Below are 144179 nucleotides of genomic sequence, written 5' to 3' on the forward strand. Positions count from 1 at the left end.
CTATAAAGCCACTCAAAATCCTTGACATTTTATGCCGAAGCCTTTCGTTCCAACTCGCCTCCAGTTCTCCAACAGCTGGAAGGGGCTCTTGGGCTACGGGGCCGGGCTCCAAAAACGGGTGGGCAACGGGCGAGAGCAGCATGGATGTGTGGGTAGCTCCATCTGCCGTGGGCTTGGGGCCGCAGCCCTCATCAGTACGGCACTTCCCCTCCGTTCTAGCCATAGTCAATGGGACGGCCAGGACCTGAGATTGCTACAAGCCATTGCCGGCGGTGTCCAGATTTCATCTCTGCTATTTGCAACGTATCACTTCTGTCTATTGTTCCTGCTGATAGTGAAACACCACTTAGCACAACGGGGTGGGGAAGGACTGAGAAGCAAAACGGGAGGTGGGGACTGTGAGCTCTTTCCACCCCCCGCTTCCCGTCACCCCCTTTCTTTGTCCCGCTTAGTAACTGGGGCTCCCAACCAATCCTAATCCGGCCGGCCGGTTTCCTAGACTACGTATTGGCTGGTTGTACTGAGGCTCTTTCGGCCAATCCGCAAGCTCGATGCTTTCTCTTAGACAAAAGACAAGCAAAGCGGCTCTCGCAAACTGGGCTAACTAATCCGCTCCCCCCGCACTTTCCTCCTGCTTGCCGAAGTGGCGTCCATTCTGGCAGTGAGCCATAGATGAAATTTGCAACTTCTTTCCTTAAAATAAGAAGAGGCTAGGCAGAAATTTGTGCATATGTTGAAAGGGCACCAAATAAAACTCAGTTTCTGCAGTTCGCTCAGTTTAAGCGCTCAGGATCTCTTAAGCTACAAAGCATGGAAAGTTCAGAAACGTATCCCAGATAAATTGTTTGCGTTGCCATTTCACTACCTGTTTAAGCAATTCCTCTTCCTTTGCAGCACAGCATGGAACTTAGTCCTTAAACTACTCAGTCCCCAGCGCCCATAAGTGCTTAAATTTTTCAAAGATAGCAAAAAGCTGGACCTGGATTTATCCTTTATCCTAAGTCTTTATCCTTAGACTACTTCACCATTACCACATCTACAAAATTAAAGCAGACTCTCACCAGAAAACCATTGGACGCTCCAAGCATTGCCTTCACGAAAAGTGTGCCTATTAACTAGCAAAGCACGGAGACAGGCTTTTGTCTCCAATATTAAGCCTCAATTGTAACTAGAAACCATAGCCACTAATACAGCATCTACAGATGGTAAGGCAGTGACTTTCAGATATAAAGTCAAGATACAGCTGCTGCATCCCAACATACATACACTACATGAACATGCAGCAAAACAGATAAGCATGCATCAGATGTGGTAGTGCATATAGAGTTTTTCTATATGATATCCGTAAGGATCACAGACAACCCTGTATTGCTTGAATATTAACCACAAATATTTCTGTGAATGACCATGTACATAATTAGTGTGTGCTGTTTAAAACTAAGGTGTCTCTGGGAACATTCTGATTGCAAATGTATATTGTACATAACAAATATATATGGAAATAGATTTTCTGCTAGATTTTCCTGAATACTGTGTGATAGCTTCTCCTTCAAAAAATTAAGGAATGTGTAAACATGAATCTCTGTGAAGAACCATCAAACATGAATGTGCTGGATTGTGAATTACTAGGAAAGCAGTTACAGGGACAGCACTACAATCTAGCACCTTGACATCAGTGTCCGGCTGGGACGGGCAATGGACCCTGGTTTTTTCCTACTTCATGTATCAGCCTCATCCTATCCTGGGCAGCTCACACATTACAAGATGTGTATGTGCCCTTTGCACTTTGGAAAGTCAATGTCTAATGTGCCCTGCCAACTAAACATGCAACTTGGATTAACAATAACAATCCCACTATAGTTGCATTTTGCAACCACTTTCAGAGATACCACAGCATCCTAGGACACAAACACCACATCACAAACTGCCATATACACATACGGTTACTGCAATCCTATGACCTTTTTCTTGGAGATGCCCCATTGAGGAACATGAGATTTACTCCTATGTATGCATGGGCTCATTAGGCTGCACTTTCACAAACTTATAATCAGGCACACATGCTAAGATATACTAGACAATGTGCACTGAGAATAGCATAACACTTCAACACACTCAGGCACAGATGCTGTAATATACACATTGAGCAATTTCATTTATTTTAGCAGGTCAACTTTGTAGCAGATTGTAACATATGTGTGTAATAAATGTAAAAATAAAACATAATTAGGGGTAGCATATGCTCTTGTCCAGCCACTGGCATATGAGGGGTACAGGACTTGCTAACACACACACATCCAAATTGTTTTAAAGCTCCAAAACATACATGCATACTATGCATGCACCAAGATGCAGTTTATCCCAAACATGCACAAGTATGTTTTTTTTTTTTGTTCCCCTACCTTCCAAAAGCCAATTCAGCTTATGTTCATGCAGTGGAATCTACTGCACACCTGGACTGCTGCAGAGTACCAGGAATACACACACCAATTTCTTGCTTCAATTCAGATGAACAAATTAGGTTTTCTAATTTACTGGACATCAAAACTGTCACTTTTACAGTAACACTAATATCCAGCCTTATCATTTCACACAGCCGCACAACCAGTGTATGTATATATTCAGAACTACCCCTAAACTACGATTGGAGTCTCCACATCCCACTTAATGTAGAGTCATCCCATTCGTACTGGGATTGCTCTTAAATCGATGGGCTGCTGATTATGGCTTCAGTCACATTTATACATAATATATAGATTAACAACATCACATCATGCACATTCAGATAGAGAGCATGTCCATCTGACTCATCCACACAACAAATCTTCAAGAGTAGTACACAGTCCAGTCACTCTGCACAACAGGACTGCAGCATCCACAAACATTCACAGTCCCAGCACAGACAACCTCGAAGATTGTCCCCACGAACAAAATCGTAGGCAGTATGTGGTCAAAGGTACCATACCACTTACTTTCCTTTAGGTGAACAATCAAGCCAAGCAAGTACATACTTTCTTTTGCATCATCTTCTGCGTGCCGTTTGGGAGGGAAAGGGGGAAGTGGTACCCCCCCCACACACACACTCCTCTGTCTCTGAATGTTCTGATGCTGGCCGATTTACCTTTGAGCAGAGGGGTCTCTACATGCACATGGTGCAGACGGACGATGGTGAGCGGGGGATGGGGGGGCCACCCATCCATCGCCTGCTGCTCCAGTTGGAGGTATCGCCCTCACATTGCTATCAATCATTCACTGACACTTGCAATCTGTGCGACATTTCGAAAGGGAGCCAGGGGTAAAGTTGGGAATAAGACTATCCCACTCGCAGCTTTTGCTCAGGCTACTTGAGTAAAAATACCCATGCAGCGAAAGCGCTCCAGTGCCGACACGAGAGGGTTAACCAAAGGGGGCGGGGTTTCCCCTCCGCTCTCCCCTCCCCACTTTCCCCCTCGGGTGGGCGGAGCTTCATCCCCGGCATAGAGGCGGTTGGGCGAAGGTTGGGGCCCTCAGAGTCTCTTTAAAATGAAACCGAATGGGGCTGGGAGAAGGCGAGCACGAAGGCGCGCGCGGGGGCTGATGCTGGGCTTGTGTGCAGCAGCAGCAGCAGCAGCAGCAAGCGGCTTGGGCACCGCCGCCGGCTGCAGCAGCAGGCGCCGAGCGAGGGTCTCCTCGGGGGGCAGCAGCGCCGCTGGACTGGCGGCGGCGGGCTCTGCCCTGAGGTGTTAGAGAGGCGAGACGTTTCCCTGCATGGTTCGCGCTCGCTTCGGGGAAGAGCAAGAGGATTATTTCAAACGAGCAAACGCAAAACGCCGCAGCGTTCAATTTCTTCAAAGCTGTCTTAAAACTTTCCCTCCTAAGAACTGCTTCAAGCATTTCCTCCAGCTGCTTCCACCCCTACGCAGTTTTTGTATATTTTGACCTATCTCACCTTAAAAGAATACTTCTGTGCTTCTCCCCTCATCCCCCTCCTCTTTCTCTTAATTTGAATTTGGGGAGGAAGCTGGAGTGGCTCCTTTCCGCCCCCCCCCCCACCTCACCAAGGAGGGAATTAAAAAAAGGACATTTCTTGAGCTTCCTGAGAGGGGAGTGGTTTTCCCGAAGAGGAAACCATCGAGCTATTCTTAAGAAACTTTCTCTCTCTGACTTTTTTTTTTAAATTGTACGTGCTATGGAAAGCTAAGGGATTTTTTTTAAAAAAATTTGGTTTTCTTTGGCGTGCCATACTGTTTATTTTTTAAAAAAGGAAGAAAGAAAAGCTGACAAAGAGGGATCCCAGAGATCGCCTATTTGTCACAATGTACAATACAGTGTGGGATATGGATCGCGATGACACGGATTGGAGGGAGGTGATGATGCCGTATTCCACCGAGCTGATCTTTTATATCGAAATGGACCCTCCAGGTAAGGCAGAAAATAGACTTCTAGTAGTAGTGGTAGTAGTTAATTATGATAGTTTAGGGTTATAACCGTGGTGAATGCTCAGTGTCAGGCGTCTGTGTAGTAGAAGTTTATTGTTCTCCCCCTCGAGTGGGATAGACCCGTTTTCGCTGCCGAAGAAGCAAAGAACTATCCTTACCCGGAGGCGAGTAAACTTTACTCTTACTCTCTTCTGCTGTCTGTTAAGCAGGTCTTTTTAAAAGCGTCAGCTTTGTAAAGAGTGGAGAACTGCCTGCTTTTAGAGTGCAAAACCTAGAGCACACGTTTTTTCCCCTCTTCCTCCTATTGTTGAAAGTTCTATTTATTGTGTATCTGCATTCATAATACTACCCTCTACTGCCACCTTCTTTTTAAAGGCTAGTTTGTTACTTTTTGAAGTTCAATATTTCGTTTAATGTTTTGAATGCGATTGTTTAGAAATGTTCTCATTCTGGTAGCTTTCAGATCTGCACTTGGTTCTGTAAGAAAACTATTGCAGCAGATCCTATGCATGTTGACTCAGAAGTAAGTCCCTTAGAGTTCACTGGGGTTTACTAGCAAGTAAGCATGGAGAGGATTGCAGCATAAAGTATTTTAGAGACATTCAAGACCATTAGAATGTTTTATACACACACACACACACACACACACACACACTTGAGAAGTATTGTTCTGACTTTGCTTTGGCTTAGTATTTCTTTTGTGTCTGGGTATGAATGAGATGTGAGAAGTGCCAGAGATTCATTGAATCAGAGGTGAAAACTGGATCCATTAGAACTATAGTTGTAAGCATTTAAAATTGCTGCAGGTTTCAATTATATTTGAACATTTCTTCATGAAAACATAATTACCTTCCAAGATGGTTCTGCTACTGTATTAGAGAAACCACCCTGTCATTATTTGAGAATTCTGATTGTCCTGAAGACTTGTAGTCCTTTGTGACCTAAGGGTTTAGACTGTTCAGCTGAATCATAGAGATAAAAGTAACTTCAGAAGTCATCTAGCTCCATGAGATGCAACTGCATGATTTCTTAGACTTTAGCCATGTCATTGATGCTCATTTAGGTTTCACTTAACTCTCCAGAGAAAGATGTTGTGTAACTTACTAAGAAAACTGATTTCTAAATGTTCATTGAAGTTAACATTTTCACATACGTAGCCAAAGTCAGTTAAGTTGCGGCATCCACATTCTTCTCTTTGATGCATGTAACCATTCTGTTTCTTTAAGGGTAATCATCTGGATACTTGAATCCCTCTTAGGCTGCAACTGTATACCCACGTACCTGAGTATAAGCACTGTTGAACACTTTGGGACTTACTTCTGAGTAGACACACATAGAGGCCAGTGCTAGTCATTTCTAAACTAAGCCTGCCCACTTTTTCAGTGTTTCTCCAATGGCAGTCATCTTTGTTCTCTAGAGTGTTGTATACAACTTGTGGTAAAATAAGGTATATAAAATGGAATGCCAAGTTTAGGCCAAACCAGACTTGTAGAACTGTTTAAAGTCCAGCTGCTAGTTGTTAAAATCCATTCTACTTCTTTTAAGTCTTCACTTTTTGAATAAGTGCATCACTTTGGTAAACCCAAAGCTAGATGCATCTCTCAGCAGACCAACAAAGCAAAGGAATTCATCAAAAAGTTTTGCAGTTAGTACATTTTTCAGCCATTGCCCACTGACAATTGAACTAATGATCACAACTATAGGTTCATAGCATCACAAAGGAAAAACAAAATTCTGTGTTGGGAATGGATTATGCAAATGAGGTATGCTTACACTGGTCTGCTTAGAATAGTTGTGCATCTCACTACTAATGCTTGTAAAGGATTTATAATGTTTGTTAAAGATTTGGTTAGCAGAATGCAAAGCTGGGAATTTTAAGCTGGATAGTGAAGGTTTCCTGCAGATAATACTAGCCTTAAGGAGAAGAATGTGAAGAGCACCAGAGCTCTACGCATTTCATCCCTACTCAGATTTCTGAGTTACCTTTCCCTCTTCACAGCCACAAGGACTAGGAACTTACACAAGAAAGCTGACATTCTCTGCAGATGTCATCCTTGCATAGCCATTATGTAGTTGTATAAAAAAGCACTAAGTCCCTAATGTGCAGATTAGTGTTAAGTGTTGGTACCTTAGCTTTAAGACTTGGCCAACTAAATGGGTTTGAGTGACTTACAGCTAAATATAAGCTATTTACACAGCTAGCTCAAGTCAGTTTGTTACCTGAGGTGAAATAAAAGACGGTGCCCCCTCCCCAGACCAAGTGCAGAAATTAACTGGACTGGTGGGTGACTCGTTTCAACGCTGGTGATGGGATAGTGCCCTCTACCACACCTGAGGCAGCAGGATAGTTTAGGGAACACAGGACAGTATGTGGTGCATGCGGAGGGAAGTAGAGTGTATATAAGGAACAACTGGAAGAACAACGCAGCATCTCCTGTCTGACTGAGATAATTGCCTCGCTCTGTCTAACGGTAGGGCTGGTCCTAGCTTTTTAATTTTTGTAAAATAGAATGTAAATTTACATTCCTCTAAAAGAATTTGGCAAAACTTACATTTTCTGAGCATTTAGCATCCTTTTCAGAATGTTCCGCTATGGAAATAAGTCTGTCCAGCTGACTGTATCATGGAGCATTTACCCGACTCCAGAATTATGCATCCTTTTTGTGTTCCATGGTTCGCTCAGGAAAAGTGTTTGAGTAATTTCTAAACGTTTCTCTAAGTCTAACTACACAACTTGACCCCATCAGGTACTCTGTACCCTCTATTTGAAAGCTCTTTAGGTAAATGGTTTACCAGGCACTCAATTTTTGAGTAGACATTTCTGGGTAATATATTAGTACTGTCATCTATGTGAATTTGACTTCACTTCTAGAAAAATGTTTATGATAATATGCCTTACTGTAGATTTTCTCTGTGGAACAATACTGTTCATGAAATTCAGTACTGAATTGATGCAGGCTTCACAACAATTGTTTTCAGGATTGCTGTGTAAGTGACAATGCCCCTTTTTAAATGGTTGTGTGATTCAATTAACTCATTGGAATATACAAGTAATCTAATATATCCAGTTAGGTAGAGTAGCTCTGTTCACTTAAGCTAACATAAATGGCTTGAGAATGCCAGTCTAGACTGATGCTGCCATAGCATATTATTGCTCTGTGGTACAATTTATGATTGTAAGGTCTTATTTAGTTATCTAAGTATTTCCTAATATTAAGGTGTTTAAAGGGGAGTAGGAGCTGCATTTCTTCCCACTGAAGTATGAGGACTTGGAAATAATGAAAACAAGAATTTGGAAAGCATTGGCTCCAAACAAGTGGAATAGTTTTGTTCTTAGTGAGACTTAGACAAAATGTTTTTTGATTAAACTATATGTCATGAGTCTTGTTGTGAATTTCAAGAAGAGAATAGGAAGACTACTAGGCCTCATTTAGACATGCCTAAAAATTGTATGTGGATATTTTACCAATGAGAACTTACAAATATGAAGAGCCCTACTGAGCCCAGGATTCTGTTCCCACAATGGCTAGTTAGATACCTCTTGGAAACCTACAGTCAAAACATAAGCATATTAGCACTTTCCGATCAATTTTCCAGTAACTGGTGTTCAGAGGCATATTGCTTCCAATATTGGAGCTTATATACACCTATCATGACTGGTAGCCATTGGTGGTTTAATTGTCCATGCTGCTAAATACTGAAATAAAGGAACGTATCATAGTTCCTCTGGGTAATTCTGGTATGTCCTAAATGTGCTGTACATTCACTGGTCCATCTAGTTCATTCTATGCTGACTGGCAGCAGTACCCCAGAATTTCCCACCTGAAGATGCCAGGGATTAAATCTGAGCCTTTATATAAACAAAACATGTGCTCTACCACCGACCAAAGGCTTTCCTCCTGATGCCATTGAACTATAGTGTTTACGTATAGTATGATAAAGAAAAGATGCCTACACTGTCAGTAATATCTCAGTTTGCTTTGGTAGCATTTAATCAGGGATCATTGAATGTGTTGGGATTAATTTGTGGCTGTGCTCATTAGTTGAGCAGGTAAACCACATCTTCAGTGGGCTAAAACCGCAATTGTGGAATGTTGAGTAACTTGTAGTTAGACAGCTTAGAAATTTATTACCCATTATATGTGAGAAAGTATAAATAGCAGAGCTTGCCCACACATTTTTATATAATACTTTTACTAACTTTTATAACACTTGTCAAGCAGTAGTTAATAATTTTAAAGAACTTTACATTACTAACGGCCATATTTCTATCCAAGAAGTTGTTGCTTGAGATTTTTAGAATATTTTATAGCTCTTGTCTCAAATTTTAATGTTTAGCTATAGGGTATATGCTTTTAAACGACCATCGTGTATTCATTACAAGTTCTGGAAGGAAACTATCTGTAAATAAATGGTAGAAATTGATAGACTGTCATTAATAGGGAAATTCTGTAGTAACACAGGTGACATAGTAATCAGTCTTACAGTAAACCATCTTAATTACTGATTTATTATTTTTAAAATAACACCTTGCAATAGAGGAAGAAGAGGCAGCTTTTAACAATTATACCCCACCCTTGTAACCCAAGGCTACTTACAAGGTTCTCCTCTCCATTTAATCCTTACAACAACCCTGTGAGGTAGATTAGGCTGAGAGTCTGAATGGCCCAAGGTCACACCAGGGGTGTTTCATGGCTGAGTGGGGACTAGAACTGACATCTCCAGACTCCCAGTTCCACATGCTTAACTGTTATTGATGACGACGACGATGATGATGATGATGATTGTCTCAAAAGTAAAAGCATTCAATATTGTTAACCTGTGTTAGGGCAGGTTAACAGTGGCCTAATAAGTTGACTCAACTATTTTGTTATACCACAGTGGAGAGAGGAGGGATTTTAAATTTTTGAAAATACAGTTCATGATAAGCTATTTAAAATATGCTTCTGCATTAAAACATTATGCACTATAAACCTTAGACCATCTAACACTCCCAGTGGTAGTCAAGGGCAAAATTCCTTTTAATTTGAATTGCTGCAGTAACAAGCTTTGCATTAGTAGATTATGCTCTGCTGAATTAGACTTTGGAATGAATACTTCAGAAGCACGTTGACTTCACTGCAATTGCTTTTTGACAGTTCAGTGAATTTTAGGACTGAGTTCCTGAACTTGTGCTCCTGGCTTCATGGTATTTGAAAGAAACTATGTTCTCCTGTGTAAAGACTGTTTAAGATGATATAATTTTCTGACATAAGAAGTATTTTGTATTGAAAACTATATTAAATACGTGAAAATTGGATGCCACTTCTAGGAAGCCACACTTGGCCAGAGCTCCTGAGCGATGTAAACCATGGGGGTACATAATATAAAAGATACCTGTAGTTCTATTGTATTATCATATGCAAATATAAGACATAATGCTGTTTATACACTGTAGGGTGATTTAAAATAGTGTTAGGCCAGGTGCAAATTCTGAAGCAAAACGGAACTCTGTCTCATGTGTGCTCCTCACTTACTGGCATTGAGAGACCACTGTTGAAGTGAATTCTGACACCACTCTTTGCTGTATCCCCAAAGCTCCAGGGCAACAGGAAATTCACATGCAGAGTGTCTGATCCATTGCAAGTGCTGGGGAATGTGTTGAAAGAAACCTCGGGAAAACTGCTGCACCCTTTATAATATACATGCTTTCTCCAGAATATAATTAGATCTGGATTCCCAAAACACTCAAACAGCTGAGGTGATAGGCACAGCCCTGGTTCTCTCCCAGTTCTTGCCAGGATGGAATATCCATAAGTGTTCCTGTAAGCATTGCTAGAAGTCCACTTGAATTCAGATCAGCCTCATCATACCTTACATGGGTTCAGTGTATCCTCAAGAAAGCCATTCTCAGCATGCTGCAACAAGAACACTTTCTGGAGGGTTTAGACCCAGTGGCTTTTTTTCATGCACACCTGTGGTCCCAGAAGCAATAAAAATTGTATGAAAAGATCCAATCAGTGGAATTCACATGGATAACAGATGTCTGTCCAGAATTCTATAAATGATTCTTGTCAACTGTATTATATGCACATAGCCATCTCATCTGTGGATTCCTCCAACTATTTATGGTTCTAACTTTCAGTGGAATAATGTTAGTAGCCGAAGCAGCCTCGCCACCTTTCTGCCGTGTTTCATTCAACTGACGGAATCTTACCAAACAGCTCGGACATCCTAACTATGTCATGGCATCCCTGATTTCAAGCAGAAATTGTGTACAAACATGCATGAGTCTGTACTTTTTCTTTTACAAGCACACACTCATGACACCAATATTACATAATGCAAAGCTATTGCATGACAAGCCAGACATTACAGTTAAAGGCTTTCCACCATCTCTTTCATTGGTCAATTTTTCTCTTACTGGCATATTGCTTTTTTTTAGGAGTAACTGTGATGCAGCACTCATAGATGCTTATATAAGCAAACACCACTAATGTTACCTCAAGAATATATGTGTACAAATGGGCTTCATGTTAGTTTATCTGATAGACTGGAAGGTACAGCATAAAAGAGAGGTATTTTCCTATTACTAAGACACTTTCAGTGGAAAAGCATCTGAAACCAGTGAGTAGGGACAGGTGACTTGTCATATAAGGAAAAGAAAAATTCTCTGCATTGAGCCATAGAAGATTCAGTTCTCAGGAGTCTGATGGTGATATTTGCAATGAAGAAAAGAATGCCAAATCAGATTGTGATCTGTTCATCTTCAGCTGCTTGCATTATCTTACTTTTTATTTCTTAAATCAAAAAGTGCCTAGAGTGTGGATTATGATGTTGGACTTGTTTTATCTATCTCTTTAATACTATCGTACAAAGATGATCAACTTCTTCAGTTTTATGGAGTTCTGTGTTTTGGATTCTATTGGATTGGGAGTAGGATGAGTGGGAAATTTGTTTAGCTCACATTTCCATGTGAATTTACCAAATGTACATTTTTCAAACCTAATCTCAAATATCTTATAAACCACCCAGAGAGCCATTTTGGCTAATAGGGCGGGATATAAATCTAATAAATAAGAACACCATTTGCCACTTAAATTTGCCATTTCCAGAGAGAGAGCATACCCTGTTAAAAAGGTGCTCATAAATGCTTTATTCAGTGGGGAAAAGAGGTACATTTGAAAAACTGCACAAAATGCATATATTTGAGGAAAACACATACAAAAATGGATTTTAGCACAAATTTTTATGTAGGTTAAAATATTTTCACAGTCTGATGCAAATTTAGGATGGAATGAACTTAATTTGTGGGGAAGGAGAATCCAAGATTGTGATTCACCATTCCTGCTGGAGAGCTGGTTTATTCATATTTGCCAAAATACCATATATACCAGCATATAAGACAACTGAAAATAGCAAGGCAAAAATCAGGGCTTGTCTTATACACCAGGTAAAAAAAAATTCATATTACAGTCATCATTAAAAAGTGGGATAGATAATAAAGACACATTCCTTTTCATTAATAATCATTTTAAAAACTTGTGCTAGGACCAAGGAGCTCGTCTTCCTTTGCTTTGTGTCATGAGCTTTGCTCAAGGCCACAGGTCAGTTTCCATGTCCAGTGCCTGCCTTCACTGTGTGTGTGTGTGGGGAGGGGGGCGTAGAGTGCATGATTCCAGGCTGGCTGCAGCCTTGTGGGCCACCAGCAGCCTCCAATTTTCAAAACCTTCTCAAGTGAAATCAGAGAAGGAATGTGATGTCACGAAGCATCTAGAAGCTTCCAGCTGACAAGTATCAATATATACTGGCATATAAGAGCCCCTTGAAACTGAAAATAGCAAAGCAAAACATGGAGATTAACTTAGATTTCCAACTTAAGACACACCAGAAAAACTGCCCAAAATACTGACCTCAGGTTATCTGCAAGTCACCTTATGCATCAGTATATATGGTAAATGACTTTCTTAGGTGGTTTGGTGTTTTGGGCCTAGAAATTTGGGAGGTGTATTTGCTTCTACCTGGTTGATATAGCATGGCTACTGTTGGGACCAAGTGCACCTCTGTCACTTCCCTGCTATTATTACTGTATATAGACAACAATTCTGAGCACAGGGTTTTCCTGCTGAGTGCTATATACTGTCTGTGGACTGCCAGTTGATTATTTGGAGAACACCTGGTTAGGAAATCTACAGGAGAATATGCTATGTTAATTGGTATGTAGAGGCTCCTGCTCTGCAACCCAACAGGCTAGATAACTCTAAGATCTTGTTCAGCCTGGAACTTATGAGTTATAGAAAGGGAAAAAGCCTTACAAATATGGGCCGTAGCTGTGGCATCTGCTTAACACCTGGAGTAAGTAACTGTTTATATCACAGAAGAAACTAGAATGTAGAAGGAAGCACACAGTTTTCTGATCTTATATGCCATGGACTTGTCAAAGGAAGTTGCTGTAGATCATCAAAACATGTTCTAATCAGTACTCTATTACATCATTACCTTTTTTCGGAATTTGAGAGGGTAATGTGCAGGATCCCTGACTTTTCACTGACATTCGTGTGCACCAGAAATTGATGGAAGGGTTTCTACAGACTTATTTATTTTCAAATTTATATGCTGCTCAATAGCCCAACAGGGCCCTCTATGCAGGTAACAGTATCAAGATACAAGTCAGCATTACAAGTACAGGTGGAAGGTGGAGGACTTACACTTCTTAAATTAAGGATCCTGCAGAATGGGGCAACCTGTCATGCACATGTGCTTGGATGAGATTCCCAGGCGCTCACGAGAGATGGTGGGCTCTGGTGGGAACAATGGCTTAGGCTCAGAGGAAAAGGAGTTGATAATTGTCCCAGTAGTGGCTCAGAGTTCTCACCCTGATATTGGAGTTGTTGAGACTAGTGAGGCTTCAGATGCTCAACTCCTCCAGGTAAGCCAGCCCGAGACAGTGCTAGATCAAAGCACTTAAAGGGCAACAACTGAGACCCCTCCCATTCCTGATTGTGGGAAAGAAGCAGTTGGAGAACAGGATGGAAGGAGTTGCTCAGGAGATCTAAATGCCCAGGTGCAACGCACTCGCTGGCTTGACCAACTGGAAACTTGTTGGGAGGAGCGGTGACATGTCTGCACCCTTAGTGTAGCGCCCTCCAGAGACTGGCTCTGAAGGGTTCATAAGCAAAGTGTGGGGTGACATCAGTTGGAGCAAGAGGTCAACTTTCTGCCTTGAGTGTGTTTTCGGAGTTAGTGAATATTTTGTAGCAGTATGGAATAAAGACTTTTAACAACTGTTGGAGTGATTGCCTTCAATGGGAAGGGACACCTAGCTCATGAGACAACCAGCCTCTGACATGCTCTGAAATTATGCACATGCTGGGACAGAAGTTGCAATGACAGTATCTCTGCTGCATTGCAGGCCTTCTGGTTCATTTGCACATCTCCAAAGAACATATTATAATGGATCAGTTGCACATCAATGCACAGTTGATTTTCAACAGATGTGTACCTTTGCACTTGTGTACCTTAGCCCAAGTGAATATTTCATCTCCAGGTTCTCCAGTGATTATGTTTTAAAGGTTAGCAGTTGTCTTTTCCACCAGGTAGAAGAAACTGTTCTGTTGTCAGTTTCACTTTTTTATGTTGGAAACTTCAGTGCCAACGAAGCTGAACAATTACATTTTTGCAGCTTATAGTCATAGTAATGAAAGGATTGTCTGTTTATGCCATTTGTAAATCAGAATATGCATAAATGCATGGCTTCAGCATTATTTCAGTAAAGGCTTCTTCCCATTCATTTAAAATGTTGTACCTTGCTTTATTCAGATTATCTCAAGGAGTGTTGACAAAGTTTACAAGATTAAAAATAGCGTTCCAGGAAATAATCATACAGTAGCAGAGTTGGAAGGGGCCATGAATGCCATCAAGTCCAACCCTCTGCTTTTGCAGGACACCAAGTTACATCATCCTACTCAGATGGCTGTCCATTTTCTTTTTGAATGTCTCTAGTGTGGGAGAGCCCACCGCCAAACAATATATGGAAAATAAAGCCAGTAAAAAGAAGGTGAACAATAAGTTCACATTATTCCATTGCATTGCTAATGCAAATGCATTGCTAATGCAAATGAAAAGCTTGTTTCTAGAGTCTAGTAACAAGGTGGATGTTGGGACATGTCCCTTGCTAGAGAGAATACTTTCCATAGACCTAGGTTGCAGATATAGCAATACATAATAAACATCTGTGTCAAGTATTGTCTTTAAAATAGCCATTTATGTCTCTCCAACTATGTGGCAGAGGACTGAAGCCGCCTGCAGTTCAATAGCATACTACACTTTCAGGAAGAGGGAGGCGGCTAAGGAAGTCATGTTTAGTTAACACTAATGTGTTCAGTCTTAATCCTTAATATATGAAGAAGCATTTCATCAGAGTAAAATTAAACATCCATTTATGGCATCATAGATTCTTAAACTCACCAGTAGCAACATCCATTAGAGTGCCAGATGTCTTTGTTTCAGCATGATACCAATCATTTATTGTATACTTTTAAATGAAAACAAGAAGCAGTGAGTCATGGCGAAGCCCACCATGACCTGCTGGACCTGCAATCTATTGAAGGATTAGGTGCATCCAAATATTTTAGATCACAATTCCCATTTTCTCTGACAATGCTGATTGAAAAAAAGTTATTTTAAAAAATTGGAGGGACCCATTTGCCTACATCCATCTGTTATGTGTTGGTTCTCCATGTGCAGACTGTTGTGATGGGTTAAGTAGCACTATGTTGCAAATACTTTTCTGACTTCACCTCAAGTAAAGTATTAAACTGATAGCATACAGTAACTGTGGTGTTTTATCTGTGGATGTTTATTGAGAACTGAGAATAAAGTTGATTTCCAATTAACTTGTCTATTGTACATTTTTTTGGTATTCTTGTATTACTGTGAGGTTTCTTTGTATATATAGACATTTGATCAATGCAAAGAATTTGCAATGTGATGCATTAACCAGTCTCTGTCTTTAGCATTTCATATTTTTATGCTATCAAAGCACAACCTTGCAGGAGTTAGGTTTGTAGTGTGTTAGAGGGGAAACGGTTTCCTCTGTAAGGAGCTGTAAATGTAGAATAAAGAACTACATTTCAGGGAATGTATATTCCTTAGGAATGTAAACTAGTTTGGAAAATAAGCTTGAAAGGCAGGACATAAACAAGCTAAATAAAATATTGAGTGTTTGTATCTCTGACCACAGAAAACATAAAACTGCAAAGCTGCAAAAAATTAAATATTCCTCATAAAATGGGTTTAGGAAACTACTAGTGACTGGTTTCAAACAAGCTGATCACCTTCAGCCTCACAAAGAGACAGAAAGCATTACTTCAAGTGAAACACAAGCCACAGGATTCCTTTTTCCCTCCCTCGTAATAGGAAGCCCACCTGCTTGAGAAATACCACAGTAGCCTCCTATAAGTATTCTCATTGTGATTTTGCACCCATATTATGCTAAAGAAGTTAGTCTCGCTACAGGAGTACAATGGAGAAAGCATACTATTTATAAAATGGTACAACAGGCTAGAGGTGGCCTTTTCTAGCAGATATGCAATTAGCCACCTACCTAATTGCCTGAGGCAAGTACCTGATGCCTCCCAGATGAGAAGGCGAGTGGCAGCTTCTGTTACCTCTGGGTAAAGCAAGGAGAAGAGCCACAGCAGCACTGTGGCAGTGCTCTTCTCTCACTATGCCAGATAGAAGGGGGCAGTACAGTAAGAGGGAAGAGGAAGTATCCAGAATAGCAGTAAAATCACTGTCTGTGACTTCACTTTTGGTGGATTGGTGCAGCAAAAAGAAAGCAGACTTAACTGGGAAGGGTGCTACAGTACTATCAGAGCTATTTTTTTAGCTATTAAAGTCTGAGAGATAAACCTGAAGTGGCGCTGCCCCACTCATCCATCCCTGAAAAAGTTGTGGGGGGGGGGCGGGGGTTGTGTTGTAATGCTATCGTACCTGTACTGCAAAAACAAGCAAAAGGTACAGTATACATAAAGAAAAAAAGGTGCTTTATTAATGCTTTTTAAAATAATTTGAATTAAAGAAAGATTCTGGGTAAATACAAGTTAATGAGACTATTAAAATATTTTCCCAGTGTATACTTTTCCTTTGGAAAAAATACTTTCTACAGCTTCATTATCATGCCTTCATGCAGCAGCATCTTGGGGCTTATTCTGATAACCTTTATAAGGAGCAATCACTTCCTTAAGAAAACTTGAGGAATGGATTGTTTCTGTGCTATATTTATTTGGCAAATTCTGGTGTATAATGCATACATATAATCATTTGATTAAGAAGTAGTAAGTTTCAAAACAGCAAATAACAAAGCCAACAATCTTGTGGCACCTTACAAGCTAACATATTTATTCTTGCATAAGTGCTCTTTAACTTAATATGCTTATGAATGGATGATGTTGGCTACATTTCTATGCAGATGGGATTTGGTTATATATGTGGGTGGTGGATCTCCTAAATGTAGTGTGTGACTTTCAAATAAACCATAACTTTTTGCACTACTTTGCAGTTTGCTTTCCATTTGAGAAGCTAAGGGTGCATAGAGATACACTTGCCTACAGCAAATGTTGTCGTGGTTTTTGCTTCACATTGAGCTCCGCTTTCCTGTCCCCATGTTTTGCTTCTTTTAATGAGACAGGTGCTTGGCACAGAATTCAGCACTCATAGTTCTGCTACAAGCAAGGTTATTCCTCAGATGCCAGGCATGCTCATGCACTGCATTATTTTATTTTGCATTTTAATGGCATTTAATGTTATGATACTGTTCCACCAGTTGATCTATAGGTATTTTTGAGAGCAGGTATCCTAGAAAGCAGAATAAAAAGAATCTTTTAAATAAACAAATTGGTATCTTAAAAGGTGAATCTATTTTTAAAAACTTGAATGATGGCACCACCTGGGAGTAACTTTGTAATTATCAAACAAGTCACTAATCATCATTCTGTCCAGCTGACTTCTGGAGCCAGTTGCTTTTAAGGTTTATTCCTAAAGATTGTGCATCTGTAAGAAAGGGATTTGGGATCCCATCAGGTGTGCCAGTCAGCTGTGTACATCTTTATGCAGTTTAAGAGCCAAACAATACGTTACACAGATTTACTACTGGATTTCCCAATGTGTTTCTGTTTAAATTAAATGCTGCAATGGATGGCCATTGTTTGGACTGCAGCAGTTATTGGGAAAGAGAAGGTGTTTAACCCTTCTACTTGTCATTTCCTCAGACTAAATTGTCCCTTCCCCACTGTAAAGATGCTCAAAGGATGTTGCATTCAAAATAATTGCACTCATATTGTTCTACTCTAAATCAAATCCCTTGCATTCTAGTATTATGTGTATGTTCTAGTTTATGTTGAATAGTAAACAAAGAGGGAACTATGGGTTGCTTTACCCCTTCCATTGGTTGATTATGCTTGACATCCAGAGAAAATCCCAAGGAATTTTAGAATCTATCCATGTATCACAGCACTGATAGAAGACCTTGCCCATTTTAGTGTAAAATGCTTAGTAGGTTAAGGTATCTGAATATGCAGCTGCTTTTGGCAAGCAAAACAGACAAAACCAATCAGAAATATTCAAAATTGTGGTTTATTATTTATCTGATTGTTTTAAATTTATATCCTGCCTTTTTCATTTTTTGAACAACTCAAGGCAGTTTATGTGCAGGCTTTGTACTTATCCATCCAAAAGTAACTGAATCTAGGATTTGATCTACATTATCTATATTGTTTACAAGCCAGAAACCCTTCCCTTAATCTATGAGTAATTAGATTTTATTTTGCAAAGTGGAATTTAACAGATTGACTATTTCTTTTTTGGAATTGTGTGATGCCTGACCAATAGTGCTTTACCCAAATAGCCATGCTGGGGTTAGGAATATAAATGTCTCTTAGTTTAGGTGTAACATGATTATGAACTCTAGTTGAAGCTAAAGATACAGGTCTCTGTCTAGCATCCAGATAACTGCTTTCCTCAGAGACAAACAGGCAACAGGGACTAATTAGTATTATTCTAGGTACTCTGGTATCTTCTCTTCCTCATTCTCTAAGGAATTTCTGTTTTACATGAAAACAAATTACAGCATTGTTCAATGGAGATGGAGAGCAGATTCTAATTGATACTTAAAGTAGATTCAATTTCTCATGGCTGCTCTGAAAAATGTGGTTAGCCTAATGGGTCTTGGGTTCATTTTCTAGCACTGAGTACAGAGTGGGAGCTACTATAATAACAGTGTTTTTCATCTCTCTGACCAGACTTCTGGTCATAGTTGTTTCCTTAGTGCACTTCCTGTAGAAGAAGGGGTAGCACTAATAAAAATGAAGCTGAATCATCCCCTTAAAATACTCTTCAACATTCCAAAGAAGAGCAATGGAATAAGGAACCTTTATTGTTTTGTTTCTGAAGAACAGGAAAATAAAGAGGAATAGCCTCTTCCTTATTCTGGAATTCCTTATGCTGACATGATAGTGGGGAAGATGTGCCTTCCTGTTAAGACCAAGATATAAGATGAGAGTCTTCAACCTGATAATTGCTGGAATGTGTCCAGTCTGTCTGTTGGTGGCCATCTGATCTCTCTGTGTTTTTAGCTTAATACTGATAACCAAGACTTTCTTCTTTCTTTATGTGTCTGAAAAATCTTTTTATTTCAGGGGTTTAGCTTTCTTAGTCATCTACTTATTCTCAAAGTTCAGAAAGCACCAAAGACATTTACTAATTATGTATAATAGCGTATGGTAGGGTGCCTGGTGTCTGACACTTTTCTTTATGGTAGAAAATCATGCCATTGCATGGCAATTCTGTCTTTACAGTTGCAAAGTACTGAAAGTCAACTTTGATACTAAGCTTGCAAGATAATGCATACTTACGTACTGTTCAACATAGTAGGACTGAAAGCTGAATAAACATACATAGGGTTGCTCTAGAGGCTCCCCCCACACCAAAAAAACCCCCCACTCTGTCCCAGTAAAGGAGATTTGCATGCATTTATGATGCCCAGCTGGATACTACTGAGCTGGCTGGTTGTGTCTTTTGATAAGGGACTGGCTCTGCTATCCCTCTGGAAACTATTTAATTCATATAGCCCCAAAAGAGACAGCTATGAACTAGGAAAATTGTGTGGATGCATTTTTTCTGTTCTTACGAATAAACATGATTTTAGAAATGTAGCATTTGGGTTCTCCTCTTAAAAGCATGTTTACTCCAATGGTAGAAAATGTAGATGTAGGATGTATGGAATTCAACATCACAGAGACAAAGGATTTTAAAATAGATTTTTAAGTTTGTAGGAAGCACTGTGATACTTTTACAGTCGTGTTGCTTAGTTGCTAAAAAACTAAAACCCTACATATTAATTGCAGCTTCCTAAGCATCGGTACAGTGGACCATATATAGCTCAGTGTCCAGTTCACTATCCCTAGCACTTTGCTCATTTCTATGCTTTGAGTTTTATTACTACAGAGTAAAAAACTTGCATCTCGTTTCAAAAGGTCTGCACACTTTTATGGTGGAGTCTGAACCCTTTGATTCTACACTGTAGCATAGATTTATAACTAGACAATACTCTGAAACAGCTGCAGACATTTAGCAGTGAGAAACATACAGTGGAGACCTATTTTTGTGGCCCTGCCTTGCTAGTTTATCAGTGCTCTGAATCTTGAATTTGGAGTGCAAGATTCAAAGTGAAAAAGAAGATACACAGAATGCTCTGCACATGCTTGGATTCACAAGCAAAATAAAACTGGAATAGGAGTATACCCCTCCTAAATGGCCAATCATGTTAGTATTTGCATGCATTTGTCTTATGGGTTAATTTGAGAACAGTTCTTCTCAGTCAAAGCATTTCCATAATAAAATTTTTCATTCCAAGATTTTAACACTAAAGTTAAAATGCTAAGATTATTAATTATTAATACCTAATTAAATGACACAGACCTCTGTGCAGAATAGGCACCATCCTCAATTATATAGGTTCCCAGGAGAATCATCTCTGGGCTTGCTACTACTTCATGATGTATTTGTGCTTTTAGCCAACTATCTGTACAACTTGATGATAAACAGTGGAGGAAGCATGCATGTAATAGTTGAACACTGCTTCAGTTCAACTGAATGTTTCAGTGACTGAAAGAACTCCCATGTGAGGAAGGGTTACAACATCTGGGACTGTTTCACTTAGAAAATCATGTGTACAGGGCAGCATGGTGGAAGTGTACAAAATTTGGGAATGGTGTGGAAAAAGTGGTGGGGGGAGGTTTTCTACTTTTCTCATACTAGAATCTAGCATCATCCCATGAAATGGAATGGTGAGAGAATCAGGACAGATAAACAGAATTATATCTTCACACAGTGTATTATTTGTTGTGCTGTGCAATTGCAACCGCAAGATGTAGTGACGGCCACCAATCTGGATGGTTTTTAAAGGAAATTATAGACTTTCATGGAAGAAAATGCTATCAGTAGTTACTAGTCCAGATGGGTATACATTACCTCTTGCAATGAAGGCAGGATGCCTCTGTATATTCATTGCAGGTGAATACAAGAGGGAGGGTGCTCTTAATGTCCCGACTGTGGACTTCCCACAGGCAGCTTGGCAATTGGGTGAACAGAAAGCTGGCCTAGGTAAGGCTTTTATCTAATCCAACATGCCTCTACTTACATGCTTACTTTAATCCTTTATACGGAACCAAATACCATGATCAGAACAGTTACATAGCTGTCAGTTTCATAACACTCCCCCTCCCGTTTTCATTTTTGCCTAAATGGCTATTCTAAGATAATGTTGCAAAAAATTCTTCTGTTACATCGTATGTAATATAGACACTAGTCTGTAAAAATCATGTTATAATGAAGATGTAGTTCTATGCATACTTAGACTGACAAATATTCCTCAGCCAACTAAGGATGGCTGAGGGACTTTTGTTTGACTAAACTTGCAAATAATTTCAATTTAAATTATCCTATTTCAGGTATCACAGGCTTCTTGTCCTTACATGTCAGAGTCAGCTTTTCAGTTAGTGTGAAATTTATGAAGGTCCAAACAGATCCCTCCCCTGAAAAATTCAGATGTTAGGTAAGTAGCGTGCACACACACACACACACACACACACTTAACTAGACATTTCAAATATTGCAATCAAATATTTCAGGCAGGCAGGCAGGCTAAAAGCTCATCAAGTGTCATTTGTGTTAAGCCTGCATGCATGAAACCACAGACAGGAAACTGATAATTCTGGTGTATGAGCCATAGTTCTTGAATGCTGTGATTTTGTACTTCTTGGGAGCATGCTTCATTGAACTGCATGGGAGCAGTTATGTATAGGATTGTACTGGAATTTAATACTTCTAAAAGGGATCTATGTTTAAACAATGTTGGGATTGTGTCTTTTCTTTTAAAATCATGTGTGTTTAGTAAACATCTGTTAAAATCCTTGGGGGGGTTATACAAACAGTGATTCTCCCTTGAATTTTCTCTTGCATACCTATCGATAGAAAATAAGTTTAAAAATATTGGGAATACATGAATAAATAGCTTCCACTGCCTTGCAAAGGCTGGGATTTAACTCCGTTTCTTTTCACTGTCATTTTGTTGCGCAGATTGAGGTGTTAAGGTTATAGTCTTATACAAACCTACCTATACAGTGCCCTACTGGAGTAGACATGTATAGGATTCTACCATAAATGCCTTCACAGAAAGAGATTTAGAATTTCATGAAGCGAAATTATGCATGCAGAAAAGGAAAATCATTTGCAAAAGCTGAGAAGCTATATTAAAACTACCTGCTAGAAACTCCACAGATACAGTCTGTGTACTGACGTCACCAACGTATGATCTCAACTACTCTCTTGTGATTGGCTGAAGTACTGTTTCCTTTCAGAGTTGAGTTTTCCAAATCCCCAATCAGAGTCAGCTGAACTCTGAATGCAGCAGGGTTGTTAGTGATGCTGCTTCAGGAGTAGAGTTACTAATAAGAAGGCTTCTGAGAAACGGAAGGCTTCTGTTGTGAGAAACGGTGTTTATCTATGCTGTGTGAGAAATAGTCTATCATAGCAGCTAGTTATTGAATCCAGGCTCTGACTGTGCATATGCACAGATGAAGAAAGAAATATTTTGATGAATTACTCACAATTTTAACTGGTGTGTTGGGGGAAAGCTAAATATGGTTTGTAGAACTGGATATGCAGGAGTGGCTCATGGCCAGTAAGACTGGTGGGTGCAGAACAGATCAGCTGAGGTGGACCCAAGGGACCCATAACATCTAATTATCTTACACAAGCAATCACAAATATTATAAAATTTAAGAAGTCCAGAGATGTTTTCCTGCAACCTAAGAGGCACACACAAAACATGCTTTTCTTTCTTTTTTGTCCAAGTTTGGAATATTGGAAGCCACCCCGAGGCTTTTGTGATTGGGGCGGCATAGAAGTGTTCCAAATAAATAAATAAGTTGTGGTGGTTATGGGGCAGTAGCATTTTTTTCTGACCAGGAGTCTGAGCTTATGAACAGGAAGAAGAAATGGGTCTAATTAAACTGCCTAACCTCACTGCAGCATCTTGCTCAGAAACAATGCTACTACTGTACAACCACCATATCTTGCTCAGAAAAAAAAAATCTCCCACAAGTTCCCTATCTTCCTTACACTAAAATAAGACCCACAGTCACCAGATGATGCTAAGAGGGGGGCAGGGGAAAGGAAGAAAAAGAAATGTCTCACAGCTACCACATCTTGCTCAGAAAAAACAAATTACTTACAGCCACCGGATTGTAGAGTAAATGTAATGCCCCACAGCAATAACAGTCATCCATGACTCCCAAATAAAAGAAGAATAACTTAACATAAGATTTTGGCTGGCTTTTCTTGACTGGACAGAAAACACAGAAGAAGAACTCTAACAAAAAGCGCTCGCTCGCTCTCACATAAACACACACACTTATAGCTTAAATTTAAAGAAAATCTGATCTTCTGAGGAGTTAGGGAAGCATCTGATCTGTGGTGTTAAGCAAAGTGAAAGAGAAGACGTTTGTTCCACTGTCATTGGTTGCTTGGCTACCTGGCCTGTGCCCTAAAAAACTCTGATCAGACCTTTTGGTAACCCTTCTTCCTCCACCCTTTTCCCATGCTGATCTGCTGGGCAACCTGGCTTCTTCCTCCTCTCTCCAAACTTGCTGCCTATCCAGGGGAGTAGTGGTAAGTCATTTTATTTTATTATTTCATTTTTTAACCATCCAATACCCAGAGCTTTTGACTGTTAGCTTACAGTCTCTCAATGCAAAACACAAAAACACTCAAATAAAATAAAAAATACAGATTCAGTAAAGCATGGTATAAAATGAAATACAATAAAATGTATAATTTTTTCATACACAGAATTTAAAGGAGTATAAACAACTAAAATAATTTCAATAAAAGACAAAGGTAGGTCTTTAATTCCTTCTCCTTCTCATGTCTTTTATAGGGAAATAGATTTGTGTTTGCATGGGTTGTGCTCACACATGCAAACAAAATAGTGAAGCTGGGTAGGAGAAAAATCCTAGAGCAGCAGCTGGCTGCTGGGTAGACCCTACAGGAGGCTTGAGTTGCTAGGCAACATGCTACAATGTAAATTTTAATGTGGGCAGCAGGGAAGGAGAAACACAGCCAAAGTTGGGTGTTTGCTGTTCCTCCAGCCTCAAAGATCCAGCCATCTTTGTCCATATGGGTATAGCTGTTAAGTAGCTGCTTCTGCTCCAGTAATAAAATCTGAGACTACTGATTTTTCAGAAGGATTGATTTTTGGCAGCGATACAGTTCCAGTCAAATCGGGGCTAGACAACTTGCTTGGCAATGAAAATCATGCTGGAACTAATCAACATGTTTTTAAACTTGACATTACAGAAGCAAAGGCTAAAAAACTTATATTTCAGTAGTGAAAGCTGGGATTTTTGGGATTCTATCAAAATGCCACAGAATGAGCAAAAAACAAAAGTCTTAACAGTTTAAGGAGTTGTTTAATTGTAGTGAAATCCTAGAGAGCTTTGACTATTAGGCAGACAGAAGTATAATAAATAATAAAACATGGAAACATCCTCCCTTTTCTCAGTGGCTTGTCTTACATAAACAAGGACTTGCTATTTATCACTTCCTTTATTCTTTCTTCACAGTTATACATTAAATCATACTATGTTTGTTAGAATAAGCTCCCAAGTTTAACTGTGTAGCTAAGTGTATATGCCTGTGTTGTACATCCTTACAACTTTATGCTCCTGCTTCATCAGTCCTGTTAATACTGTTATTTATATAATCTTATAAGTTATTACTGTGCTGACAACTGTTGGGGCACCAGTGTGGGTTGCTGCTGCATTGTTGTCACATGGAAGAGACCAAAGAGACTTGTTAAATCAGAAAATTAAATACCCCAGCCATAGTGTTTGATGGGATGAAGGATCTAAATGATTTTAACATCCTTTCCTCTGCAGCTTGGTTCAAACAGATGCTAATTGACCATAGGAGCTGTCAGGATATATTAGTTGTACAAATAATATCAAAGGGTACATGTGCCTTGTAAACGTAAGAATCTAGTGCCTGGTCCTGAGGCTCCTTCATGTGACTCTTCTATGAATAGACCATTGATTGTGAGAGAGGCTCTTTCAATGTAGCAAAGTAACAGGGTATTTTGCTTTAAGAAAATGTACACCATTTACAACCAATGGGACTAATTACTCCTAGAGCAATTAATTCCATTCCTTTTCAACAAGATGTGTCCTCAAATAAGGCACTTCAAGCCTAAAGTAATGCCATATTTTTTCCATTGTGGTATTTCACCCCACTATTTACATTTTAAGAGAGATGCATTTTTTTTCTGCAATTTGAAAGAAACCTGATTTTGCAAAGGCTTAATTTTTTTGATGTTTAGGGCACAGTCCTGTGCATGAAGGACTTCTTTTTGTCTAAACATGTACAGGACTGAGACTTTCCTTTCTGCAATTATAGGTGGAAGGAAATCCAGTATTTGGTTGGATCCCACCAGAGCTAAAAGCCTTTTTCTAAAATATAGAACTGTCACTCACCTCTGTCTTCCAGACTGTGAACAAAGTACAGGTTTTAGGGAGCTTGAAAAGAGATTGGGGTGGAGAATTGCTCTGAAGATTGGAAGTCTGGACCTGATCTTTCTCTGTTCATTCAATAAGGAAATGTGAGGGAAGCTGCATGGCAACCTTTCCAGTACAGTCTTCACACCAAAGAGAATGACTTGGCTCCCTTTATCTTCTGTAAGCCAGAGACAGGAACCAAATGAGCCAGCAGTTCTAATCCAGCCAGGCAATATAACTAGGTGAATGTTTGGATAGAAAACGTAGCCTGTTAGGGACCAGTGCCTGAAAAAAAGCAGTAATAAAGGGGTGGGTTAGGGGATGGGTTTAAAACCATGGAATTAATATGGATTTTATAGGACTCAGGTAGATGAGAAGTCAAGTGAGTTCTGTACATATACTACAAACACAACCTTTTCATGAAGATTTGGCTGCTGTAATACAAATTTGAAATTCTACTAACTTCAAGGCCAGAACTTGGCGATTGATAAAATTTTCTAACTTGAGCTCTTATTTTAAATAAAATATCTTGTGTAAGTTTGTCAAAAATTGGAACATCACAAAGCATAAACATGTGTTCCTTGTAAATTTTTACCACCAGTTTGAGGAGAATAATTTTAAGCAAGAAAGGGACTGGTTGGGATTGATGATAATAAAGATTCTTTTCACTTGTGGACTACCCAGTCTACTTTGCAGTTTAAAAAAGTGGAGGAAGAGAACCTATACCTGGAAAGAACATCTGGAATTGTATGGTTAGATGTCATCAGTATAGTGCTGTCACCACACTAGTCCATCTTTTACTTGATTACAAGGCTACAGTTAACTGAATGTTGATGAGATGAAAATTATGTTGAGTGGGAGGGCTGAGGCATTGGGAGTGTGCAGTCTACTTGCAAACAATAGTACTTGGTACTATGTAGGTACAGGTACACAGCTTGCATATTGACCTGCATCTATTGATGCTTTTGGAAAATGCATGGCAAGGGAGGTTTTTTCCAGTTGCAGTTTATATGCCAGCTGTGGCACTTTACAGAGCATTCAGTCACAACTGTTATCCCTGTCTTTGTAATCTCAGGAAGTGACTTTTGTAGTGTACTTTACATAGGGCTGCTGAAAACTGTTCAAACCTGCAGGTAGTACAGAAAGTCATACTCTGCCTGTTAGTGAATGATGGCATGTAGGAACTTATTAACTGAACATGTAAAACTGGTTCTGGCCCACTTGCATTGGCTGCCTGTATGCCTCTGGGCCCGATTCAAGATGTTGGCTTTAAGCTGGAAAGCCTTACATGGTTTGGAACCACAATATCTGCCAGAGCCTCTGCCCCTGCAGTCTACTTGGATACCACACTCAGTTTCCAGGGCCTTACTACAAGTGAAAACTCCGAGGGAGGCTCAGAGAGTGGCAACAAGGAGGAGGGTTTTCTCTGTGATGGCCCCCCATTTATGGAACAGTCTGTCCACTGTAGCCAGCCTGGTGTCAAATTTGTTATCCCCTCAGCATCAGGTTAAAATGGTCCTTTATGCCAAGGCCTTTATGTCTTATGCAGACATCCAGGGGCTTGAGGGGATTTCCCATCCCACATGTTTTTACAAAGCAATTATTTGCTGTTTGTTTTTAGCTGTTTTAAACTTTTTACTGTTTTCTGCTTTTATTATATTTTTATTGTATTTTATTATCTTGTTTTATGGATCACATTAAAAACTACCCAGAGGGTTTCGACTATGGGGCAATAGAGAAATGAATAGATAAATAAAATTCACCTGATAATTTTCCAGCAGCACTTGCTTGTAGTTATGTGCCCAACATAATTTGCAGGCTTTCATTAATGGATGTGTAAAATTATATTCCACCTTTCAGTTCCAAAGTGTTTCCAGTGCACTTCTCAAATTAATAAAAATAGTAATAACCAGCAGAACAAGTAGGGGTAACAATAATAAAACATGAAAACAGTGGAACAACAGAACCACAACACTGAATAATAGCCAAGTAAATACAGCAAGGGCAGAGTTGAAGTGCATTAAAGCCTTTTATGGCCTGAGGTAGATGTGTCTTGAAGAGAGTTACCTGGTTTTCACATGACAGCACACCATGGTTTAACTACTCCTAGGATGTTGAATTATCAATTGTCATTATGTGCGAGCCCAGAACTATAGGTTAACTAGGGGACAAAGTCCACAAAAAGAACCCATGGTTTGTTGTTGGGTTGTGAACTGTAAATTGTATAAACCATGGATTGTTGTTAAATACAGTCTCAGAAATGCAGGTTCTTTCACCAGCTTACAACAACAGCAGGCAAAAGCAGCTAAAAACAACAACAGCAGCAGCAGCAGCCTTTTCGTATCCAGTATTGCAGTGCCACAAAGTCATTTGAGATACAGGGAAGAAGCAGGAAAAGGAAGAAGACAATAACCCAGGGAATGAGAAAACAGACGATGGTTATAAGCATCTGGCAGATGAACCCAGTGTAGTGCAAGAAATCATAGTTTAAATAAATTTTGGGTTTGGGTTATATATGGCCCTGACCAGTGCTTCCCCATATATGAACTCACTTGGTAACTAGGGCTTTCTCTATGGTCTAGTTTGCATATAATGCCAGAAGTTGTTTAGCCTGACAATGATTTATTTTATTTATTTAAAACTTTGAGATGCCATCACTTATGCATGGCATCTCAGGATGGCTTACAGTCATTAAGACAAAAACACAATAAAACAACCATATCACTATAATAACAAATAACCAAGAAATATAAGTTAAGTAAAAGTGACTGTTGAACATTAAAATATTAGTTTTTAAATAACAATTAAATTAAAATTAAATTAAAATAAATTAAAATTAAATAATTTATTTGAATCTCTGATCCCACGTCAGGCAATAAGTCAGAGAATAATTTGAAACAATAGGTTGAAGTTGGTTTTTAAATCCTGGCTTAACTATGAATTGTCTGAATCCATAAAAAATTCCATTACAAACAAACAAAAGGTTTATTACTTTGCTTGTCAGCAAGCCTACAATTCTGCCTTGTTTAGTAAATCATAATGAAGACAAACCTTGGTGTAGCAATATGTGCAAATACTGTTGACTGCCCCAGTTCAGTAGAATCACCTCATCCCTATTTCATTAATTCTTCATCCTAGCTTTAAGAGTCTGTCTAAAAGGAAAGCCTTTTGTTAGATAGTAGGAAGAATGATTGGCTTGGTGTTGCTGTTTTACACTTTAATCAACAGTTTTAGTATTTTTTTTATCACAAAAATTTGAAGCGGGCGTGCTCGGGGAGGAGGGAGATGATGCTGTACTCACACCTGCAGTGAGAGAGAAGAACTTGCGCTAAGTTGTGAAGTGACACTCGGCAGGCAAAGCGCACGTAATACTCATACTTGCAAGCAAATCATTGCTTGTTTATCAGATTAAAATTTAGGAAACCTTTTTGCTCGTCTTGCAAAACACTCACAGACCAAGTTACTTGTAATCCAAGGTTTTACTGTTTTAAGAATTCCAGGCTCATTTGCAAGTACAGGGATGAAAGGTGTTCAACTGAACAAGCAGGCCTGAGTCACTGGGTGCCCTGGGGAGTGAAGCAGAAAATGTTGGGTTGCCTTCTGCATTGTTTTACATTGAGCTGAAATACAGCACTGTAAAGGCTAAGAAGCAGTGTAGATTGATCCTTCAAAATGTGTGTGCAGCCTATTCTCCATGTGTAGGTGCAGGCCTCCACAAATTACCTCAGCAGGTGTATATATATCTGGCTCTTTGAATCTACCTGGCAGCATGCAGAGCTACTGTTCTTAATTATTCACACATTGCAGAGAACACAGGGACAACTGTTACATTTGTGGAGGAAGCAGGTCCACTGAGCTTTGCAACACGCAGAAACAGTGAGAGAAGGAACAGTGGCTCCTGGTCCTTCTCTAATGCACTCTCTTGCTGAAGGATCCTGAAACCCCATTTATTACGTTCTATATGATGCAACTGACAATGTTCTCTGTATAGTTTACAAAAATTAAAAACCTTAATAAATACATTTTATAAAAACATTTACATACAAATGTACAGGACACAGATACATGCATCAAACTATTATAAACAACAAGTAAAACCCTGATTAAAACATGCTGTAAGATGTTTGAGAGAAGATAGTATCTTGGTGCAAAAAAGATAACAGTGTTGGTACCAGATGGACCCCATTACGGAGTTTGGTCCATAACTGGGGCTGTCTCCAACTTTTTTCTTGTCACCACCATCTGAGTCGTAGAAGAACCATCTGGAGAAGGAAGGGGTTTAGATGGTAAGCATAGTATATGGATTGGTTCATGCTGGAAAAAGTATTGGCTGTACCAGACTTTGCAAGGCTTATAGGTTAAAACCAGCACTTTTAATCAGGATTGGAAACATACAGTAAGCCAGTTAAACAAGCCAGAATTAGTGTTATATGTTCAGATCTTGTCTTTATTATCAAGCTGGGTGCTGCATTTTGCATAAGCTGCAGCTTCTGAACTATCTCTGGGGGAGTGATGATGTTCCATCAAGGATGAGCTATTCCACCTGCTCCCCACCCCAAGAGACTTCAAAAGCAAGGACGGAACTGCAGTTTGGAAAGGAAAGACACCTGAATTTGTTGTAGCTGCTCAATAGGGGAAAAAAACTTTAAATTTAGTTTTGTAATGTTATGCTGTTTTGCTGCATTATATTTTTGTGTTTTGCTGTATTACATGAATTGTTGTTAACCGCACAAAGAATTTCAGCTAATGGATGGTACAGAAATGAAATAAGTGCATCGTGTTTTCAAGGGCAACACAGAGCACATTGCAGTAATCTAACCTGGAGGTTCATAGAGCATAAGCAACTGAAGCTAGATTATGCAGGTAGGGGCATAGCTGAGCCACTAGCTGAAATCAGTGGGAAAGCTCTCTGTGCCACTGAAGCTACCTGAGCCTCAAGTGACCAGGATGGCTCCAGAGGAACCTCCAAGATGCGAATCTGCACCTTCGGGAAGAGTGCAACCCCATCCAGAACAGATTGAGCACCTTCCATCTGGTCAGAAGAACCAGCTACTAATAGCATCTCAGTCTTGTCTGGATTGAGTTTCAGTTTATTAGTCCTCATTCGGTCCATTGTCACAACCTCACACTGATATAGCACATCCACAGGCTTACCTGATAAAGATGAGGAGAAATAGAGCTGCAGTGTTACCAGCACACTAATGAAGTGCACACCAAAACTTTGAAAAACTATACTCAGCAGTTTCAGGTAAATGTTGAACAGGATGAAGAACAAAACTAACCCATACAGAAGCCCAACAAGGCCAAGCACAATCTTCTAGAGCCAACCATCCAAGTAGGAACAACAGAGTATCTCCCATTTCCAATTGAGACAGTTGCCGCAGAAGAATAATATGGTTGATGCCATCAAGATGCCTTCACACTCCCCCTGTCTCTCTCCAGGCATAGGCCATCATACAGGGTAACTATATGTTTCTGTGCCAAAATTTAGCCTGAGCCCCAACTGAAATTGATCCAGATAGTTATTGTCATCCAAGAGCTTCTGCAGGCTCTTACCTGACCCTTTTTCAGGTAAAAAGAAAATGCACTAGGCCCTATGGTTCATGCCTTAGAAGCTCTGTTCCTAGAACATCCTAGCTAGTAGATGAAGTCCTTCAAGCAGAGCTTCCTAGGAGTCTGTGGAGATACTGTAGGAACAAGTCATTTATGGTAGAAACTGAACAGCCATTGCTATAGCATTTCCTCTCTCCCACCCTGAGGGTGGGGTGGCTACCAAAGGAGAGCATTTTTTGCACCCTTGGTTTAAAGGTTAACATTTCTTTGAATTGTGCTTGGAAGTAAAGATTGATTCCAGGTTGCTCGCTCCTGTCAATTAGCAGCCTGTCATATTTTGAATCAACTGTAATTTATGAATAGTGTTCTAGCTACAGCTTTCTGTAGATCATATAATAGCAGCCTAATCTCTGAGACTTAGAGTCTAAGGGGAAAAAGATTGTTTTATCAGAGAGGCTAGGTCATCTTATAAAGCTGCAGCTGGTGTACTAAAATAAGCTTGTAAAAGGTACTTTTAGGACTAGGTTATCTCTGCCTCCTGTGATTTCAGGAGCAAAGCCAGATCCAGCTCACATATGCTCCCTAACTGTGCACCTGGTCTGTCAAGGGAAATGCAGCTCTGTCCAGCACAGGCGAACCAACAACTCCCAAACCAGTTAAATTTCCTGCTATTGTCATCTGTCTTGTCTGGGTTTGGCTTCCATTATTCAACTCCATGCAGTCCATTACAGATGCCAGGAATCCATTCAATCACCGCATCTGGAAAAGAGAACTAAAACTGGATGGCATCAGCATACTGGTAATGGCCAGTTAATTCTACTTCTTTGAATAACCTCCCCAGTAGTTTTATATAGATTTTGTAAAAGCACTGGGGACACAGCAGTTCCATGTAGCACTCCCTAGCATAACTCTAAGGAGTAGAGCAGCTGTTCCTCAGAAATTATAATCTGAGATCTACCCAACAGGAGTGGAATCCTCACCCAATAACTTGGCACATGATCAAGAGTATAGATAGGTTCATTTTGGAATTGACTAAAATGTTCTTCCTGTGAGCTCTTTCTGTAGTGTTGGGAAATAAATTAGCAAGCATATATAATAAAATCAGAATTACTGGTTACATTACTATGTAAAAAATGTATTCAAATAGGTGAACATATGGATTTAGATCTGTGGTAAATGAAGGAACAATAATTGGGTTACTTAAAATAATGGTATTTCAACACTAAGATCCTGCCATTGTTCCAGTACTCGCAGGAACCCAGGATATAGAATCAGTCAAGACATTGTCACGTGTTACAAATTATAGCATTAGTTTTCTGGGCTGGAGTTGCCATGTAGCACAGAGGTGCAGAAGTGCCCTCGTCTTTGCAAGCATACCCTTAGACCCTTTTTCTCAGGAACAGTACTCATTCGTAACCCAGAGACTGCCTATAATTGTTTTCTGTATGACTCCTCCGACAGAAAATGTACATTATGTATACAGAAAGACTATATGCATAATGTATACAGTAAGACTCCACGGAGTAGTGTAGAAAGACTACACAGAGTCTTCACCCAAATAGCTAGTGTTCCAAGCTAGATAGTGAAACAGTGTTGACACTTTCTTCTTTACACCATTTTCAAATAGGGCCCTTTCCAAAGCAGCTGTTAGGCTTCCATGGGAAGAGAGATTTAATATTTATACTATTCTTCCCCCTTCAGACCAAGGTTACTATGACAGAGCACACTAAGACTCATCGAGTTGGAAAGGACCTCAGAGTTCATCTAGTTGAATCTCCTGCCAGGGCTGGAAATCTGATACAAACAGGTGGTTATCTAGCCTCTGTTTAAAGCTATCCAATGAAGAAAAACCCACCCCCATCCAAGGCAGTCTGCTTCACTTTTTAAAAGTTTCTGCTGTCGGGAAGTTCATCTAATGTTTAGTCAAAAACACTTGTCGGCTCAAGTCCTAACCTTTGGAATAACCCTGAACACATTTCCTCCATCATCTCTGACAGTCCAAGTATTCAGTATGTAGTTTGGCTCTAAGGCTTGGTCTTTGTTTTTCATTTGGTCATATGAAGGTTAGACTTTAGCATTGGTATGTGGTGTCATTTTCAAGGCCTAGTTTTCCTGTGTATTAACATAGTTACCTGAACACATTCACTGAGACCATTGGTCAGTCTCTAAGCTTTCACACCCCTGTTATCTCCTTTTAATAGATGATGTCAGGAATTGCACCTGCAAGAGTATACATCCAAAGTATTATTTTTAAACTGAACTCTTAAGTTACAAGTCTCACGTGTACATACACATAACCCAGCTAAGCAAGAGGGAATTTTTGTTCAGTCTCCTCATTCAGTGCCATCACTAAACAAATCATCAGTGGAAGAACACAGTTATTTGCTGGAGGTCTTACTTGGCATGTAGCGGCACTACTTGCAGGAGTCTTCAATGCTGAAAAGACAAGGGGTATCATCTGTGTATGCATCATAGCTACAAACTTGTATCCATTCATGGGTCAGCTTACACAAGAGTCTGCGCACCTATTCTCATTAGCTTGTGACACCAGTTGGCTTGGATAGTTGCTAAAGTTGTTGGGTGGCCCCATTCCAGCAGCCTCCCCAGCACTGCCTTCACCATTACACATTTACGAAGTCAGTCTTGCACATTCTTTGTCCCTCCGTTCTGCTGCCTGAAGAAGCCAGGTACTGCTAAGAAGGAGGGCCCAGCAGAGAGGACTGCAGAAAGCTTTTTGACTGCCTGTGGCAACTGTTGGAGCTCTAAGCTGCTGTAGCTGGTCAGAAGTTCTGGTACATAGAGAAGCATGTTTAAAATAAAACTTTCTGAACCAGCCTTAAGGACCTGTTTAAACTGGAGAGGCTTATGCACACAGACATAACATGCAAGATTCATGCATATTGTTGTGGTATACCAAGTATATAAATTCTGATGAAGTAGTTTCTATAAGAAATCAAATATTAGCTAGAAAAATGTGATATTCTTAGCCAAAGATGCGTTTTTTTCCTCTTCAATTTTCACAGGTGTGTAATAATGCCTTGCCTAAAGTTAATGCCATATATCTCACTGAATCCCTTGTTCAACATTTTGAGGTTGCAGTATAAAGTCAGAAAAGTAAATGAGCACATTCTCTTTTCCAGCTCTTCCTCCAAAGCCCTCCAAGCCAATAACACCAGTAAATGCAAATGGGACAAAAGAAAATGGAAGCGCCTCACTTCAGGATGCAGAATGGTACTGGGGAGACATCACAAGGTAAAGAATGCTGTTTTCTGAAGCAGAAAGTGGTTTCTTCTGTCTTAGTGTACACATATTAAAAAGTGTCATTATTTGCATCATATTGTGAAGAAACTAAGGCAAAACTTGGAAGAACAACATGAGCAAAAAATAAATTTGAGTGAATATGCTTTTTCTGAATCTTAAGTGTTATGATACTAATAAATGTTAAACAGTAATGAAATCTATGGAGCATTCACGGTGAAGCCAGTTTTTCCATTTAAAATGTTACAGGCTTGATAAATGACCTTTAAAATTAATTTATATTTTATTAGGGTGATCCTATGGCCCCTTTGACTACAGAGAAACAGAGCTCCTATCTCAAAGCAGGGGATTTGCACTTATTTCCCCTCTACCTCCCCACAGCCAGCAGAAAAAGAATCACAGGGTCAGGAAATTCGATTTTGGAGGTGGAGCAGCTGGAACACTGCCGGATTTTGGAGGTGGGGAAGTAAAGGGAGCAGGAAGAGGAAGAAGACTAGGGCTGTCAGAATATAGCATATTCTGGTGGCGTTCCAGCCTGTTCCCTCTCCATCGAAAGCACTGCAACCAGATAGCTGAATTCGTCCCTCTTAGCTGAATTGCAGAGCAGGAGAAGTGGAAAAGAAAAGTCTCCACAGCTTCTTCCACTCTGCAATGGGTACTCATCAGAGGTTAACAAGCACTGAGGATACAATTCATGCGATTGCTTGCCAAGTCTCTTAAAGAGCCTGGTTTAAAATTAAATCAAAATATAATAATTTCTTCGTACAGAATCCATAACCCTTTCTGTTGATGTGCCCAGGATGAGAGGTGTGCCTTTATTCCTGATGATTTTAAAACCTCTGCAGAATATTAAGCTTATGTAATCAATTCTAATCATGTAATTAACATAAGACAGCATCCAAACATCAACCTCCTTGTAAGAAAGATTTAGGTGTGGCTATTTAGGAATCAATTAAATGCCAAAAAATTGGCCTACTTGAGGAAAGTTTTGACAACAAATTCTATGTGATACTCAGCATAGGCTGGGAAGGAGACAGATTAAGAAGCACGTATGTGATAATTTTGGAAGCAAATAGGGAGGAGCGATTAGTGATGATGTTAAGAATCTTTGCACACTAAACCTGATAGTATGTTTCATTCTTTAAGGGAAGAGGTAAATGACAAACTGCGAGACATGCCGGATGGAACATTCCTGGTGCGAGATGCATCAACAAAGAAACAGGGAGACTATACGCTGACACTGCGGTAAATAATTGGGACTTTGCCTTATCTGTTGTCCTGTGTAAATTGTCAGTAGCATCTGTTGCTACATTGCCATGCGTGTCACAAATGGTGATATGAATATAAACTTTGTTTTTCATTGTCTTTCTTTACAGTTTTGCTAGGTCTTGAAATATACTGCATGGTAGGAATGAACAACTTGAGTTTCTTCAAAGAATTTGCAAAGTGCATTGGCTTTCTGTGTCTTACAGAATGTTCTCTTATTTTGATGCCATTTTAACATTTCTTGATATTAGAAAAAATTCATATACTCTTGGGAAAAAATAGGGAAATTCTAGTTAAGGTTAATATTAAAATTAGTGATGTTTGCAACAGATACATTTACATTTTGGATGTACACTTTTTGAATTGGTATCATTAGAGCAGCTGATGTAGGATGTGTGCAACACAAATGCACAGCATGTTATGCCTTAATTGTTGTTGTTGTTATCTTCTTTTCAGGAAGGGTGGCAACAATAAATTGATAAAAATTTATCATCGGGATGGGAAATATGGTTTTTCTGACCCACTGACATTTAATTCTGTTGTGGAGCTGATTAACCACTACCATCATGAATCTCTTGCTCAATATAATCCTAAACTTGATGTGAAGCTGATGTATCCTGTATCAAGGTACCAGCAGGTGAGATTTTTCAAGACCTTTATTCTTTTATCTTTAAATGCAAGTATTTTTAATAGATGTTTCATCAACTATTTTTCAAGAAATGGTGTTTTGTAAGCAACCCCCCACCTTAGTGCTCTAGTAAAAAATATTTTCAAGAGTAACTCATCAGAAAGCTCTGACTGGGGTATTCTGCTTTAAATTCATAGTTGTTCACTTGGTTCATTCATAAATTGGCAGACATTAAAACACCAGTTTGATGTTTCACTGTAACAGAATGCATAGATGCTATGATAAAACATGGGCTCTTGCAGCTTCAGGATGTACCAGAAAGCCTATTAGAACCCTGCTTAGTGTAGAATCTTCTGAAGATTATGAGCGGTGTGTAGCCATATAGTTAGATATTAAGTTTTACAAAAATTATGTCTAAGTAGTGATATGGAGGGGAGGTGGGAAACGAACTGATCACAACTTTACCTACTCACTAAATCTAGACCTCGGCATCTTAATTTTTTCTGCCATTATTGATATCTCTTCAAAACTATAGAATTTACAAATATAACACAATATAAATATTTTCACAGTGCAAGAGGATGAACATATTGAAAGTCTGCCATGCTTTCTGTAAAATAACTTTTACAGATTAAGTAGCTGATATCAAGTGATTAATGCTGAGCACCTTAACTACAAACATTCCTTTACATAAAGATCCAGTATCTAACTTGTTAGCTCAAAAGTCCTAAAACATTTATATATAGTGAATAATTGGAATAGTTATCATTCGAAAGCTAGAAGAATGTATTAATGGATATTTAGCTATAGAGGAACTACAAAAGTATGTAGGTAGAGAGGCTTTATTATTCAGAATTAATAAAACTATTTAATACTTCTGTTTCCATGTGGGTAGTTCTGCAGACAGGTTGGTACTTGGGTCAGTTTTGTAGAAAAGTATACCTATTTTCTATTGTATTTAGGATCAGTTGGTAAAAGAAGATAATATTGATGCTGTGGGCAAAAAGTTGCAGGAGTACCATAATCAATATCAAGAGAAAAGTAAGGAGTATGACAGATTATATGAAGAATACACCAGAACATCACAGGTATGTTGTATTAAGCTATCATGGTGACTTAAACCAAAATAGAGTTCGATAGAAAAGATGCAATCCAAAGAGTAGATGGGTTGCTTGGCATTTTCCTGAATGCTTTTCCCTACTCTTCTTGGAAAAACTGGCATTGGAGCTGCGGTGGAGAGTTAACAACACTGCTGTCCACCATCTCTGCTGTAACTGCCTCTCCGCACTGCATGTCAGAGGCCAGCACTGTCGCTGCCAAACTTGCAGTTAAAACAGTATCTGGTTAAAGATAATTGCTATAGCTTTTGAATGCCATTGAAAAACTTGGATGACAGCTTCTTAGGGACAATGTTTCAGCTGTGAAATGTTTCAGCACAGAGCATCTGAATTCTGCTAGATGGTAGTCCAGCAGAGGATCAGCCAGAAAAAAAAACCCTCCTTCATTCTTTAAGCATATAAAAAGTTGACTTGTGCAAAGCTGTTTCTGTTCAAGTTATTCTTTAATATGGTTTGTTGATGTTTGAACTGAGCCATGTAGATCTTTTGAAATAAAAATATGTAAATATGGAGGTCCTTGGAAAAACTAACCATCTCTTTCCCTCATACTTTATCAATATTGTTGTGAATATCTAACATTGCATTGAAAATAGAAGATGAGCTCTTCAGGGGATGTAAGGCGTTCCCTATCCCTGAGATCCCTTAAGTGCCTACATGAATTTAGGGAGTCATCTAAGTGAGCCATGCACTTTATCACCATAGGATATCATAATGACTGACTGTGTCTACCAGCCTCACCTAGTTTTGTGTACGGATGTCATAAGTGGTTAGTCTTTAATTTGGATGAAAGAAGGCAAAGCCCAAGTACCTAAGTTACCAGAAGTTATTGTCAATTTGATTTTATTATTTCCATTTTTAATTATAAACTTTTCAATATTGAATCAATATAAATTCGGAACCTCATACTAATAATCTGCTATGTGTCATATAAAATAATGAATAAATAGAAAGCAGAAAGCAGTTTGCTTCCAGTTTGTTAATGATCTTTCAAATTGGTTCCTCTCTGTAGGAAATTCAGATGAAGAGAACAGCAATAGAAGCTTTTAATGAAACAATTAAAATTTTTGAAGAGCAGTGTCACACCCAAGAACAATACAGCAAAGAATATATTGAACGATTTCGAAGAGAAGGGAATGAGAAAGAAATTGAGCGGTATGTCTGCCATATGTGTTGGTAAATTATGATTCAACATGGTAACTTATTTCAGTCAAGTTAGATAATGTGCAGAGTTGGTCAGCATAGGTGCCATCGCAGTATCAGCCATTCACTGTAGGAATTTGACAAGGGATGTTTTGCTGAATCTATGTAGCAGCTTTTCCTTGTTGATTCTAAAAATGTCTTAAGGGATGAATTGCTCATATATACTCAGTAATACTGAACTATTATGAAGATTCATTGGCTGTATTCACACTTAATTGACAAGGCATGTTGGAAGCCATGCAGGTGGGCTTGTCATCACATGTGTATTTAGCAAGATGTTAAAACAGGCCATTTGGTTTCCATGAAACCCCACAGAGAGCGTACAGTCTATTTTAAGTTTTCCAGACTTCATCAGTGCTTGTTCTTACATGTGGTTTCAGTTGCCAAGTTTTTGCACAGTCCCTATGTTTCCACCAGCAAGTTTGGTGGCAAGGTTGGCCACAGTGGCAGCAGACTGTGCTCTAGCCTTCATTTTCTACTGGTCTTTTCTGCCTATCAACTGTTTATGTGTCAGTAGCAGGAGTGCTCTGATTGACTGAGTCTGAACTCTCTGTCTTCTCTGCCATCAAGTGCCTTTTTGATAACCAGCTGCCTTACTATTCCACCCAGCAGTGAGCATCATGGCAGCAGGGCATTGGGGAAGCATGCACTGGCAGGGAACAAAGGGGCAACCACAGTGAGCACAGGGGCAGCGTGCCTGGCACTCCTGCCTAGTTCCTGCGCTGGACTGGATTGGCATTTGGGATGAGATGGGTCCTGCAGTTTAAGGTCAGAGCTCTTTTCTGACTTCAGATCTTGAAATCTTAGAAATGCCAAGTGTATTAGGCATAACTTAGTTTGGTCATAATATAGTGATAATATTATCACTAACATTAAACATATTTAAAGGAAAACACAGTTAATTGTTATTATCGTCTGGCTTCTAAATATAATATTCTATAGTAATTTACAAGCAAAACAAGTTAAACATAATACATTTTAGGCACTTGAGCAAAATAATCTCTGATATGTCTGAATCATCCTAAAAGCCAAAGAAAAAGGAAGAGGTAGAAGGGAAGGGTAAAGATATTTGTATCAATGTCGGGCACAACAAATATACTTAAAAATAGATAGCAAACTAGTGTTGCCATCCTAGGATGGCGCTTGGATGGGGTTGTCAAATTAGAGATCCCTGATAGCGATCTCCAAGAAAAAGTGTGGGGAGCTGCAGTGAGTCTCAAAGGGCTCACAGTTGGCAAGGGCTAGTGGCAGCGCTTCAAAGTGCTCCTTGGGCATCTTGTGCAGCAGCTCTCGCTGGGGACGGCCCAGGCCAGCCAGACGCAGCAAGGCCTGCAACGGGTGCTTTCCAGACTTATTGAGCAGCTCATTCCCACTTGGCTTTACCCACACGAGGTTCAGTTGCCTGGTTGCAGATGACATTGCTGTTGGCAAACAAGCCTCCCTGCAGGAAGCAGTCTGGAGTACTGTGACACAGCCCCCCACTGTAGTTAATTGCCCTTGTTGGTCGTCATGTTGGGTGAACCCAGTAATTGACTACAACAGCTTCTAACAGAACAAAGCCAGAAATAGATCTGCATAGAGCAAAGAAGAACACACACATTTTCTTTACATATATTATGATACAGTGATTCTAATCACATGTTCAAAATTGAGTGTGACCTTGAGTGTGCCTTACTGTCTATCATAAAATAGACTTTAATAAATTTAGGAATAATAGATGACATTTGTGCATATTTTAAGATCAGAGCTTGCTGTTTTGGTTTGGCATGTGTACCTAGTATTTTTAAAACAACAGGTGTTATATTACAGGATTATGATGAATTATGAAAAGTTAAAATCACGTCTGGGTGAAATCCATGATAGTAAGCTCCGACTGGAACAGGATTTGAAGAAACAAGCCCTAGACAACCGGGAAATTGACAAGAAAATGAACAGTATCAAACCTGATCTTATCCAGCTACGCAAAATCAGAGATCAGTACCTTGTGTAAGTAAGCATCAGCTGGGAACCTAATAATTGGTTATAGAGTGTCTAGTAGTCCACTAGAGTAACATAATGAATCTCATTTTTGAGCATGGACTGTGAGGGTCAAACTAGATGATTCCATTAATACAATTGGCAATTATGTGAATGGCATTTTTAAAGGGTATGTATGACGAACCCGATCTGGATTGGGATCCTCCTTAAGAGCACAGGGTTTAACCATACCAGGGGCATAAATTAGGTCAACCTCTTCCCCCACCATTTTTTAAAAAGAGAGTCACACAATTATTAATGGCATTTAGTTTGGTCATCTAGTATATTAATGGCAAAAAGACCAAGCCTCTTGTGATGGAAGCATTTTAACAAATTTGATAATCATGTAGTAACTGTATCGCTTATTAATAACAGGTTCCAGCTGTGCTTGGTATGCCACCAAGGAAATAAGCCCTTTCATTTTGAAGTGAAAGGCAGCCTACACAGAGTAACAATATGTGAAGAATCTGTTTTGGAGGTGGGAACTCAAATTTCTTCTTCCCCAGGCTCTGGCCCAAAGTCTACTCGATGCTGAGCTTTCTTGTGTGCATCTGTGGCTGGAAACAAGTCCTGCTTTAACACACATGACCTGTGGGTTTTCCATACTTTGCACAAAAAAAGCCATTAGCTTTCCCAAGCATCTGAGGACTTGATCTCAGCTTGGCTCACTTCCTGGCCAGGACCAAGCATGGGAAAGAAGTTCCGCAAGTTCAAGAGAGCATGATTCTGGCCTGATCTTCTCAATAAACTATGCCCTCATACACTGCCTTTTTTCATTAGTGTTATCATTGCCCCCCCCCAAAGGGCAGTTAAGATACCATAGAACAAGTGAGCTACTCTCATTTTGGTAGGAAAAAATGGGGAAGGATGTAATGGTACTTAAGAGAGACTTGTTTATGCCATGGTTAATCCAATGTACCAGAAGGATCAAAACAAGGTGCACACATACAAAAAAACCACAATTGGATATGATTGTTTCTAATACTCTCTTAGATATTTAATTTTTTGAATAAGTTTTATTCTTTCCTAACCAAAAAAAACTAAAAAGCATCAATCATCGATAACATCAGACCTACTGGGTCAGCCCCCCCACATTTTTTCTTTTTATGTTAAATGATAAACATATTTAAGTCTATGCGTAGTCCCGTTTCTCTGGCCAATGATAAAAAGAGTCCCAAGTTTGATAGAAGTCTGTATCTTCTTTCTCCTTCAGAGACAAAGTCAATCTGCCCATTTCCGCACAGTCCAAGATCTTTTTTAGAATCAGTTCATCGGTAGGTGGCTCTTCACTCTTACAGTGTTGGGCAAATGCAATCCTCGCCGCAGTGGTTACATGTAGAGACAAATACATTGCTTGTTTACTAAGATCATCGGGTACAATGCCTAATAAAAAAAACTTCAGGTTTAAATGTTAGAGGTTTTTGTAACATCTCCTCAAGCCATTTGTGTATTTTAATCCAATACTTTTTTGCCTTATCACATGTCTACCACATATGCTGTCTTAGATATTTAATAAGGGCACTGATATAGGAGGTGAGATTGGGTGTTTGGGGGGCTTATTAGACAATATTAATTATGTATATTGTATCTCATTGACAGTTGGCTTAATCATAAAGGAGTCAGGCAAAAGCGAATAAATGACTGGCTGGGAATAAAAAATGAAAACATAGATGAGTGAGTATTTCATTGCATCTTGCCTTAATGTTGTGACATAGCATGACCAAATTGCATTTAGCATTTGCAACACAGGAGCCTATAGCACTGTGTCCATCTATATGGATGTGGTTGCCTAATGAATGTGTATCTTTTCAAGTGACCATGTCTTCAAATTCTTGTCTGTATGCATGACCAAATAACCCTGATGGTAATTTCTCCATTGACGATGTATACTTTCAAAGAAGTAGTTGAAAGAATGTTACATCTGACTATCATTGTAATTTACTGCATGTATTGTGAACTTGTTCCCGTTAAAGAATTTAGACTAGAGTGTCTAGAATTCATGAAGGAAGTCACAGAGCTGAGCCTGGCAGTCATGGACAAAACATTCTGGAGTGCATTTATTCATAGGTTGCCCTAAGTCAGAGCCTGCTTGATGGCATGTAACAACTGGTGTAATACCATTAGTTACTTATGTATATTTTTTTCTTAAATGTGTGCATCTAAGATAGTGGAAGTACTCATTTGGCCATCACAGACCTATTGCTGACTACTCCAGCCCTTAATTCCTGTGACAAGTATATACAGGCCTAACAGTGGTAGCCATGTAATGATTTAAAAAATGAGTCATGTTTCTGTTTTTTTACACGAGTTGCTTCAGTGATTATAATACATATAAATCAGCACTGAAATAATAAGATGTTGTATCTTTTTAGTATATATTTTACAAATGAGGAGGATGAAAATTTGCCTCATTATGATGAAAAGACATGGTTTGTGGGAGATCTCAATCGCATCCAAGCAGAAGATTTGCTTTGTGGGAAACCTGATGGAGCATTTTTAATTCGAGAAAGTAGCAAGAAAGGCTGTTACGCTTGTTCTGTGGTGTAAGTAGTGATTCTCTCAATTTCATTACAGTTGAAATACTTTATGTGCTCTTACAGAGGAATGAGATACACTCAACCTACTGTAACTGGCTTCAAAAGAGGAGGGAAAGATTGGGCTGTCAGTCTCAGATACCTTTTTACCTTCTGGGGTTTGCTGGTTGTGTGTGCTTAATGTTTATATTGTGGAAAAAATATGAAGATAAGGTAGTAATTCAACTGAAGAATGATCAACACCTAAATAGATAATTGTCTCATAAGCTTACTTGATATTAAGGGAACAAAACTTTGTCCCAGTCCTATAGTTGATGTGTTTCTGAGGCTTTTACTTAAGATGAATTTCTTAAGTTCTTCTTGGCATTCTTAGGCAGATTTCCCTGACTAAAGTACTCTCAACAAGTTCTCAGAGTGTACCTACTCAATAAAAAGATGTGTGTTTATTTACCCATGTGGGCAGCTACTTAGAAGAGTATGTCCTTCTACTCAATTGTGTCTTTTCAATTTGATGGCTAAATCCCTTTTCAAAAGCGTTCTATATTAACAAAGATTGTGGGATCCCATCTTAGCCCTTAGATTCCTCCCTAAGTTTGGCCATAGCCTCATAGTACAGGCATGCTGAGTTCTCAACATCTCAAGTGAAAATAGGTTTGGTAGCAGCTGACATAAACCTTTGCTTAAAAATTAATAGCTCTGCCATTCATTTTTGGACCAAATGATCATTAGTCTCTCATGAGATACTAATATGAAATGAGAGCTAAGTGATACATCACATCTTCTTGGTGATTACTTCAAAACAGAGCATAGGAATAACAGGACATAATGGATGGGTTCACATAACATGACAGGTAACAGGTGTTTGTTGCACAAGCTGATCCATCACATCATCCAAACCCCGTTATGGTAGTTCAGTGTGGCACGTTTGGTTTTCAGAAACCACAAGCAGAAACAATGGACTGTTCTATGGTTTCTTGGCACCGTGATGGCTTGTTGTGTCATGAAAACTCAGAAAACACAACTCATCCTGGTACCAAGGCAAGCACCATAGAGCCACTAAGTTAGAATGACCAGTTGCCAGAGTAGCAAATCAGAGTATGCCACTGACAGCTGCCATTCTGCACAACTGTCAGAGGCATCCTTGCTCCCTCCTGCCCAAAGGATTGTCTTTGGGACATGGAGTGGATGACCAGCAGGTCAACCCTGGGAAATGAGCAGCAGCGCTCAGTTGATTCCCCTGCTACCCCAGCTGCTCAAGTGGCAGGGAGAAGAATCTGCTGAGAATCAAGTGGCAGCTACCCCTCTGGCAAGTGGGAAAGGGGGATGAGCAGAGAGTCTGTTGAGCAGGGCTGTTGCCAACCAAGAACTGCCACCCAGCTGATTCCCACCACTTACGCTTGTGAGAGGCTTTGCTCTGGCATGGGTGGGTGGGTGGGGGGGATCTCCAAGGTGCACAGCCCCCAACCAGGCACTGCTGTCCAACTGCTGCTAACCCCCCCCCCCCCCCCACACACACACAAGGGCTTTTATCTGGCACATGACAGAGGTATCAGAAGAGGAATCCACTGAGCAGCACAGCCTTCAGCCTGGCATCACAACCCAGTGGACACTCCCCACTTGCATGTGCAAGGGACTTCCCTCCAGTACCCACAGAAGGGCAGGTGCAGCTCCTTTCTACCATTGCCAGCTGATCCCCCCCTCCTTTTGTCTGTTAGGTACATCCATGTCAAAAACTGCAAAGTCTGAAAACCATGCAAGGCTGCTTGGCATGATATGTGAATGCAGCCAGTCTTTCACTTGTTAATATCACCAGTGGTCAGTGCAATCAATAGCAACCTGTGCTTAGGAAAAAAATATAAGAGACTTTTACAAAAAGTGGGATCTAGTTACTAGATAATTCAAACATTTTCCTAGATTGTGGTCATTTCTGATTCCTGAAATCCTTTCAGGGCAGAGACACTTACTTAGATGGATGTTGGAGGCTATATGATCTGATTAATCCTAATATACAGTGGCTTTTCCTATTTACATGAAAGCTGTTTGTAGGAAGTGGACTGGTTGCAAATTCAGCCTAAAACACGGCAAAAGAAAAAGCTGTACAATTTTGTTTAATCATAAATGAAGTTGAGCCCTAGAATGTTTGTGAAATTATATTTAGGTTGAGTGGAAGCCTTTGTTAACTTTTATAATAACTGGTGGCATTTCTTTTGCAGGAAGGGAAAAAACCTAATTGTGCATCAGTCCTCCTGCTCCAGTAGGGATTGAAAGGACTGTTGGTGTAAATCTGTTAGCTATTGTTATTTTTAAAAATATTTAAAACATTTCTACTGTGGTTTTCCTCAGAGAGTATCAAGTATCAAGGTGTCTAACTATAGACAGTTAGTTCTGAGAGTATCAAGGTGGCTAACTATAATTGAATATGAAAACATAAAAAGATGAAAAATGCAAACATAACAAAACTAAGAACAGCAGAATCAATGCAAAATGCTATAAAAGAAATTTCCAGCAAAGTTAGAATAGTTTTCCATCTGAACTTAAAAGATTTAACACCCAGATTTAAGGTCTTTTCGGCCCTCACTTCATGACAACAAGCTATTACTTAGGCAGCAAGCCATGCTAACCATACTAATCACTGCAGGTACATGCTTGTTTACAGCTTTTGTTCTTATTCATCATGACACTTCAGTATCTCATTGACTGTAATCCTCCTAGCTGAACATTGCATTAAATGTTTTGTTTTTCCTTTGCAGAGCTGATGGAGAAGTTAAACACTGTGTGATTTACAGCACTCCAAGAGGTTATGGGTTTGCAGAGCCATATAACCTATATAGCACCCTGAAAGAATTAGTCCTTCATTACCAGCATACCTCCCTTGTCCAACATAACGACTCCCTCAATGTTCGGCTTGCTTATCCTGTCTACGCACAGATGCCCTCCCTCTGTAGATAAATTCTAGGAGGGTGAAGTATAAGTGAAATGTTGTTTTTCTTGGATTTCTTTTCTACAGTTTTTATTAGAAACCAGAGGGCATTCTTTCTCCTTAGACTGCTTGTTTTGCACAAGAAGTGATTTGATGAATGTGAATTGGAGACTTAGCAGCAACAAATCACAGCTTTGGGGTAGGTGCCCTGGTGCTACCTGAAGATCAGCTGTGTTTTTATATAAGGAGATTCTCTCTCTCTCTCTCTCTCTCTCTCTCTCTCTCTCTCTCTCTCTCTCCCTCCCTCCCCCCCCCAGTCTCTCTCCCTAAAAGGAACAAGTAAACTCTCAAAAAATGCATACATTTTTGCCAGACACCTAAAAGTGAAACTGTGGAGAGAAACATTTTTGCCAGACGCCATCAGCGGAACTTCTACTTGGATTTTGTTTTTCTGAGGTATTGGTAACGTCTTTCAGTCTTAAGCTCCAGGAGAATGGGGGAAGTCTCTGTACAGAAGCTTTTCCCTGTTAATTTTAGCAGCTTCGCTGCAAGTCTGACAAACTTGCAAATGAGGGCTCTTCTTGATGTAGCATGGTATTTGATGAGAGGAGACCAAAGGAATTATGGGGAGAGTTTCAGGTTCATATTCAAAAGGATATCCTCAAAGAAATGTTGCTTTATATTTTACCAACAATAACAAAGTTTTGGTTTCAACAGCACTCCAGGTCTTCAAATAAAGAAACCAAATTGAACCCACCAAAACTTCTCTCATTGCTGGATTGAGCACTTATGGGGAAAATTGCATTGCAATCGCACACTTGCCAAAACTTGAAGAGAAAAATACAAAAGCTAAAACTTTCTTGTGTAGTTTTCAAAACTCTAACCTGACCTGATGTAACTGCACCACTTTCCCCATTATTACTTTTTTAAAACACATTTTGTTTCTTCCAAGGATGTCAGATTTTGTTTTTAAAAGATACGAAGCTTTGGAATGTAAACTAGAATGAAGCTGGCACTTGGCATGTTTATCAGATGCTAAACAATGACTATTCTATTTGAAAACGTTTGTTAAGAAAAAAAACTTTAAAAGTGCAATGGATTGCTTCTCAGTGGCTTGCTAAACCAAAAAACAAGAACAACAAGAACAACAACAACGCTATGGGTGCAGTCTATTGCTGAAACCGGTGACAAAATTACACTTTTAATGCATTTGGATTGCACCCCTAATCATTAGTCCCATTGCACAGGTTGTATGCTTACCCTCACAATTCAATGTTGGCTTACTTACCATAAGGCAAATACTTGGGTAGCTGCATTCTGTAGGACTAGTCAAGATGTATAGTGGTAGAATCTATAAGTATGTAATCAGCTTTGCTTGGTCTTCTGCCATCATTAGATTCATCTGGATTATATGTGACATCAAATAATGAAATTATAGCAAATAGTTGGAACTGGATCCACTGGACTGTGAGACTCTGTATCCTAAAAATGCTATTATGACTTTTTGTTGTCATTACATATATGCCCTTGTTTATACTTTATTGTAATTTCGAAAGATTATATTTGAGCTAGAACATTTCATAAAACAACAAGGAAAAGTGGACAGATTCAGCATAAGTCTCTCCTTTTTTCTGGTGCAGTATTTGAAGTGCATGCCAGGGATTTGGGACATCATAGATCTTTTCTGGCCCTACCCCACCTTCAGTGCCACCTTGAACCCCCAGACTGTTAGACTATTGTTTACACAAAGCAGAATGCACTATATGTGAGCATAGAAGTATTATGCAGAATATGAAATTGCTGAACAGGAAAATGATAAATCTTGAGCACTAATCTGTAGCTGGAGGGGCCAAACTAGATTGCTTGACATGTCCCAGAAGCACTTCTTTTGCACTAGTCCACCATGGCTTAAGCTAAGTACTGGCTAACCAGCTGCAGCAGCATCTTATAAAAATAGAGCAGTGGTTGTTGTAAGAACTACTTGCTAGTCTTTGGATTTGTGAGAAGATAGTGAAATACCTAATGTGTCCCTCTCTCCTAAAACCTGGAAACACTGCTTCCCCTTTAGACACCAGCAATATCTTTCATTAACTGTGGTTATAGATTTTGCCATTTTGCAAAGAGAGCAGGTACCTCTTCTAGGGACCTGACCACACTTGTACATCCTGATCTGGTATAGGTGCATTGATTTTTGCTTCCAGTCACAAGATGTTGCCTAGAGTACAAAGGCCTCTTCTCAAAATCAGTGGAATGTTTCCAAAGCCACCAGTGATAACACTTTCTATTTAAAGTATAACTGAACAATTGGCAATGTAAGAATCCCCACTGTTTTGAATAAATTTGACCTTGCTTGCCTACATAAAATATTTGGCTTCTATTTTTTGTTTTCAGAGTATCAGAAAACTAAGAACCTTATGCTTTTTTTAAAACTTTGTTTTAAATTTCCCTGTTAATGTTATCAGCTTACTTTGGTTAAGATAGTGTATATTAAATACCTATGACTTTCCTTTTGAAGTACCTCTCTGGGTTTGGGTAAATAAGTAACAGCTGCTGGCATTTTCCATCTGGTGGGATCATGCTTTTGCATGTCTTTCACCTTAGACTTTGGGATGGACTTGGCAAATGAAAAATACTTTTGAACCAGTTGAAATATGTAGCAATATGTACTTCTATTCAGTTTTAATCAAGTGTTCATGATTTAATGTTTGCCCTATAATAATTCATCACACCAGTGAAATGTTAGCTTACCTCAGGTGGCAACATTCCTAATCTCATGGTGCAAATCACTTTTGATGGTTAGGATCAGCCCTACTAAGTGTTTTCTGCCATATGAGGCTAAAACAAATGCAAAAGACAACATGACAGAAGTTAAATACAGGATTGTGTAGGGCCAAAGTTCAGAAGAGATCTGTGTTTTTTTGAAGCCAATGAGCTAGACTTCCTTTAGTAGAACTTGGTTTTTTCAGATAGCAGTTAATTGTATTGATCTCAGTAACCCAACTATGTAGATGACCCCCCCACCACCACCACAGTGTTAAAAAGGGTGGGGAGAGAAAGTATTTTCTAATCTGCACAGTTTATCTGAGGTATATTTGCAAGGATTGGTGATGATCAGTATTTTGTTTTTACACCAGAGGAAAATTGCACATCTGTCTGCATTTTCTATGGTTGTTGTGATGCACAAAGGATCAGCCAAGAACGAAAACAAACTGAACAGCCAGTACTACTGCTAACTAGTTTCTTGTCACTTAAATGTCATAAGAACAAAATTTGTGTATTTAACACTTTCAGGAAAATTTTACTATGGGAAGTGCAAAATTGATTTTTCCTTCTGTAGCAGCTTTGGTACAAAGCAGTTCTTTGAATCTCCTGCTTAGCAGAATATTAATAAAACCATAATCAGTGGATTCCTTTCTAGTGCATTAACCAGGAATCTATTTGCATATGCACACTGGAACTCTTTGTTCCTTCCCCCAACCACTCATCCACCACAGCAGTTCCTTGCACTTCATCAGAAACCACTTATGAAAGTCTCCTCAGTTTCAAAAGTGACTTGTCAAGCAATGTGAGGCAGCTATTACTAGGTTGCAAACATTCAAAAACACTTCCACATAAAGCTGGTGATCCTATCCTAAAATGAAAAGCAGCAGAGCCCCAACAAAAAAGTTATATTTTCAGGATCCTGAACTCTTAAGTCATTCCATCACCCACATCCACTGGAACTCATATTTTCGAAGAAATTAGCATGCAAAATCCATCTAGTTCCCATACTTCTAATTTATAACCATGTAGAATTTTGGATAAAAACAAGCATGGATGAGAACCATGCCTAACTACTTGTACAAGACAGCCAAATGCCAACCTGTGCAAGCTCAGGAATAGGGATAGGAGCAATTCTTTAACCTGTCTCAGGACAGGCAGACAATAGTCTGTAGGAGCAAATGTAGACACACTTAATGCTATATTAAGGGCTTCAATGGTTTGGGTCTGTAATCCTGTGCTGTCCCTTGCTATGGAAAGGCTTGATAAAGTATACAGCAACTTCATGCTGTGTCTGCTCAAGTAGCAATTTTCCTGTTTTGCTATCACATTTCTAAGTCTAGAAAAGCCCCCTTTTGGTACTTGAACAATATATTTTTGTTTGTATGTGTGTGCTTGTTTTTGTTTTTAAATTCACACTAACAGGGAGTAAAAACTGAAAGTGGTAGTGTGTGTATGTGTGGGTGGGTGGGTGTGGGTGTACAGACATGCAGAACTTTGTGAAATGACACTTTATAAGTGAGATCTGAGCAAGCATTGTAGTGTATGTTCAAGGTTTTGTGTCATGGGTTTTGAGTTATCTTTTTTTTACCCGTTTTGATTTTATTAATGTGAATTCATATATATCTGTTTTACAGTTAGGGAAGCTTCATTATATTCCTGAAGATTTACAGCAAGTATTTAATGTGTACTTGCAGTTAGAAGTAGTCAGATTTCAGGTTTTGGGTTCTTGAAATTTGCTGAGAGTTCAGCAACTATTAACTGTACTTTCATACATGGAATACATTTTTGTTTCTTCAACAAGAGTCAGTCCCTTGCCCCTGCAACCGGATACTACAGTGAAATGTGTTGGAAGATAAAATTACTTTTTAAAATAAGTAGGATAGTGACTAACAGTCCCAGGGCTGGACATGATTACACTTCTGCTGGGACCCAAAGCTAGGTCAGAGACCTACAATAACCAGCATTCTCTACTGTTCTTCCTCCTCATCCATTGTCATCTGTTCCCTTGTTTACTCTTCTTTTACTCCCTGGACTATTTCCTGCCTGCTGAAGAGTCTCAAGGATGTAGGGATGTGCCCTGTATTATGCCGCTTCATACATCATGAAAGTTGTCCCTTGCCACCATTACAACACTGCTTCCCCAACCTTAGAGTGCTGGAAAGCACACCATTGCTTAGGCACTGTCTATCAGTGCCCCCCCCCCCCAAAAGAACAGTGCTTGCCATCCTGGTTTTAGGGGCTGGAACTCCTTGACAGCTATAAACACTTAAGCCAAGCCTGGCTTCTCTTTTCTGACCACTGGACATTACTCTCATCACCTGCCTCCAATGAGGAGAGAGGGAATAAATTCCTTGTAAGCAGCTGCAACAGTGTTAGTTAATGCCTTGTGCTATGGAAGGGTGCCAGAGCACCCAACACAGCCCTTAGTTTGCATGGTGTCTTATTTGAGGGGCCTCAAACATTTACACATTAAGCAGCTACTGAGTGGATCAGTTGCCACCACACACAGGTAATTTGTGTCCATCTCCTGTCAAGTAACTTTCCTCCTTGTGGTCACAAGCCACTGCCATGAATGAGAAGTAATGAGAAGATGCACTATAGAATGGATGCAGCTCTCTTGTAAGGCTGTACAAACATAATTGCAAAGCTACCTTAACATTTATAGAAGGCCTCTCTCTATATCACTGTAATATGACATTTGGATTTAAGTTTATGCTTTACATGACCAAGAGATTCCAGTGCTGCTAAAAAAACCCTGATTTTTTTTTTTTTTTTTTGAAAAACAGCATTGTGGGCCAACTGTATGAGATGGTTAAAAGAACCAGGATCAGATAAGTTTTAAGTTGAAAGCAGCTGAGGTGTTATAACAGGATTGTGTAAGCAGTTGTTTGCTTCACTGTACCAGTTTCCTGTTCTAAATCACCAATCTAAAACTGTTCCTTGCAGGCATGCAGCTGCTACTGGTGGAACTATCACCACTGGTAAATTATTTGGATTGGGAAGATAGCAGAAGGGGAGAGTCAAACACACATCCCCCCCCCTTTGGTAGTGTTCCTTTGGCATAATTGGAGCCCACATGGATGCTTTAAACAAACCTTTCATAGATTGCCCAATATCTTGCCCATCGGCTTTGAGCTAAAACCTATGCTTGGAAGAATATGATTTGACTGAACACTGATCAACAAATAGTAGCTAAAGTTCTTGAAATCTTATGTTCTGCAGGCAGAACACCACCACAGCAAAGGAGGATTTTTTTAAACCCCTCACATCTGTTTTGTTCAAAACAGCATATGTTACTTTTCTAGGAAATTATAAAAATTAAGCACTGGCTTTTTGGACTGGCTCCATAGTTTTAAATAAGGATTTTTCTAGCAGTCATGGTCCTTAGGCAACATCCCTTGTTCCTGTCCTATGGCTACTGCAAATATTCCTGTTGGCTTTAAACTTAACTTGAAGAGCTCTATGCAGTGAATGGCACAGAGGCATTCTCTGCTTGACTGGAGAGAGTCTCACTGATTCACTGAGAAGAGTTCACATATCACAGCAAGCCACCCTGAAAATGAGCTGTGGTGGGCTGGTTGTTGTCTCCCTGACTAACAGCCATTTTACCACTTACCATAACTTGTTTCCCACTTAGTCCTCCCATATGCTCCTGGCACATACCTTCCCAGGCCTCTGCAGCACAACCTTGGCACTACTCTGCCACTATGCACACTCAGACTCATTAGCAGAGTAGAGGTTTTCAGTAGAATTTTCTTTCTACCTTTGGGGAGATTTGCTCAAATTTAACAGGGCTACTTCTGTCTCATGCAGATTTAACTTGACTGACTCTTTTAAACTTTTGAGGAAATTCTTCCAATCTGAAAGAACCAGTGTGGTGTAGTGTTAAGAGCACAGGACTGGGACTCAGGCAAGCTGTGTTCTAGTTCCCACTTGGCCATGGAGCCAACTGGGTGACTTTGGGCCAGTCACAGACTCTCAGCCCAACCTACCTCACAGGATGGTTGTTGTGGGAATAAGATTGAGAGTAGGAGGAGGAGTATGATGTAAGCTGCTTTGACTTCTGTGTAAGAAAAGGCAGGATATCAATCAAGTAAAGTGCAATAACTACTCCACTAAAGTAGTTAACATCACTGTGTTGGATTTGTACAAATCTCCCCAAAAATGGATTTGCTTGTTAAAGTTAAATTTGTGCAAATCTCCCTAAAAGTAGGAAAACAGCACATTGTCTAAGAGCCAATGAAGTAGGGGAATAAATTTATTAGTGTCATTTCAAGACATAACAGATACCATTAGTGAGATTATAAAAATGGGCTGGGAGGGTTTTATGCTGCACTTGCCAGGCAGCTCTCTCACTGTTTTAAACAACATATACTGAAGAAAATCTGCCAGAGTTTGGATGTCAAGCCATCCTAAACAACCCTACCACAAGCCATGGGCTTTTAGTGATGGCTTTAAAAAAAAACCCACAATGGGAAAGCCACACCAGATCTGGATGTCACACCAAGCCACCAATAGTGATAACCCACTGTGGCTTAGCATGATGTGTAAACCAGGTCATTTGAGTATTACAAGTAGTAATAGCTCTTGTTTAAGGTCCACTCTGATATTTCACACTGCTTGGTAACTTGTCTATATACCCACAGGAGCATTGCACTTTCGCCAATCTGCACCTCCGGGCACTTTTCTTAAAAAAAAGATAGGGAGCAGGAATTTGCAGAGTCTAAAAAACTACTATTTTAAGACATTTTCAGGGGTCAACATGCTCCCTCCTCATTCTAGGTCTGTTACTTTCAGTAGTGTTGCACCCTCATGTATTCCAGTCAGCTGTGCAAGTAAATGTGTGTGCTGTCTTTGAAGTGAAGTTATTTTGTCTTTGAATGACTGACTACAAAGAAATTTGATTCAATCTATTAATAACTTCGTAAATTTTGCTAGTTTACAGCCCCATGGGATTGTACTGGTTTGCAACCTCTCCTGCCCATTCTGAGTGTGTATGTGTACTGTATGTATATAGATATATGGAAAATAAATTCTCATACACAAGTCTATATGCATTGGCCATAAGTGGCACTGCCCTTTTGAAAATTCAATTTTACCATTTGCACTTGTTTTACCACCCCACAATCTTAATGCTGGGATCATTTTTTGTTGTACTCCTTCCCACACACCCTGAAAAAAGGTGGAGTTCATCACTAACACTTTTGTTGTACTTTTTGAATTTATTTTTTCTTACCATTTTACTAATTCGATCCATATGCAGCGTTAGAGTTGATTCAAAACAAAGTTGTTTTATATAAGACCCACTTTCTTTGAAATGCAGTAATAGTTGCACATTTTAAATACATGCAAACTACATCTAGCGCTAATGTGCAAAGGAGAGCAGTAGCATTAATAACTGTGTGTAGAAATATTTGTACCTATGTGAAAACAAGTGGGTAACTTTATGTTGAAGTTTGCCAGAACTATGCACTCCTTTGTACATCCTGCATAAGAACATTGCATTCTTGAAATTCATTTTGGTTTTCCTTTTAAGGGATGCTGTTTGTCAAAGATATGCTTCCCATGAAACAATGGGGGTGTTTTTGGTTTTGTTCTTTTTAATATGAATTCCAGCATGTAACTTTGGTAGTCTTGTTGGTATGTAAAACCTGTTCTTCTGTCATTTTATGGTGTAGTCAAATTCATGTAGTTTAACTTTTAAAAAAGAAACTGCTTCATGAGGAAAACAGTTGTATGTTAGTCATAACGTAGTTTCTAGATAAGTAATGCAACATTGTACTTGTCACCAAATGTGCTATGATCTTACTGTATGTTTCTATTTTTAAAAATAGATGGTTGAGCTTTGGAATCCCAGACACTAAGCATTCTGGCCTACTTTGCTTTAGAATAAAAATGCAATAAAAGATTGCAATAAAGCACATTTAAATGTAATGTTTTAGAAGGATGTACTGACCGCTGTTTCTAATAAATTCAGAAATACAGCCTACCTGGTATGATGTGGTGGTACAAAATGTGTTGGCTCTGTTTTGAAACTTTGGTATTTGATTTCTTAAAGAATAATTCAGAGAAGGTTTGTACTTGAATATCACAATATTGTTGAATTGCCAAATGCTTACCATTTTAAAATCCCAGTCGGCAAGCTGGTTTGTTCAGCTGAAATACCAAATTCCTGTCAAGTGCTTTCTTCAAAATTTCAAGTGCACATAAGCATGTAGGACACCAGCAGTTGCAGGGAAGAAAAGCCAGTGGAGCTGAAGAAAGTAAGTCATCAATGACACATTCCAAGTTAACACAGTGATAAAATAATCTAAAAAGGAAAAAAAAACCCACTCAAATACAATGGAATAGATGCAGATTTACACTTGATCAGCCACATATCTTTCTTCTGAGTTTCAAGAAGAATCATTCCTCTGAGAGAATACTACATGTGGAAGTAGTGTTATGATTGATAGTCTCAAAACTTTTGTCACCAGAAAAAAAACCAAAAATTACATAAAAGGTCAAGGATTGGCAAGCAAAGCAGATTTAATGGCATTACATCTCTCTCTCTCTGGCCGTGTGTGAGAAGACATTTGTAGCCTGGATGTCCTCTCGGAGGCCCAGCTTTTTCATCCCTGGCTGCTGTTATGGATGATACAGAGTTATCAAAATAGCAGCAGTATTTCTTAGCCCACAGATCAAGTTTTCCCTTCTTTGGTAAGGGAGTTTACTTATTAGATTTATATCCCACTTTTTTCTTATAAACTCAAAGTGGCTTACACGATTTTCTTCCACCTGCTCTCAATCTTACCCGCCCCGCCACAGCAACTCTGTGAGGAAAGTTGTGCTGCGAGTCTGTGACCAGCCCAAAGTCACCCAGTTGGTTGCCTGACCAAGTGGGGACTAGAGCACAGGTCTCCTGAGTTCCAGTCCCATGGTCTTCACCATTACACCACACTGGTTCTCAGAATTGCAGCAATATGATCTAGAGCATGTCCCCAAATGGTTACAACAAGCCATCTTTACCATGGATATTTCAGATTCAGATCACTAAAGGGATTTGATCCGGTCACAAGGCCCTTCACCAAAGACCCTTGAGCAAACTTATCAGTCATGAATAAGATGGGAAGACTGCTTATGGATCCATAACTGATTAAGGAATAGAAAGCTGAGAGTAGGAATAAATGGTAAATGCTCCAAAAGAAGGTGCATAAACACTAGGGTCTGTATTAGGACGAATACTTTCTAATAATACCTATTCATACATGTGAATGTATGAATGAGCAGTGAAGTGGCCATGTTTGCTGAGTGGCCATGTTTGCTGATGACACCAGACTATTTGTATACACTATTTAAAAGCAAAAGAGAGTATGAGGAGTTCAGAAAGGTTTTTCCCAAACTGAAAGAATGGCCAACAAAATGGCAAATGTGGTTCATTGTAAGCAAGTGTGAAGTAATATATGTAGGGGGCAAGATTTTCAACTTCAAGTACAAGCTGATGGGATCTGAGCTAGCAGTGATTGACCAAAAAATAGATCTTGGAGCTAAGGTGGGACAGCTTCATGGAAATGTCAAACCAATACATGTGAAAAAGGCAAATTCCATGTTAGGCATGATTAAGACTAGAATTCAAAATAAATTGTCAAGATCATAGAATCTGTGTTGCGACCACACTTGGAATACTCTGTGTTCTGGTCACTGCACCTAAAACAGGATATTGTACAATCTGAAAAGTTGCAGAAGAAAGAAAAATTAAGGTGCTGGGACACCTCCTCCATGAGGAAAACCTATAACAGCTAGGATTGTTCAGCTTAGGAAAAAAGAAAAAAGGCATGGGTATGGAGAGAACTGACCGATACATACAAAATTAAGCATGGTGTGGAGAAAGTGACAAGGAGAACACTTTTCTCCCCTTCCCATAATACTCCAACAATTGGTGGAAGAATCAGGACAGATAAAAGAAAGCACTTCACACAGTGCATAGTGAAACTAGAATTCACTGCCATAGGATGTAGTGATGGCCACCAATTTGGTTGGCTTCAAGAGGACTGGACAGATTCTTGTAGGGCATGAGTATCAACATCTACTAGACTTGATGTGATCTCTTGTATCAGAGCCAGTACCTTCATGCACACCAGTTGCTGGGGAACTTGGGCACAGGATGCTGGACTACATGGACCTCTAAGTCTGATCCCGTATGATCCAGTCTTCCTATGGTCTTATATTAAATCCTGAAGATTTGCACAGTACATCTGTTAGTACTTCATTTTTCCCGACAATTTCCTAGTGAACATAATCCAGTCAGAACGGACAAAAGCTCACTTGAAAAGCTGGGGGGGGGGGGGACTGAGCTCTCCATCCCTCTGGAAAGAAGCAATAGACCATTCTCAACCAAACCTGGTTGGAATATGCTGGGAGTCATAGTTCAAAATGTATGGAGGGCACCGTGTTGGAGCAAGACTGCAACAGAACTACTGGAGCGGGCAGAGAAAGCTCAACCCATATTGGCTTCATACATAAGAGAGCTTCTTAACATGCCAGTCTAGTTTTTAAGCAAGCAACCTAAATTTCCAGGACATCTTAAATCCCTCAGCAGTCAGCAGAGGTACTGGATGCCTTCCACATTTCAGTTTCCATGGGGCTGCTCCAAAGCATCCCTTGGGCTTCCTTGCTGTCCAGGGTGCTGAGGAAAACCAGAACAAAGAAAGCACCAGTCATCCAGGAAGACACAGAACCCTTGGTTTTCGGAGAACCCATACCTGGCACATTTGGACTCCTGCCAGTATTACATCACTGCCTTCATTTTGTACATGCTCGTTCATTAATCTGTTTCCTTCAGTTTTGAAATCAATCTACCTATTTAAAAATGTGCATAAAATCATGCTGAAATAACCTTTGGGGGTTATAGTTACACAAAGTGCACACTGTGTATTTCTAAACATACTATCCTAAAATTTTATTTGACTTCATTCATTCTGCTAATTGAGATGTATAATGAATGTTGGTACATTCTTTTCAGACAAGACTCGCATCACAAAATTCTTAGAGGTGTGAAATCCCACAGGTAACTGTGTTACAAGCAACACATTTGTCTGGGTGATGTGGATAAGTCAGCTGCAAACACACCTAGTTAAGGCTACTACTAGCACTTCACGTTCAACACTTTTTGTCTGAGGAAAAAGTGTTTATATTTGGACACTGTTCTATGCATAATAAAATAAACAGTTTTAAACCATATTTAAACACAACCAAGAAAGCCATTTTATTCCCCCACACAAATGGCTACCAAAGTTTTTAGCCCAAAGGCAACAGGAAGAATTTCATATAATTCTGCTTGCTTAGTCTGAATTATAACTTAACCTTTCAAACAATTTTCTACTGACAACTTGTTTTCCCCAGTTTCTGAATGGATACACTGCATAGAATCTGCCCACCAATAAGAATAATTAAATCTTACCAAGGACAAGTACTTTCGCTGCTATTCACTGCATGAGAATTTAAGCCCCATATCTTTGAATCCAATTCTGATTCTTGTCTACTAAGCTATAGAATATACTCTATATCCAAGAGTTCAGCATGGATGAGAAATACTTTTATATGCAGATGATAGTGCTACTTTCCCTGACAAGCATAGGTCCAAGATAACTTCTATGGAACTTTAGCTCATTATCATAAAAATCAATTACTGACAATTAACTATGCTAAGTCCAAGGTGATGGTCTCAAGGAGGAGGAAACAAGTGGAAGATCAATAACTTCCCCGTTGATAAGGTTACATCCTTTTTGATACTTGAACATAATTTTCCACTCTTCTGGCTCATTTTTTTCACAAATTAAATATGCCATTGAAAATACAGAAGCATTGAGGCTCTCCCACCTCAAGATAACCATTCTTGTCCTGCTGATTTCAGTGGGTGTAAGTAAATACTTACCTTTCCAATAGATTAAATGGGTCTTAAAATGCTTAATTTCACCTGGACTGCATTTATTGTCCCCTTTTGAGTTCACTGACACCCCCCTCAAAAAGGTCACCTTTCAGTTTCTTCTACAAGCACTTTTTGTGGGTTTCCAAAAATAAGACTGGGGCTGTTCAGACAAGAGACAGGATTTTCTAGAAAACTTTGGAGTAGCCTCCTCTAGGCTGCTATGCTGCAGTTGTTTTTCACTTCAACTCCCAGAAGCCTAATGTCTAAAGAACAGAATTCTGGAAGTTGTAGTGTGAAACATTTGGAGTGCACTATGTGGAAGAAGGCTGCTCTGAAGGATTATAAGGGCTGGCTTCATCCTTCTCAGTAGTAGCATTCTGTTCCTTTTGGACCATGCAGAATGCAACATCAGGAGGAGACCCCCTGATCCCCCCTTGTTCTCCTCAAACCCTCACCCTCTATTAGTAAGGGACACTTCAGAAAGTTCTATGACTGTATCAGTAAAGTTCCTAAAGTTCCAGCAAAGGGTTTTTTAAGCTACTCATAATACCAGAATCCAGGGTCCTCCAATGAAAGTGAAGGAGGAGAGATTTAGGACTGGCAAAAGGAAGTGCTTCTCCAACAGCATTTAGTTGTAGTATGCAATTCACTACTACAGGATGTATGATGGCTACCATGGTGGACTACTTCAGAAGAGAATTAGGCAAGTCCATGTAGAATAAGACCAACTTTGGCCATTAGTCATGGGAGCTGAATTGGAGCAATATGACTCTATACCAGTTGCCTGGGAACATTAATGAGGAAGACAGAGGGAGACCAGGTCTTGAACGTTTCACTCTGCTCAGATGGATTCATCCAATTCTGAGGAGGCTGTGGAGGGGTAGTGGGGAGCAGCTATCTTTTAGCAGTTTCAAGGTTACCTAGCGAAGCTTCTCAAGCAAAGCAAGAGAACCAGCCCACCTTGGAGAAGGAGGCAGGCCTTTCAGAACTGAAAGGAAGTGATGGAGAAGGACCTCCTTGACCCAATCAGGAGATGACAGGCAAAGCAAGCAAACCAATTACAAAATGTTCCTATCTAGCCCTCAAGTAGGAGCCACCCTGAGGGTGGAATAAGAGGCTTTTCTAAAAGGGAGGAAAGGAGGGGAAGTTTCAGTCTGAATTCTTTACATAGGCAGACACTTCCCTCACATCTCAAGGAAAATGCTACTTTGTTGTGCAACCTGTTGAGTTTTAATTAAAGAACTGTGCTTCTAAAGTTTCATCTGAGTCTGCTGCAGAGGAAAAGAAGGAGGGAGAGTCTTGCTCATGACAGGTACTATTGCACACCATGCTTGCGGTTTTCCCACTCATAACTGATTGGCCATCATGAAAAGAAAATGCTGGACAAGGTAGCCCTTTGATCTGATACATCAAGGTACACATCTTAATAATGTTCTAACGTGGATTCTTCACTGAGCAGGTGGTTAAATTAAATGGACTAAACAGCTCCTTCCAACACTATAATTCTAAGTTCCTACTTCCTTATAAAGGCAAGTTTTAAAGTATTATATTAGTGCTGGAATTCTAAATCTATCATGACTTGGTATAATATGCATGTCTTTAAAATTTTTGATAGCCATCCTTCTACCAAATGTACTGAAAATGGCTGACACAAATGAAATAATATTCAAATACTAAGAGCATCAGATAGGCTATGGCCATACTAGAGATACAGTGACCTCAAAATGTTGGTGGTCTGGAGTTCCCATCAGCCACAGACAGACTGACTAATGATAAGGCATGATGGGAGTAACAGTTCGTCATGTTTAGAGGGCCATGGGATCTGTACCTCTACTCTAAAGGGAAATATTCTACAATGGAGGCATAGCAGCTGAAAGAGCCTTCTCTTTGTCATCTATATATTTATTTTAGAATATTTATATATTATATCCCATTTGAAAAATCTCAAAACAGTTTATAACAAATTATAAACACTACAAAAACATGAAAATATTTAAAGAAGAGAATGAGTAGGAAGATTTAGGGTAAATTAACACATTTGTAAGGATCATCAAAAGCACATGATTGTTGGTCTCTCACATAGCACAGAGGCGAGGGCATACCACAGAGAAGGCCTGTTGCCATGTTGCAGCCAGATGGGACTCTGCAGGATGTGGCACAGATAGCAGGGACTCTTTGGAAGATCCCAGTTGTCAGGGAAGGCATATGGAGGAGGACACTGTGAGCTGATCTAAGAGCACAGAGGGGCTGCTGTGGGGTGGGCACACCTTTAGGTACCTAGGTCACAAGACATTTAGGGTTTGAAAAATAAGCACTAACACTTTGAACTGGGCTTGGAAGCAAGTGAATAGCCATGAAACTCTTTTAAAGTTGGCAGTACATGATCTGAAGGGGCTGCCCCATTTAGAATTCTATTCCTTTTATTTTGCTCCAAAATACTTCCCAAAGGACAATGATTGCAGTAATCCAGTCTCACACAATAATTGCCACAAGTTTGCTGTCAACTTACTTGAGTGTTGACTAGATGCATTTCTTACAAAAGTCTGATCACTTTTGAGTAAAATCTACTGATTGCCCAATAAGTGCTTTAAAAACAAACGATCACATACTTTTGAAATCATATGAATACAAAGAAGAGTTTGGTGGGGAAAGTTCTGATTATTATCCATATTATCTTCAGATATTTCAGAGTGTTTGGAGGGAAGAGGTTCAAGTCCTCAGAGTTTTAGAACCAACAAATCCTTAATCTTCTATTATTACAAACACCTAGCCTTTCACTCTCACTAACTCATCTTGCACCTCAATCCCAGAAAATCCTGTTGTAAAGTTTGAACCCAAACAAATATGTAAAATAAGCAACAATCCCACTCTTTGGTGCATACCTTAATATGGTGAAGGGTCAGAGAAGCTGAGAGCAAGGCTGCCAGAAGGTGCTCTAGTATTCATTAGACTGGTGTCCTTACAGGGTCACCCAAGATGGAACAGTCAATGAGGAAACACCAGCTAAGATGCATCCAGCCTCTCCAGGAGTAATGGTGCCATCAGCAGAGGAAGATTGTGAGGTGGGTGAAAAAACTTCTGAAGGGCAGCTACTGGGCAGCAGCAGCAGTAGAAGGCAACACTGAGGAGGATCTTTCAGAAAACCAGTGATGCTCAAGCTAACTCTGGTTAGTCCTGTGCAGGAGAAGGCAATGATAAACTAAATCTGAATATTTCTTACTTTGCAAACCCTATAATAAAGCAATCAAAAATGAAAAAAATAGAGTCAGAAGATGTGATTTCCAGGTAAGAATGCACTCAACAAGCGACTGGAGAAGAGCAAAGAACAAGTACAAAAATCAAGAATCAAAGTCAATCTGAAAAAGATCACTAAAGGAAGCAAAATGCCAACCTACTTAAATAACCTTCCTGTGGAATTTGAACACCACATAAAGAACAGATTTGATGCAATGACACCTCGTTTTTCTAACCCTAACCCTACCCTGGTTCACACTCCTAACCCAAATTGAGGGCTTAAATTTCATTGAAAAAAATGCGATTTTGAAAAAGCCATCCTTGAGTAGGTTATCTGCACTGCTCATCATTTCTGCCCATTCTAAACACATTCCCACCATCAAAATCATGCCAGGACATGAGTAGAAGTGCTGAGCTGTGTAGAAGAAGCTACTCAAGGAAGGCATTTTCAAAATCACATTATTTTCATTCGTACTTCTGACCTACATTAGGTTGAAATTTTTTATTTAAATAAAAACATACTACAAAGGTACAAAAAGGCCCTAAAATTGCAACATTACAAAAATAGAAAGTACCCCATACGTTATTTACATCCTTTCAAAATGCCAAATGTACACACATTTACAAGATTCCCAGGCTTTACACATCAAATGTACAAAAAGAACTTTGTATAGGCTTTTCCTGATAGCTTCATGCCATGTGTCTGAGCAACATGTATGAGTGATTCACGGACATTACGTTATCGGGGCATGTGCCCCACTCAACCACGGCCATAATTTCCTCCACCTACTGGGCGGCATCCTCCCTTTTTCCTCGCGGCTCAACCAAAAAATCTTCTCTTGGACAAATTTAGGGTTAGGAGTGTGAACCAGGGTAGGGTTAGGGTTAGAATAACGAAGTCGGAAGATTGCAAGCTAACGGTTTTTGGCGGGAAAGCTCCCCTCCCCCTCTCCCATAGCCTATAAAGAGCGGAGCATCCGCCATTTTGTTCAGTCTTTGATGACCAAACGTACGCCCCCATGTGGAAAAAAATTGCCACTACTAGATAGGAAAAAGATCGGCACCATGAAAAAAAGGGAAACCTTTGGTACCAACGAATATGTCCACTCACCAACTCCGAGTGGGGCTGGCGGGTGGGTTGTGTGACTGCACAGATGGCCACTTGAAGAACATCAGTTACAGGTAAGCAACCTGCTTTTCTTTGTTGTGGCCTCTGTGCATCACACATATGGGTAGATTAACAAGCTTACCATAAAAGGAGGAGGGGAGGTGTCCTCAATGAAGAACAGATGAAAGAATGGCTCTGCCAAAGGAGCAATCTTGCTGAGCCTGAACATCTAGACGATAATGTCTGGCGAAAGTGCAAGGCGTACATCATCAATCGGGACCCACGATGCAAAGGCAGATGAGGCAGCAACAGCCCTAGTCGAATGGCTTCGAGGAACTGTAGGTAATTCAATCTTAGCCAGTTGGTAGGATAAAGAGATAGTATGGACTATCCACTTGGAAAGTCTCTGCGGAGTGACTGGATCGCCTTGATCTCTGGTGGCAAATTTAACGAATAGTCTATTTGAGCGTCAAATAGATTCAGTCCTCGATCTGTAGAAGGCTAAGCAGTGCCGAACATCAAGTGAGTGCAATGATCTTTCTAACGGAGTTGACGGCGATGGAAAAAAGGCAGGTGAGATAATATCCTGTCCCATATGAAAAGATGTGGCCACTTTAGGAAGAAAAGATGGATCGAGGCGCAAAATGACCTTTTCTCTGTGAAAGTTCAAGTAAGGAGGGTCTATGCGGAGAGCGCAGAGCTCACTGGCCCTTCGGGCTGAAGTAACCGCAACAAGAAATGCTGTTTTCCATGAAACCAGATGTAAATCGACTGTTGCCAATGGTTCGAAAGGAGCTCTCGTAAGTGCTTGTAGAACAACAGAGAGACTCCATGTAGGCATTACTGGCCTGATTGATGGATTAAGATTATGAAGTCCTTTAAGAAACCTCTTAACAGCAGGTCGAGAGAAGATGGTTGATCCGTCAACTAAGCCACAATGGTAGGCTATTGCTGCCGTATACACTTTAACTGAAGACGGTTTCAATCCGGAATGGTGCAGTTCTAATAGGAACTGAAGGATTTGATGTATCGATGATGTCAATGGAGAGAACAAACGAGACTCGGCAAAGGTAGAAAATCGTCTCCATTTAGCCACGTAGAACTTCCGTGTGGACGGCTTCAAAGCAGAATCAAGGATGTGTTGGATATCAGGATGAAAGGCTGTCGGATTCAACAGATCAATCCTTGAATCCGATGGTACGGAAGGAAGAAATGAAGAGGAAACGCCGAACCCACTGGATTCGACAACAGGATTTGAACCACTTGAAGCTGTCGTCGATACCGATGGCACAATGGTAGCTATCGGATTCGCCACACTGTTAAGTTCAATGACAGTAAATCTGGATGGCGAAGCGTACTGTCCTGTTGGGTTTTGAGGTACGGAAGCAGTGGTAGATGGAGGCATTCCCTGCGAGAGATGTCGAGCAGTGTCACAAACCAAGCTTGGCGTGGCCACCAAGCCACTAAGCTGTTGGGCCTGGGGCAATTAGTATCCCCAGGCCCAACAATATACTATCTTCGCTATCACTCTCATCATAAGAGGGATTGGAGGGAAGGCTTAAAAGATCAGGTTGTTCCAGGGGATCATGAAGGCAACCCCTAGGGATCCATCCCCGATTCCTGCTCTCGAATGGTAAGCATCGCACACCTTGTTCTGTTGGGTGGCGAACAAGTCAGGGAATCCCCAGCGATGAAAGAGATGGTCGCGTGTCCGAGGATCTAGGTCCCATTCATGAGAGATGAACGTGTGCCTGCTGAGGAGGTCTGCTTGCACATTGTCCGTACCAGCCAGATGGACTGCCATCAGAGTAATGTCCCTCGGAATGCACCAGTCCCAAATTTGCATTGAAAGTCTGGCCAAAGTCAGGGACTTTGTTCCACCTTGTTTGTTCAGCTAGAAGACGGTGGCTATGTTGTCCAAAGTTATCTGAATGACCCATTGTTGGAGAACATCCTCGAAAGAGCGTAGGGCCTTGAATACTGCCAGCAACTCCAGGAAGTTGATATGATTCATGGATTCTCGATGATTCATCGTGCCTTGGGTGTATAGGCCCGAGCATATCGCTCCCCATCCCAGAAGAGATGCATTGGTACCGAGGGTTATCAAAGGACATCGTGGCCTGAAGGGTAAGTATATATTTTTTGGTTTTTTTTTTTAATAGAAGACTGAAAGGAAGGTAGAATGATAGAGAAACTACAAGAACTATAAGACCTAGAAGAAATACTGGGGCTATAACAACTGGGAGAACAATCGATAAGAAGAACAAGAACAAGCTAGACGAGCAACAGTCAGAGCGAGAGCGAAGGCGGCACAAGGCACAGCAAATGGCGGTCGCAAAGACTGAACAAAATGGTGGATGCTTCACTCTTTATAGGCTATGGGGGAGGGGGAGCAGAGCTTTCCCGCCAAAAACCGTTAGCTTGCAATCTTCCGGCCAAAGGCACTGCGCAGGCACAGCCCCCATATGTGTGCTGCACAGAGGCCACGATGAAGAACCTCGTTTTTCTAACCCTAACCCTACCCTGGTGCACCCCCCAAACCCTAATATAGGACAAATGTTTCATTTAAATTAATACAATTTTGAAAAAGCCTTCCTTCAGTACATTCTTTTGCAATGCTGATCATTTCTGCCCACTCTAAACACATTCCAACCATCAAAATAATGCAACGACACTTTGTTTTTCTAACCCTAACCCTACCCTGGTTCACACTCCTAACCCTAGTGTAGGGCATAAGTTTCCTTGAAAAAAATGTGATTTGAAAAAGCCTTTCTTGAGTAGCTATATCTGCACTGCTCATCATCTCTGCCCATTCTAAACACATTCCCACCAAAAAAAAAAAGATGCCAGGACACCTCGTTTTTCTAAGCCTAACCTTTCCCAGGTGCACCCTGCTAACCCTAATATAGTGCAAAAGTTCTATTTAAATTAATGCAATTTTGAAAGAGCCTTCCTTCTGTACATTTTTTTCCAATGCTTATCATTTCTTCCCAGTCTACACACATTTCAACGATCAAAATCATGGCAGGATACCTCATTTTTCTAACCCTAACCCTACCCTGGTTCACACTCCTAATCCTAATGTAGGGCAGAATTTTCATTGAAAAAAATGTGGTTTTGAAAAAGCTTACCTTCAGTACATATTTTTGCAATGCTTATTATTTCTGTCCACACTTAAACATATTCCAACCATCAAAATCATGCCAGGATGCCTCGGTTTTCTAAACCTAACCCAACCCTGGTTCACAGTCCGAACCCTAATAGAGGATAAAATACTACTGAAATTTATGCAATTTTGAAAATACTTTGCTTGAGTTGCTTTTTCTACACAGTTTATCACTTCCGCCCATTCTAAACACATTGCCATGCTCAAAATCATGTCAGGACACCTTGTTTTTCTAACCCTAACCCTACTCTGGTTCACACTCCTAACCCTAATATAGAGTACAAGTCTCATTTTAAAAAATGTGATTTTGAAAAAGCCTTCCTCCAGTAGCTTTTTCTGCACTGCTCATCATTTCTGCCCATTCTAAACACATTCCCACCAACAAAATCATGCCAGGACACCTCATTTTTCTAACCCTAAACCTACCCTCGGGCACCCCCCAAACCCTAATATAGGGCAAAAGTTCAATTTAAATTAATGCGATTTTGAATGAGACTTCCTTCAGTAAAATTTTTTGCAATACTCATCATTTCTGCCCACTCTAAACAGATTCCAACCATCTAAATGATGCGACGACACCTCATTTTTCTAACCCTAACCATAGCCTGGTTCACAAATCTAAACATTAGATAGGGCAGTAGTTCCACTGAAAAAAATGTGACTTTGAAAATGCCTTCCTTGAGTAGCTTTTTCTGCACATCTCATCATTTCTGCCCATTCTGAGCATATTGCAAACATCAAAATCATGCCAGGAAACCTCACTTTTCTAACCCAAACCCTCCACTGGTGCACTCCCGTAACTAATATAGGGGCAAATTTCCATTGAAAAGAGGGCGATTTTGAAACAACTTCCCTTGAGTAGCTTTTTCAGCACAGCTAAACTTTTCTGCCTGTTGAAAACGGATTGCAACCATCAAAACCAAGGCAGGACATCTCATTTTTCTAACCCGAACCCTACCCTGGTATACACACCTAACCCTAATATGGGGGTAAAGTTTCATCAAAAAGAGTGCAATTTTGAAACAGCTACCCTTGAATAGCTTTTTCTGCACAGATCAACATTTCTACCAATTCTAAACACATTGCAACCATCAAAACCATGCCAGGACATCTAATTTTTCTAAACCTAACCCTAGTCTAGGGTACTCCCCTAAACCTAATATAGGGGTAATATTCCATTCAAAGAAAGGTGATTTTGAAAAGCCCCCCTTCAGTAGCTTTCTCAGCACAGCTCATTATTTCTGCCCATTCTGAACATATTGCCACCATCAAAATCATGCCAGGACACATTGTTTTTCTTACCCTCAGCCTACCCTGGTGCAGTCCCCTAACATAGGGGTAAAATACCATTGAAAAAAATGCAATTTTGAAAAAGCCTTCCTTGAGTAGTTTCCTGCACTGCTCATCATTTCTGCCCATTCTAAACACATTCCCACCCTCAAAATCATGCCAGGACACCTCGCTTTTCTAACCCAAACCCTACCTGGTTCACATTCCAAGCCTTACATAGGGCCGTATTTCCATTGAAAATAATGTGATTTTGAAAATGCCTTCCTTGAGTAGCTTTTTCTGAACAGCTCATCACTTCTTCCTATTCTAACCACATTCCCACCCTCAGAATCATGCCAGGACACCTCATATTTCCAACCTTAACCCTACCCTGGTGCACACCCCTAACCCTAATATAGGGTAAAATATCATTGAAATTAATGTGATTTTGTAAAAGCCTTCCTTGAGCACATTTTTTTTTGTACAGCTCATCATTTCTGCCCGCTCAAAACACATTCCAACCATCAAAATCATGCCAGGACACCTCGATTTTCTAACCCCTACCCTACCCTGGTGCACACCCCTAACCCTAATGTAGGGGTAAAATACCATTGAACTTAATGCGATTTTCCACACCCTTCATTGAGGAGATTTTTCTCCACTGCTCATCATTTCTGTCCACTCTAAACACATTCCAATCATCAAAATCATGCCAGGGCATATCGTTTTTCTACCCCTGACCCTACCATGGTGCACACCCCAAACCCTAATATAGAACAACAGTTCCATTGAAAATAATGCAATTTTGAAAAAGCTTTCCTTGAGTAGCTTTTTCTGTACAGCTCATCACTTCTGCCTATTCTAAACACATTTCCACCATCATAATCATGCCAGGACACCTAGTTTTTCTAACCCTAACCCTACCCTTGTGCACTCCCCTAAACCTAATATAGGGCAGAAGTTCCATTGACAATAATGCAATTTTGAAAATGTATTCTTTGAGCAGCTTTTTCTGCACAGCTCATCATTTCTACCCATTCTAAACACATTCCAACCTTCCAAAACATGCCAGGACACCTCCTTTTTCTAACCCTAACCTAGTGCACTCCCCTAACCCTAATATATGCCTAAGTTCCAGTGAAAATTATGTGATTTTGAAGAAGCCTCCCTTGTGTAGCTTTTTCTGCACAGCTCATCATTTCTGCCCCTTCTAAACACATTCCAACCCATCAAAACCCTACCAGGACACCTTTTTTTCTAACCGTATCCCAGTGATGGTGAACCTTTTAGCTACTAAGTGCCCAAACTGCAACCCAAAACCCACTTATTTATTGCAAAGTACCAACACTGCAATAAAACCTGAAAACCAAGGTTTTAGTTTAGAAAAACAACTCACAGCCAGTCCAATCAAAAAATATATATCCTTGGCAGAGCACTGAATGGCCATGCAACAGCTTGGATATGTTGTGGCTAATGAATCGCGGCTTGTGATGTCATCACCTGGCACTGCTATTCTTTTCCAAGCATGCGCATGGCCCCTGTGTGCACTGTTATCTGTTGCTCAGGCGCTGGGGTGATGCTGGGATGACTTGGCTCATATGCCAACAGAGATGGTTCTGCGTGCCTTCTGTGGTACTCGTGCCATAGGTTCGCCTCCACTACTCTAGAGGAACCTATTGCTTTAGTATTCATAGACTTCCTCTCATTCTCAGTCTCATCTTACAAAATGAGCCAAGCAGAGGGGAGTCCACAAAAGCTCACAGAATGGGTATTGTACAATTTTCTTCCACATCAGCAGCACAGAAGCTCCTACATGTGACATAGAAGAGGGATGCTGCTTGCAGTTGTGCGGTGCTCCAGCCACATATTACAGCTGTTTGGGCTGCTGCAGGTGATGTAGAAGCAGGATGCTGCTTGCACAGTGCAAGGATCCAAGCACCCTGCAAACACTGGTCACACTCACTGGGAATGCAGAGTTAGAGCTGCTGCAAAGCAGACTAGCATCTGGGGACCCAGGCCCAGGTAATCCAATTGATTCCCCCCACAACCCTAGCTAGAAGACCAACAAGGGTACATACTATCTATCCAGGATAAAGTAAAGATAAGGTGGAAACACTGTATGAAAAAAATATCCAGATGAATAAACAGATGACAGATTCCTTCAGAGGAAGAACCTATGAGGAAGAGCTTGCAATATAAATTGGTGAAATGTAAGCAAATGAAAGGGATAAAACACCTGAGAAGAAAGGGAATGAACAGAGCTATTCCAAGCTACAGAAACTGAATCACTCAAAATCCCAACAAAAATATGCCAGCCAAGAAGGAAAACAAAGCAATGGCCCACAGGCTGGAAACATTTAATATACATTCCCAATCCCCAAGAAAGGAGATGCAAAAGAGTGCATGACCATAGTACCATTGCATTAATATCCTAGGCAAGCAAATAATGCCCAGGGTGATGCAAGAAAGAATTTTACTCTATATGGTGCAAGTAATGACTGACATTCAAGCTAGATTCCAAAAAGCAAGAGCCACTCAAGAACATATCACAAATACACAAGGGATACTGGAGCACACCAAAGAATATAAGAAGAAAAGCAGCCTATGTTTTATAGACTACAGCAAAGGCTTTAGACTGTGTGGATCACCAGAAGCTAGGGATGGTTCTAAAAGAAATGCATGTGTCTCAGCACTTGACCATCCTGATGCATAACCTGTACTGTGGACAAGAAGCTCTTGTTCAGATAGAATAGAGAAACAGAAAAGTATACTACAGGCAAAGAGACCAGACAAGGGTGCATTTTATCTCCTTGTCTGTTCAATCTGTACACAGAAAGTATCATAAGGAAAACTAGATTAAGATCAGAAGAGGGAGGAGTGAAAATTGGTGGAAGATTGTTTATCCATGCCTTGTAAACCAAAAACAGCGGCTCTCGAATGCCTCAGTTCACAACCGAATCAGGTCGCAAACAGAAATTTCCGAAATTTTTTTCCTCAGGTCACAAACTCCGCATCAGGTGGCGATCGCGATCACACCCATCTTCCCTGCATGGGTGCGATCGTGGTCATGCTCAGTGGGGGGGGGGGGGGGATGGCCGCGATCTTTGTTGTTCTTTGTCACTTTGCTTCAAAGTGATTTGTGATTTAAAAAAAAAATACGTACAGAACAGATTAACCTTATTTACATTGAACCTTATGGGGAAATTTGCCTTGGCTCATGACCAATTTGGGTCACAATCAGAGTCAAGGAACGGATTAAGTTCGTGAGCCAAGGTACCACTGTAAAATTTCAGTAAATTATTAGGTTTTCAACCATTGTTTCAGCTGAAATAAGGCACCACTTATTAATGATTTGCAATGTGCAAGTTTGTGAGGCTTTGAAAGAATGTGAGAGCACTTTGAAATTGTGTGTGCCTTAATCTCATAGAAACATAGTGGGAAGTAATAGCCTCTAGCCTAGATTTGCACTTACAACTTTAAAATACTAAAATATCCTTTCCTATCCCTAATAGGTCAGCATTCTATCTGAACTGTCCTTTGGTGGCAAAAGGATTACATCTTTTATAACATTAAAAGTAGATATGGACAAATTAGACCAACATCAGGCCATGTCACTTTCAAATGTGTTCATTGTAAAATCCATTTGTCCCATTAATGTGTTACTTTTAAAAACTGCACAAAATGTTTACTTCAATATGTATCTACTAGGGCTGTGTTTTAGTAAGTTTTATCTGTTTTTTTCTTCTTTTTTCCTTAAGAGATGATTGCTGCTCCAAGTGGCTGAAAAGCCAGTCTGCTGCCATGACTGCCACTGCTTGTTAGCAGCAATGGCTGAATAAAGCATACTGAATCCAGAAAGTGAGGGACTTGACAAACTTTACTGATTAATAAACAGATGGGTGAAAACCATAAGAATGAGAGAGCAGGTCTTACAGGCAGTTTACATGACGCTTTGACTAAGGTCAAAATGCAGCCGCTGCCACTACTAAACCTATTGAATACAACAGTCTTTCAAAATGAAAAAAGAATCCAGGCTAAAAGGGAAAATTATCTGGCTTCTGGCTGCTAGGCAACATCCCCACACACCTTGTGACATCCATTTTGTGCCCACAGCTCTCAGATAATGCAGAGTTATCAATTAGCCCTGCACCCAGAGTGCCCCCTGTTATTACACCTAACAGCTGCTTTGGTGTGATCCCCTGCTAATGCTACCTTAACATCACAAATGTTCAAAATGGGGCTGCAAATGCCCCTGGAAGTGACAGGACATGATGACATACTGCACCTCCCAGGGATGCTGTGTGTTTGGGTGAGGGTAGAGGTTTTTGAATCTCTTGAAGATGCTATTGCCTGAAAAAAAAATTAGCCCTCAGATCAGTTCATAAAGTTTTTTCAGATGTGGATTCCAGGGAAGAACCGTATTCTGATCCACACATTGTACCAAACAGATTCCTCAAACATTCCTAATTGCAAGATAAACGTTATATCCCAAATGAGTGAAAGCTAAACTATTGTGAACTCTGAGAATTAGCAAAAGATGCCAATGTTGTATATCCAACAGGGATTGGTAAATGATATCTTGGCTCCTCTCCCCAGGAAAAAAGTTGTTCACAGCCCTGCTAGCTAGGTGCAAACCCCTCCTCCTGAAAAGCCTCCTCCATTCCTTTATTAGGCACTAGGCAGCAGCCGAAGCAGACAGTGAATTAACATTTCCTAAACATGATGGGCAGACACAATAGAGCTTTGGTTAGCTCTAATCAATATATGCAAATAGAGGCCCCTCCTGGCATCTCCATTCTATCAGTGGGCACAGATGAAAGTGCAAGTAATTAAGAGCTTGCTCCAGTGATACTGAATCGAAATCAGCTTAATGAGAAATTGTCAAACTTGAAGCCTGTTGGGTAAACTGTGCATCAGAGAAGGTGGCCTAGCATACCAAAAGTAAGCCTATCACCACTGATGACTTCCCTGTGGGGGACTTCCACAGAAGACAAGCTGGGAACTTTTGAGGTCACAATTTATGACTCATGGGGAGAGATGCTGTGTCTTTGCACCCCTGCTGATATGTAGATCTAGTACCAGCCATAATCTTTCCTTAGTGAGAAAGCAAAACAGCTAAGAATGGTAGGGCAACCCAAAGCATTGACTAAATTCCAAAGAAGTGAAACATCAGAAAGGGCTGTCTAATGGCCAAATGAGAGATTTGCTGCTTTGATGGCTGCCTAGTAGACAGTGCATGAAGAGACTACTAAAACTGTTCCTGGTATAATAAATATATACTCCTTTTTCCTTTTACTGGCACTGAAAGTGTTTCTTATCATGCACTGTAAAGTAGCAAAACATCTAGTGGCATTGTAGGCACTTGACATGGGACCATGACATGCATTCACATGTATATGTGTGGACATGTATATATTAGTTGTTGGCATCTTTTGGAGGACCAGGGGACATTTTTATCACACCCTTTTGCCACAGGTCACACTTTCCACCCTTGGTGAACAAAATGTATTTTTACAATGGCATGCACAGTGGTTGTAGCATGTCAAAATCATCAAAATCAAGAGCAATGCTGCCAAGAGGCTAGACTGTCTCACTGAGCTGGTCACCTAAGCAGGATCACCCAAGGCGGAATACCCAAAGTGGGGACAACAGCCTAGGATGCATTTGCGCTCTTTCCACAGACAACAGCAGTGTTGGTTCTCCATGGTGATTCATGGTATCCAAACATGCCACATTTCTCCATGCACTCTCACACACAATGACAAGCCACTGCAGAAATAAATTTAAATATGAATTGTAAATTAAATATGAATTTAAGTATTTGAATTTAAAAATGCTTGTAGTACAGTATTCCCAATCATAAATGTATGGCTATTAAAGCTAGACAGTGAAGAAAGCTGGCAAGAAGAAACATGGTACTGGAGGAGAGCTTTGCTAATACCCTGGATGAACAGAAAGATGAGCAAGAGATCAAATCAAGCATACGAGTAGATCAAATCAAGCCACAGCTTTCCCTACAAGCAAAAATGACAAAACGGAAGCTCCACACTTTGAACAAATCATGGGAAGGCAAGACTCAGTGGAGAAGACAATCATGCTAGGGAAAGTTGAAGGCAGAAGAGGCAGAGGAAGACCAAATATGATATGGATTGAATTCCTAAAGGAAGCCACAGCCTTGAACTTAGAAGAACTGAGCAGGACTGTCATGGTCAGGCCATGTTGGAGGACTTTCATTCATGGAGTCACCATAAATTGGAGATGACTTGATGGCACATAACAAAAATAACAACAACAAACATGAAGAAGATGAGGCTGCAAATAGTAACCTGAGTTCAGTTCTATCTTTACTTTCATGAAGAAATGATTTAACATCATTGGATTTACATCTGGGTGGATATATATAGGATTGTATAAGTGAGTACTATTATTTCCCCAACACTTAATTAAATCTTGTTTTCTGAAAGTTTAAATGTCAACTGACAAACAAAGTAACAGCAGATTCCTTCCTCTTGTAATTCTGTGAACCAAGATTCCCCATGATGCTGAACGGGGAGAAAAATAAATCTTTATCCGTTTCTATAAAATGCAGTACCATTCAAAACATCTTTTACTCACTACGCTTGACTCTTGAATATTCCATGACTTGTTCTTGACAGAAAGAAGAAAGGAAAGGAAAGGAAAGGAAAGGAAAGGAAAGGAAAGGAAAGGAGAATGGTGACTGGAAAGGGTGAATGGAGGGGGAATTCCTTTCCTTGGCATCTCCAGGTGGCATAGGAAAATGACTAACTGAAATTCTGGCACACTGATGATAAGCACTGTCAATAACCCCAAGATAGACAGACCAATGGCTTGTTTAGCATAAGGATGCTTCCTCCATCCCTATGAGAGTGTCATTAGGCACTCTGCACATGCCCTCCCCAGCACACTTCCTGGAAGATGACATCATCTCACCCTAACACTCCTTTTTGTATAATCTGCTTGCAGCAATGTGAAAGAAGTTAAATGTGTGTGGGGAAGGAGTTTGTGGGGCCTAATTAAATCCTTTGTTGTGCTGAACACACTGAGCTTCTATAGAACCCATAAGTTCCAGAGTGGGGCAATAAAATGTGATACTTTTTGATATACCATTATTCCACATGGAAGTCTTGCTGCTTTCCCTCTCCGTCTTCCAACTTTCATTGCAAGCAAACTCTGAAGAGTGAGTTCTTTCCCTTGCAAAGAACCTAAGGACCATACGTTTGATATATAAATTCACTCGGACTGTGCCACCATACTTACAATATGATGTCAGAGGTGATGTTTCATAACTAACCGTGCTATTTAGCAACTACACACAAACTCTCCGGCAGCTGGTCCCATGAACATTGTTTTACAAATTTGTTCAGAATTTTTATCCCAGCTTTTCCTCTCCATTCAGGGCAACTAACAACATAAATTTAATTGTTAGGATTTTAGCAGCAATGATGGCAGAAGCAGGGATGAGGGTATATGAATGAACCCCCCATGTGGTTCATGGGCCACATTTTGCTCATCCCTGGCCTAGACAAATCTCCCAGAACACTGAGAAGTGTCAGGTGCCGCTGATACAAAGGAAGATCTCACTGCAATGGAGGTGATCTTCGCTCATGACAGTGGGAGATCACTAACTTTTTCATCATCCCCTTTCATGATCATTAACTTTTTCATGGGAATGTGCTTTTGAAAACATCTCATCTAGGTAAAACTGATTTTCAGCCAAAGTCTTCACACAAGTCAAGGCAAAATTGGGCATGCAGTGTATTCCATTACTTAAGAATGTAAGAAGAGTCATGTAGGATCAGATCAAGGGTCCATCTAATTGAACTTTCTGTTCACACAGTGGCCAACAGTGCCCCACAAACAGGCTATGGATGCAACAGTTTCTCCAAACCATGTTTCTTCACTTTCTCCAAACCATGCATAATTCTATACACCTTTTCTTGGCTCCCTTTACTTTCTTTCCAAGCTAAACAATCTTAGCTTTCTAACCTTTCCTCACAAGAGAGTTACTCCAGCATCTTGATCATCAACATTGCCATTTTCTGCTTTGCAATATCCTGTTTTAGGTTTGGTGACAAGAGCTGTACCCGAGTGAGGTCATACCAAATATTTGTATAAGGGCAGGATGACTTTGGTGCTTGCATTCTCAATGTCCTTCCTAATTATGCCTAACACAGAGTTTTCCTTTTTCACACTGGATAACAGTTTCATCAAGCTGTCCACCCCAACCCCAAGCCAAGATCTCTTTCTTGGTCAGTAACTGCCAGCTTATACTTGAAGCTGGGATTTATTTTATTTTATTTGGCTTCAATATGCATTTGTTTACGTTAGTTTATATGGAACTGCATGTACTATTTGGATGCCCATTTCCCCAGTTTGTTGAAAACTTTTGGAGTTCCTCACAGTCCCTTTTGGTTTTAACAACTGTACATATTTTGGTGTCATTGGTAAACTTGCCTAATATCCTGCTTACTGCAAATTCCAAATCATGTATTAAAAATTGAAAAGCCTTGGTCCTAATATAGATACCTATGGGACCCACTGTTACATCCCTCCATCAGGACAGAATATGGTTAATTCCCACTCTCTGCTTTCTACACTCTTTAATCAGCTTCTGATCCATAAGAGGACAGCCCCTTTTATTCCATGACTGCTAAGTTTGCCCAGGAGTCTTTGGTGAAGGACTTTGTCAAAAGCCTTTTAGAAAACCAAGTAAACAGTATCTACTGAATCACCTCCATCCATGTGCATGCTGGTTGTGATGGCGCTGCTCGGCTTGTGGCGCTGCTTGGTTTGTGATTGGTCATGTGGTCGCGCACTGAGTGCGGGCAGCGACCGTTATGTTTCGTTACATAACTGAAGTGTATGGGTGTGTGTACAGTGATTGACTATGTGCAAAATGTAAATAATTTCTTTATTTTAAAAAAGTTGGTGAATTGAAAATCTTTTTTTTAATTTTTAGTGTAAAAGTGTGACCCCAAATTAAAAAATGAAAAAAATTACTAATAACTTCTCAGTCACTAGTCCTGCTAATAAAAAGGCCAGAATATTAACAGACACGACAGAACACATAGATACTAACAGCAGGGAAAGGAGTCGAGAAGATTTGTAGGACAAGAATTGGACAAACTTTGGAATTTACTATGAACATTTGCCTTAAATACAATAAATTAAATTTATGTTAAGAACTGAATATATAATTTTTTAAATAAAAGATTAACAAGATGTGAGTTCTGGCACCTTTTTTCTTTCAAAAAAAGCACTGGCTATAACCATTGTGTGGAACATTAACAAAACCCCCCCCAGTGCTTTACTCTAACTTTAACTCCTGAACATCTACCAATTCTTGGTTAAAGAAACAACTTCATCCTCCTTCATTAGCATCTATTCATCCAAAGCAATTTGTTACAGTTATACATTTTGGGATAAGTTAAAATCAGTTCCAGCCAGATACCTAAATAATTCAATCCAATTGAGTGCTCACTAACTAATGATTTTCACTGGATTCAATAGGAATCACTCCCTATCAAATGTGCTTAAGTACTGAAGGCATATAGAACTAAAATAGCATGTGAGTTTTCAAAGCAGGATCCAAATAACCTACTGAATACATTTCAGCCTATATGCATGTATACATAGATATTAACTTTTTGCAGTGTGCATATAAGTGAAATTAAGAAAATGAACAACCATGTTGGATCACACTGATCTTGTTTCTATCAGCTAAAAACTCTGGTTCACAACAGCCACTTTCACAGAGAGAGAAAGAGTGAGTGAGTGAGTGTGTGTGTGAGAGAGAGAAAGCAAGAGCAAGAGTGAGAGCACGAGTGCAGAACTCTGATTCAGAAAATCCCCAAAAAATGAAACACAAACATTTCCCTAAGTGACACTCAACAAGCATTTCAGTTTCTTCTGTTTTTGTAAATCAACTAAAAAAGCAGACCAATCTGGTCAAACATTTTATTTTGAACTAGCTCTTCTCTGTAGTGATTCACTGGATACTAAAAGGCACTTTTAGAATTGCTTGGGAAAATGCCAATAGACGAGAAAGAAGCAATGTATTTGATTGGGCAAATTTGTTTGTAGAAATAAAAGAAAACCTAAACTGACCTTTGAAGTTTCATTAATCTCTTCTTCCGGCTAAAATGAGTAGAACACAAACCAAAAAAGGAAAAAGAAGTCTGCGTTGGACTGGATGGCACATCAAAGGCAAGAAAGTACGTTGGTTTGGGAAGATCAGTTAATAATATAATTAAGAGCAATGGTCTGTGCCTTCCTCTGCAAGGGAAGATGACCTTGTTCATTAGGCAGATGTTTCTTTTGCTTGTGCCCCGATTTGAACTCCACAGAATCCTGCTTTTGAGTAGAAAGCAGGGAAAGCCACAACAAGGTTACCATTAATGTCAGTGAAATACTAACTAATTTCATTACTGTGTAAAGAGCTACAGAGGTACAATATGGAAAATATAACTATGCAAGATTTTGCTTTTTATTGATTTGCAAGATCTACTCTGTGATGGAAGGACACCTATATGCATACACAGTCACACACATATTTCAGTGATACTATTTCAGGGCCAAATATAGTCAGTCTGAAAGAACTTCATTGGCTACCAGTTGTGACCCAGACCCAAATCAAGGCAATTGTATTGACATATAAAGCCCTAACCGGTTTGGGGCCCAGCTATCTATTTTTTTTATTATTTTTATTTTTTTTATTTATATCCTGCCTTTTTCCTACAAAGGGCTCAAGGCAGCTTACATTATCTCTCCTCCTCCATCTCATCCCCACAACAACAACCCTGTGAGGTAGGTTGGGCTGAGAGACTGTGACTGGCCCAAAGTCACCCAGTTGGCTCCATGGCCGAGCGGGGACTCGAACCCAGATCCTCTGAGTCCCAGTCCCATGCTCTTAACCACTACACCACACTGGCTCTCTAAAGAACTGTCTGCACCCATATATACCTACCTGACCCCTTAGATCAGCTCAGGAGGCCCTTCTACAAGAACCACCCCTCAGGGACATGAGAAGAGTGGCAACTCGGTGAAGGGCCTTTTCCACTGCTGCTCCCCATCTTTGGAACTCCCTCCCTAGGGAAATTCACCTGGCACCATCTTTATGATCCTTTCAGTGCCAGGCAAAGACATACCTTTTTAGGAAATTTTTTAACAGTCTGAATGCTGTGTCCCTATTTATATTGCTTTTATAGATGTTTTAATTGTTATGTTTTAATTGGCTTTAATGTGTTTTATTTTGTTAATATGTTTTATGCATTGTAAGTTGCTTAGGAAGGCCTTGGCAGTTATAGGTGGCCTATAAATACACATATGAACGAACAAACAAACAAACAAACAAACAACTGTTGGGTAGATTTCAAGCTTGCAAGACCAACTTTGCCTATTTTCCTAGGACTCCAAAATCCTGCACCCAGAACCTCATGCAACAGACATACACTGAGAACAGGCCTGAGCAATTAATGGCCCTCCATAATGTTTTGGTCTGCAATTTCCATCAGTCATAGCCAGCATAGCCAATGCTGGAGAATAAAAGGAGTTGCACATCAAAACATCTGGAGGGGCTCAGGTTTTCCATCCTCAGTTAGAATTAAAGAATTATGAGCACAGCAATGTGTGAACTAGAGCTGGGAAAAACTCACAGTTCTTCCATACCAAAATCCATTCTTTCTTACTCCCTTAATGTTGCTACCATTGTTAACCAGTTGGGAGCTAGAAATTTCTCTTAACTTGCTGAAAATCACCCAGACATCGACTGTCTGCCCAGCCCTGCTTTACATGTCACTAGCGTTAACATAGTAAAGATTGTCACCATGTGCCAAAGAGTGGCAGTTTAGGCCACTATTATTTTCCCTGGTTGAGCCACAGAGGAAGGTCCAGTTTCATCACTAGATCTAGTGAGTTTATTGCATGTGCTCACCTGGCTCCAATAATTGTCATGCCTGCCCTGGAAGGTTCTTCTTGCAGCCTGGTCTCCAGTACCACAGTTGGGGAGGGCCTGTTTTTAGCTCAGGAGATCTCTTCCCCCAAGGAAATGGAGTACACAACCAGCCAGACATCAATTCCTGGCAGACCTTGGCTGTTCTATCCCTACAACAGGAAAGTTTACACTGAAAGTCCGAGAAAGAAAGGTCTCTTAGCTCTGGAGCCAAGATGTTAACTCAAAGGGAAAATCTAGACACCCCCAACAAAGGAGCAGTGCAGACTACAATCTGAGACTGCAGTAGACTGAAGGAGCTCTACTCAGGAGCAGGGCAGTGTGGGCAACCACCTCCTGCCTGCAGCTGTGGGATAACTGTGTGACTCAGCCAAGCCAGCATCAAAGGCTGGCTTAGAAGGAAAACTGATACTGGAAAGCAGCATGTTATTTCTAGTTGTGGTATGCCTGCTTGGTTCTTACCTCTTAATTGTCACCTGTTTCCAACTCCAAATGCAGAATTGTGGGCCATTAGGGGAGGAATTACCCAGACTAGCAACCCAAGAAAAAACCATGAGTAAAACCAACTAATGGTGCTTCCTTGGATTGTTTACCACTGAACAAACAGCAGTCACAGTCAGTGCACTTATTGCTTCCATTTGTCCATGACTAGCCAGTGCTTGTTTAAATCCAGTGTAAATGTGCTAGGTGAACTGGGTCACATCTTTTTACATGACAATCAGTACTCTGACAGAGTAATGCTAATCTGTTGCAGCAGACACAACAAAGAGACGGCTAACACCTTGAAGATGCTTCATGGATCTTGAAATGTAAGTGTAAACTTGAACGAGCTGCACACAAATGTGATGAAGCAGACACCAAGGCTACATCTGATGCAATGAATTCTAGTCCACAACATCGTATGCAGTAATGAGTTAACTATTCTTTGAGGTACTATAAAAACTGTTTTTATTCTGGTAGTGTGAGAGCCAGTGCAGCATGTGTATGGTGGTTAAAATGTTGGACTGGGAACTGAGGAGATTCTAGGACCTAGTCCTTGCTCAGCTATGAAGCATACTTAGTGACTTTGCACTAATCACTCACTCTCAGGCTAACCTACCTCACAGGGTTGTTGTGAGGATAGAATATTGAGGAGGAGGACTATGAAAACCATCTCTTTCCTTAATAGAGGAAAAAAGGGAGGATGCAAATGCAACAGAGTAGTAGTAGCAGTAATATTAATAATAATAGTCTGTTTGGATTAAACATAGTAACATAAGTGGCTGTGATGTACTGGTAGGCTGAAGTGACAGAATGCAAGTGACAGTCCAGCAATCCCTGCAATTACTATTCCTTTTCCAAGAACTGGGGGAGGGATCAGGGTTAAGGGTCAGAGATAGGCTCTAAAGTCATGCTGTTCACAGGAGTGGTTCACTTATCAACACGAATCCCATGGGATCAAAGGAGCATGCACTCCGAGGTAGGCAGAAGAGAAGGCTGAGAACAGGGATCCAACAGGTGGTGACTATGGGAATATTGTTTTGTACATCTGCCAACCTGTATAGCTAGGGAGAAGCAAAGTGAGAAACAAAGATGTCATCGGGGCTGGAAACTTCCAGATACAAGAGTGGGGGTAACTATTTTGCTATATCATTGCTTCTACCCTTTCAATACAGAAAAGGTGGCTACTAGGTATCTACACCACTTGGATAACCAGTCAGTATTTCTTCTGTGCAATTTGTCCCAGCCACCTTCAACAATACCTGCCTGTCCTGCTGCCGCATATACTAATATGATTGGGTCAGGAGACAGTGTTAGAGAAGCAGAGAAGTAATTTCTTCTAAAAGAAGAAACATCTCAAAGGGGGCAACATGCTGTTTAAAATGGGCATAAATTTACATAAAATAAATACACAAATCAGGGTGTCCCAATTTCCAGTTTCCCAAACATTGGCAAGCTACCAAGTGTCCATTATTTTGCAGATGCGCCCCTCATTTTGAAACCCCATAGAGCACAATAGATGTCCCTTATCCAGCTACCAAACAGCTCAGTTCAACAGACTAAAGCACCCATGTGTTTCTGAATGGTTAATCTGGCAACCCTAACAACAGGTTATATTTATAGTCCTCAGCAAGGAGCATTCATTGGCTAGTTCCCAAGAATTTGGATTTTAAACTGAAAGGAAAAAAGAGACCTCCCCCCTCTCTTCCTCCACCCCAACACAATGCAACTGGGAGGGAAGCACGAAGAGGAAGAAATAGCTGACACAGCACAAAGAAGTGCGTTTTCATCAGATCCTGTGAAAACTGCTTAGCAACCTGGCCTGCTGGCTGCACACGGGCCCAGCCGCTGAACCCTGTGGAATCCCTGACACTCCTGCCTCCAGCGCCTAGCAACCAGCGCAGCCAGTGACTGCGCAGCACGTTGCAACCCCTTCTCCTTCACCCAGCCCCTTTCAGCCTACGTGCCAGACACGCCTGCATCCGAGCCAAATTAATCCCCCTTCTTGGAAAGCGAGCTGCTTTTGAACGACAGCGCTGGAACAGTTTCCGTGTGAACAAGGCAGGCTTGCCTCTCCCCTCACCCCGCTCCTCTCTCTCTATACGCTGAAAGAAAACGAAAACTATAGGTGACTCAGAAGATGGCAACAAATCCGGGAGCATTGCGTGGCTGTTGCTGTGACCAGTCAGAAAGCCATGGTAACAGCAGAGCTGAAACCTAATTCAGATACGCCTGGGGAGGGTGCGCGGGGAGTGGGGAGACAGCCTGCAAGGACCACGTTATTAAGCGTGACAGTTTTGAAAATTTACTCACTCAGGACATGCAGCTGGAATAGAATGAGTGAATATTTCTACCATCCCCTCTGTATGCCAACAGTGGCTGAAATGATAGACGTCTGGTCTGGGCTCACAGAGAGGAGAATGCTGGAGCAAACTCAAAACAGAGATATAAATGACCTTGCCACTGCACTTCCTCTTTCATATGACATGCAACTTGTAGGCATACACTTGTAATGAGAAATGACAGTCTTATGAGACCTTTAATCAGAGGTGTGGTGTGCACACAGTGGATTTATTTACTTTGCTCTTACCAAAATGGGGAGTAGCTACTTTTAAATATGTAGCTCAAATGCTCATGACAATCTAAAAGAGGATACTTTATTTTTACAGATTTATGTTTCCAAAACTCACAGGAACTTTCATTACAGAAGAAAATAGCTTGGTCAGTATACCCACACTTTACCATATCAGCCATTCTCATAGGCCTCAATAACAGATAAAGACAAAAGGGTGAGGAAATGAGCATTTGCCAAATAATGAGGCATGGTGGTGCTTTGAAAATGGCAGAGCAGAGGCCTGGAAGACTGTGTGACCAATGGTGCTCAGGTGCTGATGGTAGCGTTCAGCTGTGTTCAGCTTCCTGCTTTGTTCCAGAAGCATACCAAAATGGAATGGGCACAAACTGCCCTTGTGTGGCCCAGCCTCAGCTCCTATTTTAAGCATGGGGCATAAGACCCTCTGCCCACATTGTCTACATAGACCCAAATTAAGGCCTTTTGATGGGTGGTGATGGCGAGACCAAACAGTTTAGTGGGCTTGAACCACCCCAGTTAAAAATGCTTTTGGATGTCATCCCCACACTTTATGTGTGGCACCAGGCTTCCTTACATTTGCTGCTGACAATGGTCCCCAAAGTCTAATCAACTTTAAAACAAGGTGCATAACTTGTGTTAAAACAAAAGTGGCCTTTTTTGGCTACTATCATGGTTTGCTGACATTTGATGGCAAAAAAATTCAGTGATGTGCCCCATGGAAGGTTCCAGGGGATGGAAACTGGCTCTTAAAACCCCTAAGTACTCCACCCATGCCTTAAGAGTTTCCAGGAGGAATCAGAAATAATGCTTTCAGCAGAGAGTGTTTGGAAACTATGCCCTTATTTCACTGGATTCAAAGAGAGTAATTCAAAAGGAAGTTGCTGAAAAACTGCCTGGGTTGCCTTATGGGGCATTGCTGCTCATATGAAATCTGGCTTTGGGACCCAGTGGGTTCTTTACTAAGTGTTGTAAAGCTTTTATTTCTGGACCTATGAGGCATACAGCTCTTTCTGAGTAAGTAGAGCAGTAAGGTGATCCAAACAGAAAGCAGAATACTCTGGCCCTGGAGACATAAGACATGTGCCAGAGTAAAGCACAGAGCCAGTAGCAAAGAATTGTGAGAAACTATATGGGACCCTGGATTAGAACTAAGAGATGCCCAAGAAAAAACATGAACAGAAGTTCTAACAAAAAGGCAAAACCCTTCAAACTACAAGGGTTTGGAGCAAAAGGTGCAGAAGACTTGATAAGTTGTAATGGTGGATCAAAAAATGAAGATACAGTAATCTGGTTCTGGAAAATGAGAAGCAAGTTCAGGCAGGCTCCATACCCCTTGATTAATTTATACCTAGCTAGCTATACAGAGAAGCACAGTATAATATTCAAGACCAATGCTGAGGTAGTGTGGGAACTTGTTGACCTGCCTGGCTGTGGGAAAACTTCAGGATTAGACCAGATTTCCTGACAAAATTCTGGATTAGCTAATTCAAATATTTCCTCATTTGTTAGTCATCCAAGTGTGAGCATAGCAATTAGATAAGTAATTCCATGTGTCTGCACCTACAATCAAGATCCATAATCAAGATACACATACCATGTAATATGCATATACCATGTGTGCAGAACCATTTTGTGTGTGGGGAGGGGTCAGAATGCAGTTGCTGGTGTGGCTACAACCACTGATATCATCAACTGCATATTTCCTCTGCGTTGGGACAGGCATAGAGAAAGGGGCTTGGCCATCCTGGGAAAAGCAGCCATTCCCCTCAGCACCAGAAAATTTCAGGCATCACAGTTCACACACTGCCCCCTTGTAGTAACAGATGCATGAAAGAGGACTTGGACAGCATCCACTTCCCTGCTGCTATCCCCAGTCAAAGGTAACAGGAGGCATTTCTCCAGGTTGTGGGGCTGGAGGAACCCAGGGCAGCTCTGCAGGTTGGATTAGACTTGTGGGCCAGAGGTTCCACATTCCTGAAATATACTGAAGCTTCTATCCTCTGTGACAGTTGAGAGCATAACAATGCCTATGATTCACTCCAGGACTCCCCTTGATTTGATGTTAGCTCCTTGTTGATTTAGCTCGGCCCTCAGCCTGCTGTCAATTATTTCTCTGTCCTTTCTTATTGGTTAGCTAGCTTGTTTACTGCCCAAAGGCTTTGATTGCCATCAATCCACCCACCATACTTATGTAGCCACTGTGTTCTTTGCACTCTGACCTTTTCATTGAGGCTACTTGAGGGTCACAGCTATTGCTCAACACTTGTACAGAGCACAAGGTAGTGGGAGCCTGGTTTAGCTCTTGCAAATCTCTGCCTCTGCCTTCATTATCCACCAGGATATGCAATTTTAGAACAAAAAGGGTAAGTAAGCAGGAATCCATGAAGATAAGGCTGCCAATACTTTAATAACCATATACTATGAACAGCAAGCATAAGGGTTTGTTAATAGCCCACAGATCCTGATATTCCAAAAGCAAACATTTCATTCCATAAAATAAGGGAAAAAGGAACCCAGAAAGACCAAATAGCCCACTAAGAATACATTTTTCATTGTTTAACATTTCAAAATGCGATTAAGACAAAATTAAAATAACCAGCACCCTTTAGCAATTCTGTAGAGTTGCTTGAAAATCAGCTGCAAATGCCACATCAGACTGTTTTTCCAGAAAGAAAAAGGTTGTATACTATAAAGACCTTCTTGGTGATAGGTGTGAAGAGATGATTTGAAACAAGGGAGTAGAGATTTAAAAAGGTAACAAAGAAAATTACTTAGCCCAAAGTTGGGGAGGGGCCAAAATCAGGTAGCACAAGGTATGGGAAAACAGGCACGTAGGCAGGAGGGCCAAATACTTCCTGATTGTTTAATTGACGAGCTGGGCAGAACAAAATGAGCCTATTGTAGCCCACCAGGGGCAGGGCTGGATTGGGAAGAAGGGGTGTTGGGGCAGTGCGGAGTAGGCGGGCGGAAAGAGTGTAACCTCTCTGTATCATATTAGCCAATTAGGGGAAAGAAGGAGGGAACAAGCGGCTGGGAGCAGGGTTCAAAAGGAGTGTGTGAACATGTGCTCAGGTGAACAGAAGAATTGGGAAGGAAACCAGTCCCTTCCATTTCTTTTATTGCAATAAAGTTTTAAAAAGAAGTCTCTGCCTGCCTGGGATATTTTTCTCTTCCGATGGAAAGGAAAGAGTGTTTTTTTTAACATTGGGAAGGGAATAAAGAACAAATTCTTCCCATCTCTAGAAAAATGACACAATTTTAACATGTTTCAAGTTGTTTCTAACTTTTAACTACAAAATGGAAATGTATGATTTGCATATTCTTAATGTGTCATCAAGTCATCTCAGACTTACGGTGCCTTATGAGTGAAAGCCCTCCAAAATGTCCTATGACAGCCTTGCTCAGCTTTTGTAAATTTAAGGCTGTGGATGTTGGATGTTTTGCATATGGAGTGTCATTTAAATCTTCCTTCAAAAATAGCTAAGAGGAGAACATTGAAAATAAGTAGTATCAATTCTTTCCTTTATTTTGGAAAGGCAGGTTGCTTACCTGTAGCTGTCGTTCTTCAAGTGGTCATCCATGCATTCACACCTACGGGCTTGCTGGGGAGTGCAAGGCCTCAATCAGAGAAAACTTCCAAAGCTTGGCACCGTGGAGTGGGCAGGAGCCCAGCCTGCCCCCTGTGCAGGCAGCATAAAAGGTGGGGGGGCTCCTGCCCAGTCCCTCAGTTGCCTGAAGACTGTGCTGTCCCAGGCATGCAAGGGATCCGAGGAATCTGTGGAGGATATAGTGGTGACCACGCCCTGCCCTGGCCCATGCGGGCAGAAAAGCTGACGATAGCCAGCGGGGCAGAGGGTGGGTTGTGTGAATGCACAGATGACCAGTCAACGAACGACAGTTACAGGTAAGCAACCTGCCTTTCTTCTTTGTGGTCTCCATGCAATCACACCTACGGGTGACTAGCAAGCTTACTGTCCAGGAGGAGGGGCTATCGTCACCAAAGAACTGAAGAGAGAACTGCCTTTTCAAAGGCGCAGTCCTATTTGGCATGGATGTCTAGCTGATAGTGTTGGATGAAGGTTGAGGGCGTGGACCATGTTGCAGCCTTACAGATCTCTTGGAACAAGACACCAGCTAGCAGCACAGTGGATGTGGCTTGAGCACATGTGGAATGAGCACGTGGGCGGTCCATCAGTGGAATTCTAGCCATCTCGTAGGCAAGGGTGATGGTACTGGAAATCCACTTAGAGAGACTTTGGCTGGAGACGGGTTTACCAGCTCTGGGGCCCTCATAGCATACGAAGAGGCACTCAGAGCAGCAGAGAGGCACAGTCCGGGCTCTGTAGAAAAGGCGACAGCCCTCCTGACATCGATGGGGGTGGATGGGTTGGGGAAGAAGGCTGGAAGGACCATGTCCTGGTTCACATGGAAAGGGGACATCACCTTGGGGACGAAGTGTGGGTCAGGGCGGAGGACAACCTTGTCCCTGTGAAACGTGGTGAAGGGGGTGTCAATCCGCAGGGCAGCTAGTTCACTGGCATGGTGAACCAATGTGATGGCCACCAGGAACACAGTCTTCCAGGAGAGAAGGCAGAGGTCTGCAGTTGCCATGGGCTTGAAGGGCCTCCCTGTGAGGGATTGTAGGACCTCTGAGAGGCTCCAGGAGGGGGTGCGATGCCGAACTGGTGGAGCCAAGTTTCAGAGGCCCCTGAGGAAGCAGTGTGCCAGGGGGTGAGCAAACACCAAGGACCCATGGATGGGGGGGGGGTGAAAGTGGGAGATGGCTGCCAGGTGGACCCTGATAGAGGAAGGGGAGAGGCCCACAGCAGAGCGGGACTGTAGGTATGCCAGGGTGTGGTTAATGGAGGTAGAGGGGCAGTCAAGGCCCTGTGTTGTAGCTGAGGCTGCAAAGGCCCTCCACTTTGCCAGGTAGGAATGCTGTGTGGAGGGCTTCAGGGCGGCCTGTAGTATGGCGGTAACCACCAGAGGGAGGGAGCCTGATGGGTCAGTCAAGGTGTGATCTTCCAGGCCATCAAGCACATGGTCCTGAGACTGGGATGCAGGACCTTTCCCCAGTCCTGCAAGAGCAGGTTGGGTAGGGAGGACAGGTGGTAGAACCTGTTCCCTGATAGGTGAAGGAGAAGGGGAAGCCAGGTTTGTCTTGGCCACTAGGGAGTGATCAGGATGCAGCTCGTCCTGTCGCTCTGGAGCTTGGCCACCACCCTGGTGATCAGAGGAAACTGAGGGAAGGCATAGCAGAGGTTCCCCTCCCACCTGAGGAGAAAGGCATCCCCCAGGGACCCCCTGCCCTGTCCCACTCTGGAGCAGAACAGGTTGCATTTGGTATTCTCAGGGGTAGCAAAGAGATTGATCTCTGGGTACCCCCATTTCTTGCACAGTGTGCAGAAGGCGGAGGTTTCTAGCTCCCACTCATGGGGCAGGGGGAGGCTGAAGTGCCAGCTGAGTGAGTCCACTAGGGTGTTGAAGTGCACAGTCACGTGAACAGCTGTGATGGTGATGCCCCTCTGAATGCACCAATGCCAGATGGAGGTTGCCAGAGTCATGAGGCGGGCAGAGTGCATTCCCCCTTGTTTGTTCAGGTAGTACATGACGGTGGTGTTGTCTGTGGCTACCTGAATATGGTACCCTGACAGGGCATCTTGGGAGGACATGAGGGTCCTCTGGACTGCCAGCATCTCCAGAACACTGATGTGGAGATGGGCCTCACCCTGGTCCCAGTGTCCCTGTACATGCATGTCTGCACAGTGGGTCCCCAGCCTGCATTGGATATGTCGGTGGTGAAGGTCACGGATGGCTGGCGGGGAAGGAAGGGCATGCCTGTGGTGAGGTTGGCTGTGATGCTTCACCAGTGGAGGGATTCTCTGGCCTCTGCAGCTGGAGATAGGTGGGTTGTGTGGGGATCTTTGGCCCAGACAAAGGCTTCCACAAATCATAGCTGGAGAGGTCTCATTTGGAGCCTTATAAGCTGCAGCACCGATACCATTTTGATTGATTGATTGAGTGATTGATTGATTTATATCCTGCCTTTTTTCTACAAAGGGTTCAAGGCAGCTTACATCTCCTCCTCCATCTTATCCCAGATCCGGCTGGTGCCAGAGGTCAGACTAGATGGCCCGGGAGACCCCTTCTGACTTGCTCTGTTTCTATGTTTCTATGTTATCCCCACAACAACAGCCCTGTGAGGTAGGTTGGGCTGAGAGTCTGTGACTGGCCCAAAGTCACCCAGTTGGCTCCATGGCTGAGTGGGGACTAGAACCCAGATCGTCTGAGTCCCAGTCCCATGCTCTTAACCACTACACCACACTGGCTCTCTCACCATGGTGGTCATGAGGCCCAGCAGCTTCTGGATGGTGTAGCCAGTGGAGAGAGGTGCTGCCCTGATGACTGTAGCCAGTGAGGCAAGGGTTTCTGCCATTGACTGTGGCAGGAAGGCTTTGGCAAGGGTAGTGCCCAAGCAAGTCCCTGTGAAGAGTATGGACTATGTGGGGGAAAGAACAGGTTTGTCATGGTTGATGAGGAGTCCTGGGTCCTGTAGGAGACAGTGTGTAGTAGCTAGGCTGCCCAGTAGGTCCTCCCTGAAGGGGGCCACAAGAAGCCAGTCATCCAGGTAAGGGAAGATCTGGACACCCTGTAGCCTGAGGTGGGTGCAGACGACTGCCATGCATTTGATAAATACACAGGAGCCATGGCAAGGCCAAAAGGGAGGACGCAGAACTGGAAGGCCCGCTGGTCAATATGGAAACACAGGAAATGCCATATCTCCATCCATCAGGGTGGATGGAGATATGAAAATAGGTGTCCTTCAGGTCAATGGAGGCGAACCAGTCTTAAGGAGAGGGAGGATGCCCTGAAGTGTGACCATTCTGAACTTCTTGGGGGTGATGAACTTGTTCATCCCCCTTAAGTCCAAGATAGGCCTTAGAGTCCCGTCCCGTTTGGGTACTGTGAAGTACCTGAAGTAGAAGCCCCTGCAGACTGACAGGAGAACACACTCTATCATGCCCTTCATTCAGTAGGGCCTGGACCTCTGCCCAGAGGGAGGGAGGTGGGAGAGTGGTATTGACGCGAGTGAGGGGGGTAGTAGAGCATCAAATTCAATCCTGTACCCCAGTTGGATGATGGATAGGACCCAGGAGTTCTGAGGTAATGGCTTCTCAAGCTGGGAGGTATTGTGCTAGGTGGTCTGTGAAGCTGTTGGGGGGTGCAGGGATGGGGCTGCCTGGGCAAGAGCATCAGCGTTTACATATGGTGTACTGGTGCTTCTGTGAAAGCCTCTGGAAGGGTTGGTAGTCCCACCTCTTGTTGGTAGGTGGTGCTCTGGGGCACATGGAGTGGTCAGGGAATGGGCGGTGGCCGGGGGCCATAAGGGTTCCCTGCCATCTCCTTTGCACTGAGCTCTGGCTAAAGCCCATGCACTTGGCGGTGGTGTGAGCTTTATGGAGGAAGTAATATTCTCATCTGTACGTGCATTGAAGAGGCCTTCACCATCAAAGGGCAGGTCCTCAATGTAGGCCCAGGTCTCGTGGGGCAGGGATGCAGAGTGTAGCCAGGCATGGCAGTGGATGGCTACTGCTCCCATCATGGCTTTACTGGCACATTTGACATGGTGTCCAGCTGTCTCCAGCTGGAAACTGGAAAAGTCCTCTGCCTCAGTGTGTATGAAGCAGACTGTGTCGCGTAGGTGGTTGGGGAGTTGTTCTACTATGGCACCCATCTTTTCCCACAGGAAGAACTGGTACCTGGCCATGGTGGCCTCATAGTTGGAGACCCTGAGCCCAAGGGCAGCTGCCGTATAGATCTTTTTTGCCATGGTATCCAGGTGTCCACAGGGATGGACTGATCCCTCTGGGATGTGCCCTGCATAGACTCCACTATAATGGAGTTGGACTTGGGGTGTTGGTGGAGGAGGGGGAAGGCCTTGATTGTAACCTTATAGGCAGACTCAGCTCTGCGAGAGGTAGCCAGTGGGCCAGCAGGGGCTTTCCAGGACTGTTGCGCTATGCGGAGCAGCGCAGGCATGGTCGGTATGGACACAGTGGTGGTGTCCCCTGAGACCAAGGCATCATAGCACGGGGTGGCCTCAGGTTCGGGTGGATGGGAGGCTGGGAAGCTGAGATCCTCGGCCATGCGGAGCACCAGGCCCGAGAAGCCACCCTCCTTGGCAGAAGAGAAAGAGAGGTCCAGATCCAGGGCCTGGCAATCTGGAGAGTGGATGGAGGCCACAGGAGAGAGAAAGAGTCCCAGGGTGGAAGGTCACCTCTGATCTGAGTCCTGTGAGGGCGAACTCCAGTGGCGGCTGCTCCTGCTTTGGTGATCCCAGTTAGAGGCATGTGAGCGGCCACGATGAGCTGCAGGGCTGCAAGAACAGCAGCGCCAGTGGGAGGGCCTGGTGTAGGCCACATCGCTTCATGAGTCCTCATTGGGTCCATGGCGTCGGTGCACGCGGGGCCTGGTGGTGCGGCTTGATTCCATGCTGGGGGAGATCCAGTGGTGGTGGGAGGCCGCAGCATGGGGATCCCAGCTACGTGTTCCCTGCTTCCTGCCAGGCTCTTCAGCATGCCATGTGGTCCCAGCATGTTCCCGCTGGCTCCCGCGGCCGCACAGATGTGGCCTGGGGTTGGGTGGGGAGGTGGAGGAGTGGCAGCAGTGATGGAGACACTCAAAAGGAGCGGAGTCATTGGAGGACAAGGAGGTAGGGCTTCGGGCACGGCACGTGTGTTGGGGCCTTCGTTTGGAGGCCAGAAGCCTCAGCTGGATGCAGGGAGCGCAGGCCTCTGAAGGCCCAAAGTCGGCTGGTCAGGGCCTCCTAGCGGAGGGTGTTGAGAACGGTGAGCTGTTGCATGAGGCCGTGGAGCGCTGTGACAATCCCTCACAGCTCCGGCAGGAAGGTGCGGTGCACTTGTCAGCTACTGGGTGGAGCAGTGTCGCCCATGGGCACCAGGGATGAATGGGTGTCCCTCGAGGGGGTGGACATGCGGGAAGCCATCTCCACCACAGAAATGATGGCAGAGCCACGTGTCGGCATCGTCTCGGGGATGGGCAGCGAGGCCAGGGGTGCATGTCCAGGGAATCCAGGACTGGGACTGTTGGTGTCACATCCAGTATTGATCCAGCATCTGGGGACGTGGGATGGTCCTGGGTGTCCTCCAAGGCCGGGCAGGATCCCTCACTGCGCGGCACTTCCTCCTCTTCTCCAGCACTGCAGTTCCAGAGGGGCCCTCTCCCAGCGATGCTGCTCTCCTCCTGGCTTGGAGGGGCCTCCAGAAGGGGGGTTGTCTGCTGGATGGGGTGATGGTCATGAGGACCCGCTGACATAAAGCTTGCCGGAGGCTCATGGCCCTCTGCCAGCACATCTCCTCTTTAAAAGCCTGGCAGTGCAGGCAAGTCTCCACGATGTTGTTGTTGGTGGGCATTCAAGCTGTGCAGGAGGCACAGCTGCGTGAAGCAGAGTTGGCCATGTGGTTCAGGATGGAACGCACATCGCAGTAGGAAAGGAAGAGGAATGGAGAAAAACCCGAAGGGGTTTCCTGGAGTGGTGAGAGAGAGTTCGCAAGCTTGTCTCTCTAAGAGTGGAAAGTAAAGGCATGAGAAAAGAAAAAAAAAACTTTTTTTTTTTTTTTGGAGGAGAAAGGAAGAAGAAAAGGTAAAATAGAGTGAAGTGGAAGGTTCAATTCGAGGTGAGCTTGAAGCGCGTTCAAAAAGGAATTGAGGGACTGGGTGGGAGCCCCCCATCTTTTATGCTGCCTGTGCAGGGGGCAGGCCGGGCTCCCGCCCACTCCATGGCGCCGAGCTTTGGAAGTTTTCTCTGATTGAGGCCTTGTGCTCCATGGCAAGCCTGTAAGTGTGATTGCACGGAGACCATGAAGAAGAAAAAATAGTGACCTCAAGTAATTAGAACAAACTTGAGGTACCATAGCAACTCCCAAATGTTATGAAAAGTTAAGGCAAATGTTAGAAAGCTTGAATATCTTTGACACCTGAAATAAAACTGATTTTGTTGTAGCCCAAGGAAAAATGTAAGGGATGAGCATACCATAAATAAAATTATTTTTCAGAAAATTTTTCCAATTTCTGTAAAAGTCTTCATGCACTAAATATAACAAATTAGAAGGCAACATTCACAATTATTCATCTTTTATAAAGTAAAATCTAACTATATAGCCTTAGCTTTGTAGGATAAATTTTATAAAGCAAAAATTTGATGAGCTAACCAAGGTAAGACTGAAATATGACACCAAGGTGCTTCAAACTGATCTCTTCCTTTATGAGAGATGACCATCCAGCTGCTTCGGGAAAGACCATAACCTCATTTTTAAATTAATGTTAATACTAGTAGTGCATTTATGCCTATCTTTTAGTCCTGTGAAGAACTCAAGGAAGCTTGTATGACCCTCCTTTACTCCATTTTACCTTTGTAACAACCCCATGAAGGTCAGTGACAGATCCAAAGTCACCCAAATGCTTCATGGCTGAGCGGTAGACCTCCCAAGTCCCACTCCAATACTCAACCACCACACATACAGTTGTTGTAGGTAACTTGACAACAGGTAAAAATTAAAGACACACCTCTGCACTGTCTTAGTTACTGTAGCATTACTGCATCATTTGTGTAAGGAAGAGCCAGTGCTAAGATATACCTTTGCTGATTCCGATTAGTTAGCAAAATGGGGTTAGATAACTTGTGAGCCATAGCATACCCTACTTGTAATACTCCAATAAACAGTGCTTATAAGAAACAGAAGCTTTTAACCAACTGGAGACTATTTCTCCTAAAGTCTCTTACCAAAGACAGAATCAAATTATTTTTTGCAACTTTCATTGATTTCACATCAAGGAAAGCTGCAAAGATATCTGCCTTTGGAAAGTCTGGAATATTTCTCCAGTACATATACTAAAACTATCCAGATGACACATTGTGGATCTCTGTTTCAGCCCAGGCTTCAAAATTATTGCCTAAAACCCATGCATATAGTTTGCCAATATTAGAAGACTTAATTGACCTATAAGTAATGAGATCTGATCTAGGACCTTTCTTAAAAATGGGAATGGTGTTAAGACCAGGTTACACAAAATTGACCCTTCCCCAGCCTAGTTTTTAGGTATGCCAATAGAAAAGCATGTACAGGAGTCCACCATGATATTTTAGCCTTTAAGATTTCAGGTGAAATTAGATCAGATTCGGGATTTTTTTCCATGTATGGCTGGAAGATAAAATCTCTGATTTTGTCTACAGAAAAATGAAGCCATGAAGGCACGTCATTTGCTTCAGTAATCAGCCTAGAGAGTCCTATTGGATTATTGGTTGTGGAATATAAGTTTAATAATAAATAAAATAAATAAGTCACAGGAGACCCGTTTGAACCAGAAGATTCTCCAGTTGCATTAAACATCTTTCCTGGACTGATACTCCAATATAACAGCAAACAAGGCCTGAGCAATATCCTGGAGCTCTGGGGGCGGGGGGGGGGGCACCCAGTTGCTGAATCATTGTCTATAGAGGCATTTATATGAGTTTCACACTTTTTAAATTGGACTTTATGTTTCTTCTGATCTAGCAGATTTCAATAGTATTTTTGTACATTCACAATTCCTGAAGGAGTACCTTTGGATCACTTGATCTATAGCAGTGATACATTGTGTGCAATTGTTTCACAGCAAGCCAAGACTCCCCATCAAATCATTTCATTTTTCTTGGTTAACTACATTTCTTGATTTAATATATGTTTAAAATTTCTGGAAACTTCAGATTAGGCAGTATCAATATTTGACACCTTCATCACACAACTTTTCTTTTGCAGGAGGGTCCGAGAATTTCCTGAGGAACATCTTGATTCACCTCCTTTGACAGCCTAACTGTTTAATCCTTCTAAACAAATACTGAATTAGGATAACAGCAAGATTATTGTATTTAAAAAAGGCACATCAAAATGAACACCAATAGGAGATTATAACTTTTCAAGCATTCAGTGATGGTAAAAATATGGAAGTAGCCAAACATCTATGCAGATATGAGCACATTACTGCTTATAAACCTGCTATCTCTTGACATGAAATAAAAACAAGCACTTAACAATTGTCCATTAGCACAGTGCTTTTGTACTCACTGGCCAGAAGAGGAGTTTTCCCTTTTTTAGTAACCAAATGTGTAAACTACTGCTTGCACACTTTCCCATATATCTTGCATTTAAAAAGTGAAATCTGACTCTTAGGGAAAGGCCCTGCAGTATTCCTTAAGTACCAGCTATCCTGCCCCTGGGTGAAGATACAGCCAAGGTACAAAAGGGAAGGTCAAGTCTGGCATCAGGAAGTGAATCTTTGGATGGTACCAAGGGATTGATCACCATTATGCCTTTCATTACTCTCTGGAACTCCTTTTCTGGCTCTCCGGTGTGCCATAGTCATTGTCCAGGACACCCAAAGTGATGTCCTATTGCTGCAGGATATCTCATAACCAACAATAGAACTGATGTGAATTCATTCTCAATCATATGGTCTATCCCTGATTGGCCTTGTTTAGCATCCCACTTTCACTTTCTTTTCATGGAAATATACATGCACACACTGGAGGAAACGTTTTAGCTCCTGTAGACTGTTTTTATGCACATTCACTTGTTCACACATTTCCTTTTTTCAGAGAGAAATCATTTTTAACCTTGCAGTTACCTTATGGTTTCCCTCCTTCCACCTTATTTAGTTGGACACATCTCATAAAGGGAATTGGGATTCCATTTCTGTATTCTCTGATCCCTAAACTTCCATGAAAGGGAAAGAAAATAAGACTGGACTTTCCCAACCAAAACGAACCCTCCATTTTGATGAATTATTCTTTTCCCTTTAACCTTAGCAGGAGCTAAAGCCAAATAGAAAAACATTCCTCATCAGCATTCCTCATCAGCACTACATCAGAACTACATCCTCCTCAGTACTTAGAAGTGAAATATAAAGTTTTGAACATGGCAACACATTGCAACATTCACCTAGAAGGGATAAAAATATGGACTTTGTGCCCTTCTCTTCCTCCCTTCCAAAAAATATTTATGCATTTGGAAGAGTTTTAGCTGGGTCCTTTTCACCAATTCCCAGGACTAACTAATGAGGTAGCATTACAGGAAATGTGTCAGTCATTAATTGGCTAATAATGTTCAGGGCTTTGACAGCTGAGTTATGAAAACACTGTAGGGGAAATGGGGAGGGGGTGGGAGGGTGGTGTTAGGAAATTTCCATGCTGTTGCACTGTAAAATAACACCTGGCTCACATGTCTTCTTCCAGAAAGAGCAAAGACATGATGCTTTTTCCATTCTGACTTCTTGGAATCGCCAAAAGACTGACTATGGCATTTAGCAGAAAGAGATCAAGGAACTCTCAACATGAAGGTATGCAGGACTAAGTGTATTAGGAAAGATCCAGAGACTCAAAATGAAGTTGAAACTGAACCGCTAAAACAACTTGGAATTTTCTTCAGTGAACCAGAACTGATCCCAAACCTTGAACTTGAACGCCAAAAACAGATTCAAGTAATCAGTTCAGACTAGGCGTTTGAGATTCTGAAGATTCTTTTGGGATCACTACAGGCATTGACTTGGGGGCAAGGCCCCAAGAAGATAATTTGGCATAAAACATAACACTGGGGAATGCTTGTTGCAAAGACACCCCTGGAATGCTATGAATTTAAGTACATGGAATATCAATTTTATACCTGTCTTATATATTTTAGCAAATAGCATTTAATGATTAAGAACCATGAATGTTGATTGACTAAATAAATCAGTCTAGCTTAATGAAATACAAAAGGAACATTTTACAATTGCAGTAACTTAGAAAACATCATACTATTTATAAATTTTAATTAAGATTACTAAAATTAAGAGGAAATCAAATAATAAAAAATTCAGTCTTCAAACAAAAATATATTCATAATAGCAATTCCCTCCATTTCTCGCTCAAGCCCTCCTGTGAACACACAATACAGCCAAAACTACACCACCCAGATACAAGTGGAGAGGTGTTATCAGCAGGCACATGGTAACCAAGTGTTTCAAACAAATCTATTGGAAATGTAAATAGGGGAGGAGGGCACAAAAAGACCAGACAGCCTAGCAGAGGCATAACGGCATGGAATGTTGACTAAGTGAGGGAAAAAAAACCCTGATAACCAGCTAGAAGTAGGAACAGAATGGGAGGCTGGAGGAGAAAGATTGGGCAAGGGGCACATGTGTATTAAAAGTACAGAGAAAACTATCTAATTGTTTGGGTCAGTCACTTTCTGTTTCTCACAGAAAAGCTGTTTTTAAATGAATCCAGAGACCAAAGTGAGAGCTGCCCAAAGAAATTAATTGCAAATTCCAACCACCCAATCTTATAGTGAAAATGTTGTAACATCCTCAGCCCATTGCATTACATTAGATGAGTGTTTATCCTTCCCATTTTGTAATATCAGTCATTTAGCTGTAGAAGGGGCACAGAGAATCCATTTCCATGAAATAAGTGAATAATTTAAAAGAGCATATATATCAGTGAATAACAAAAGACTGTTCCAGTACAAAATGTATCCATATATTAACCACCACAGAAGAAGAAACAGCCACTGGATATTGCCAAAACGTGTTCAAAAGAAGCATTAATTGTATTGCACCACAAGCAATTAGCCAAACTAGACAATCTCTTATAAAAGAGATGTTGTGGTGCTCAATAGGTATGAAACAAGTTTTTGCTGCATAAGACACAGCCTAAGATCAGCAGATGCAACAGGCAGTCACCAAATCAGCGATCCATTGACTAGGCCTTTTGTGGTGGTACCATAGTGTCTCAAATTTGCAAATGTGCTCATGGCCTCCAAAAGGCTAGGAATTCCTGTTTTAAAATAAAACAAGTAAATCTGGACTAACTGTAGCATGTGTGAGAGTAAGTTTTTCCTCCTAGGTTCAGTTAATTTGTACAACAGTAAGAGAGAGAGAGAGAGAGAGAGAGAGAGAGAGAGAGAGAGAGAGAGAGAGAACGAACGAACTGCATAGCATGGCAAGCATCTTCTGAGAATGATCATTCAGATGTTTCAGAAAATCTATATGCTAACAATTTCCTTTGCTGCTATATGAATGGAGACAAATGGCCTTCACTCCAGAGACAACTGAACAGCCTAAATGTGAAAATCATGTCTTCAACCAATTTCACTGTTACATTGCCTCTCTCCAGCATAGTCACCCTGATGAGCAGACAGAGGAAGTAAAGACTCCAAAACTAGCAGATCCATGGCCTGTTGTGTGCTAGCGGTTCCATAGCAAGCATTCTGTTGATGGTGTTACATAAGCCTGAGATGCTGCTGCAAGGACTCTGCTTTGAATAAGTAATTGGTGCACTTAACAGCAAACTTCTCATTCCACCAACCTCTCCACATACAACTTCCAAGAAGGGAAAGACACTGTTGGTGACATAATGCTCTGGTAACTCCTTTTAGACCTTGTGCACATAGAATCTAAAGGCAGTAGGTATGCCAGAAGATACGCCATCACTATCACTCCACAAATGGGATTTCAGAAGTAATGGTTCCTGCCTAGTGCAGGTCATACTGGGAAGACATCTGGCCATCAAGCCCCCTATGATGTGAATCATTCAGGAGCGGAAATGTCAGATGTGGCCTCTTAAGCCGACAACAGAGATGTGGGTGCCAACGTCCTCTTCTATAGAACTAAGGCTGCAATCTTACACATACCTACATAGAAGTAACTTCTACAGAAATCAGTGCAACTTGCATAATAGTGGGGCTATTTAATTCAGAGCTTTTCTACACAAGGCAGGTATAATCCACTTTATTTAATTTTGAAGTTGCGCAGAAATGAGATCCAAACAGTACCTGAAGAACATTTCCTTTCCTGCTCTTCCAGTATATATCCTCTAGGTAGTACTGTGATACTGCAAAATAATGCAAATACAGAAGCAGAAATTGCATTTTCTTTGGCTTTCTTTTGATACTACCCTGCTTTAGAACCCTGCTTCTAAAACAAAAACAAAACAAAACCCCCCATGCTGAAAATTCTGTTTGAAAACTACATGGACATGTTATATAAAGAACCCATAAACAACTGTAAGTAAGGAATGGCTAGTGAATAATCAATGCCTCATCTAGAAAACCTCAATCTTGTATTTGCAAGGGTGCTTTGAGATCACTTAGTCCACACCCATCCCCAGTTCAAGCAATTCAGAGCTTACAGCATTTGCAACAGATGACTGTCCAGTCTTTGCTTCAAGACCTCCAGTAATGGAGAATATACCATCCCCTCTAGGAAACCATCTTCCTTGACATGGGGCGGCGGCGGTGGGGGGGCGTTCCCTTCATGGTAGTCAGAGCCACACCTCTGAGCCACACCCCCTAAGACACACCTAATTCCAAGATTATGCAACCTCTGATTATACAATAAAAATGAGCTTTGCCACTTTGAATTTCTGTTGAGTAATAAATGCAAGATGAGGGTATCTGTGTTTGAGGTGAAACAACGACAGCTTCTGGAAGTTATTTCTTATTATCTTATTTATTATGAATGAATGATTTTTTAAAATTATATTCATACCCTGCTCTTCAGCCAAAAAGCTCTCAGAATGGCTTATGTGAAATTAATAAGGCAGTTCCTGCCCACAGGCTTACTATCTAAAAATATGACACAGAGAGGTTGACCATGAGGGGAAGTGTCACAGAAAGCACATGTACATGCCTGGCAGGCCTCTCCAGATAGATAGTTCCCAGGATCTGTCAAAAAAACCCACCCCTGTTTATCACATGTTAAATGCAGGACTCCAACACAGTAGCAACTGCCAGCCACAGAATAGCAATATTAAATCTCTTGAGAGGGGGAGGGGGAGGGACAGTAACTCTAGCTTCAGGGATCCAGCACTGCCCCCTGAGGACCCCCTACAAAATGAATGGAGGTACTCCAATCCCCCAAGGGCCTCCTCCACTATATCCTTGCAGAGCAGGTTACAACATTAAAACAAAAACAATACTATAACACAAAATTTATAAACTAACAGTAACAGGAAAGTAATATCAGCATCAAAAGCCGGCAAAGACATGGCAGCAGTCATTTCTCAAGGCCTAAAGAACTTTGGCTATCCGGTGATAAAGAAATTAAGTAAATAGCAAGTTTTTAATATCTCTGGAAAAACAGCAGGGGGAAGATTGTAGAAACCTTGTCTGGAAAATATTTTCTTTTAGGGCATCAGGGCTGTGGCAGACAACCTATACTTGTTTTTAATAGATTCTTATAATCGCATAGTCTGTGGACTATAACAAGCTAGCCTGTTTAATACATCCTCATTGTAGATAGATTCATTTAGGCTAAGGTCAGTCAATACAAAACCAAATATGAATATGTGAAAGTAAGTTTATCTCCATGTTCAGGATGCACCCTGAATACAAAGCCTGTTGATTTTCATTTTTTTTATTGGAAAAAGTTTTCTACCAGTGATTTCACCCCTACCAGAGCTACTGAAGTTCACTGGAATGAATATTTTGGTACCATTTTTCTACTGATTTTCTTTGCCCTGACCACCACATCAAGTCTGTGTGCTTGTATGAACATAGTTCCAAATACAATGAATTTAATCAAAGATACTGAATTCACATGAAACAACAACATGCATTACTATCTATCATGGGTTCTTGTGTCAAGTGGACCCAGGCTGATTTCCCCAGGGTGCCTTCTTCAGTCACCCCAAGAATCCATGTCCCATTGTAGCAGTTGCTGTACCCACAATGGGTTGTCATGACTTCTAAATCTGGACGACCAGCCCCATTGAGAAGTCAGGGAACTGACTACAGAGCTGCTACAGACTGGCAAAAAAACTCTTGTCACTCTTGCCAAGCAAATCCAGGAGACCAGCTGTGCCAGCACCTCCTAAGGTGGCTCTTAGGGGAAGCTAGAAAAATCTTGTGGCTGCTACAATCACAAGCTTGCCATCGCTTTTTTCCCCTTCCCCCACCACAATTCTTCTCCCCCCACCCCCACCAAAAAAATCTAATTCAGAAGCCACTGACAGGCCCTTCAAAGTGCCTGACTGGAACCTTGGAGGGGCCGTTAATTACTGGCAGAACCATTAAAGAACGCACAGAAATGTACAGAAAAGTACTTTATATTAGTCTTTTAGGCACAGTTGGGCTGGGACAATGTCCTGGAGGATACCTGCTGCCAAGATGCAACATATAAAAATACTGGACATTACCCAGAACAAGCTCCAAATTATCTCCTCTACTCTCTGGTTTCTCTTGACAGCTGTCAAAGGTGAGCTCACAAAAGAAACCCAAGGCACTAAGGGACCTTTGCATCAAAAACAGAATGTACTAGGATTTATACCCGCTTTGTGGCATGAGCTTGCTGGTTGCTGCTGCTGCTTGGATTCTGTTGCTGGATACTGCTGCAGAGGCCCTGGTGTCCTACACTTTGAAATCAAGAATGAGGCTTTGTTTCACAGGTAATTAAGCACAAGATAACCAGGCACAGAGCGGGTCTGCCCCTCTACTCATCCAAGAGCACCTATTCTCCCATTAAGACAGACACTTGCTCTGTTTTAAAAACAGTCCAGCTGGGCAGCACAACACATCAGAGATGGTGCGGCCACTTTTCACTAGCTGTGGGTTCAGCCAAAGCAAATACGCTTCCCATGTGTTGTCTAGCTGTGTTCATTTAGGTGAGGACAAGAGCTATTTTGGGAAGCTGCTGCAGCAGCATCTAGGGAGACAGACTGCCACTTTTCTGTCCACTGTCAACAAGGATCTTTGCTTTCTTTTATTAAAGACAACAAAAATCTTATCAATTTCAAGGATTTCTTTTGAATATGAAAAAAGACAGCAAGGCGAATTCCCTCATGATCACATGACTAACTTGCCTTTTCTGTTGGAAAAATGGAACTAGATGTATTACAGTAAGTTGCCCTGTCATTTAGAGCAAGGATAGGCAGCCTGTAGGCAGATCAGGACCTACTAGTCAGCTGCTGAATGATTTGCAGTCAGTCAGCAGGGACTTCTGGCTTCCAATTCACCACAAAAAGGAGTTTCCTTCCTAAACTGTTCTATTAAAAGTCCTGATCTCAGATGCAGATGTCTACTTGCATATGCAAGTCATGCCAGTGTGTAGCTTTTGGGGTGTAGTTTATGGCTTTTTGGTTCTAGCGCTTGACTTTGCTCCTAACCCAGCCACTATTTTGCACCTAGAATCTATTAGGCCTCAGTGTTCTAACCAATCCCACAAGCTAGAGATCTGTCCACACTGTCTAAGAGGATCAACTTATACAAGAAATAAGTCCCACTGAGTTCAGTGGAGCTTCCTCCCAGATAAGTAGGTATGAGATTGCCACATTAGGGATTCTTTTTCGCTGTCCACTGCCAACCAAGTTTCTACTCCTGTTCCTATCATTAATCCAAGGTTAACTCTGGATTAAGAATTAAGAGTCAGGGTTGCTTTCCAGTTTACAAGTTAAACTTTCAGAATGATCCTCAGTTCAGTCACAGTGTTTTTAAAAACACATGAACTCCCTATTGGCACTTAGGGGGCTTTCCAGGCATTTACTTTTTAAGTGGGCCATCTCCTGTTGCTCTGCAGTGCTGACCAGACAGAATGACTTTGTAACTTGAGTTCAGGAGTAACCTTTCACATGTAGGCCACCCACCCAAGCATTTACAGAAATGTAGGGAACAACCAAGTAGTGGACAGTAAGCCTGTAAGAACAAGTACTTCAGGAAGAGATGCCAAACTAGCAAGACTCACCCATCACATTGGCCAGTAGATTTATGCAGTAGTATATTTTATAATTTTGAACAAGTGACATTCAATATGCATTTCTTCACTGCCAAAGCCTGTTTTTCTATTTTCCTCCATTAGTGCCTGTAGTCAACACAAGACTGGAGACATGGAGAGATCACCAATTCCAAATCACATTTCTACAATTAGAGAATGGACATTCTACAAGAAATGAATGAAGACCAGGGCTGAGATGATGAGCAGTGCAATTACAGGCCCTAAGATAGGCACACACAAATGTAGATCAATATAGCTGCTCTTCTGAGTAAAGGACAAGATAAAGCAATAGTGAAGCTCAGAAAAGCTGTCATGTTTTTTAAAAAAGAAGAAAAAGAAAAACTTAAAACATGACCTGTTCGTTCATAAAAGCTTCCAAACAAAAAGTTGTTTAGATACATATTGTTATGCTAGCTAGGGCTAATGGGAACTGTAACTCAAAACAGTTCTGCAGAAGGCTGCAAGTTTATTTAATTATTTATTTAGAGGACTTCTATGCCACCCCATTCGCCGAAGCCTCGGGGCGGCTCACAATCATAAATAAATAACATAATATAAAACAATATAATTTAGCAGTATAACAGTAAAATTTAAGTCGCCTTGGCCAAAGAATAAAATAAATAAATAATATTAACAATTAAAATAACGTTTGAATACAAAGGTCTTCGCCTGGCACCGAAAAACAAATAACGATGGTGCCAGGCAGACCTCTCTGGGGAGCGCATTCCATAGATTGGGCACCACCGCAGAGAAAGCCCTCCTCCGAGTATTTACCCTCCTAATTTTCTTCATGGAGGGTTCCCAGAGAAGGGCCTCTCCCGCTGATCTCAAGGGGCGGGCAGGCATATATGGACGTAAGCGCTCTTTCAGGTAACCAGGAGCCAAGCCGTTAAGGGCTTTATAGGTCATCACCAACACCTTGAATTGGGCCCGGACTTCAATGGGAAGCCAGTGAAGCTGACGGAGGACTGGAGTCATGTGAACATAACGCCCAGTCTCCGTCAGCAGCCTGGCAGCTCTATTTTGAACCAATTGAAGTATCCGGACCGTCTTCAAGGGCAGCCCCACGTAGAGCGCGTTACAGAAGTCAAGTCGGGAAGTCACCAACGCGTGTGTCACTGTCGCCAGGCGGGCGTTCTCCAGGTAGGGGCACAGCTGATGGATCAGCCAAAGCTGAAAGAAAGCACTCCTCGCCACCGCTGTCACCTGAGCTTCCAGTGAAAGCTCTGGGTCAAGGAGCACTCCTAACCTGAGGACCTTGTCCCTAAGAGGGAGTGCAACCCCACGCACAACTAGGTTCAATTCACCTTCCCCAAAGCCCAATCCGCCAACCAACAGGACCTCCATCTTGTCTGGATTGAGCTTCAGTTTATTGGCCCTCATCCAGCCCATTACCCAAGTTGCCCATCCTGGCCAGATGATGGGTTTACAAGAACATAGGGCCAAGAAGACATTTGTTCCCAGATGTCAATCAACTTAGTAGATATCAGCTTGCAATCAGCATTTCATGGTTCAGCAGACGGTTAAAACCCTTGGCTTAGAAACAGGGTGGCCAGAGGAAGATACTCTTTTGTTATGCAACAGAAAGATTTTCAGCAACTGCAGCTTTTTCACCAATTCAAGCTGCACTTGCCATTATTTCCTCTTTTATATCAAAACTAACTAGAAAACTGAAATTTGATTCACATACAGGCCCGGTAGAGACAATCATGTTACCAGCTAGTATGATTTACTACTACTGCTTTGCTCAACCATCTGTATTAATAAAAATGTGGTGTAATAACCCACCCCGTCATGCATGCTAAAATGGGCTATAGATTGGGAGCCTAGTCAAACTGTAAGCTTCCCTTACATTACCTGCTTGCTGAATTGTTTGCATTCAACCATTGCCCTGGGACCAAATGAGATTGGGCAAGAAGTGATCCTTTATTGGATTATCCACATTTTGATTTTAATGACAAATGTAGATAGAGTGAGGTCAATTTGGATCAAGGCTATGGCACTGTGAGAAGGATATCTCAAATCCCTTTCTATATACTTCTTTTCTGATACAATAATTACAAAAAGAGTTCAGGAAGAAAGAAAATGACACTTCTGTTGCCTCTGGATGGCACAGCTGTGTAGAAAGCAATATATGTTGATCCCAGTGTCTGGGTAAGGGAGGAGGGACTAGTGAATGCCCAGGAGTAGCAAATGGGCAGATATCTGCCAGGCTTGTTGAAGTGCTCCAAGTTCTACCTCAAAGCTTGTTCTAAACTGGGACCTTACCAGTCTGAGAGCACATTCATGCAGTCATGGGTGTTCTCATATATTTCCATTTGCATTTTCCATTGGGCACATCTTTCTCCCATTGACTAGAGTATATTCATGCACATTTTTAAACACACAAATATCTTCAAAAATATTTTTCAAATAATATTTTTCTGACTCCTTTTTGTTACCCAAATCACATTGCAGACTCAGACTTCAAACCACAAATTGCATTTATATCCACATTTGGTTCTGGAGATGCAAACCAGATAAATGATGTTGAAAAGTGGTAAATAAAGCAGTTTATTTATTTATTGAAATGGATGTCCAGAGTGTATGATGCTAATGGGTGGCCTTTAAAATAAATAAATAAACTGAACTTTATTTCTTCCTTGTCCTTACCTGGAAATGCCCCCAACTTCATATTCCTGAGGTATCTTACACAATAGAGGTCATATCCTGGGAAATGAAAATGGAGCACTTTCCACACATACTGTTCTTTTCTATTTAGAATGTTTTACTTTTATTGTCCTTTGAATCCATGTTCAGGAACATGTAGGGAACTGAGCTCTTTTAAGGTCCTCCTGGGATTCTTCCAGGATTTCCCTCCCTCCCTTATCTTCCTAGAAATGATAAATCCCCTTGGCTCACAGCTGAGATGGTGCAAACATGCCATCAGGCCAGGCAGAATTCTGGCTTGCAGCCGCCAAGTCCTTTGCCAAAAGGGAGGTAAGTGGGCAGACCACAGAGGTGTTGGATTCAAGCATTCGCAAATCCTGGTCTGTTTATGCATGCTGTTGGTACCAAGGCAAGAAAAAAGTAGACGGGGACAATGATTATGTTATGGTATATATGGGCAGTGTGTTGGTGAACCAGACTTCCCTCTTAAAGTAAGATTCTAGTTCCTTACTTAGCTATTTTGGCTCACACCATAATAGACATAGAAGTGCATCCAGCAGCTAGTTCTTTTATATTTTACTCTAGAGTAGGCACAATATTCTTGATCATGTGCAGTACCCCAACATGGAGGGTACAAAGGCCACTATACCTACTTTTGAGTTAAAAATGAAAAGACAAAATGACTCCTGGTCACTCAGTTAAAGTAAAGTTCGTTTTGGCCCAAAGTTGTCACTAAAGAACTGAAGTTGTATACAGAGAATATTGGCAACATTGAGAATCACTAGTGGTGAAAACCAAAGTATAATTCTTCTCAACTGGGATGCCAAACCAGAGTATTATTTTTGCATGCAGAATAGTTTAAATTAAGCAGCCCTTCTCTCTCCTTTAAGAGCAACCTCCAAATAATGTCCCATTCAGAATATATGCCATCTGTCCCAAAGACAAAGCCCAGTGCCAGTGCCATTGTCATCACGAGATAATAATAGAGTTTTTGAAGTTCACAGTGCCCAATCAACCAGTCCCCTAAATCAGCTGCCCAGTGTAAAGTGATGGTGGGATGATGAGCTATAGGAGAACATCCCGCTAGGGCCATATAATTCCCAGGATCTTCCAGTCTTGCACAGATGGCACCTAAGGTTCATAGAATCATAGAATGGTAGAGTTGGAAGGGGCCAAGAAGGCCATTGGATCCAATCCCCTGCTAATGCAAGATACCAAGTTATACCATTCCACTCAGATAACTGTCCAGTTTCATCTTGAATGCCTCGAGTTTGGAAGAGCCCACAACATCTCTAGGCAACTGGTTCCACTGTAATACTGCTCTGACAGATTTTCTTTCCCTGATATCTAGCCTGAATCTGGTTTACCATAACTTAAGTTTGTTATTCTGTGTTTTACACTATGGGATGATTGAGAAGAGAACCTGTTCTTCCTCTTTGTGACAGCCTTTCAGGTACTTGTATAGTGATATCATACGATCCCCCATCAGTCTCCTCAAGGCCGAACATGCCCTATGAAGAAAGATTGAGAGAACTGGGCAGTGTTTCCAAATCCTGGATCATGTTGGTTGTCCTCCTCCGTACCCCTTCTAATTTTTCTGCATCTTTTTAAAATCTTGGTGCCCAGAAATGACACACTATTCTAGATGAGGTGTGATCAGTGAGGAGTATAGGGGAACTACTACTTTTCATGATTTGGAAGTAATGCTTCTATGAATACATCCCAGAATAGCATTTACTCTTTTTGTAACTGCATCATCTTGTTGGCTCATATTTGGCCTGTTGTCCACAACTACTCCAAGGTCATTTTCCTTTTCAGTTCTGTTGAGTCATGTATTCCCCATCTTGTATTGATGCATTTGGTTTCTTTTTCCTAGATGGAGGACTTGACATTTGTCCCCATTGAATTTCATTCTGTTGCTTTCAGCTCAGCATTCTAACCTATCAAGATCACTCTGGATCTTGTTTCTGTCTTCCAAGGTGTTCACTATTCCACCCAGTTTTGTGTCATCTGCAAAATCAGATTATTGTTCCCTGTATTTCTTCATCTAGATAATTAGTAAAGATGTCAAAGAGCATTGGCCCAGGACTGAACCCTGCAGCACTCCACTTGCTACATCTCCAATTTATGAAGTTGCCTTTGATGAGTCTGATTTTGTAGCCAATTATGGATCCACCTACTATTAGTTTTAGCTAGCCCACTTTTTGCTAGTTTATCAGGATGTCATGGGGTGCTTTGCTGAAAGCTTTCCTAAAGTCAAGATAGATTGTGTATACAGCATACCCACAGTCCATTTGGGAGGTTACCCAGGCAAAAAAAAAATGAAATTAGATTAGTCTGGCATTATTTATTCTTGAGAAATCCATATTGGCTTCTATCAATCACTGCATTTTCTTCAAGGTGTTTGCAAACTGACTGCTTTATTATCTGCTCCAGAATTGTCCTCAGGGATTGATGTCAGACTTGATTGGTCTGTAGTTCCCAGGTTCATCCTTTTTTCCTTTCTTAAAGATGGAGACAACATTAGCCCTTCTCCAGTCATCTGGCACTTCCCTTGTCTTCCATGATTTCTCGAAGATAATAGTCAGTTGTTCTGTTTAGATTTGAATACATTTACCTGTTATAGGTTACCTGTGTGTATCAGAATGGCCAGCCTTGCAATGCTGAATGTGAAACACCTCTAAGATGCCATCTGAACAGTCTTTAGCATTTCACTGGTGACTATTCAATACATGCAAATTAGGCTCAATATTTTAACTATCAGGGGCTGAACATCCAGGTGTGAATGCAAGTTAAGTTGTCTTAATGAGCAGCTATGTTAGCACCACCATAGGAAGATGAACTTTCAGACTGTCACCCTTTGGCAGGAAACATTGTTAACATTTGTATTGTTAAACCATCCCAAGACTTCGGTAATGGGACGGTCTACAAAAGTTTTAAACAAACAAACATGTCCCAGGGGACAAATCAGCCTTGGCTTTTTCCTTGGCACAGTGCACCAACACTGGCACTGATCAGACCTATATCGGGTAACAGAAGCAATAAGCATGGCTTAACTTGCAAACCTCATCAAACCAATTAATTCATCTTATGTTGAGGAAAACACACAGTTTATCCTCTACAAAGTAAAGCCTTAAAATGTCAAGAAGCTACCTAAGCAGCTTCTAGGGAGAGGGTTCTCTGCAAAAGCAGATACTTCCTGTGCAGAATAATTGAATAAATAAAAACTGAACTTATTTTTAGGCTAATATATATAGTACAACCCCTGCATCCCTTCCCAGAGAAGAAAGTAGTGATACAGAATTTATTCAACAAATCTCTATGCCCCTCTTCCCTAGTCAGTCTGTATATTCAGGGCTGTTTGTGGTGATACCACAATTACTGTATTAAGACAAAAATGCTTTCAAAGGCAGGTTCTTATAGGAGGTATCCAACAATAGAGAAGGACCCAGGCCTTCAAACCTACAAAAAAACCTGACACAAAACATGGGAGTTCCCTTTTTCATATGTATGCACACACCGCCACTTCACACTAGAGATAGAGGCAGTTCTAGGGACAGCCTATTAGGACTGGAGTTGAATCCCTGGGAGGCCATCTGCCCCACCACCTGCTAGCCATAGGCACTTGCTAAGAGGTACAGTGGTCCCAATTTTTGTTGCTTCTGATACCCTAAATGAGTTGGCTTTTTGCCCTCCCCTTTGAATCTTTCTGCCCAAGGTTTCTCCCCACCCCAACATCAAGTCCCTTCCCCCCCCCCCCCCCCCGGTCCATATATCCATTTTTACAAATGGAGGTATTCAAAGGAGATAGGTTCCTTTAAAGGCACACAAAAAACAGAGACTTTACAGTATTTGTAAATTAGCATAAGCAAATCTGGTTTGTTGCTTTTGTCATTGTCCTGTGGGCCAGAACCCCAGCTTCATTTGGTATTAAGCACCACCCCTGACTAGAGGGATTCCTACTTGAAACCTGACCAATGAGAACCCAAGGGAACCAAATGGCTTCAGGCCAGGCCTAACCCATCTCCTGACCTTGGAGGCAGCCTTTCTTTCTTCCCTCCTTTACAGAGGAAGAATTGTTGGTGCCCTTTCCACAGTCTTCTTGGCAACCACTCAGCATACAGGGAAAGCTTTGCACCTGTATACATAAAGCTGCCCGACACGCAGTGGGTGTGGACAGGGAGCCTCCTCAGGGAGGGCCAGTAAAAGCTACGTACACCCTCCCAGCGCATCCTGAATAGCTTTGACTATCGCTCAAGCAGGCAGGAAATGAGACTTGCAGGAATGCCAGCAGCAAAGCAGGGAGAGAGGAGGGAGAAAGGCTTCGAGGATCTACTGTGGGACTTCTGTGCTGTGAATAACCAAGCAAGGAATGAGATACCAAAAGCCCCTCCAGACGGATGTTGGCTTTGGATTGAAAGCAGCATCAGGCCACAGCTGCCGAGCAAATGCAACAAGAGCAGAGAAACACAAACTCATATTCATACGTCACTGGGCACATCTGGAACCAATTGGCAGCAACGCCTTCTGCCAAACCCTCCTTTGCTATTTAGTTAAAGCACAGGCCTTTGCCCCAGGCAAAATGGCAATATAAGCAGTTTCTTTTGCAGCTGGCTGTTGAGCAGTGCCCAGTGCCCAGTCTTCTGTGCCAAGACAGACCTGCAAAGCCACCACAGTTCAGGTGTAACCCACTGAGTCAAAGCCATGCCAGAGGGCCTTACTGTGTCTGTCGGAAAGGGCCTTATTGTGTCAGTGACAAAACCAGCCTAACCTAGGGCACCTCCAAGCCCACCCTAATTATACCAACTCCCTCCTTCTCACTGTGCTGCAATCCACTAAGACTCCACTGGCAATGTACTGTGCTGTCATTGTCCACACTTTTGCATCAGTACCATGGCCCAGACAAGGGATTGCCTTTAAGCTGTTGCTGTGAGCGAAGTACAAGACTGGATGGCCTCCAGACAGTGGTATAATAGCACATTTGGAGAGCTAGCAGTCATGATGACATTCTCTATAGATAAGCCCCAAGGAGAGTCCAAAATTGCAGGCGGCTGTTGTGACCCATGAGAGCTTTCATCCCCATCAGGAGAAGGTCTTTTGTATAGTGAATAGATCCTGATTGCCCTTTCGAGAGCCCAAATATGTTACATTACAATAAGAAACGATACATAGTTAATGGAAAAATATTTTTCTCCAGTTACTATGAGGACTGCAGCTAAGCTCAGAGGGTACACAGAACTTGGGGTGGCGGGGAACTGACCTCAGCATCCCTGCTAATAAGACACTGCAACTTATTCAGGGAGTTTTATAAGCCTAGATTTTGGATTTATAAGCCACCCCTGAAGGCACTGGCTTGTTGTAGGATTTAGTAGCCATCTTTGGACTTTCCAATCTGGACAATACAACAAGCTCAGGGGTTATCCAAAATGTGACACAGCCATTTGATAAGCAGAGGCAGCAGGGTGGGGACCTTTATTGTTCCTTGGGATACCTAAAGGAGAATCCAGTGGGGAGAGGCATAGTGCACCATACCCATGGTGTGCTCAGAAGTCTGTCTCATGCATCTTGGGTAGAAGGGCTTCTAAACTAGGCTACAGCAGTCCAAAGTCACATGTTGTGCAAACTTGCCCAATGATTTTATGCTTGTAAGACTGAGATCTGAAGAAGAGAAGACTTCTTGGTAGTCTCTGAGACTGGGAGGCTGATAAACCTGCTGGACAGGTATGCTCTGCATATCCATTGTTAAGTTTGACAAATGCAGGTGACATGCTGCCAGGGGAAGTAATTTGCATTTATACCACTGGATTCAAAAAACTAAGAAATACCTGGCACTTACTTCTGAAGGGCAGAATCAGAGCTCACCCCCCCCCCTTCCTTGGCTAGATATCATCAGGCTACCTATGTCTACCTAAAAATGAAAAGACAATCTAGGACAAAAAGATTGTAGTCTAGAAATCCCCTGCTGTACTATAAAGGGCGGAGCACCCGCCATTTTCCCCAGTCTCATGGAGACCATCCGATCGTGCCCTGGTGGATAAACAGTCAGTGTAAGACGCCACCAGTGAAAACGAAATAAGAAAAGAGCATACCAATAAAATAAGTACAAAATATTCAATAGTCATATAGAAGGAAAAAACCTTCGTAAACCCAATCATCAACACCAAGTGGGGCCTGCAGGTGGGTTGTGTGAATGCACAGATGACCACTCAAAGAACGACAGTTACAGGTAAGCAACCTGCCTTTCTTTGTTGTGGTCTCTGTGCATCACACATTATGAGTGAGTAGTAAGCTTACCAACCCAGAGGCAGGACAGTGTTGTCAGTGAAGAATTGAAGAAAGGACAGCACAACCGAAGGAGCAGTCCTGTCTGACACGGACATCAAGTCTATAATGTCTTGTGAATGTGCAAGGGATCGTCCAGGTTGCCGCCTTGCAGATGTCAGGCAATGGAATGCCAGCAGAAAAAGCCAAAGAGGCAGCCACAGCTCTGGTAGAATGACCTTTGGGTATAACAGGGAGTTCTAGCTTAGACAACTGATATGTCAATTTGATGGTTTGGACGATCCATCTGTAAAGTCTTTGGGAGGATACAGCAGAGCCCTTATCATGTTCCGAGTATTTAATGAAAAGCCATTTGGTCTTTCTGAAGTTCTCTGTATGGGACCAATAGAAAGCCAGGCAGCGCCACACATGGAGAGAATGGAGAGATTTTTCTATCAGTGTCAAGGGCAAAGGGAAGAAGGCTGGCAGAACAATGTCTTGATTAACATGAAAGGGTGTAGCAACCTGAGGACAGAATGTAGGGTCAGTTCGGAGACGGACCTTCTCCTTATGAAAGTTGAGGTAAGGAGGGTCAACACAAAGGGCACACAGTTCACTCGCCCTCCTAGCTGAAGTGATGGCAACAAGAAAGGTGGTTTTCCAGGACAGCAAGCGCAAGTCAGTGGTAGCTAAAGGTTCGAAGGGAGCCTTAGTAAGAGCTTGCAACACAATGGAGAGGCTCCATGTTGGCACCACTGACCGAACTGGAGGTTGGACATTTGTAATCCTTTCAGGAAAACGACAGATGAGAACATGTGAGAAGATAGAGGAGGTGGATATAAGACCACAAAAGTGAGAAATTGCAGCGATATACACCTTAATAGAGGTAGGTTTTAGTCCGCGCTGGTGTAGGGACAGTAGAAAGAGTAAAATATTGTCAATTGAAGCTGAGTGAGGGAGAAATTGGTTGCTCGCTGCAAAGGTGGTAAAACGCTTCCATTTAGCTTCGTAGGAGTGACGAGTTGTTGGTCATAGAGCAGATTGGAGAATAAATTGAATGTCCAGGTGAAGGAGGTTCAAATTTGATATGGAACATGTAGGTTCCATTGGTACCGAAGATCATGTCAGTACCAAGGATTGTACTGTAGTTGTCGGGTCCAATGAAGTTGTCGGTACCGAGGCAGAGGAGGAAGCAACAGTCACTGAACAAGCCACACGGTGAAGTTGAGAGAGTTGAGGTCAGGATGGCAAATTGTCCTGTTTTCCTGTATAATGAGATGAGGAACCCATGGGAGATGAACAAAGGTTTGCCAGGAGAGATTGAGAATGGTCGGAAACCAAGGTGGGCATGGCCATCACAGCGTTATAAGGTTTCCCTGGGCTTTGTCTTGAACAATTTTGGCCAGTGTTTTCGTGATTAGCAGAATTGGAGGAAACGCGTAGGAAAACGTGTTTGCCCAGCTCACCATCAGAGCATCTACTAGCAAATATGGGCCGATGCTTGCCCAGGAACTATAGTCTGTGCACATTGAATTGGCCGCTGTAGCAAACTGATCTATGGTCAAGGTACCCCAGCATTGAAAAATGTTGTTGCAAATCTGTCGGTCCAACTCCCACTCGTGAATTGTGGACATCCACCTGCTGAGGGCATCCGCCTCTTTGTTGTCTACACTGGCAAGATGAACTGCTAGCAAGGTAATCCCCCTGGAGATACAGCAGCCCCATATTCGCAAGGCAAGGTGAGCTAATGGTACCAATTTTGTGCCACCCTGCTTGTTGGCATAAAATACAGTCACGACATTGTCCGAGGGTATTTGAACCACTCAGTCCCGAAGGGTCAATTCAAAGGACCGGAGAGTTTTGAAAACCACAAGTAGCTCTAGGTAATTGAAGTGTCTGGACTTTTCGTGGGCTTGCCAGGTGTCTTGAGTATGGAGGTTGGCACAATGCACTCCCCATCCTGTAAAGGAGGCATCGGTATAGAGGGTCACCGACAGTTGTGGCTGGCGAAATGGGATTCCTGTGAAAAGATTGTCCTTGTTTGTCCACCAAGTCAAAGTCCAACGGATGAAAGCAGGTAGTAGCAGAGGACGATTTAGAGAGTCATGTTGAGGATGGAAGAGGCTGTTGAACCACAGTTGTAGAGGTCACATTTGAAGTCCGGCATTGGGTATGATGGCAACTGTGGAAGCCATGTGCCCAAGCAACTTCTGTATGAAGAGCACAGGAGTAGGTCAGCCATCGTAGATGCGATGAATTGATGATCAAAGCTTGTCTATTTGAGCCTGCGGTAGAAACACCCTGGCTTAGACTGAGTCGAGACATGCTCCGATGAAGTCGATGACCTGTGAGGGAATGAGGCAGAATTTTTCGATATTAATACAAAGTCCGAGTTCATCTAGGAGTCTACACATGATATCGATGGCCGAAAATAAATTCTCTCGGGATGAGGAGACAAATCAACCAATCATCCAGGTAGGGGTAAATTTGAACACCCCATAACCAGAGGTGGGCACAAACAGGTGCCATGCATTTTGTGAAGACTCGTGGAGCAGTAGCGAGTCCAAATGGGAGGACGTTATACTCAGCAATGTCAGAGCCAACAGTAAATCGAAGGAACCGCCTGTGAGAAGGATGGATGCTAATATGGAAATATGCATCCTTTAAGTCCAGGGAAGTGAACCAATCTTCTCTCCTGAGTGACGGAAGGATATTCTGAAGGGTGGTCAACTGAAATTTCTTAGTCTTGATGAACTTGTTAATGGCACGTAGATCAAGTATCGGAAGCAGACCACCATCCTGTTTTGGGACCGTAAAATATCTTGAGTAGAAACCATGAAGCCCCTCTGAGCGGTAGAGCTGACGAATCGCCCCTTTATGAAGTAGCTGGGAAACCTCATCTCATAGGACTGTCAATGGAGAGGTGTAACAAATTGGTCCCGAAGGGAGCACGGTATCAAACTCGATTTTATATCCGTGCTCAACAATGGAAAGTACCCACTTGTCAGATGTGATGGACTCCCAAATGGGGAGTCGGCCTTGCAGCTGGTCCCCAAAAGGGAGAGGGGAAGGTGGGTGGAAAGAGAGAAGATCAGCCCACGCGTCCCGTCAACGCTGTTGCTTGTCATTGGATTGATGGCATCTGCCCTGCTGGAAACGGGCGGCAGGCTGGCCTAGGTTTCACTGTTGGCGAGACTGATACTGTTGGCAGGAGGGGGGGTAGTGTTGGTAGGGCTGGTACCAATAATATCGAGATTGCAGCCACTTACGACAAGCGCCTGGGAATCTCAATCTACATGATGTCGCACCGTACTGAGTTGTTGTATGGCTAGTTGCATAGACTCACGGATGAAAACGTGGGCTATGTCACGTTGCTGTTCCGGAATGGTAGATGTGATAGATTCCAGCCTTTGCATCAGGAAGTACTGATACCTGGCCATCGTTGTCTCGTAATTCAATATCTGTAAGCCTAGCCCCATCGCCACATAGATATGGCATGACATCAAGTCTATTTTCCAGCCCTCCTTGTCTCTCAGGGTCAAGTGCTTCCTTTTATCTCGGCCCTGCAATGACTCGACGACTATAGAGTTTGGTTTAGGGTGCTTGAGCAGGAATGGAATGTCTTGCTCCCTAACTTTGTACATGGACTCATATTGTCAAGACATCAGATGTGGCTGGCTTGGAAACTCCCACGTGTCTGTCATAGCCTGGCAAAGAGTCATTATCAAGGGGATGGAGATGGCGGATGACTGCTCCTTATGAACAATGTCGTAGAAGTGATCCTCATTGGAGTTCGCCTGATTTTCTACTTTAATCTCCAGTGACCTTGCAAGGCGAGCCATGAGCTCTCCAAACATGGAGTACGACTCTTCCGGCAACTCAGGTCCCTGGGTTGAAATGACAGCATCAGTAGAGGTGGAAGCCTGATCCGAGCCCTCCGAGTCCAAGTTGTAGTGGTAGGGCGGACTGGAGGACGAGTCAGTGGAGACAGAGGAGGACAGGAGAGCGCAACCGCCGAGGTGGAATGTACTTCTGCCCAGGACGGACGAGGACGATGCCTGCACACCAAAGGCATGGAGTAGTAACTGTACGGTGGAGGGTAGTCCCGAGGGTAGGACTGAGATAGATCAAACCTGCCGTACGGCATTGGAACCCAGCTCCTGGATAATTGGCCCAAAGCATGCTGGTGGCGACGTGTGTCCGGTGGAGGCGGAGGCCTCGGCGATGCCTCTGGTGATGATGGCATCGGAGTAGGCAAGTGAGTCGGCGGATGACCCGGTTGAGATTGGGGAGGTGAATCCCGTATCTCACCATCAGACATCGATCCACAGAGATCTGCCTTGGAGCAATCCAAAGTTGAAGAAGCAGACAATGAGATCCGTTGAGGAGATCCAGGTGGTATAACCTGCATAACAGCCTGGGTAGTCGGACCCGAAAGGGTCAGGACTGACACGGCCATAGGAACTGATGGGGTGGTTGAGATTGAGTTTCTGCAAGGCTCCTGGGCAAGCTTACGCTGCTTGCATTCAGCTTTGTTGGCTTTTGTCTTCTTAGACTTTTTCGAAGCCGATGGATCCTCCAACCCAGTGTGCTTCCGTTTCTCCTTTTGTTTCTGGAAGGAGGAATGAGAGGAGCGAGTGGTCTCCTTGGAAGCAGTCCCCTTGGATTGTGGACAAGGGGAGGACACCATGGGCAGTCCCACAGAAGAGGCCTGGGCAGCAAGCTCGTCGGAGGCAATGAGGGCCTGATCCCAAAGGATCTTCCTCAGCTGAATTTCCTGATTTTTGCAGGCCTGTTTGGTGAATGACTGACAATGGCTGCACTTGTCAGTTCGATGCCCTTCTCCCAGGCAGAGTAGGCATAGTTCGTGTGGGTCCGTAGGAGACATTTTGGCCCCACATTTTGAGCACTTTCGAAAAGCCGCACGCTGAGCCATCAAGAAGAAGACTGGATAGTGAACGGAAGAATAAGAATTAAGAAGATAGTAGAGGTATGAAATATATAACAATTTTTGGGGGGTGGGGGAAAGGAAAAAGCGGGGAAAGAGAAAGAACTGTCTAAACAGGGAATGTAGGGATTGAACTTGGAAGGGATTTTTAACAAGAAAGATCAACAGTAATAAGAACAATGAGAAACATGCAATAGAACAGAGAGTAACGAACGGCTCAAGGCAAAGCGCGGTCGAAAGAAGACTGGGGAAAATGGCAGGCGCTCTGCCCTTTATAGTAAAGCGAGGGAGGGGTGTGGAGTTCCCACCAAAATCCGTTAAAGCTTTTGAATTCTCCCGGCTACAGGCACTGCACAGGCACAGCACCCATAATGTGTGAAGCACAGAGACCATGACAAAGAAAAAAAGGATACTTTCTCAAGTCATCACAATGCCCTCTTGTGGAGTCCATTAAACATATTTCCAAAAGAAAATATTGCTGACTAGCTGGCAGGCCCTTGTAGTACAACAGGTCTGCCATAGCCTTGAACTGAGATCCACTGTTCTAAAGCAAGGCATGTGAGGAAGGAATCTTGTCACTTGCTTTTGTCACTTGTTGAAGCAGTTCTCATATGCTTAGTATATACCTTAGTTCAGGGATAGGCCACCTGGCACTCTCCGGATGTTCTGTACTACAACTTTCATAATCCCTGACAATTAGCAATGGGTTTATGGTAGTCCAAAACATCTGGAAGGCACCAGGTTGCCTTCACCTTAGTTTATTGAGGCCAGACAGGTGTCACCCAAGTTTGAGAACCCTCTAAGTGAGAAGGAGTAGTTTTTGTACAAGTGTCTTTGTAGAGATGATTTAATCAGACTCACCAAAAGCAAATTATTTGAAGAATTCTATTTCTTTCAATGTAAATGTAAAAACAACTCAGGAAATTAACTGAGGAAGAAACTGAAGTCCTAGGCAAGCTTATTCCAATCTGGTACCCTCCAGATGTTTTAGACTATAACTTCCAGTATTCCTGACCATTAAGCATGCTGGCTCCTGGAGAGCAGAATGGGAAAGGTTGATATAGGGAGTTTAAAGTATTGTCAAAAAGCACAACCCCTCATTCCTTTATGCAGAACCCTTTACCTTTTATTTTGCCATTGTCAGATTTCTGCATTAAAAATCCCTTTGCATATCTGTTCTGCATTATTTCCAACACATTAAATTAGTAGACCCCAAAACTAGTGATGAGGGGTTTGTGGAAACTGGAGGTAGGGAGGGAAGGTTAGAGAAGAGACTAGGAGATTGAATTCCAATCAGAATAGCTTTGCTATTCCTCACTTTTCATGGAGTAACCTCTCTCCTTTGTCCTTTGGCTCTGAAAATGGAAAATAAACTCATCTAACAGACAGTGCCTTAATTAGAACCTGTTTCTAAGCAAAAGCTGGGGATGGGGGAAGGAAAGGAGAACAGAACCAGCAGTTTCAGTAACTGTTGCTTTTGTTTTATTCATGTTTTATGTCTTTTAATTTTTTTAACACAACGTGCATGAATCTATTTTTATTTCTGAATGACACAGAACACACATTCACTTATTTGTGGGATGGTTCAACATCTAGCCATGTAGTAAATCATATTTTAACATTTCATGGAAATCAGCCAATGTCCAGAATATAGTATGCAGGCTTTCAATTTACACAGAATATTTTCCAAGGGGGGAAAGATTAAAAGTAAAGAATTTCTGAAAACAATTAGACTTAATTTTGAGTAAGATTGCATTATTAAGCTAGAACTCTGTTGCATAATGGATTGTCATGTTATTCAGAAGAATGTTGTTAAGAAGAAATGGATCTTCTTCTGAAACAATAGAACTAGCCTTCCACCATGCTTGTTTCACTTTTTAGTACTTGTTGGTGTTTGGTGTTGCAAAATGTTTTCATGTGAAGCAAAGGATAGAAGTAAAAGAAAGCCGACAATACATTTAGTGGTCACTTACAATAAAGTATTACTATGCTACTGCAATGCAGTCTACCATGGGAAAATCTGGATCATGAAGTATTATTTTAGTGTCCTTATGAATTTTGTTCTAACTGGCCATCCTACACATAGAAATAACATTTTTCTTTAAAAAACAAAATTCCTTCTGAACTATCCAAGCTGAGGAAGAGCCCTGCTTAACTCAAAACCTCCTTGTTGTGAGCACAGTTTGGTCATAATAAAATCTGTTTTACTGAGCCTGCAAATGTTGACAATCTCAATAGGCCAAGATGTCTGTCTCAGTTTGACTTACACTCAGGCACTATTCTGAGCAGGGTATTAGCTCCAAAATATGTTCCACATGTTTGAGTTCAAATTCTAAACAATGTAACAGTCCAGAAAGAGAGCCTAGGACCATATGCCAAGTGACTTTTCATCAGGTCGTCATCTTTATATTTATTAAATTTCTATTCCACTTTCCTAGTAGACTAGTATTTTAAACCTTTAAAAAGTAGGATATAAATTTGTAAAGATAGTCTATCCTTATTTATAAATGCATAACCTGTTTTATATTTAGATATTTCTAGGCCATCTTTTAAGACAAAGCATTCACCAAATAGCTTGTATGAAAGCAACCAAAGGTATTGCACAACCAACTTACAATGCAATAGCAGTAAAATTTTAAATGGAATAAGACAGCCATAGATCTTGGAAACTTCATGCCTAACAAAATAGATGAAACTTATGCCATCCACTCCCAAATGATAGTGCTTATAACAAGCTAGCCTTTTCATTCATAAAGGTGGCAATGGCTTTTATGTTGCTTTTGTTAGGGAGAAACTGACCCGGCATTCAACAGGAGCAGAGGGCTTGGTGGGGGGTGGGGCTTGGAAGAAGAAATAGCCAAACTTATATTACTTTCCCCTTTTTTGGCACAACATCCACCCAAAAGTGCCCTGCAGGTTGATTTGGACTTACAGTGCTGCGTAGTTGGCACCAATGAATACCTCCCCCAGGTCTGTGGCTTAAGAAAACATTTCCACCTACATTTGCATAGGCTGTATGTGACATTACTCCATGTTCTGTGTGCAGCTGCACACAAGGTGTGAGAGCTTTGGTTGTTGGACAGTACGGAAATATTATAAGTGGATGAAATAAAGCCATCCTGAAGAGCAGGACAGCAGGATTTATTTGTGTGTGTGTGTGTGTGTGTAAACGTATCATGAATAAATGTCAAACCTTCTCCTCTGAATAACAGTTTTTATGACACATTTTCCTCTCTTAGCCCACCAGAAATGCCCTCCTTCCTCCAAGCCAAATACATCAGTAACTCCCCAGACCAACATGCCAATGAAACTGCAATCAAAAAGAGATTGTCTGAACCTCACCTCATCCTTTCTCCTTGCCAAGAGAAACAGCCACTTCCATCTCCCTCACACAGGAACCCCAGAGATGGACATACTGTCAGCCACTCACTTTTACTAGAAGCCTGAACCATTTTGTAGGACAGAAAGGACTACACAGAGCATGGTTAATCTCACAACGGAAAAACAGCCCCAATGAGAGCAAGAGGGGCAGATGGAAGGGAGCAAAGCACCTGAATCTTTCACACTATGCAAAGGAAGGCTTTTCATCAGGTATGAGCTGCATGACAAGCTACACTTGCTGGAGTTCCTGCTTCTACACCATTATTAAAGGTGTAGGAATAGCAGCAGCTCATGCCACTTCTGGGTTGAGGAAACAGCTAGCCTCAGGTACTATTAATTTAACATATTTCTGGGCTGTCTTTCAGGGCAGAAGCCCTCCCAAGGTGGTATACAATAGTAAAACATAAGAACAACAATACCAACAAAAACAGATATAAAAAGCATTGCAAACACAGTGAGTATAGCAAGAGTAATCATATCAAGGGGAGGCCAAGCATAATCATGATTTCAGAGCATTCGTAAAAACTTGCAGTGATGGGGTGTAACAAGCTCATGATAGCAGCTTATTGAAGGGGTGTGGGGTCACTGCAGAAAAGAACTTTTCTTGAATAGTTGCCCACCTAACTTTTGTCAAAGTGGACAAATGAGGATGACTTCTCTATTGATCCTAAAAAGGCATACTGAAATGGATAATTGTAGTAATTTGTAGTAATTTGAAATATGGTAATTTGATCCCAATCCATTTAAGGCTTTAAATGTCAAAAGCAGTACTTTAAATTGGGTTTCAGAGCACACCAGTAAACAGTGCAGCTAGTCCAGTAAAGATGTCACATAACTGAATTGCCCACACACCCATGTGGGCAATTCAAGCAGCCACATTCTGCTCCAACTGAAGTTTCCAGACTCTCTCCAGAGGCAACACCATATATAGTGCATTACATCAGTAGCGCATGGATAATTGAGATCAAGTCCCTCCTTTCCAGATTGGCATAGCAGCCTAAAGTGGTAAAACACTCCTGGACACTGCATCTACCTGGACCTCCCAATTAGCACAGATTCCAGGAGGGCTCCTTGAAAATGCCCTTAGTTATTTAGGGGGAGTGCAACCCCATCTAAGACTTGTTGTAAACCTCAACCCAATGTAGTTGGTTTCCCAATCTGCAGTGCCTCCAACTTATCTGGATTAGGTTTCAGCTTGTTTACCCTCATCCACCCCAAACAGTCTCCAGATACTGGCTCACAAGTTCAACAGTCACCCTGGGAGATGTAGATGGAAATGAGATGTAGGGATGAATATCACCTGCATACTGATGACACTTCAGCCCAATCTTCCTCATGACTTCTCCCTTTCATGTAGAACTTTAAAAAGTATGAGCAACAGGAAGGAACCTTAAAACACCACTGAAGTTCACAGGCATGGGGTGGAACAACAGTGTCCCAGCACCTCCAGAACAGACCAGAACCACTTTTAGACCATGCTTCCCAAACCCAATCCAGAAGGATAATGTGGTTGATGGTATCAAAAGCCACTGAGAGGTCCAGAAGAACCAACAGGGTTGCTTTCACTGATCAATTCACTGTTCAATTCCGCTATGTGTCATCAACCAGAGTGACCAAGGCTGTTTCTGTCCCATAAGCAGGTGTGAAATCTGATTGGAACAGATCTGATAACTAACACCATCCAGTATTCTTGGAATTGTGAGGACACCAAATGTTCCTGTACCTTGCCAAAGAATGAAAAATGTGATGCTGGATGGTCATTAACTGAAACCGTAGATACTCATTTGGCTGGAAGTTGGTAGACAGGGATATGGACACTTTTTCACATACCATTGTAGCAAGTGACTGGTGATGGTCTGTGCCTAAATACACCCTAGGTAGCCCACACAGGCACAGGCCTTGTCAAGTAACTGGCACTGCTTCACTTATTCAGGCCCATGTGGGCAGAGCCTCTGCCTAGCATTTCTTCAATTTAAAAAGTATGCTGCATGTTACAAACATCAAAAGGCAGGATGCCTGAGTCCAGATGCTCAAGAATCATAAAAGAGCTGCAATTTTAAGGGGGGGGGACTCTTATGAGGGGGGAATCAACTTCTCAGAACTTTTGACTCCTGTTCTCATTTGCCTCCTGTTCTTTGAACTAGCATAAATAAAAGAGCAGCATACTTTATTTCATTAACCCTTTCCTTTAGTGTTAAATTGCTGAATTCAGCAGCTCCAGCGTTGCATGGCTACTGCTACCCTCAATAGATTGTGGATTGCAGCCACTCATTGAGGTGTGTGTGGATGTATGTGAGCTGTGTATCAAAAGAGCAAGAATTTACTTGTCCAGAGGGATATGTAAGGCATATTCATAGGCCCATGCATTCACTCACACAGAACAACTTATCCTTCTACTGAACGACCCAGAGGAAAGTACCTCCTTAGCAGTTCAGTTCCAACTAAATGTACCTGAAAACTGAGAGCAGGATATGCCAGTGTTTGTATGGCTACTCTGGATTCTGGCAGAGCCAGATAGCTGACACAGAGCTATGGAAAAAGAAATACAAACCCAGCCCAAGCTAGATTGAAATCTTACACCTATTTGCATTGCCAAACCAAAGCAACACAAACGTTTTCAGAGATAGTTTCCTGAGCAGTTTAATAGCATTTGCTTTCCTTTGACAAAAAACAGTCAATTCTGCTACTCTGGTCGAGCTCTGATGCACAATTGTTAAAAGGTATAGAATATTCAGACTTAAAACTGGGGAGGTGCTTTGTACTGGAATAATCTGAGGCTCAGTGCCATAGAGGAAAAATCCACACAAATTTGTTTATGCTGGTTTATATATGCAAATATATGCACATAATTAGAAATAGTTACTATAATTTAAATCTTATGGAATGTAAGCTAATTTAACTCCTTGCTTGCAGGACCAAACTGTGCAATGTCCCAAACTATGCTCGCTTAAAATTTACCTTCCATGTGCCCACACTTTTCCTTGGTCCGTCAGGCCAAAATCCAGAGGGGGAAGATGAAGTGCCTCAGATCAGCAAAAAGTTTTACAGCAGCTTAATCATTAACAGATGAACTGCAAACTGAACATAGCACACTGGCAAGAAAGATTGTGGCAATGTATTATAGCCTGTAGAAATCCATGCTTTCAGGATGTAAACGTACACAATTACTAGAAGTAACTCCCACTAAATATCATGGGATTTACTTCTAAGAAAATTCTCACTTATTCTTCCCCAATGCCCCATCACCATTAAGCACAATAGTACCAGTCAGAGACCTTGGTAGCAGCCTCTGCATTTTCAGAACAGTTTTTGAAAATATTTTACAGTTCTAATTTTGGGTTCTAATTTCTGGAAATCCTAAAATCATCACTAAATATTTCAATATTAAGTTGCTTGCAACCTCCTCATCAGGTAGCTCTTAAAGTGCAAAAATGCAGAGTTGTATACCCTTATTAGGACCAATAAAATCTTAATTTGGTATTACCCAACTCTTGATTTAAGCTTTTTATTTCTCATAGACCAGCACGGCTTCCTTAATGTTTCAGGTAACTTATGATCTAGATACTGGGACTATCTTCAGAAGGGATAAGTAACTACTTAGAACACATTTACTAAGGAAGAAGATGCCAATCCTACACTTTGAGTGAATTCCATTTCAGCATGATTTACATCTGAGTAAACACATTCAGGATTACACAGTAAATCTGATGAAATCCTGAATATGTTTTCCACAGATCTCCCTGTGGCTCCATTTGTTTCCCTATTCCACATAATTTCATATACCATCTTATCTACAGGCCTCTATAGCCACAGGCAGGACTGGGACCAGGACTGGGACCAGGACTGAGGCAGTGGCAAATGAGGCCTCCCCCTACAGTCTCAGCCAAGGTTTCATAGCAGTACTCAAAACTGGTATTGGCTCCCTGGCAATAAAAATACAAAGTTAAATTCAATAAAGAATAATTTGCTGCCTTTTCCTGAGTCCTGAATCAGCTGTCTGAGTAAGCTTCCTCAGGCACTAAACAGAAAGCGAGAGAAAGGGTACATTCACACATAGTGCTAAGCCACAATGTATGATAGCTACATGATATAGTACCTTACCTTGTGTCCTAGCTTCAGACAGGTGCTTGGTTTACATGCTTCTCCCTCTTTCCTCCTAATGGCAGCTGTGCCAATGTACCAACACACCCAACCAAACACCCAACTCTCCCTGCTGCCTAGCTGCACCTACAGTATGTCCATCCTCCCCTATGCCCAGGATTCACACACATTGCCAGGGGCTGCCTCCCCCATAAGGCCAGGTACAGAAAGGGCATCAGTGCAAGGATGAAGTCTGTCCTTCTGGGCAGACTTTCCAGAGGGTACCCATCTGCCTGGGTAAGTGGTTTGTCCGGCTGCTTGGGCAGCGTTTGTCCCACATCAGTAGGGTGTGGGGTAGGGAACAGCTGGCATTGAGAGTCCTGAGGGTTGTTGGGAACAAGGTGGGAGCAGAAGAGAGGGCATGAGGCAGAGTGGGAGAAATGGGCTTCTCAGGATGATTGTCCTAATGGTAATACCCATGTCCAGCCTGTGTGCTCTCCATGTACACAGGCTGGAGAAGCCTGTGTACATGTATAAAGCCAGTGTACATGTATAAAGCCGCCATGAGAGGAAACTGCTGGCTCTCAGAGCAGCATAACCACACAACATTCTCCAAGTGCCACTCCAGTAAAGTGCAACAACCAGACTGGAGTGCCAAGTATAGCTGTCTCCATGGTTACCGCTGGTCAAAGTGGTGTGCCCCTTGATACCCCCCCCCTTCTGGCCCGGAGCTGCCGCTCCTGCTGCTGAGATTCAAATGCTCCAGCTGGGCCTAAGAAAGCAGCACAGGGACCAAGGAAAAAACAGAGAATTGAGCAGCCAATCAGAGTGTGGCAGACTTCAATGCAGCAGTTGTTAGGCAGAACTGGATAGTGGAAAATGTAGCCTGGAGTGTCCGCTGTACCTGCAGTCACTATTGCTCAGAAACTCAATGGCAGAAACATCGAAACTGGGTTCAAACAGGCAAATGAGCCATGAAGAAGCATGGAAAACTTACCACAAGCCATTGTTTCTCTCTGTGGTTCCATAGAGACCAAACATGCCATGCTTCATTATGGATGCTGGGTTTATCCATAATGATAAACCTTGCCCCTGCTATTTCCATCATGGCTTGTTGTTATGTGTGAACCCACCCAGAGCATCTTTAAAGAATTCTGTTTCCTAAGGACACCCCTTTCTGAAAAATGGGATTATGGACAGGAACAAGAGGACACAGAAAAACAAAAATGCAGCACTCAGGCAGAAATATTCAAAGAGAAGAAGCATATGAGGACAAAAATCCACCTAATTCAGAGGGGTCAGATCCAGAGAAACCATTAGGGTTCCTGTACCTTTGTTTCAGCAAATGCTATTTTTCTAGTCCATGAAAAACAGTGTCTTTCAAAATAACTTTCCCTGAATGGAGCCCAGGGAATCTGATGGATTCCCACCCCCAAAATAGATTCCTCCCACATTCCTACTCCAGACATATTCAAACAAGACAGCAAGCCCTACACTCATATATTACTTTGCCCCAAACACTGCTGTTCATTCAAGGGACCTGCACTAGCTTTGCGGAAGCATCAGATGAAGAAGACTCTGACACACCACTTGATATGTTAGCAGCCATTGTCCCTGCTCACACATCCACCTTCTTGGCGGGGTTTCCTTGCCTATAATGGTACAGAGCACAAGTACCATTGTTCAATAACAATTGGCTGGATATGTCTTTGCAGTCAGGAATGCTTCAAGAAAGCTGTGAGGCAGTGGTGTTGTTGAGCTGTTTGGGACTATGGACTTACTGAACTTAATGAGCAGACCATGAAAGGAAATGCTGCAGTCTCCCCTCCCATTTAAAAGGTTAGCGCCTTCATTCTGCACTCCCTATTAGTCTGCTAAAGGACTGAATCCTAACATCTCCTTTTGACTGTAAGGCTTCCCAAGTCAGAAATTAAAATCAGGCTTGTATTAAGGAAGATAATAGAATTTATTATGTTAGCTATGTACTAATGCTACCTATGTGGGGCAAATGGCCCCCATGACATGCAGGGATCCAGTCCTAGTGGGCCACCCCCTAATAATACCTGTGCTTGGAATATTACTCTAGCCAATAGCTGCAGTTTTCTTTGATGTGTACCAAGCACATGTGCTTCAACCGAACCTGATTAGCTAGTTGAATATAACTTGTTATTTGCTTTAAATTTTCTACTAGAGGCTATAACTTGGAATTATTTCTCTCAATTTAATCCTATTAAAATATTGGCATACCAGTCAAGTCACACCTAAAATCAAAAACATTCTCCTTTTATCTGTAAGATGGAGTAAATATACTAGGTAGTTCTAACTTCCAGAAATATTAGGATTTTAAGAGTGCAGCAGTTTAAAATACTATTTAAGGTGTGTTGAAAACTCTGGTTTGTTACCAGAATTGGGAGGACAGGGGCAGGAAAGAAACAGAGCTCAAAAACAAGGAAAGCAACTGCATCCCTTAATCATGGTGGTTATTCAATATCTAGGGGAAAACACATGTACTACAGTCCTTTTAGGACTATACCACAAAAATTTGATTTGATGAGCTAACTTTCTACCCACAGGAATTTATTTTCCAACCATGTGAAAACATTCAGACATGAAGCCCCACACTTGCACTCTGCAGTGATACATTCATATGCTTTTTCTGACCTCTGATTTAACATTATGGGAGATTCTGAAAACATATACTTTATTTTCATCATATCATACAGTGCCCCCCCCAAGGACTGAAGGACAACCTAGTAGATAAAATTCAAACTTCAGTTCACAGTTTGGATGTTTGGGACTATCTTAATATCTTACTATCTTCATATATACAAGATGTGAGGATTTGATTGAGACTTTCAGTATTTCAGTTTGGCATTCTTACAGTTACAGGTTTTGTGACAAAAATTAGTATAACATATTGAAAAAGAAACGTGTCAATAAACAGAAATACTGAAACCAATGAGGCATAGTGGTCAGAATGTTGGACTAGGACTTGGGAGACCCAGGTTCTAGTCCACACTTGGCCATGAAGTTCACTGGATAACTTTGGGCTAGTAACCAACTCATAGTCTAACCTACCTCACAGGGTAGTTATGAGAATAAAATGGAGAAGAAGAAGAGGATTATGTAAGCTGCCTCAGGTTACTCACAAGAGGAAAAAACACAAGATGAAAATGTATTTAGTACTACTACTAATAAATGTATCTTTGTAGCTGGTAGGAAGGAAAGGTGCCCTTAAAAAAATCAAGGTTTCAAAATCTTGTAATAGCTTGCCAAATAACCTTTCTAAGTGATCTTCACATCTATATCTGCTACTTCTTGTTATCGGTTTCTTTGGTTGGAGCAATGAAAATAAAAAACACAAAGCATTAGTGTCTGAAGGTCATAGCAACAGATCAAGCATCAGAACTACTACCATTTTTACTATTGCAGCTCCTTGCTCTGTTATATACAAGCACATCCCTCTTTCCCAGCCTATTATCTCATATTCAGTTGAGGACTGCTCACCCAAGGCATGAAATGCTAATTGCTTTACTTTTAACACATAAGGGTAGCCCTAAGCCAACCAACACTTAGCTGCTCAAGATCAGGGAGGATAAAACTTCACCAATATTAGACACCAAAGAAATTGACATCACAGACCATGCTTGAATCTTAAGGGTATGTTTTCTATTGCTTAGATGCAATTTTGCAGATTTCATATCTGACCTCCTCCCATTCTTTAAAAAAATATTATTAAAAGTTTTCTATAGCCAGTTCTTAAAAACAGTCAATTCAAATCTTAAAACAGAAATTTTGCTACACATCATAGCAACAGCAATAAAGACACTGTGGCTTCCCCAGACATTTTTTCACATCTGGCTGGAGGTTCAGAAGGGCTACACTTATTTCCAAACCCAAATAACGTGTGTCAAAAGCAAGCTCTGAGAGCTGATGTGTGCAATCCTGTGCTAGATTGGAAGGAGGGGGAGAGAGAAATAAAGAAGGAAGGCTGGAAAGGAGGTTAGAGGCAGACAATTTAACGACTCGCTATTTCCTAAATGTATACACTGAGCAATCTTTGAAAGGTGTTTCAGCCCAACATCCTCAGAGAATATCCAAATTCTGTGGATTTAAGGGGGTTTTCCTTTTGCCAGAGGCCCTTGCTAAACCAGCTGGAATGCGCTGACTCCACAAGGTTTTGAACAGCAAGGCCAAAGTAGCACAAAGGGCTGAGAGGGGAGAAAGGGCAAGAGAACCCAGCTAATTATAGCTTCCCAGTGAATATCAGCTTGCCAGTGTTGTGGGAGGAGCCCGCTGCCATGTGTCTCTAGGTTTTGGCCCTGTTATGAAAAATGCAAGTGTTGGCAGGGAGAGGTGGCATGCCACCAGCAAAAGGGCAGTGGCTTGGTGAAAAGCTTTGGCCAGTCTCAAAGACTGAAATTACTGAAAGATGTCTATTTTTTAATTTTTTAAAAGCATGCCAAATCCATGAAAGCAGTGCTTGGATCCCAGTGAAAGAAATACAAGGAAATGGATGTTTAATGCAGTCACCGTTTTTGCAGGAAAAGGGCTACTTCTCCCCCCCCCCCCCGCCCCATTTTAGGGTCTGATTTAAACTGCTCAAACATCAAGAAACAGAAGGCCAGTATTTGAGTGCTACTAAAGGAAAGCGGCAGTAGCAACCGGACCTTATGTTCTTGCTATTCCAAGTATCTGTATTTTGGAACACTTTGGTGTTTTGGTTAGCTTCACATCCTAGTACTTGGATTCACAACAAACAGAAGCATGGTTAGAAGAAAGCCTTTGGTGTCAGGCACAAGACCTCAAGAGTAACATACAGGGAAGAGAATGTTGGCAGAAGAATATCTTTGGTTGGGCTTACAAAAGGAAATAGTGACTTGCTGGAAACTTCTTATATTTAATATCAGCAGGGTCTATTTTACCTGATCACAATTGGTTGCTCTAACATTCTGTGATCAATTAGAGTGCTATTTCTTCATTATGTGAAAGCCAGCATGGTATAGTGATCAAGAGTGTGGGACTGGGACTCAGGGGATCTGGGTTCCAGTCCCCACTTAGCCAAGGAACTCACTAGGTGACTTTTGGCCAGTCATAGACTTTCAGTTCAATCTAACTCACTGGGTTGTTGTTTTGAGGATAAGACTGAGAGGAAGAGAATTACGTAAACTACCTTGAGCTCTTTCAAAGGAAAAAAGGTGGGAGATTATAGACAGACTGACTGATTGACTAAATCCACTCTGAGCAACTTTTGACTGAAAGTATAGGATAAAGCTCTTTTAAATAGAGCAACAAGAAAGTATCAATAACCGTGAGTTAGACAGAACAAATTATCTGTCTTTTGAGACATATCTGAATCTCAAACATTCAGTATTAGTAGTAGTGCATGGGACTTGGACCACTGCTCTTTGAGAGAAGTCTGGTGCTTTGAATGGCAGGAAGTGGAGCTGTTTGCATCTGCAGACTTAGCTGAAGTGCTTCCAGAAAGGACTCTCCACTTTATGAATTGGAAGGCACTGTGCAACTACTCAGTCTTTTTGTCCTTAACAAATTTGCTGCAGTGAGATGGGAGATGTGGTGGAAAAATATAGAAGAGATACAAGAGTAAGACAAAAATGTATGGACCCACTGTTAAAATCTGTGACTGAGGCAGGGCAATGGCACTATGAAAGTGTCATTGGCAGGCACCACAACTAACAATTGTCCTTTACTTTTTGGTCCACCTGCATGCTTCTTCATTATCAAATACACTTCCATGCATACTGGTTTTCCATTGCTCCATGCAGCAGAGGTTCATACCACACCTGGCTTACTCTGAAATCATTTCATTCAATGTAGCATTTTAGACAATAGATTTTCATTAACCCTTTAGTAGAAATGCTAACTACTATGTAACAAATGTTGTCTTTCCTCTGCTCCTCTGTGTGTGTCTGTCATTTCTTACACAGTTGTTGAGCACTGGACCAATTTCAAACAGCAGTTGTTATATCTGTGTTGGTTCCCAACTAGAAACTAAGCCACCAAACATCAGAGGGCACTATTTGTCACGTTGCCCCTGTGTTCTGGCTTTGCATCACCCCTTTCTTCCTCTGTTCTGCTGTGCAATAACAAGTAAGGATGTTTTCAGATAACAAAAACTTTCCATCATGCCTGAAACAGGAAACAGTAGCCAGCTTAGAGGGGAGTGAGGGCAAGGGGCTTTCCACAGGCCTCCCTCCCACTGGCCAACCCCCTGCTTGAGGTTGTCTACTAAGTGATGGTGGCAATAACTCCTGTCCTCCAGTTGGCAAAGCATGATGGTGGCAAGTTCCACAAGTTGTAGCCCCACAACACTCTATTTAAAATAAAAATATTTTTTGTTTGATAACTTAGCAGTGAACTAGGCCAAAAAGACACAACTTTGTGGGCACATGCAGAAGATTTACAGGACTAATCTTTAATTATAAACCTTTAATGTTGTCTAATAATATTGAAACACAGTGATTGATCTTTGGGTACAGTAGAAATGGAAGCACATAACAACATCTTTGAGTTTTCCTTTCTTTGCTCCAAGAAGCACCATATGTACCCTGATAGTGCTGCTGCCCTGACAGAGTGAGTGATCAAATCTTACCAGAATATACAACCTGAAAATCTTACTGCATTTACTATTTTCAAAATCATTATTTTATAGTTTTATAAATATTGCAATAAGAAAGGAGACATCCCAGTTATGTCAATGCAAAGCCACTGATTAGCATTGCCAAAGGGATGCAAATTGGTGCTGTGGGTTAAACCACTGAGCCACCAAACTCGTCAATCAGAAAGCCAGCAGTTCAAATCTGTGCGGCGCCATGAGTTCCCACTGCCTTGTCCCAGCTTTCACCCACCTAGCAGTTTGAAAGTGCAAGCAGATAAATAGGAACCCACTTTGGTGGGGAGCTAGTGACCTGAGCTGAAGTAAGAAGATCAGTTGGCGATGGACCTGTAGCAGCAGCAGTGGAGGCGGAGAAAGACCCCAGAAGACGCCGACACTCCCACAGATTAATGCTAGCTACCTTGTGTGCAAGCTAGTTCACCCCCCATGGTGCACCATGGAAAGCGCATAAGCATGAACTACAGAGCTAGCAATCTTAGGCAGCCAAACTACACTGTAGCAGTGTAGAGTTCCTGGCTAAATTGTACCAACACCATACGAAATAAATAAATAAATATCATTGCCAAAACATAGCATATAGCTAAATCAAACTTTATGTCAAGGCAAGGTTCTAGATAAACAAAAGTATTAGAGAAAGAGAAAGATACCATATTCAATCAATATGGTTCAACATTGTCTGTTGAGTATGGTTCAGCATTGACATTTTGTTATTTGTAGCCTAAATAATTAACAGTTCTCTCAGGCCACAAATCTTATGGCTGCCTTTTTATGGGAATGCTGTTTTTATTAGAGTGTCTGAACATTTTCAGTCAAACCTACAGGTCTTACATGTTGGAGGTGGGATTTTATACCACAAGACACGGAATTGCATACCATCTGGTGACTCAGGCTTTCTTTATGCAAGGATGTGAGACTGTCCCAGGCTTTGATGACTTTTTTCCCCATAGTGCATTGGCATTTTTCTTTTCATCCAAAGGCAGTTATGGCACAGTGTCCTAGAAACATGAATGCAATCCATAGATGGACAATTTATTATACCTTAAGGAGATGGGGAACCAAAAGATCCAAAGAATCAGTATTTATGCTGTTGGAACTAAGGAAAGTCCAGGCCAGCCTTCCCCAATTTGGCACCCCCCCCCAGATGTGTGGACTACAACTCCCACCACCCCCAGACAAAGTGGAGCAGGGCAGGCTGGAATGATGGAAGTGGTGTTCAGCACAAGTGAAGGACACCACATTGAGGATAGCTATTCTAGATTTCAAAATTTGCTCCACTTGTGATTCTTGACTGTGATTTGCTGCTCAATACTATTGCAGTGTTCCAAAGAACAAATATAAACCTGAGCCTCTCAGGTTTGCTTCCAGCACATTAATGGTAAGCTTTGGTGAAACAAGCTCCTATTCCCATTGTTCTGTACAAGAAACTCACATTTAGTTACTAAGGAAGTAATTAAGGGAGTGCTAATTACTTCTAAGGAAGCAAGGTTACAATCCTATAGATGTTTTGACAGAAATAAGTTCCTCAACTCCCCCATGCTGAATGGGGAATGCTGGGAGTTGTAGGACTTCTTGCAAACATGCATAGGATTGTGTACTAACATTATTGGATTTCTGGAGCAGAAACTCCATCAGGCACAAATGTTCACCTAAAGCAAAACAGAACAAATTCTGAGAGACAGCATCCTTTTGTTTTGGTTTGTTTTTTGCAAAGCCAAATGAGAACATCAGGGTCACATCCAAACCTTATAATTTTGAACTTTTGAGAAATAGCTAAATGGTGTGGGTTGTATCCAGTGGTGTCTGTTGCTCATAAACAACCCTCCCCTCATGAATGCCTCAGATCTGCTCTAGATGATCTGCAGGGAAGACAAGGAATGGAATGCCTGTGAAAATCTGCTTGCAGGATGTTGGATTAAACACTCAAGATTCCATACAGTTCTGAAACTTTGAAACAATAACCAAACAAGACCATTCAGGTATCTAACAGTAAAATCTATACAAGTTTACTCAAAAGCAAGCCCCACTGATGTCAGTGAGGTTCACTCCCTGGTAAAACGTAGGATTGCAGTTATAGAGATGGAAAACTTTTCATGCAGCATTCCCATGGACTCTATTGTACTCTTATGTCCCATTCATCTCAACAGAGAATTTTCCAGTGCATTGAACCCCTACAAAGATCTGTCAGGAACACTTTCAGGAAAAGGTGAGAATGCTGGATTTACACTTTACCAGCTTTGTTTTCTCTGGTGGCAATAATCCTAAAGGGGCCAACACTGAAGGGGATCTCCCCTTTGGGGAAGCTACTTCAGGGAGAACACACGGGCCAAGGCCACCCTTCTGACATCACAGCCAATTTGCCTGTCCTTAGAGTCAGGTGGTGGGGTGGGGACTTGCTCCTCCTTTACAGCTCTGAGCATGTGCAGTAGAGAGAGGTTATGGGACCAAGTAGGGGACTTTGGAGGGGGCTATTAGTGTAGTGACAGAAAGAAGGAGATATAGCATTGGCTGGAGGGTCAGCCAGGTAAGGGTAATATAGCCCAGATAGTTAACTATGCCAATTTCCAGGCCTTCTTGCACTCAGATTTGACATTTGCCCTATCAATCTGGCCTCAGGTCTCCGGATATTGCTGTTAAATGCCAAATGGGTGCACTATTAAACAGCTCTCCTCCACTACTTAATGGATGAAGCAGCTGATCTGGCATGTAAAATGGAGACCTGGTTGGTGAATGGGGAGGAATTGGCATCTCTCAGTTGTGCCCACCAGGATACTTGGCACAGCATCAGGGTAGATTGGAGGACCAGGGAGGGTGTCTGCTGTAGGAATTCTGTCTGTGTGAATGACTGGAGTGCTTGCATCTTGTGTAGGGTCAGTGGAACAGACTGGGGATTCTTCTTCCAATTAAAAGGAACTGTCCTCTAGGCAGATGGATGTGGATTTCTGGCAAGATTTTTCTGGCAGATAGAGCTGGCAGTCCTGTTGAATTCTTGATCTCTTGAATACAGAGATGCCCTGGGTAGTTGATAAATTCCTAGGGGATCTATCTGAGTCCTATCTGCCTATAGTCAGATGAATCTTGGGGCAATGGGAGTGGCAAAGAAGCAATAGCTCACAACCTCTTCGCAATTTACTCTTTGCTACCAAATGCAACTCTTTAGGGTAGTCTCAGATTTATTACACAGTGGCCCCAAGGACATGTAAGACCTGTCTGAGGCCTACTACATAATATTTCATAGGCACTTTGAGGATAAAATTTCTTGCATTTGCAGGACTCAAGTCTCCAGTGTTATAATAGTTGAATCTGGCAAGTACCCAGAGTGCAGCCTGGTCAAGTTTTCTTGGATGAGTTTCAGTTCGTACAGCCCAAGAATATTGACAATGTGCTTGGACAGGTTCGTGCAACCACATCCATACTGGATCCTTGCCCCTCTTGGCTAAAAAAAGCTAGCAGGGAGGGAACAGCCTTCTGGCCCAGGGAGGTGATCAATGCCTTTTTATGATAGGGAGTAGTCCCACACCAGTTCAAATGGGGGATGGTGAGGCCACTCCAGAAAAATTCCTTTCTGGACCCAGAAGATCTCAGTAATTTTAAGCAGGTGACTAATACCACTTTCCTGGACAAGGTCCTTGAGCAAGTCATGGCCAAACAATTCCAGGCATTCTTGGATGAGACTGATTACCTAGATGTATTTCAATTGGAGTTCAGATGGTATTTTGGCACTGCGTTGGTTACCCTTTATGATGACTAGGATCTGTGAGGAATCCATGCGGGGGCTGGGGGGGGATCTGTCAGATTCCCTGGGCTCAGTTTCCCAGATTCCAGTCTGCTTTGCCCTGAGTCCAAGTTCCTGATAAGTGCACCCAGCATTGACAGCATGCTCACCAGGAAAAGAGCCCCACATGACCAAGAACAGCATCCTCCTTCTGCGCTAATTGCAGTTACAATTTGGGTGGCTGTATGTGATGTGGAAGAAGGTTGCTGGTTGTGCAAGTGGGGGTCTGTGAGCATTCAAGGACTTCCTTTTGGCTTGGTTTGCTTTGGAAGGCCAGGACAAGTGTAAGAGGATGCATGGACAGATTCTAACTGGGTTCATCCCAACCCTAATGATGACCTATGTGGAAAGGGACACAGAAGGAATGTGACTGTATTGCTCTCCCTGAATCTCTCAGCGGTTTCCAATACCATTGTCCATGCTAACCTTTTGAGCGGCTGTCTGAGTTTGGAGGGGGCAGGGCCGGTATTGCAGTGGTCCTAGTCTAACTTGAATAGTCATCTCAAGAGGGTATAATCTGGGGGATATTGCCCTTTGGACTCTCCAGTATGGGATTCCTTAGAGGTCAGTCTTGTCCCTCATGTTATTTAATCTCCACAACAAACTGCTGAGTGGAGTCAATCTGGACTTTTGGAGTGTACCATCATCAGCCTACTGATAACATGCCACTCTAATTCTCTTTTTCATCTTGAGCAGATGAGGCAGTAGATGTGCCAGATTGGTTCTTGGCTGTTACAATGGTCTGAATAAGGATTAACAAACAGAAGCTCATCCAGACTAGGCTGAGATGCTGATAATGGATTATTCCTCTGACTGGAGGGAGGGTGTTCAACCCCTTCTGGATGGGATTGCACTCGCCATGAAAGAGCAGGCTCATAGTTTGGGGTGCTACTTGAGCCATCTTTGTCAGTTGCGGCTCAAGTTGTTTCAGTGGTATGGAATGTCTTCCAGCAGCTTTGGCTATATAGTAATAATAAAAAAAGAAATTGCAACTGCCTTCTTGCATCATGAAACCTCATAGGAAACAATCTATTTCATCAGTTCCATGAAAGAACAAGTAGCTGTGCAAACTGATTAATCAGCAATGTATTTTAAAATTTAAGACACTGGAGAACAAGAAGGACCACAACTCATGAAAGAGCCACAGCCTATTGACAGAGCACACGATTTGCACGTACAAAGTGCCAGGTTCAGTCTTTGGCACCTGCTCCAGGCAGAGTTCACAAAGTCTCTTTTATGAAAAGCATGGGGGAGTTGCTGCCAGTCAGCGATATTTTATGTATTAGCTTTATATACCACTTCTTTTCTTATGAACTCAAAGCAACTCACATGATTCTCTTCCTGCTCCTCCCAGAACAACCACCCTGTGAGATAGGTTGGGCTGAAGGTCTGTGACTGGCCCAAAGTCCCCCCAGCTGAGCAGGGACTAGAATCCAGATCATCTGAATCCCAGTCCCATGCTCTTAAACACTGCACCATACTGATTGGGTTCACAGGACAATAAGCAAGCATGGATTGTTATCATTGTTTGTTATGTTGCCTGAGCACAGGTATGGAGACTGACCACTGTGACTTATGCTTGATATTAAGTATGCTAAGACACAAGTCTGTTTTAGGATTTGTCCCTATCATGATTATTTGTCATGACATCTGAACAGGAAGGGCTCTTTTATAACTGGTGGTTCAGGAGTTCTACTGAGTTGCATGACAAGCATGGCAACACGAGCAGGCACTCCAGTCATCCAATCACTGTTCACAATGTCTGCCTAGCAATACACTTGTCACTGCTTGCTTTGCTTTGACAGGCTTTCTCCTCTGATAAGGAGTAATTCATGGATGGTTCTAAGATGTATAACTTATAAGGAGTAGTATTTGAGTAGTTATTAGACAGGAAAAATACAATATTAATTGCGTTCCCCTGTAGGAACATTCCTTTAGAAGGTGACAAATAAAGCATGTTGTCTTTAATGTATCATACAGAAAAACAGCACAACTGAGGCAGTAAAGCAATCACAGCAGAATTTGAATTAGTCAATAAAGAAATCTTTTAACTGTAGGGTGCTTTGTACTTTTATAATGGGAATGCCAACAGCTGTTTTTATTTTTCTTTCAAAATAAAGCATGCATTTAATAGAAGACAAGAATATTACAATTGGAGAACTGTACAGATATATGGTGTGGCAGAAGAAATAGTTGAGGAGCAAGCAGAGGGCTGGAAAAATGAAGTCAAATCTAAACTGTGGCTGCAGGAGTGAGAAGCCTTAGGGAAGGGAGGGTGTGGGAAAGATCCAGTTCAGACTTGTAATACACATGGGATATCTCACATGAAATATAAAACCAGAATGTTGCCAGCTGTCCTCTAGCAGGGCTGAAGAAGTATTATGTCTGGGTACCTAAGCTGGTAGCTCTACCCACAGTAAGCTTTTGGTCAAGAATTACAGAGTTAGAAAGGATCCTGAATCACTTGGCATTCAGAGGCAATAGGACGTAAGGGATCTCTGAAAGGTCATTTAGAGTAACCCCACATTCATCACAATATGAACATATATTTCATCTTCCTGAACTTCTCCCAAGACTGCCACTTAAGCTTTTATACAGGAGGCACCAACCTCCAGTTTTCCTTCTTTCCATTTAGCACAAGGGTTTCAGAGTGGAATAATGTGATGCTACCATTCAAAATTGCAGTGTTATCAAGGGGATGATGGAAGCAGGCACACAGCTGAGGACTCTGCTATCAGTCCTAATTACCTAACTAGTAATTATGCTTCTGCTTTCCCAGGCCCAAGGAACTATTGCTACACCCAGTGTTGCCTTCTGGAAAGCAAGAGTGACAGAAGTTTGAAAAGGTTCCTGAAATCTGCCATGTGCAATCAACAAAGCACCCATCACACAACACAGCTGAGAATTAATGCCCATGACATGTTGCTGCTTCACTCATGGGCATTTGGCTAATGCTTGAAAGAAAAACAAATCAGAAGGGAGAACAGAGTATCTAGAATTCCATGAAAAAAAAAAACTAAAATCTATGTCAAGAAAAGCTGAAACAACGCCTGAAAGCAGAGTAGGTAAAGCAACTGAATTTTCTAGATGTTTAATATAAGCAGGCAGTCACACTTAAAACCTCACTTCCCCATCAAATAAAAATTTAAAAGTTGCATAGAAGACATACAAATGCATAGAAACAGAGCGGATCAGAAGGGACCTCCCGAGCCATCTGATCTGACCCCTGGCTTCAGCCAGCTCCACTCATGTAATACCCAAGATGTGGTTGTCCAATCTTTCCTTGAACACCCTCACTGATGGAAGAGCCTCCACCTCCCTTGGGAAGCCCATGCTATATCCTGGGGACCTAACTGTCAGGAACTACTTCCAGACATGCAACCCAAAACCTGGTTGCCAGAGCTTTGCCCCATTGGAACGTGTCCTGCCCTCTAACAGCAGGGGAGAACAGGTCATGGCCCTCCTCCACATGACATCCCCTCACGTGCCTATAAGTCGCTAAAAGATCCCTCTGAGTCTCCTCTTCTCCAGGCTGAAAAGAACCAGCTCACTTAATCTCATCACATCTGTCATCTCCCCAGATATGGCTACCATCCCCTTTTAACCAGCACTGAACTGATTCTAACCTAGCCATGTCTCTCTTCTAATGTGGACCCCAGAACTGGACACAGTACTCCAGTTGTTGGTGCACCAGAGTCTTGTAGACTTGTCCCCATTCTGTTCCTATGGCATCTATTCCTGAGTCTCAAGTGCAATACCTTGTACTTTTCCAGATTGAACACCATTCTGATGTCCTCCGTGCACTTCCAGTCTCCAGATCCTTTTGGACCTGGAGTACCTGCTCCCAGTTCTGGCCACTGCCCCCACTTTGGTATCATCTGTGAATTTGGTCAGTGGACTGGTTGCTCTCTCCTCCAGGTCACTGATGAAAAGGCTGAACTGAATCACTCCCAGAACTGAGCCCCGAAGAACTCTGCTTGTGGTCCATCATGCTCTAAACCATAAGACAGTGCATCGATGTATCCCAAAGCTAAATAATTTCTCAACTAGGATATCACGCGGCACCTTGTAAAAGGCCCTGCTGAAATCCAGGTAAACCACATCCTCCAAGTCCTCGCCATCTAGCTGCCTTGAAATATTCATAGAATCATACAATAGCAGAGTTGGAAGAGGTGATGAAGGTCATTAGGTCCAACCCCCTGCTGTTACAGGAGACCATTTACACCATCCCATCAGATGGCTGTCCAGTTTCTTTTTGAAAGTCTCCACTGTAGTTCTTGCACTAGTCTTCTTTTATCATTCTTCTCACAGGAGATAATGGGATTTATAATGGTCTTTTTACTTAGCAGGGCAGATGATTGAATGTGGGACTTTTGAATACAAAACCTGTGCACTATCAGTGGAGCTATTGTTTATCCTCAGCTGTTAGTGTCCAGAAGTACCAAAGTTCCATTTTTGTCTGTTATGGTCAGCTGCCACTGATAGATATTTCCTCCATGATAGTTGCATCTTAGAATTGCGGGCTTGAGGAGTGCTCTTCTTGTCTGGGTTGTGCAGGTGATTGAGATTGAGAAAAGGGGGTACTTAGTACCAGAGCTTTGTTCACCAACTGTAGGCCAGTGCCCATTACTAGAGGGATGTTTTAGCATCTGAGAAACAAAGTGAGATGACAGGTCCTTAGCTAGAAACAATGCAACAGCCTTGTCCCATTGGTCTGTCATTTCTCATACCTTCAAAGGCTGCTCTGTGAATATCCAACCCAATGCCCTTTCGTTAAGCTTGTGAGAATTTCCAAAGGAAGACATACAGCTACATAAGCTGTATCTATCCTCACCTCAAAGAGAATAGGATAGTGTGGAAGGGGCAGGAGCAAAGACATGGCATGTCTATCCACTGAATCAAAACATTCTCCAGTTTGGAGAAAAACAGTATCCAAGAGCTGCTGTGTTTTGCCCACCCAGCCAGACCCCTGAGCAACAACATCTTTTGGTATTTCCAATTAAGAACAAGTTGGCAGTGCTGGCAACACTTTTCAGCCTAGCTATAAAATGAAACCTTTATAGCAAAAGTAAATGAAAGTTATGAAAATAAGCTGCAGCATGGGATTTTGCCTCCTGTGTTATTATCTGTTTATTAGTCTGTGCCTGAAGGGGAAAGTCCTTCATATCATACTGAGAGAAACCAATACTTGCATGATTCTTTTCAGAACATTCTGCCTGATGCCCTTTATTTATTTTTTAAATGTAGCAAATAAGAGGAGGGAAGTGAGGAAGGGAAAATCTTTCCTGGTGCCTTGGGAGTGACAGACTATTTTGTTTTGCAATTTGCTTGCTGGACACCTTCCAATTGGTGACTAGGAAATTTGTGGGGTGGGAGGTTATGGCTTTTAATCTGAATTATTGATCTGATGGTTTCTGCAATAACTTTTTATTAATTTTGGAGACTGAGTTGGATCCAGTCTTAATCATATTTACAGTTGACCTATTGAAATCAGTGGGATTTAAGTTAGTCATAAGAAATAACTGTTCCAAACATTCCTTGTTAGGAGGAGAAAGAAAAAGCACAGTAAAATGGTTGTAAAGAAGTAGAGAGGCCCTGGAGGATGAAAAAATAATTTAAAGTACCCACAAACTACTATGAGTAAAGAATCATAACTATATGGTAAATGCCTGATGTAGTTCCTAAAGAGTAGTCAAAAGTTCCGTATGTGCAATTCTTGCTAAAAAATATTTTATTTTAGAGGAGTGCATGTGTTTGTAAAAAGGTAAGAACACCTGACTCCACAAAAATTTACAACTTTAACTGCATAAGAATTAAATACATATTGTATCCTTTCTATAAATAGCTAAGAACTTCTTGCAGTCATACTCCTTCTGATCTCTTTTACTTTGTTAGATATCACCCCTTTTGTCCAAACATTAATGGACGGATTAATCCTATGGCCCCTAGACTATGTTGGGAGGGCACAGAATAGTTTGGATTCTCAGTTCTGCCCTCAGAGCTCTAATCCCCATGAAAAAACAAAAACAAAACATGCTGGCTTCTCTCCCCAGGCAGAAAGCCTTGCCGGGGGGTGGGTAAAGGGGGCATTTTGGAGAGAGTAGAGAGAAAAGGAGGGCAGAGTGGCCAGGATATAAGCTCTCTTGAAGCTGCTCAAGCCCCCTTCCCTCCCCTTCTGATATGCCATCACTAAACAGCCAAAAATGCCCATTTAGTGAAAATGCTAAGTTCAAGAGGCTTTTGCTGGTTGTGATACCACATCAATGGCATGTTTGCTGTATGCTTTAATATTCACCATGCAAACATATATTAGCATTTATACCACTTGCAAAAGAAACCTCTAAATTTTAATTCCTGAAAGATACGTTCCATTGCTTTGTCCTGAGTATATCCTACCTTGTATGCTCAACTTAAAACTAGTCATTATAACAATCACCCCATTTTTCTTCAGCCAGAGGGTCATCATTCCTTCAATTTAATGCATAGGAATTCTTTTTTCCAAGCGGACACATTTAAGGTTCTCACACTTCTTGGTGACATTATAGGCAAATAGACCATACAAAACCAGAGCTGCTTGTTGACCCTTAATCCAGTGTAAAAAGGTAAAGGTTTCCCCTTGACATTAAGTCCAGTCATGCCTGACTCTAGGGGGCGGTGCTCATCTCCGTTTCCTAGCCGAGGGAGCCAGCGTTTGTCCGCAGACAGTCTCCGTGGTCATGTGGCCGGCATGACTAAACACCGAAGTGCACGGAATGCTGTTACCTGCCCACCGAAGTGGTACCTTTTTACCTACTTGCATTTGCATGCTTTCGAACTGCAAGGCTGGCAGGAGCTGGGACAGAGTACAGGAGCTCACCCTGTTGTGCAGATTCAAACCGCCGACCTTTCAATCAACCAGCCCAGCAGCACAGTGGTTTAAACCACTGCACCACCTGCAGTCCCTGTGATACAGTGTATAATTTGGAATAGCCCAAATCTTACCATGAGGTGCTCATCTCCAGTCCAGTAGTAATTTTCTGAACACATTGGGCACTATTTGCACAGGGTCATGCATTGACCCACATGAAATGCCCATAACATCTTGTAGATATCACTTTCCTAGAAGGTTGGATATATATAACCAAATGCCTAGTTTCCTGTGTACTCCTCTCCCAATTTCTTATTCATTTTTACATATTTTGGCACAATGTTTAATAGCTTCTGGCATGCAGACAATCTATTTGACTGGAAATAGTACTGCAACAACTTGTCAAGGGCACCATACTGAATGTGTAGCTAACCACACAAAGCATTCTGGCTCCTGTATTTTCTTTCTTGCTGGTGTTGCCTTGAAGCAGGTTGCTTCACCTTGCTGTACTGGCAGGGCTAGATCTGGGTATGGTTAATATAAACTGTGATTATACATAGAACCACATGATTGCTTGGTCTACCATCTATTTTTTCATCTCTCAGGGTGAAGACCATGCCAAACCAATGCACAAACTAATGCAAACCCTGAATTCCTCACTATCTGTCTCTTTTAGCCATGTGCCACCACTGAGCATGTAAACAAAATGACAATAGGCAACACAGTTAGTGTTTTCCAATTTACCCCCATTAGTCACTGAGTCACTGCAGCTACCCAATAACAATCTTTCTACACAAGGCATATATTGCCATCTAATGATTTCTCACACTGGTTTGTGGGAGATTTACAAGTTGTCACCATTGTCTAGGGCCATTCCCATATTTTGCAATCATTTTAGAAGTGCCACCCCCCCCCCATCAATGAGGAAAGTCTGATGTGGTGGTATGAAACCCTTGAGTATTTGCACAATTTCACTATACCACAGCAACAGTTGTGTAATGGAACATACAGAAAGGAAGATAAAGACCCCCCCCCCCCCAGAAGAAAGCATCTTCATTCCATATAGAATCTGGAAGCAGCAGCCTTGGTAGCGTGGTGGTTTAAAAGTGTCCTGCAGAAAAACCCATAGATAGTTCCAAAAATCAAGTGCCATGTTTATTCATCATAGTAACAATGCATCCTTTTGGATAGTGTGGCTCAACTATGTGCATGGTGGCATATTTGATGTAGGCAGGAGCTAACACTGCCTTCTAAATCATCTCATTCTGCTTGGCTCCATGTGACCTAAGAATTGAGACACTGGTGAAAGGAACAGTTGAACTGAGTTTCATACCACCCACTTTGCCACCTTCCAGCATTAGCAAGCAGCCTGCTGCCAAGGAATTCCAGCTTAAACATTAAGAATTCCAGCAGGCAGGGGTGCCTGCACCGTGGCCTCTCTCAGGCAAGTGGTGGCAAGCAGGGGTGATGGTGGATGGCTGAGGATCAGAGGTGGTGCCAGTGCAAAAGGCAAGTAGGTATGTAGGAACTGAGGTGTTTGAGATAGTGTGGCATCTTATTTTGTTGTTTGCTACTTTCTTTTATTCAGTTTTTCAAAGGAATGTATTAAGCCTAACAGTGCTGAAGACAAACTTTTATAATTTTTAAGGAAGGAAACACTAGCTCTTAGTTTACTTTTATTTACTTTTAGCACTCGCTTTTTGTTTACTCAGATTGGAGTAATCCGAAATCTTTCTAGAAAGGTTTATTTGTAATTGCAGCTTCTTTCCTTCCTTTTGGAAATGAGAGTTTTCCAACAGTACGGACAAGCATGCTTTTCTCCTCCCCTATCCAGAATGATTCCTGCCTAAAGAAAAGTTCTGTGCAACTCAAAAGCTTGCACCGTTTTTCATACAATAAAATGTTAAATAGCTCTTCTGTTATTAACTAGTTCTCCACAGTCATGAAGCATCTCCAGATTTGCCTTTGAGTTTCCCTTATTAATAATTATATTTAATGAACTATCTTTGAGGCTGTAATTTGACATACCAAATAGCTTCTTAGTACCCTTGTGCCCAATATGCTTGCTGACAGGTCTGTGGCACCCAAACGTATAGTACATAATTGTTGTTGCTGTTGTTTTTCAAATGCTTACCAAGACACTAAAATATTGGGATAATGGAAACAGAAATAAATGTGCATTTTAATTAGGTTAGGGGCAATGAATGTAGTTAATTAGGAGTTTCAGATAATGAGAATTTCACTACACTAATAAATAATTTAAGACACAAACCTGCCTATTATTGAGCATCATAGACTGATGGCGCTTGTGATAAGGTGCTCTAGAGAAAACACTCCAATATCAACAGCTGGAGAATACCTTTATTAGGTCCAGCTAAAATATCACAAAATAATGAGCAAGTTTTGATTTCTCCAGAATTTTCTTCAGGCTGGATAGTGCAAAAAGCAAAGTGTGAGGAAAAATATCCCTAAATTAGGCACAGTGTTATAGCCTAATTTCACTGGAGTCTGCTGAAATATTTAACACTGAAGGGGGGTGGGGGAATCTTCATTATGCACCCTATACATATAAAGCTTCAGTTTAAGTTAGTCCTTATGCCTGCTAGACCTTATTCCTGTGTGACAATGCTGCCCTCTAGTGCAAGGACAGAAGCATTTAGGGGAACCTAGTTACTAGACGCTTTGCTAGAGACAAAAGCCAAGATCATCTAAATTATTGTATTTCCAATCACAATGTAAGGTGTGAAAGATGGACAGGGAAGAAAACTGACAGGAAGAAAATTTATGCATTTGAAACATGGTGCTGGAGAACTTTGCAAATACCCTGGGCCAACAGAAAGACAAACAAGTGGGACATAGATCAGATCAAGCTGGAGCTTTCCCTACGAGCAAAAATGACAAAACTGAGGCTAACATACTTCGGACACATCATGAGAAGACTAATCAGAGAAGACAATCATGTTAGGGAAAGTTGAAGACAGAAGATGAAAGGGAAGACCCAATATGAGATGGACTGACTTCATAAAGCCTTGAATTTGAAAGAACTGGATGGAGCTATCTTGGGCAGGACATTTTGGAGGGCTTTCACTGATAGGATCACCATAAGCTGGAGATGACTTGAAGTACATAACAACATTGACTTGAAATTATTTTCCCATCACAGGTGTAAATGCAGAAACATATCAAGGCTGCAGAGATCCAGTTTAAGAATCACATTTCTGACAGTAGTCCTTCGATCTGAGGATGTACACGTTAAACTTTGTGGTGCAGAATCACTGAGATGTTCATACTAGTATGCCAAGATGCTATC

General features: G+C 41.7%; 1 protein-coding gene and 1 long non-coding RNA gene across 3 annotated transcripts; one reads left to right on the top strand and one right to left on the bottom strand.

Moving 5' to 3' along the window:
- Nucleotides 1-3536: 3536 nt before the first annotated feature.
- Nucleotides 3537-54752, top strand: LOC123029047 (phosphatidylinositol 3-kinase regulatory subunit gamma). Its single transcript, XM_044441523.1, has 10 exons — nt 3537-4401; nt 34201-34312; nt 35465-35563; nt 36041-36221; nt 37175-37300; nt 38340-38482; nt 40340-40516; nt 42146-42220; nt 42919-43089; nt 45831-54752. Exons 1-10 carry the CDS (start codon nt 4296-4298, stop codon nt 46027-46029), a joined length of 1389 nt encoding a protein of 462 aa, XP_044297458.1. The 5' UTR covers nt 3537-4295; the 3' UTR covers nt 46030-54752.
- LOC123029057 lies at nt 48758-82320 on the bottom strand. Of its 2 annotated transcripts, none has more exons than XR_006415833.1 (4): nt 82212-82320; nt 61553-61844; nt 54883-55017; nt 48758-48835 (listed from the first exon to the last, which is right to left on the bottom strand). It is a non-coding gene; the product is annotated as an uncharacterized LOC123029057 (long non-coding RNA). The 2 variants fall into 2 exon arrangements; XR_006415832.1 differs by having other exon boundaries at nt 54883-55073.
- Nucleotides 82321-144179: the final 61859 nt, after the last annotated feature.

This window comes from Varanus komodoensis, unplaced genomic scaffold, assembly GCF_004798865.1.
Source record: "Varanus komodoensis strain SLA01 unplaced genomic scaffold, ASM479886v1 scaffold1, whole genome shotgun sequence".
NCBI lineage: Eukaryota > Metazoa > Chordata > Lepidosauria > Squamata > Varanidae > Varanus > Varanus komodoensis.

Excerpts from the sequence above, each read along its gene's own strand:
- LOC123029047 (XM_044441523.1), top strand. The coding sequence starts at position 4,296 with ATGTACAATACAGTGTGGGATATGGATCGCGATGACACGGATTGGAGG. Across the intron at positions 42,221-42,918 it reads AAAAATGAAAACATAGATGA|TATATATTTTACAAATGAGG; the intron begins GTGAGTATTTCA and ends GTATCTTTTTAG. Across the intron at positions 43,090-45,830 it reads TGTTACGCTTGTTCTGTGGT|AGCTGATGGAGAAGTTAAAC; the intron begins GTAAGTAGTGAT and ends TTTCCTTTGCAG.